Source organism: Nelumbo nucifera, chromosome 5 (genome assembly GCF_055504915.1).
Source record: "Nelumbo nucifera cultivar China Antique chromosome 5, China Antique-T2T, whole genome shotgun sequence".
Taxonomy (NCBI): Eukaryota; Viridiplantae; Streptophyta; class Magnoliopsida; order Proteales; family Nelumbonaceae; genus Nelumbo; species Nelumbo nucifera.
In genome coordinates, this window is record NC_142653.1 from 36,338,071 (window position 1) to 36,476,953 (window position 138,883).

The window sequence follows — 138,883 nt, forward strand, 5'->3', positions numbered from 1 at the left end:
TGGCGTAACAGAAATCAGAATGAAAAAATAGACAATAAAAAAATAAAACAAAAAAAATAAAAGCTAATCAATTCGTACTATGGAAATGGTTGTACTTCCTGATGAACCAATTTTTGGTGGAGTGTGAATTTTTTGTACTAAGTACCTCGTCATTTGGTCTGCTTTCAAGTGGCCAATGACTCATGCCGAAGTGGAGAACTTTGGCTATCGAGCTGAGTCGAGCTCTGCACCTCATAGGCTGCTCGGCACTATAGTCAGCTCAGAGCTGCCTATGAGGTGCCGAGCTTACCAAGTGGCGAGTTGCCTGTGAAGTGTCGGGCTGACAAGGTGCCGAGCTGCCTGGGAGGTGCCAAACTGACCAGGTGTTGAATTGCCTGTGAGGTATCGGACTGACCAGGTGTTGAGCTGCCTATGAGGTACCGGGTTGACCAGGTGCCGAGTTGCCTGTAAAGTACCGGGCTGACCAGGTGCCGAGCTGCCTGTGAGCTGCCTATGAGGTACCTGGGCCATGCTGCCAGGTCGCGCTGGGCCAGGCCGCCTGGTTAGACACTATCAACTTGGCAAGTTGTTGCCTGAGTGATTCCGGGTGTCACCTATTTATTCTGAGGTGTCATGTGTCACAATGTCATTGGAGGGTCAAATCCGCTCTCATCACTTCCTTTTTTTTTCATTGCAATGGTGAGACAAAAGGAGATATTAGCGTAACATAAACGAGTTTGTATTACGAAAATGGTTGTACTTTTCATGTGCTCTACAATGGTGATTGGGAAGAGTGAGGTCGGTCTCCCTTTTTTCTTTGCTTTTTGATTTTGGGGAAAAAAAACTCAAACCCTAATAGATGCAAACCGTAAAAGTTGAAAGTTACCGTAACCAATAGTTTCTCATTTAAACGTTGGGACAAGCAACTCTAACGTCCGTCCTTGAATTAGCGAAAGTGAACTCACAATTTCTATAGCATGGCCAATGTTGTTAGTGTTGCCTAGGTGGCATTGGACCTTGGGATGTTCGTGGTCTGGTTTGTTCAATTTAGATCTCAGACCTAAGCAAAAAATCATAGTCCAAGAAAACTTCAGACCAAACCATCCAGTTTCTAATATGGTTTGGGCCATTTTATTTTTTTATTTTTTTAAGGCTTCAATCATGTTTCATTTATTCAAGAGATTGACACAAACAAATGCCAACAAGACCAAATAAAGTTCAGAGACAAATTCTCAAGAAAAACAAAACAAAGATATGGATGTAGAAGAATTGGAATAAATTCTACAACCAAAGTAATGTGACTTAACCTCACCAACAAAATGGGATAAGTACATCTTCAAACCACCATAACTGGCAACCAAACTGATAAAAGCAGTTTTCAACTTAAAAGAAAACTGACAGAGGGGGTTACAAAGCCAAAAGCCATGATCTGTAATTTTCAACCACTCCAAATCAAACCGCAAAAGATAGCATCATCTATAACTACCACCCAGCACAGCAGAGAATTTTCGACTCCGAGCTGCCATCCAAAGAACGCCGGAGAACTTCAATGTCCATCCAAAACTCCGGAAAACTGTAACTGCCATCCAGGACGCCGGATAAATGTAACTACCTTCCAAGACGCTGGAGATGACAAAACAAGTGGCAACTTCCATAGGTGATTTTTGCAAAAAGGACACTAAAGTAGGGACTCCATATCAAAAATGCCTGTAGAAAGAAAGCAAACATAGAAAACAGGGAAGAAGGGAGAAACATAAATAACTAGGAGAGACAAAGGAACAAAGGAATAGATGGTGAAAGGGAGAAAAGGAGAACAAAAGAACAGAAAACGAAAAAAAAAACAAAAGAACATAGAGATAGAGAATAGAAAAGGGAAAAAAATAAAACAAATGAAGCATAAAAATAGAGAACAAATTAATATATGGGAACAAGGGAAACAAGGAGAACAGAAGGACAAAGAAAAAAAACAGAGAAACAAATAGAGAAACAAACAAAACACCGAAAGAAAAAGAAAACCTCGAGAGTAAACCTCTCTGGAAACAGAGAGAGGAGGGGGTGACCCCATACGGCGGACGATGAACAAAAGTGAGATGGGGGAAAGAAGAGACGGGATTATTTTAACGTGCCTTTTTTTTTTGTTTGGGCCATTCTATATTGGGTTTAACCCAATTAGAATAACCAAATAATATATACTCCCGCATAAATAACAAATAACTTCAAATATCAGATTGACTGTTACTAAATGCCACCTATTAAAAATCATATAAATTACATTTACATTGTAACATAAACAAGTCACATTGGGCATGAAATTACATGATAAAAATTGAAATAAACAACAATGTATAAAATACTTATATAATTAAGAGTTATGTAATATGTTTAAATGTTAAATGAATACTTATATTGTGTGTATGTGATTGGTCTATTGTTAATACTTCAATTTACCGGTTTATGGTTTGGTCTTGTTTCGGAAATTCAAATAGCTAAACCGAACAAAAAAAAATTGTGGTATGAGAAATTTGTATACCAAAACAAACCATTTTTAAGGCCAGACCAGATCAGATTACCAATTAATTTCAGTTTGGTGACTTAGACGATATAAGGAACACCCAGAGTCAATTCCATTAATCACCAAATATATGGTTCCGAGAGTTTATTTTATGTAACTTTCAAAGAATCCAAAACCGAATCAAACTGTTTTTATGCCCAGGCCAAACCAAACTGTGAATTTCAATTTGGTCAATTTGGTTTGATGGTCTAAACCGTATAATAAACACCGATAATCCTTGCTACTTCTCTACCAAGTACCAACATGCTCACTTGTCATAATCAAATTTAGTTACAGTAATCTCATTAGATGTCAGTGAAACATTACTAGTATCAACCTTTAGAATGCTATTGTCATCAAAAAGAAAAAGAAATTAAAAGAACCATATATCAAAAATCAGAATGCTATTGGCACATAATGGATCACAGTTATCAAAGGGTTCGGCCACCATCAAATCTCTTCATTTTCAATTTATTTCACCCCCAATGGGTACTCCATTGCAGCATAACAGGAGCTCGCTGTGCATTACCCTCCACCGTTTAGGCTGTATTTGGTTGCAGCACAATTTTATTTGCACTAGTACAAATGCATGGGAGTACAAATGAAAAAATTTTATTCTGGGTTTTACTTTATTTTGCTTCATGTCTTAATTTACTTCATTTGCACTGTAATCAAATAAAACAAAAATAAGTGAGAATTTACACTCAAATCATTTGCACTGTCATAGTTTTGCATTAGTACAAATTCATTTGCATTGCAACCAAACACAACCTTATGGATTACTTAACAAAGACATTTTCAAGGGGCCACCTTCTTCATTAGGCTTGGGCCAATTCGTCCAAGAGCCCAACCTAATGAAGTATGGGTTTAATTTGTGTACAAGAACACGGGGTCATACTAGCACTGCCACACCGTGGCGCCCACTACTGTTATACTAAGCACTTGTCTTGATTATTTAACGATTCTTATTCAACAAGATGATGTTATTTCTGCAAGTATACCATCTACTGACGCCAATTGTTCCTCAAAGCCAAACCCATGAACAATTTGTCAAAATCAGCATCAACAGTTTGATGGGTTTTAGACATGTAATGTTACAAGAGGAAATGTTGTATGTAACAAAACTATAATCAATCAAAGAACGTTGAACTCTTTACTACATTTACTTGTACTGGAGCATGTATCTCTCCATTAAAATAATGGTTATTTGCCATCTTTAGGATCAGTGTTACAAGCTTTTTCATCAGTAGAATTTAGTCTTACACGGTACTCTGGTATTTTTGCGCTTCTTCTCCGTAGCGTAGGGGTGTCCTTTTGGCCCAGAAAGTCAAAAAAAAGGAGCTGATGGGGTGATGGACTTAATGTGTCAATGAGTTAGGCCCAGTTCAGACCCGAGCTGAGAAGCAGCTCGCAAGACATAAGCCAAAAAGCGGAAAGAAAAAGTAGTTAGGCCAACGATGGAAAATTATTAATATCAGGCGAGTCCTATCTACATGGGCTTATGATTTTAGTGACTTTCCTTTCTGAAGAGTCAAGCGGTAGCAAGTGGAGTCTTGTTTGGTTCCAAAAGTCAAAAAAGAGCGAAATATCTTCCCCTACTGGATATGCAAGTTAGGTCAAAATGCATGGAGATTCATCTCCAAGCACAAACAATGGTTTACTCGGTCTATGTGCAATAGCCCGCGTTAACTCTACTAGGATCGCTATAAATACGTAATGTTTGCATGGGGCTTATCACACTACTTTCTCAAATCGATCAAACATTAATTCATTGATTGATTGAGCAGAAAATGGTGAACTCGAAGTTGGTTTCTGTTGCATTCTTGGTTTTACTTTGTGTTGGACTCTCCTCCGCTGCTAGGTCCTTGCTTGCCGCTGGTGGAGGAGGAGGGGGAGGTAGTGGTGAAGGAGGTGGTGGTGGTGGAGGTACAGGAACTGGGTCCGGATATGGCTCAGGTTACGGAGAGGGATATGGTTCAGGGGAGGGCATTGGTTATGGTGGGGCAAAAGGGAAAGGATATGCAAATGGCGGAGGTGGAGGCGGAGGCGGAGGTGGAGGTGGTGGAGGGTCTGGGAATGGCAGTGGTTATGGTTCCGGAGGTGGAAGTGGTTCTGGGTATGGTGCTGGAGAAGCCGTAGGTAGAGGTTCATATGCAAGTGGTGGAGGTGGTGGAGGTGGAAGTGGAGGCGGAGGTGGAGGAGGATCTGGTAATGGAAATGGAAGTGGTTCCGGATACGGTTCTGGTAGTGGCTCAGGATATGGAGCAGGAGGTGCCAATGGTGGAGGCTATGCCAGTGGTGGAGGAGGTGGAGGTGGACGTGGTGGTGGTGGTGGTTCAGGCAGTGGCTCTGGCTCTGGCTCTGGCTATGGTTCAGGTTCTGGATCCGGATACGGTGGTGGAGTTGGCCATAGACCATAGACATTCACGTCCCACATTCACATGGTCACAAAACCACCCTCTTTCTCTTGCGTGTTGTGTGTAATTGGGTATTGCCTGCGTGGAATGAATAAAGGTCCATTATGTCTAAGCAATAAGCATATTATGTGCGCGCTTATGTAACACTTCAATAAGCGTATTAAGTTGTAATTCACTTTAATAAAAGCAGAAGAAAGGTTACTATTGTGACTCTATGAATGAAGAGTTGAGTTTTATTACTCTGCATATTTGATATCATTGTTTATGTTATGGGTTCTAGTTCAACTTCAAGTTCAACTCTATGAATGAATAAAGGTCCTTTGTTTAATTTTTTGTTTTTTTTTGTTTTTGGAAATAAAGCCCTTAGGCTGTTTCGTTCAACTTTCTACTGCATAGAAGAAAGAAAATCGGGCATCACTGACCACATATGAGAACTATCTATGGATAAAGCTTCTTTTCTTCTATAGCATGGCCAATATTGTTAGTGTTGCCTAAGTCTAGGTGGCATTATACCTTGGGGTGTTCGTGGTCTGGTTTTGTTCAATTTAGGAAAAATATCAGACCAAAGAAAAAAATTAGAGTTAAGAAAACTTCAGACCAAACTATCCAGTTTCTAATATGGTTTGGGCCATTCTATTGGGTTTAACCCAATTTGAATGCCCAAATAATATATACTCCTGCATAAATAACAAATAACTTCAAATATCAGATTGACTGTTGATAAATGCCACCTATTAAAAGTCATATAAATTACATTTACATTGTAACATAAACAAGTCACATTGCGCATGAAATTACATGATAAAAATTGAAATAAACAACAACAATGTATAAAATACTTATATAATTAAGAGTTATGTAATATTTTTAAATGTTAAATGAATACTTATATTGTGTGTATGTGATGGGTCTATTGTTAATACTTCAATTTACCGGTTTATGGTTTGGTCTTGTTTCGGAAATTCAATTAGTCAAACCGAACAAAAAAAAAAAAAATTGTGGTATGAGAAATTTATAAACCAAAACAAACCATTTTTAAGGCCAGACCAGATCAGACTGCCAATTAATTTCAGTTTGGTTCGGTTCAGTTTGGTTTGGTGACTTAGACGATATAAGGAACACCCATAGTCAATTCCATTAATCACCAAATATATGGTTTCGAAAGTTTATTTTATATAACTTTCAAAGAATCCAAAACCGAATCAAACTGTTTTTATGTCCAGACCAAACCAAACTGTGAATTTCAATTTGGTCTGATGGTCTAAACCGTATAGTAAACACCGACATTCCTTACTACTTTTCTATCAAGTGCTAACACGGCTCACTTGTCATAATCGAATTTAGTTACAGTAATCTCATTAGATGTCAGTGAAACATTACTAATATCAACCTTTAGAATGCTATTGTTATCAACAAGAAAAAGAAAAAGAACCATACATCAAAAACCAGAATGCTATTGGCACATAATGGATCACAGTTATCAAAGGGTTCGGCCACCATCAAATCTCTTCATTTTCAATCATTTCAACCCCCCTCCCCCAGTGGGTACTCCATTGCAGCATAACAGGAGCTCGCAGTGCATTACCCTCCACCGTTTAGGCAGTGTTTGGTTGCAGTGCAATTTTATTTACACTAGTATAAATGTATAGGAGTATAAATGAAGAAAATCTAAATTCTCGTTTAATTTTGTTCTGGGTTTTACTTTATTTTGTTTCATGTCTTAATTTACTTCATTTGTACTGCAATCAAACAAAACAAGCTAAAGTTTGAAACAAAAATGGGTGAGAATTTACACTCAAATCATTTGCACTGCCATGTTTTTGCATAAATACAAATTTATTTGCATTGCAATCAAACACAGCCTTATGAATTACTTAACAAAGACATTTTCAAGTGGCCACCTTCTTCATTAGGCTTGGGCCAATTGGTCCAAGAGCCCAAGCCCATGATGTTGAACCAAACCATACCATGTCTTATGTCTTGGGCAATATTATCTGAGCCTAATGAAGTATGGGTTTAATTTGTGTACAAGAACACGTGGGGTCATACCAGCACTTGTCTTGATTATTTAACGATTCTTATTCAACAAGATGATGTTATTTCTGCAAATACATCATCTACTGACGCCAATTGTTCCTCAAAGCCAAACCCATGAACAATTTGTCAAAATCAGCATCAACAATTTGATGGGTTTTGAACATGTAATGTTACAAGAGGAAATGCTGTATGTAACAAAACTATAATCAATCAAAGAACGTTGAACTCTTTGCTACATTTACTTGTACTGGAGCATGTATCTCTCCATTAAAATAATGGTTATTTGCCATCTTTAGGATCAGTGTTACAAGCTTTTTCATCAGTAGAATTTAGTCTTACACGGTACTCTGGTATTTTTGCGCTTCTTCTCCGTAGCGTAGGGGTGTCCTTTTGGCCCAGAAAGTCAAAAAAAAGGAGCTGACGGGGTGATGGACTTAATGTGTCAATGAGTTAGGCCCAGTTCAGACCCGAGCTGAGAAGCAGCTCGCAAGACATAAGCCAAAAAGCGGAAAGAAAAAGTAGTTAGGCCAACGATGGAAAATTATTAATATCAGGCGAGTCCTATTTACATGGGCTTATGATTTTAGTGACTTTCCTTTCTGAAGAGTCAAGCGGTAGCAAGTGGAGTCTTGTTTGGTTCCAAAAGTCAAAAAAGAGCGAAATATCTTCCCCTACTGGATATGCAAGTTAGGTCAAAATGCATGGAGATTCATCTCCATGCACAAACAATGGTTTACTCAGTCTATGTGCAATAGCCCGCGTTAACTCTACTAGGATCGCTATAAATACGTAGTGTTTGCATGGGACTTATCACACTACATTCTCAAATCGATCAAACATTAATTCATTGATTGATTGAACAGAAAATGGTGAACTCGAAGTTAGTTTCTGTTGCATTCTTGGTTTTACTTTGTGTTGGACTCTCCTCCGCTGCTAGGTCCTTGCTTGCCGTTGGTGGAGGAGGAGGGGGAGGTAGTGGTGGAGGAGGTGGTGGAGGTACAGGAACTGGGTCCGGATATGGCTCAGGTTACGGAGAGGGATATGGTTCAGGGGAGGGCATTGGTTATGGTGGGGCAAAAGGGAAAGGATATGCAAGTGGCGGAGGTGGTGGAGGTGGAGGCGGAGGCGGAGGAGGAGGTGGTGGAGAGTCTGGGAATGGCAGTGGTTATGGTTCCGGAGGTGGAAGTGGTTCAGGGTATGGTGCTGGAGGAGCCGTAGGTGGAGGTTCATATGCAAGTGGTGGAGGTGGTGGAGGTGGAAATGGAGGTGGAGGTGGAGGAGGATCTGGTAATGGACATGGGAGTGGTTCCGGATACGGTTCTGGTAGTGGCTCAGGATATGGAGCCGGAGGTGCCAATGGTGGAGGCTATGCCAGTGGTGGAGGAGGTGGAGGTGGAGGTGGAGGTGGAGGTGGTTCAGGCAGTGGCTCTGGCTCTGGCTATGGTTCAGGTTCTGGATCCGGATACGGTGGTGGAGTTGGCCATAGCCCGTAGACATTCACGTCCCACATCCGCATGGTCATAAGCCACTAAATTGGAACCTCCTCTCTCTCTCTCTCTCTCTCTGTGCGTGTGTGCAGCATTGTATGCGTGGAATGAATAAAAGACCCACCATGTCTAAGCAATAAGCGTATTATGTACCGCGTATGTAACATTTATGGTGGTTGTTAAGATGTAATTAACATGAATAAAATAAAAGGTGATCGTGATGAATTGAATTAGAATATGTGATCCAAGAGACTGTTATTTCTCAATTCTGTAGCAAGTGGGCCCAGCCTCAGCATAAACGTTTCTATTAGCCCAGTCTTAAGCCTGGTCTGATTAAGATCACTCAACTTATTCGGACCACTTAAGTAGGTGGTGGAACTGGCTATAGCAGGCTACCAGCAGGCAGCAGCAGTTGTCTTTGTAACTTAAATGGGCCAAATCCAACCCTGCTCCAACCTAGCCCAGCCCAGGTATTTGCATAAGTTGGCTATGATTCTTGATCTACAGGCAGGTCTAGAATTGACCTAAACTCCAGATTGGGCTTTCAATTGAGGCCCTACCAAGTCCAACAATGCCAAAACTCATACGGTTTAGAATAGGTTGGGAAACTTGAGCTTTGACTTCAGGTTATGCCAGGCCCCAAGCTTTATCTCTTAGGCTTGGGCAGGGTTTGGCCCTAAAGCTGGCCTAATCCACCTAAGTCGCACCCTCGGGTGGGTCTCTAAATCGGGTTTGGACTCATGTACGAAGTGGAGTCTGTCTGTCGAAGCCAACCGTATTCTTTGCCTAGCAAATTAGTCAAACTAGCTTCTCTCATGCAAGGTTTAAAGTATCAATACATATCGCGGGTTTCCCGATATGTCCTACAGGGGTGTTTTGGAGTCTCTGACCGGTTCAGAGGGTGGATGGACCTTAAACCGGTCCTTATGAACCAGATTCAAAAAAATAAAAAAAATAAAAAAATAAACTATCAATGCTACCCAATATGTCAGTAGTGGTGTATCGGACGTATGATATTTTGAACCTTACTCTATTGTTATATTAGAGGTTCCATCGGTGAAAATGGTGGTCTTATTCTGTTCATGCCACCATGTTTTTTTTTTTTTTTTTTACCACCATTTTCACCAATGGAACCTCTAATATAACAATTTATTTTATGATTTTAGACCTTCCGCTTTCTTCTCTGAAACCATAACTGATAGGGTAAATTTGGACTTGGACCATTGTCAATGGGATTACAAATGATGGCTGATTACATCCAAACCATAGTTGATGAAGTAGAGCTACACAGGGTGCATTAATAACTACATATATTGTGATAGTGGTCTGTTTGGCTATTCAAGTTAAGTCTCCTCCTCCAGTTAGCTGCATTAACATCATTTGTGATGGACTGATGCTTGTGCAATTGGTTAACAATTTGGCCCCTGTAGCCATATTGCCACATCCTATTTAGGTTCTTTTCTAGAAACAACCTTAGGGGTGGCCTCTGCTCAACCATTCGATACAACAAAAACTTCTAATTGTTAGGTGCCCACCTCCATCCAAGATACCTTATTGAGAAAAACTTGTTATATGTTTGACAAAACCCATGATTCAGGAGTTATTTATATCTTGCAAATTCTTGTTTGCTTAAACTGTATGTAAATACAATAAATTGAGACTCTGCATGTATTCCCACATTAAAACAGAGAATTCCATTCAGTCTTTCTACCTATAGTTCTTTTGGTATCAGAGCACTTTTGAACTATTTACAGTGGCTTCTACGTCTACCATCAGCTGAATCCAAAGTACCCCATTACTCTCAATGTGGGCAAATTAAAACAGAGAATTCGAATCCCATGATTGTGAGGTTGGATTATTGCAACCTTGTCACCAGTGTTAGGAATCATAGTCAGACTTGAAATTGCTGCTGATGTATGGAATGCTTTTGGACAAGATTCTCAAGAAAGGAAATTTCAACTCATAAAAGAAAAATCCCACTCCCACAGGCTTGGTTTGATTGCTTTAAAATGTTTCTTCTTGGCATTGGGCCTTCTATATCACAGTCAACCCATCATTCCACATCATCTATCACTTTAACAAGGTACTAATTTTCTTGTGTATATCATCGATAAGATAGTCCTTTGTGGAGTTAACCCATCTTATTTGGAATGATTCATTGAAAATTTGAGCTATGAGTTTGCCATTAAAAATGCTACACTATTTCCTCAGCAATGAAGTTTCATTCCTCTAAGGATGGACAGTTTTCTCAGTATCTCCAAAAAATGGTTAACCATTTTCAGACCTAACTCCACATTGAACGTTGTTGTGTTCTTCAATATTTTATTCTATCTTATGCAGCTCGATTTATCCTATAGTACTGTTAACTTTATTTGTCAATTCATATACAGTGGTTAAACCTATACTTCACTACCTTAAAGGCACCATAGCTAGACATGAAAATCAACATTCTTTCCTAAAATAGTTTGGATTTATTTGCCTTCTTGGAGGCAGATCGGACTGACTACCCACCTACCGATCATCCGCTATTGAGTTCTGTAGCTTCCTGGATAGTAATAATCCATCATATCTTCTTTTGTTGGAGTGCAAAGAAATAAAACACAGGTGAACGATCGAATGGGAGAGACTGAAAGGGTATCATCACTCAATGTCATCATCCAGTTACGTAACATCAGTGTTATTTTACAAGAGCAAAAGCCCCTCACCTTCCATTAATAAGTCCGGACTACACTGATGTACTGTATGTACGGTTGGACTTCACCGTGCACGGTGGAAATTGGTTCACGGCCAGCCGGCGCTCTGTTTACTCATCATCTTTTCTAAGCAACGATTGCAGTCTGCAGGCTGACATTGTACCAACTTACCAAGCCGTTGGCTCATCTTCCATATCAAACTGGGCCTTTGACCTTCGAAGGGGAGTGATAGAGAAATAATACCAGAAGAGACCTAGATATAGTTCTGAGGGGCCATCCCCAACCAATAACGTAGGCCCATATATGTGTTGTCAAGGGCATTCCATTCTTTCCATGGTAGAAACAATAATTATCCCTTTATTGTTAAGAAGGTGGTGTTTGTTTGGCGGAATCCCATGAATGAGGAATTGCCCTTAATCCAGTGGATGGCTGGAAGCTTTCCATGTTCATCATCTAATTCTCGAATTCTCTGGTAGCAATGGATGAATGGACCTTGATTTTGTATTACAGGAGTGCATGTACGGTTGATCCAAAAGGTCTGATTAATACATCTTTTTAATCTCCTTGTAAAAATGGATTAGATGATACATTCTGAAAATGAATTAAAAACACCCCTTCCTCAGGCTCAAGTGGACCCATGTAGAAAAATGGGTCATCTCTTCATTAGAATCAACTTCCCACAACACCCAATATTTGCCATAGTTAATTGAAAGGCCTATTGTTCGATATTTTTTTGGTGTTTGAATCCCAATACCAACTTTCTTAGGCTGTGTTTGGATTGACGCCCATTTGAGAAGAGTTTTACGCAACACATTATGTGAGCTGAGAAACCAAGAACGCCATGAAGTATTTAGGCTGTGTTTGGAAACGATGCAAATAGAGTGTAAATCCTGGTTCAGGGTAAATTTGCATTCTGGTTCACTTTTGCGTGTGTTTAACAATATTACATTTATGCATTGACAAATGACAGACTAATGCATATTTACATTGATAATAAGATGTAAAAGTACATCAATAAAAAAGAAGTAAATTTGCATTCAAGTGGGCTTTTGATTAAAAAAAATGTATATGCTTTATTGGAATTCATGTTTGCATCCATTACATCTAAAAGTCTGTTTGGTAAGAAGATAAATTTGTCATTACAAAATTAACCCAACTTTGCAATTTATATGAACCGTTTTACACTCTACAAACGCAGCCTTAGTAAAAATCTGGAAAGTTAAAAGGGATTATAACAAATAAGGGCAACTTTTGGGCCCTAATATCAATAAAAGTAATATTTCTAAAAAAATTCAAAAATAAGTTAACTTTTTTAAAACAATATCAATTAAGGGCAAAAACACTATTCATATTCTTCCTCTTGCAATCCATTCTTCAGCGTCGCCGTCTGTCGCCGCTTGCCTCTGCCTCCGGCAACGCCTTCGCCTATCTCCGTCCACCTCCGCCTCCACCTCCAGAGGTGGGCGGAGGCAGAGGCGGCGGCGGCGGTGCTGGTGGTCATTCCTCTGCCCAATGCCGCCACCTCTGTCGTCGCCTCCAGCAACGTTGCCGGAGGTGGGCCGAGGCAAAGCAGAGGCAGCGGCACTAGTGAGCAAAGGTGGTGGCGTTGGTCAAAGGAATGACCACTAGCGCCGCCACCGCCTCTGCCTCCACTCACCTCCGGCAACGTTGTCGGAGGCGGAGGCAGAGGTGGGCGAAGATAGGCGAAAGCGTTGCCGGAGGTGGCGGCGGACGGCAGCGCTGAAGAATGGATTGCAAAAGGAAGAAGATGAATAGTATTTTTGCCCTTAATTGATATTATTTTTAAAAAGTTAACTTATTTTTAAAATTATTTTAAAAGTATTATTTTTGTTGATATAGGCCCTAAAGTTGCCCTTATCTGTTATAATCCCAAGTTAAAAATAAATTTACATGAACCATGAAATTGACTTGCATCTCCAAAGCAGTCAACGCAGAAGCCCTCCAAACAGACTCTAAGCCTAAGCTAACTGCCTAGTTGTTAAATTTATAAGTTCTGTTTGTTATTATATCAGGAGATGGGTAGTTATAATATTAGTGGAAAGGTACCTGCATTATGCAAGTTGTAATAAGGACGATGTGGAAATAGCATACAAAAGGAAAAGCTGAGAGATCTAGAGAGACTAAAATCCATAATAAAAAAATCTCAGTAATACGAATTTAAATGTACAAGAAAAACCTTAAACACAAAACCATAGTCTAATTATTTCAAATTTTAATTCTCAAAGAAAGTTAAAGAAATTTCTTTTTCATTCCATACACAATTAAAAGAAGTTATAAATGTAATTTTTTCTTTTCCATATTATACAGATCACAGGATGAAACTTCCGTCAATTAGCCACATATTGAATAAGGCTCCAATGTACCCAAAAATGTTTGAAATTTTCCAATTGTAAATGGAAATTACATTTTCACAAACCACATTATCACATTAATGCAAATAGAAAGAACTAAATGACTAAGGGTGTAATTTGAACTCTCTTTGTATTTTTACTTTATAAACAATTTTCATTACCCCACCACTATTCGACTTATAAATTTTGTTCCAACCATATAGGTTCAATCAAGGAGTGTTCTACAACATGAATGGTTTTGTTTCCATTTGTTTATAAAACTGTTAAATCAGAAAAAAAAAATAAAAATATATTCTTGAATTATGTTTTTGTTTTTAAAAATAAGAAAAAAAAACTAATTTAACCATTAAAATAATAGTTCAGAAAACAAAATCAAATTTTGTAGTATGAAAATTCTTAAATCAGATGAAAATATGTTCTTTAAACTAAAAGTTTAAGAACATATTTATTTTGGGGTGTTCGACAAAACCATATTGTCGAACCCCCTTCAGTTTTGAAGAAAAAAAAAGAAACACATATATAACAAAGAACATTCTTTGTAGTCCCAAAATTTACTCTGGGTGGAGGGGTAACCACCTTAATTTTAATTAACCATTATCAAAAAAATAATAAAAACTCTCCATCGCATTCTCAACCCACGCTCATACAAGCCAAGAGAAAACAAACCTAAAACTAGATCCGATCCTTGCATTAGGCAAACCAATTCGGTCCTGAATGACCAAGAACATATTTTTAATGTTTTTGTATTAAGAATCAATTTGCTTTCAAAAAAGTTGGTTTTCTTTTGTTTCTGAAACTCACAACAAAAATAATTCACAATGGAGAATACCCCTTAAATGAGTGAGTATAAATTATAGAGAAAATTCTCTATCAGTACCCTGTACTTTGGTTTGAGTGACAATTTGGTTCCCAAACTTTAAAATGCGATAATTTAGAACCCAAACTTTCAAAATGTGATAATCCAATACCTTCTGTTAACCTGTTCGTTAATCAGCCATTAAGTGACATTTGAAAAGTCAAAAATGCCCTAAGAATGCCATCTAGAACTTTTTATCAACCATCCAAACATTGACAATAAAATGAACAATCCCAAATTCTAGATTCTTCTAAATAGTCACAAACATTTTTGAATAGAAGAAGCTAGGATTTGGGACTATTCAGTTTTTTGTCAATGTTTGGATGGTTGATAAAGACAATTAGATGACATTTAAAATGTATTTTTGTCACTTAACAGTTTATTAACAGATTAATTAACGACAAGTACTAGATTATCACATTTTGAAAACTTGGATACTGAATTGTCACATTTTAAAAGTTTAAGTATTGAATAACCGTATTTGACGACAAAATTATCACTCGAACCAAAGTACAAAATAATAATTATTGAAGATTTTCCCAACATTATAAAATAACAATTGTCAATAAACGTACATTTTTCATTAATTGCTTCTCTAGAATTATTGAAGAGATAGGTCGTAGGCAATTTATATAAAGTTGTTAATAGTTTAAATTTTGGCAAATATCATATTATATTACTCCCAAAAATCATCACCACGCGTCTTATATTTGGAAGGTGGTCTTTGCTTTAATTCTTTGACCTCCTAAGTTAATTAAGAGGTCACATGTTCTAAAACGCAATCAGAAACCTAACTCCAATAAAGTGACATGCACTGAAGATTGCCTTCTAGAAACCAAATACTTAATTACCTACTAGCAAAGTGGCCACGCCTTTAAGCCTCTTCCTAATCCATACTTAGTCTATATCACTAATCACTAATCACATTGATGGAAAAGACAAATAGTTATGAACCCTATTCGTCGATTGATTCACCTCAATTTGTATAGCCGCCGTACACTGTTAATCAAGAATTCAGGGTTCACTGGCCCACAATTGAGATCTCATTTACAAGTGACTGAGCCATTTGGGTCTTTGTTTGGGCCTAAAAGTCAAAAAGTTTTTGGTTATTGGGCCCACAATTACCCTAGGTTTGGTACCAATCCAACTGTTCTCATTTCTTACTCTGCAGTTGATGGGAGACTTTGGTTGGACTGAATCAAAGGTCAAAAATAAGTGATAGATGGGATCACGGGATAGCTGTCAGTAGTTCGGAAAAAATGCACTGAGGTTTGAATATTTTATAATCATTTCTAGGACACCAAGGAGGGGACAGTCTGAGTGTGTGGAGGCAACCAGCTTCAACAAACCTACACCCTGACTATTTATAAGCAGTTGCAGTTTCATGAGATTTCTCACTCTGCATTTGAGTACATTCGTGAATCAACCAATCCTGCTTGAGTAAACATGGTGAACGTAAAGTTGGTAGCTGTTGTATTTTTTGTTTTACTTAGTGTTGGACTCTCCTCCTCTGCTAGGTCTCTGATTTCCGGTGAGGGAGGGGGGGGAGGGGGGGAGGGAGTGGTGGTGGTGGAGGATCGGGTGGTGGCGCTGGATATGGTTCGGGTTCTGGGTATGGGAGCGGCGCTGGTTATGGTGGGGCATTAGGTGGTGGATATGGAAGTGGTGGGGGTGGGGGTGGGGGTGGTGGAGGCGGAGGGGGAGGTGGTTCAGGTTATGGTTATGGGAGCGGCAGTGGTTCTGGGGGTGGGGGTGGGGGTGGTGGGGGCGGAGGCGGAGGTGGAGGTGGAGGTGGAGGAGGAGGAGGTTCGGGGACTGGCAGTGGTTATGGTGCAGGAAGTGGGAGCGGCTCAGGGTATGGTAATGGAGGAACCATAGGTGGAAGCTCTTATGGAAGAGGTGGAGGTGGTGGAGGTGGTGGAGGTGGTGGAGGTGGTGGAGGTGGTGGAGGTGGATCCGGCAATGGTTTCGGCTATGGTTTTGGTAGCGGTGGTGGGTCAGGGTATGGTGATGGAGGTTCCAGCGGTGGAGGAGGCGGAGGAGGAGGCGGTGGTGGTGGCGGCGGCGGTGGTTCTGGCAGTGGCTCTGGCTATGGGTCGGGCTATGGCTCTGGATATGGTGGCGGAGGGGGACGAAGCCCGTAAAGCGGTGGTGTAATTCCATTTCATACCCACCGGCCACAGCAACAAGGCTACGTCCCACTAATATTATTTCTGATAGGAACAAACTCCTAAAGTTCTAAAGTGTTTCTGATTCTCAGAAATGTTTCTCAGTCTGTCTGTGTCACTGCAGTAGCCAGTAGTCACTACTTCTCTTTGTATGAGTCTGCGTGAACTTAATAAAACCATCGTCATCCAAAACATGAACGTAAAATGTACGCGCGTGTGAACGTAGACTGTAATTGTAACGTCAATAAAACAAATCGAACATTGTTCGATCACTGAATAATGGTCTCTCATATCTCAAGGTCGATCTGAATGCGTGAGTTGGCTCAATTCTTCACGTTAAAAAAAAAAACTAATTTCAGTCTCTTCCTCAACCCACATAGGGGGTGTTTGATACAATGATGTTTGTGTTGCTTTTTGGATTAATTAACACATATTTGTAAATATGTATTACGACATCGTGTATGCGAGTGTAATTTCGATCAATTAGAAAAATGTATGAATGTGAGAAACACTTTTAAAACATTTCAAATAAAAAAAATATATCACTCTCAAATTTGTATCGATCAACCCAAACTGCAACAGCAATGTAAAGTTATACCAAACACCTCCTTAACTAACATGTTTGGCAGTCCCAACCTCATCAAAATTTTACTACCCAAAAACCATATTGATGACCGGATCAAGAGTTCAATGCTTCAACCATTCATTTCATTCAAACGAAAATTATAGAAAAGAAAAATTAAAATTGATTATGAATTATCCTATAAAACTAACTTGTATCGAAATAAGCTCAAAAGGATGAATTCTAGAGCATATAACACGTTGAAACATGTGTAAATAGAGTGAGTTTGGCCATGTCAAATTCTACGAATTAGATACCAAAATACTACTTCGGCTGCCAATTTGTAGTTTGGGTGGTCGATCAGCTTGTTTGGTCTGGTTTGAGCCTGACAACATTATAACGAATACAATGTAGGGCTGAATGAATAGTATCGGATCGTTTTGTTCTTGATACAATGATCCCAATTCATCAATTTGCTTATATGCATATCTAATTATAATAAAGTCGGTTTGAATTTTGTATGTTTATTAAAAGAGTGTTGGGGTCATTGCTTGTTACGATGGTAAATAAAATATTGGGATGACAAGTGTGAAAAAGTTGGTTTTAATTTGTATGAGAGAGTTTACTTTGAAAAAAAAAAATGCTTTTTACAAAAAAAGAAAAAAGTTAAACGTTAGGTCGATATACAGTTAATCCCTCCCAAGACCCTAAGTAGTAGTTAATTTTATTGATAACATTTAATTATTCTTGAAGTGCAATATCATATTCATATCTAGTTCAATTTATTAATTATTCAGGTCAAGGCTGAGTTGGATTTAAGAGACACGTGGCCGTTTAGTCATCACCCGATCAATCTGGCCACGTTGGTATGGTCCGGCCAGCTCCGTGGCATACATCAACTCCACGGCCCCGACTGTGCAACGCTATTATTGTATCCCCCCATCTTATCCTCTCAGTCACGTCAGCTATGCGTTATGCGGATAAGCACAATTACAGATAGAAGGAGAAAGGAGGACAACTCCGTTGGGGAATAGGACTCTATCCCATAGACATTGGCAGTTAATCTCATCCCGGAAATCCCGGAAGCCCAATCTGACCAGGATATGGACCTTTGGCTATAAAGAGGTATTCCCCGCTCAAGGTAAGGGATTCTAACTTCTGACACCCATATTGTTATTTTGCTTGGACTAGCACCCTTATTGCTCGGCCCGACCATCCACCACCTCCTACAGACTTGAGCATCGGAGTGCCTACCCGGGGATAACTCCTTGGGCCTCTGACATCCTTTCTTGATCACAGGTCTTGAAGCGCGGCTCCGCCCTGTTGGCAAGGACTATCTGAGTACAACCTCGGTTCATGCACTACCTCGGATTGATAATTTTTAGTTTATGCTATGTTTATTTTGAAGGAAAAGATCAAGAGGGAAGGGAACGGTAGGGAAATCCATGCAAGATTTGTAAAGGTTTCCCCACCTTTCCTTTCCTTTCCCTGCTTTTTACTTCAAACCAAACAAAGTCTTAGTTCATATGCAATAATCAAATCTGATTATTAATTTGAGTAAAATGAAAATTGACCGAAAGGGTAAGATTTGATTCAGATCCAAATGTTAACAAATCAAATTTGTATCTAGGTATATCCAAGTTTTGAATCCATTGGCAACCCTAATGTAAGGTTATAAATGATTATTGGTAGGATGTTTGGGTTGGATGATTCACATTCTCATTAAAATTGATACGTAAAAATGCCAAACAAACCTAGAATTTCATGTAGGAGTGTGATAATAGGATTACCAGTTTGATATTTACATGGTGGAAAATGTTTTCAATCCACTGTTGATCTCGCTAATTGAACTGTTGACCCCTTCAACTCGATTAGTCAAAGGTTGGTCACGCAATGCATGTGCAAACTTTTGGAGGCCATAACTTTGCATTCTGGTGTCTGATTTGTATGATCGTTCTTTTTATATTGGATAACTTTTTTGAGATCTATGTGTCCCAAAATGCCAACTTGCCCTACTACTTTCATTGAAAAAACCCTTTTTTCTGAGCCCCAAATTGCAATTTTTAACAGTTTTTACAAATAAAAAAAATTTAAAAGCTCAATCAAAAGTATAAATTAAATATAAAATAATATTTATATATACATATATTATATCTCAAAAATAATTATACATTTTTAATGATAAAATACATGCTTATACACACACATATATGATGATGTGGCACGGTCTGACCCATTCAACCCGGATGATTGAACCAGTGACCTGTGATTCGGAGGCAAAAGTGGGTCAGCCTCCAAATAGGTTTTTAAAACATTGTGATGAAGGTTTTGCTGCAATGTCCCCTCAAACATAGTGCCACAAATCGAAACCCTAAGATGGTAGTCTTGGGTTTCGCTTAGCCAACAGTAGTTAGATCCTTTCCATATAATTTTTAGGTAGAATGACCAATCAGCCCGGATCAGAATTTTATAGCCCCAATGTACAGGGGGGGAAAGCATCCTGGCCGTGAATTGATGCCAAATTCAAGGGCAGGATGTAGTTTATAGGGGGGAGAGAGGCTAGTAGTAAGGGGAGGCCGGAATTCAGAATTTGGCATCGTGTGTATCCGTACTTCTCCGTAATTTTTATGGTGGTAGGAAATGAACAGCTGTGTATTCACCAAGATAGGGCTAAGCTGGTGGATGTTGTACCTAACGCAGCAATCTGATGACCCTCCAATTAGCTCTTTTTTTGGCATACATTGGATCCATGATAAATTAACAAAAACATAAAGCAAAAACCCACCTACTTCTTACAATAAAAAAAGAAAAAAAAAACAATACCTACCATTCCATTTGATAAACCCTAGATACCAATCCGACCATAGAGCTTGGATGCTTCTTGTTCATCATCGGTAAGTCCTTTTATCTCCACATAGGTTTTAAGGGTCCGTTAGATATACGAGAAAAGGGGTCTAGAATCTGAGAATGGTCCATTTCAATTCCAAGAGTTTGGTTGGATAGAATTGGAATATGATCCCCATTCATGATGGAATATCATTCCCCAATATTTGAGGGAATTATCATTCCCTCCCCTCCCTTGGGAATGAAATCCCATTCCAGCCATTCTTGTTTTGATACCGATCTGTTTGGACCAATTACACAAGGAGAATAGATCATTCGGATTCAATTTCCAATTCTGACTAGGAACTAAAGGGATGCTAATTGTTTCTTATTTGAGTTCAGATTGGCACCCTGCACGTGCCCCACATGCACATCTCAGCTTGCATTTTGAACATCTATGTTCCTAATACATGGTTTGATTGTGTTGTGGGGCGAGTATGAGTCACACTCTGTGGGGCGCCCTTGTGAATTCGCCAAATTCAACCAGAATGACATAAAAAATTTGTGTACAGCCCAAGATGTACGTTTATCATTGACTCACGTACATCTATACTATAAAGAAAGGTTGTCCACGTTACATGGCCCCTCCTTTCCCCAAACCCCCCTTTCCTGCATTCTCTCTCTCTCTCTCCTTATTAGCCCTCTCATTAGGCCACATAAGCAAGCCTCTCCTTGCTCCTATTAATCCCCATTTCCTAATTACCTAAGATCTTCCTAAAAATCTCTCTCTCTCTCCACAACCACATCTCTCACTCTCTATATCCACATAACTTCTCTAGTTAATTTGCTCAATATATGCTTTACCTTAAAATGTCTCTTCTAAGTAATGTCTAATTCATATTTATCCCCCCACCCACTTTGGCTTATTTATTCTCTCCTTAATTAGCTAAATATATGTTTTACCCTAAAATCTTCCTCTTTCTCTAGAGGGATGTGAAATGTTCTCTTTTTTTTTTCTTTCTCTCCTTAATTAGCTAAATATATGTTTTACCTAAAATCCTCCTCTTTCTCTATAGGGATGTGCAAAATTTCCTCTTTTTTTAATTTTAAATTGTAATTATTATTATTATTTAGAAAATATCGTTTTTCAGTAAATTAAAACAAATTATAATTGTTTAATGAAATTAATTTTTAATAATTAGTAAAAAAATAATATTAATATTAACTCTCAATAATTTATGATGATTTATTAATTCTCCATAATGGAAATTTCAGTAATTTATTTTTGAAAAATTCTGAAAATTATTATCTTTAATTTCTTAAATTATCTCATTAATAAATGATTATCTTTAATTTCTGAAAATTTCATTAATTTATTTCAGTTGAAAAATATTTAAAGTTTTCAGTAATTAAATTCTGAAAGTTTTAGATAATTAATTCATATAATTTCTGAAAATTCAAAAAATAATTCTTTCAGTAAAAAATAAGGGAAATCATTACAATTTCAGATAATTATTTCATATGATTTTTCAATAATTTCATTTATGTATTTTCCAAAAAAAATATTTATTACAATTTCAGATCATTAGTTATTACTTTTTATTTAAAAAATTACATTTTCAGAAAACTATTTATTAATTTTATTTGAAGAATAATAATGGAAATGTTATGACATTTATGTATTTTTGGAATATTATTGAAAATTTGTACAATTTCCATTGTAAATTATTTAAAATTAGTTTTTTTTGTTTAGTAATTAACAGGAAATTATTACAAGAAATTTATTTTTTGTACAATAATTAATTATTAATAAATTGCTGTAATAATTATTAAGAAATTATTATCATTAGTTCCTGAATTTAAGTAATTGATTTCAGTTAAAAATATTGAAATTTATTAAAATTTCATGTAATTTTTGAAATTTTCATTTATGTATTTTCTTAAAAATATTTATTACAATATCAGATAATTATTTATCACAGTTTCATATAATTTCTGAAATTTTCATTTATGTATTTCCTGAAAATATTTATTACAATTTTAGATAATTATTCATTACTTTTTTATTGATAATAATTATTAATAAATTATTGTCTTTCATCTTTGAAAATTTCAGTTAAAAATATTGAAAATTATTACAGTTTTTGGTAATTACCAAAAAAAATTGTTTATGTATTTTCTGAAAATATTCATTTAATTTCATTAAATTATAAAATGGAAGATATATTACCGTAGATTTTAGAAAAATTGCAACATTTATGTATATATTTGCCATGGTTGCCCCTCTCTCTTCAATGTATACCCTTGAAACAAATTTTCCATGTCTCTAACTCTTAATATATGCTTTTCATTCTTTTTTGGCACAAATTGGACATTAGGTTATTCCGTGCATCTCAGGGGTAGGGTTGTCAATTGGACTGGATTTGGTCCAATCCGATCTAGTCCAATGTGAGCCTATTATAAATGGATCAGGTCCAATCTAATCCAATGAATATTTTGAATCAATTTGGATCGGTCCAATTCAGTGTCTGTGACTGTCCAATCTGTTCAATTTCGTTTTGATTTAGATTGGTTTCAACCCAAACCCAGTTCCCGTTGGTACTAATATATACCAAAGCACATTCAAGCAATATTGACACCAAAGTGGAACATGGACCAACCAACCACCAACAGTAGAAAATAGTAGATCACGTTAGGAAATCTTTCTCTTCAATATATTAAAAACTATATATTTGTGAACCCACTAATCAATATTCGATGGTACAGGCTTCATTACACCACTACCAACTCTTCTTTTTTTCTTCACCGAACACAAAGTCTCTTCTACCCCACTGCTTTGATCGGCTTATTCTCTATGCCTACTGCTGCCCTGTATTTAGAAATGAAAAACAAACAAAAAAAAAAGAAAAAAGAAAAGAAGGAAATAATAAGAATTTATACCTTGGCTCCTGAAATAAAATAATTCACCAAAAAGTCATTCAAAAGCTCTACCTCAACTGCTTAAACTAATTAATGATCAAAATGGTTAAGTGAGCAGGACTCTTTTCCTTAAGAATATATAGCAGCAAACTAAGTAATAAGATCTACATAACTCGGTCCCACCACAACAGATTCTGGCCAGGGTATCACTACACTAACAACATCGAAGGCCAGTCAAGCAGAATGACATTCTGGGGTTAATTACATTGGTTTCAGCTGTAGGCTTTGGTTTTCCCAAAAGGGTTGTTAGTTGTCTAAATCATTAATCACATATTCACATTGATGGTAAAGCCCAGTTGTATAAAATAGACTCCTAAACACAATGAAGTACGTTGATGATGTGACTCAATTGATTCTCCTCAATTTGCATATTTGTACTCAGTAAATCAAGAATTCATGGTTGCTGCTCTGGTGGAGCTGGTCCACAACTAAGGTCATTTACAGGTGATTGGGCCATTTGGACTTTGCTTTGGGGCTAAAAGTCAAAAAGTAGAGGACTGGATATACCAATAAATTAGGCCAAAATTCCTCTAGTCCAACTGTTCTTAGTTCTGAGTCTGCAGTTGATGGGAGACTTTGCTTGGAAACGAAAGTCAGAAAGAAGTGACAGGTAGGATATGTATGAACGTGTCAACCACGCACTTCAACCCTGCCCTGCTGCCTATAAGTATTTGATTTTTGCATGGGAATTCTCATACTGCATTGAGTTCATTCGTAAATCAATTAGTGTTGTTTCTTTGATCAACTGAGCGCCAAAGCTGCATAGGGAAACATGGTAAACACGAAGTTGGTAGTTGTTGTATTGATAGTTTTGCTTAGTGTTGGGCTCTCCTTCGCTGCTAGGTCTCTGATCTCTCGTGATGAAGGAGAAGGAAGAGATGGTGATGGTGGAGACTCGGGGGCGAACTACAGATATGGCCCCGATTACTGTTCGGGCTATGGGTATGGGAGCGGTTCTGGTTATGGTGGGGCAGTAGGAGGAGGATATGGAAGTGGTGGGGGTGGTGGTGGAGGTGGTGGCGGCTCGGGCGATGGAAGTGGTTCTGGTTACGGTTATGGGAGTGGCAGTGGTTCTGGTAACGGTTACGGAGCATTTTTAGGTGGAGGTGGTGGAGGTGGAGGCGGAGGTGGAGGTGGCGGATGGGCGGGGAGTGGTAGTGGTTATGGTTCAGGAAGCGGAAGTGGGTCAGGGTATGGCTATGGAGGAGCCATAGGAGGAGGGGGAGGCGGAGGTGGAGGGGGAGGGGGAGCCGGCAACGGTTTTGGCTATGGTTTTGGTAGTGGTGGTGGCTCAGGGTATGGTTCTGGAGATTTCAATGATGGAGGTTTTGCTGGTGGTGTTGGAGGTGGAGGAGAAGGAGGTGGTGGTGGTAAAGGTGGCGGTGATTCTGGCAGTGGCTCTGGCTATGGCTACGGATCTGGATATGGTGATGGAGGTGGTTGAAGCCCGTAGAGCACTGGTGCTCCATACCACAACTAACAACCTTGATTAAGCTTTCTTTCATTATCGATCAAACGCTTCTGATCAGTCCATGTCACTACTTACTACGTACCCAGCTGTAGTCCTTAGTCATTATATCTTGGCTTCTTTTTTGTGGATGTGTCTGCATGGTTGGAGTGAATAAAACTACTATCAATGAGCCTAAAATGTATGTGCATGGAGGATTATAATTGTAACTTGATCAATAAAACAAATACAAACTCATTTTATCAGTAAAAATAGGAATTCTAGCTGGAATCTGAATGGATGAGAAGAGCTAGAATTGAATTGAGGTTATCTTATATTTATAAATACTGTTTTTACCACCTTTCTCAAGCCAGCACTAGTAGGGTCATGCTCATCGATCAGCCCACTGTAACTGTGTTCTGTGTCCTCAACGGCTGAACGTCCTCTGCTCGATTGTCTGGTTCTCTCCGTTTTACTTTTACGTCAAAATTCTCACTTTAATTAATTAGTATTTAAAAAGAAGAGAACAAGTAAAAACGATAACGAAATCACAAGTACAATCTCTACGGAACGGAATGCAGAAGCACAGCAGAAAGTGAGTCAACTTGCTCGTACATTCACAGTACAAATTAATGAGTATGTGAGAATAGTGTGGGATCCAATTCAGGAGATTACTGTTAAATCACTGTGCAGGGGGATTGATTGGAAACAAATCAGAATTAGGGTGCCTTGAAGAGATGGCATTAATTAACATCTAATAGCAGAATGACAGCAGCAAAGACAGCCATGATATCCATCGTTGTTGGCATACAACAAGGAAGAAAGATTTCCCTACGTACTAAAAGGGACCCGATCCGGTAAGTAAGCACAACATATAAACCACATTCACATTCAGTGAGCATTTTATAAATATTTTGTCTTTAATTTTTTCAAGGGTAGGTTTGGGGTATTTCAAAAAAATTAAAAGCACGTGCTTACTTGGTACTTTTGAAAAATATTTCATCAGCGATACCAGTCATGGTGTTCAGGAAATACCTCATGTGAAGTGTTTTATGACTGTTTTAACTCAAAATATTGCAACGGGTGTATCAATCGATACGTATTGTATTCTATACACCTCTATACTTTATGTTTCGGGGGTCCCACCTATTTTGGGGATAGACGGTTAAACCGATCCCCTGAACCAGTTTGAAAGAAAAAAATATTAAAGAAAGATATGATGAGTTCGAATGAGATATGCACACAACAAATAGCTAGGCTCATTTACCATGGCACACGTTTTATAACGACAAATATGTAGGCTCCAAGCAATGGATCGGTAAAATTATATTGAAACCCATTATGAGATATTAGATAAGGTCTAATATCAGATGGAATAACAATAATGGAAAGCCAACCTACTATCATAGGCTGGCTGGGCTACTTCATTTAAATCAGTGGCTTAGGCAATCCCCATTTACATGATAGGTGCACCAAATACCAATAACAATCACCCAAAAGATAGAGCAAATGCAAAAGATCTTCTCGTGGTAGCATCAACATCTTGGCATCATCAATATTCAAAACCAAAAGGGGAAGGCAGGCTGGGCTTTAGACATTGTTAGGAGATGAATATGGCAACCTAACTCTTTTGGGTCAAAAGCATAAAAGACAAAATATTAGGGCAAAAAGAATATCTTTGAGGCAAAATCACAGTCATATCACTTTTGGTGGTGGAAACAAATTCCTTGGAGTACAGAAGGAATTGGGACAAGATTTATGCTGAAAAAGTGAAGGATGGGCACATTGATAAAAAGCTTTGGGTACCCACAGTTTATATAGTAGCAACAGGCCGCCAATAGGCCCAATACCATGGTGGAAAAGAAAGAGTGTAGTCTTTTCAAAGACCCTAATGGGTCAAGTAGTGAACGATTATTAAGGACACACTTTGAGGAGAATAGCATGGTTCACGTTCTGCATATAATTCTAATTCAAAAGGAAGCACAGGATCACTTACTAAGGGGATAAAACAATTCAAGGAAAAACTTGCCAAAGTCAACCTCATCTGTATTTACTGGGGCAAAATAATTAGAAGAAACTAAAGCAAGTTGAGTGGAGACACAATTGAGGCTGATTCCGGATTGCATTCATAAGTCATAACACTCTTTTGCCACAAGCAATAGAAGAGTGGATACGCCAAAGACAATTACATGGAAGGTAAACCAAAATCTCCGGATTCTTGCACCGGTTATGATCATAATTCATAATTGAAGGCATGATTTTCAAAACCGGACCAGACCATATGGTCGGACCGGAAAAATCAGGAATGGGTCACCTGATTGGTTCCGTTTATCCTAAAACCACTTTTTGGCTAAAAACTATTGATTTGATCAGTGAACTGCTGATTTAGGCGGTCGAACAGTTAACCCTGATAACGATTTTTTACCTTTTTTATTTTTTATTTTTCTATCTGAGCAGGTTGTCCATTCGAACTGGACCATCAAACCGTTCGACCCAAGAACCGAACCCAAAAATAGTTCCCTGTCCAGTCCAATTTTAAAAACCTTGATTGAAGGTTCCAGCTAGCCTGCTGGTCAAGTCTTTGGTTGGTTGTAGTTGAGACCTGGGACTTGGGATTGAGTCCACCCGGGTTGGCAGGGCCACTAGGGTGGTCTAGGTGTTTGGAAGAAAGATTAAGGCCCTATTGTGCATCCCATTACCCAAAAAAAATTGATCATTATTAGGCTTAATTGGATTGCATGCAACAAAAAGGAAGAGGGGATAGGCACTGCATTAGGATCTCTTAAAAGTCAAACAAATCTATGAATACTCTGTATGCATCCACAATTAGCTACACATTTGGAATATCTTTCCATGAATTTAAGATATATGTACACGAAATATTCGTAATGCAAATTATCCAAAAGTTACAAACTTTATATTTTTTGGGGGCAAATTTCTTAAGCTACCCTTATGGTTTAGCTAATTGACTAAGTATACCCCTATTGTTTGATTATTGTATAACACTACTAATGATGCGCAATCCGGCCGGTCTTAGCTGTCAATGACCTTGCCTCTGAACTGAGTAGCAGGGAACCTGAAACGGAGAAGATGAGGAAGCTCCGGGGGGAACCCGGTGTAAAGGCTCCAAAGCTCAAGTTAGAATCCTTCAAAGGCAAGATAAAACTAGATAGCGCGAAGTTTGCATACCCTGTTCTCGGGGGGTAGAGAGCCTTTTATAACCACCTCGCACACTCACTCCTAGGCTTCTGTCAGGTCGGGTATGATTACTTCCGTGCATTTGCCAGTTCGGGTGTCATCACCTCTGCTGGGGCAGAACCGCCACTGCTCTTTTTGTCGGAGCCGTCTCTGTAACTGGAGATGGCGGTGGCAGGTGGCCGTTGAAGTGCGGCTGTCAAGCGTCAGATCCCAAGTCAGTCAGGTGCACCGCCCCTGGATACGGACTCCTTCGGTGTCAGGTACGGTGTGGTTTGTCTAGTTCGGTGTTCTAGAGGCGAAGTGCTGGAGCGGTGTGCGAGGCGAAGTCCTGAGTTCGGATGGGGGAGTGTCTCGAACTGCCATGAGGCGGGCCAGTTCGGGTCACTGCTTTGTGTGGCTCGGGGCCAAAGGGAGAGTTCGGGCTCCTCATAGGGAGTTCGAGCTCTTAGTAGGGAGTTCGAGCTCTTAGTAGGGAGGTCGGGCTCCTCGTAGGGAGTTCGGGCTCCTCGAAGGGAGTTCGGTCTCCTCGAGGGGAGTTCGGACTGCTGGTTTCTTCCATTTGGTGTTTGCACCCTGGGTACGCTGCTTTAAGTGCCGAGCTACTTGTTTTTTGCCATGTGGCGTGATTGCGAGGTCGGGCCAAATCTTCCTTCATCAATTACCCCCCACTCCTCGCACTAAGGGTCTTGCCCTAGCGCAGGGAGTTCGCAAGGTGTTAGGTAGATTTGCCCTGTACTTTGAATCTTGGTTCTGACGATGCGAGGTGCGTTGTCAGGGTTCCTTGGGTTTCTTCGAGCGTCCAAAAGGCAGGAAGCCTGCCAGCCTGCCTAAACGCTGATAGATGTGGCGGTGCGCGCTTTATTTCGAAATTTCAAAAAAGCGTGCCACTTGGGAGGTGCTATACCAGGCGTCTTTTCAAATTTGAAAAAACATGCCGCTGCCGCTTTTATTGAGGAGACGTGCGCTGGCGTTCCGTCAGTTTCAAAAAGACATGCGTCGGCGCTCTGTCAGTTTCAGAAAGACGTGTGCCAATCACGCCTCGGTCTCAGGGGATGTGTGGTTAGTGCGGCTGTGGGCCATCAGATTGGCTTTGATCTAAGCCGTCGCCTTTCGGTCACTATGAGTATAAATAGCGGGGTGGGACCCCAGTTGCTATCACTTCTGTATTTCTCTCGAGCTCGCGTCCGAGTTTCAGCTCGCATCCAGTTCACGTCCAAGTTTTTTCAGTTCGCGTTCAAGGTCTTCTATTCGTCCGAGCTCTTGTGGTCTACAGCCTTTTTCCGGGTGAGTACTTTCCAGGATCCCATCTCACTCCCCGATGTCTAGCTTGGATAGCTCAGATAGTCCTTCCAGCGGGTCTGATGCAGGTTCTACGAACCGAGTTGCATCCCCTGATAGCCCTAGCGAGCCGGAGGTAGAGCTCGAGGAAGAGTTCGAACTCGTAGGCCGAGGCGCTTCGGGTAGTTTGGCGTCCACCTCTTGTCGGGGTCGGATGTTAGACAAGTTTGGTCCTTCGACCATGACGCCCGAGGGGCTCCAATCCCTCATTACCTACTATAACTTGCCGGGGGAGTACGGTTATTTCATACCTTGGGAACACCGTCCTGATGAGATTGTGATATTCCGGGAGCAGCTCACCGCGGGGCTGCGATTGCCTTTCCATCCCCTCCTTGTCGAAGTCTTGAACCACTTCGGCGTAACGGTCGGCCAGCTTCACCCGAACTCCATTCGAAACTTGGTGGGGACAATCTCCTTATTTTGCGAAGAGAGCTTTCCTTTGGACTTGGAGATTTTTTCTTCAATCTTGCTGCTTAAGAAGCAAGCGGGTCCCCTCCCCGGGCGTAGGCAGGCATACTACCTGTCTCCTCGCCCGGGCTTTAAGCTTTTACATGAACTCCCCAACAAGGTCACAGCATGGAAGTGGGACTATTTCAGGGTGCGAAGTGTGCTGGGGTGGCCGTTTCAAACCGGGTGGGGGATGGCCGCTCCTGACTCCGAGGTCACGCTTGACAAAGAGGCGGCGAAGGGCCTCCGGCAATGGGCGCGGCTTAGGATGAAGTGTCAACAGTATTTGACGGACGCCAAACTCATTGCAGCCGGCCTGAGCTCGGGTAGGTTCTTCACTTAGAGATTCTGTTTTGCTGTCTTTCTTGCATTTTACTGATGGTGAACTTCTTTTCGCAAGTGTGATGGATTCTCGAGGGACCCGGGGTGGGCACTTGTTCCAAGGCATGAAGAGAAGAAAGCGGGTTGCCAAGCGAACTCGTACCGAGATGCCCCGGGATAAGGAGCCCGAGGTGTCGAACTATCCGCCAGAAGATCTGCCCAGGGAGCCCGAGATGGTTCCTCCAATGCAGGAGCCGGCAGGGGGCCCTTATGCTGAGACTACTTACACAGGGGCTCCTACATACTCCGGTGCTCCTGCTTACTCCAGGTTTGCTCATACGCAAGCTAGGCCCTCGGGCTCGGGGACCCCAGGGGATTTCAAGAGTGTGCTGTCGCCGACCCATGCTCTTCAAAAGAGTAAGGAGGCTATTTTCCCCGAGGAGGTCACGGCATGGACTGATCTCCCTCTGTATCAAGCGGCCTGTCGTGCCGTTACCCATGCCATGGTGGTAAGTGTTCTCCCTTTTTTAGAGCTCTTTGGCTTTCGTTTTGTTGGTTCTTTTGATCACTCGGTTCCTTTTGGTAGGTGAATTCTTCTATTCACGCCTTGGCGGCTCAGGTGGAGAGGAGCTCGAAACAGGCGCGAGCTGCCGAAGAGGCTCGTCGCGATGCCGAGGAGGCTGCACGTGCTGCCGAGGAGGCTGCTCATTTTCCACGGATCAGGCAGGAGAGGTCTCAGAGAGATGCCGAGGCCATGGGAGTGGTGGTGAAGCACATGGCGGACTTGAGGCTAGATCTGCAGCATCAGGTCGAGTACCTTCAGGAGGACATCAGGGAGAGGACGCAGATCTTTTCTCAAGGTATCGAAGATGCCAAGAAGAAGGTTGTCGATGAGTACATTGCTTCGCCGGGCTTTGATGATCTGATGGTGGATTCATACAGGAGGGGTTTTAAACTAAGCCGGTGGATGATCCGGAATACGTACCCCGAGCTCGATATTAGCGCCATATCCACTTCACGCATAACTCTGGAGATGGCCAATGCTGCTGACGGTGAGCCAGACTCCGAGGGCGAGGTGGGGCCTTCGGGTATTGTTGAAGTGCCTTCTGATAATGAAGAAATAGCTCCAGGCTTGTAAATTTTTTTTTTTTAAATGTACTACCTTACTTTTGAAATGGAATGACTTTTGGTTAAGTGTTGATTGTTCTTTCTCCCGAACTGAGCATATTTGTCGAACTAATCATACATCCGATCTGTTTCCTGTCCGGGCTACCACACTCGCGCAGCCTGTTTTGGTGGTGATTTTATCCACTTTGCTTGTGGTCTATAGGTAGTATCGCCTTATGTTGACGATGTTCCATGCTCGGGGTACTTGCTTACCCTCTAAGGTTTCGAGCTCGTATGCCCCCCCGAGTGCTTTCTTTACTCTGTAGGGTCCTTCCCAATTTGGTCTGAGTTTTCCCACGCCGGGTTCGAGTACCATGATCTTACGGAGAACCAGGTCGCCGACGCGGAAGCTCCTCTTCTTTACTCTGGCGTTATAGTACCGAGCTACCTTTTGCCGGTAGGCCGCAGTTCGGATGTGCGCGAGGTCTCTTACCTCATCCAGTAGGTCGAGGTTAGTGCGTAACTCGTCTCCGTTTGTCTGCTCGTTGTATGCTTCTAGTCGCAATGTAGGAACTTCGATTTCCGCCGAGATTACCGCTTCAGTGTCGTAGGTGAGGTTAAAGGGGGTCTCTCCCGTAGCGGTTTTTTCCATGGTTCGGTGAGCCCACAGGACACTTGGTAGCTCGTCCGCCCACAACCCTTTAGCTCGATCTAGTTGTACTTTCAATCCGCGGAGGATGGCTCTGTTCATTACTTTTGTCTGACCGTTTGCCTATGGGTGTGCGACCGACGTGAAGTTCTGACGAATTCCCATACTTTGGCACCATTCTTGGAATTTGATATCCTCGAACTGTTTGCCGTTGTCGGAGATCAGTACCCGAGGTAGCCCGAAGCGACATACTATGTTCTTTCAAAAGAAGTTCAGTATGTTTCAGGCTGTAACTGTTACCAGAGGTTCAGCTTCTATCCACTTTGTGAAGTAATCTACTGCCACCACTAGGAACTTTCTCCCACCTGTTGCTAGCGGGAATGGGCCCAGAAGGTCGATGCCCCATTGTGCAAAGGGCCATGGACTGGTGAGGTACTTGAGGTCGGCAGCAGGCTGATGGTGGATATTGGCATGCTTCTAACACTTGTCACATTTTTTGACGAGCTCGATGGCCTCTGCCTTCATCGTTGGCCAGTAGTATCCTTGTCAAAGTGCTTTTTGAGCGAGGGCTCTGCCCCCCAGGTGTCCGCCGCACAAGCCTTCATGAGTGTCGCAGAGTACGAGCTCGGCTTCGGCAGGTCACAACCAACGCAGGTAGGGGAGCGTGTAGAATCGTCGATACAACCGTTCGTCTATTATGACGTATTTGGCTGCCTAGCGCTGCACCCTCCTAGCTGCATTGCGGTCCGCAGGGAGGGTTCCATCTAGCAGGAAGCTCGCGAGTGGGTCGATCCATCTCGGCTCTGCTTCAAGGACGGGAGCGACCTCTTCTGCCCCATCGAGAATGCTGGGCCGAGGTAAGTCCTCTATGTACACAGTTCTCATGGCGTTGTGACTCGTGCTGTCTAGCCGGGATAGGGCGTCGGCTTCAATGTTCTATGACCTCGGGATTTGCCTGATGAAGTGTGACTGGAAGTTGAGCAGAGCCTCCTTTACTTTTGCCAAGTATGCAATCATAGTGAGCTCGCGTGCTTCGTACTCGCCTGCAACTTGGTTGACCACGAGCTGGGAATCACTGCAGATAACTACGTGCTTTGCTCCGACCTTGTGTGCTAGGTTCAGCCCGGCTAACAGTGCCTCGTACTCCGCCTTGTTATTGGATGCTGCGAACTCAAAGCGTAGTGCGTATTCCAATTTTGTTCCGCTCGGGCCGCGTAGCACTATTCCAGCCCCACTGCCCTGGTGGTTCGAGGAGCCATCTACGTGAAGGATCCAGGGCTCCTCATCCCAGCTTGCGTTTGATCTGACCAGAAGAGATGCTACACTGGCTGCTACTTTACGGGGTTCGGACTCTATTGGCTTGGGAGCTCCGAGCTCGCCCGAACTGGGGATCTCGGGCTTGACCGGCTCAGGGGCTTCGAGGCTAAACGTGCACTCGGCGATAAAATCTGCCAAGGCTTAGGCCTTAATAGCAGTTCTTGGCTTGTACTGGAGGTCGTACTCGCTGAGTTCGATGACCCATTTCGTTAGTCGACCGGAAACCTCGGGTTTAAGTAAAACTTGCCTCAGAGGTTTGTCAGTCAGGACGATGACGGTGTAAGCCTAGAAGTACGGGCGGAGTTTCCGAGCTGCTATCACCAGTGTGTATGCTAGCTTTTCTATCTGCGGGTACCTTGTCTCTACTCCCTGCAAAATTTTACTAACATAGTAGATCGGTCGCTAGACCCGGTCTGCTTCTTTTATTAGTAACTGACCACCTCGTCGCTTGCCGAGAGATACAGTTCTAAGACCTCGCCCTCCTCGGGCCGGGCTAAGGTTGGCACACTAGCGAGGTAACTTTTTAGCTCATCAAACGCGAGCTGGCAGTCTTGGGTCCATTCAAACCCTTTGCCTTTGATTGCTTTGAAGAAAGGTAGGCAGCGGTCTGCTGATTTGGACATGAAGCGGCTTAGAGCGGCTATGCGGCCGTTTAGCCTTTGAACTTCTTTTACTTTCCGGGGTGGTCTCATGTCTATGATGGCTTTTATCTTGTCCGGGTTGGCCTCAATACCGCGCTAGTTGACAATGTACCCTAGGAACTTGTCTGAGGTGACGCCGAAGACACATTTGTTAGGGTTCAACTTCATGCTAAATTGACGCAGGATTTGGAAGATAGAATCTAAGTCTTGTATTAATTCCTGTGAAAACTGTGTCTTGATGACCATGTCGTCTACATAACATTCTATCTTTGTGCCAATCAAGGGCCGAAACAGCCTATTTACAAGTCTTTGGAAGGTTACCCCGGCATTTTTTAATCCAAAGGGCATGACCTTGTAGCAGTACAGGCCGAACTCGGTTATGAAGCTAGTTTTTTCCTCATCGGACTGGTCCATCCTGATTTGGTTGTAGCCCGAGTAGGCGTCCAGGAAGCTTAGCAACTCATGTCCCGAGGTCACGTCCACTAGGCGGTCAATTCTGGGGAGGGGGAAGCAATCTTTCGGGCAATCTCGGTTCAGGTCGGTGTAGTCGACGCAGATGCGCCACTTGCCGTTTGCCTTTTTCACCAGCACTGGGTTGGCCACCCAGCTCGGGTAATGGACTTCCCTTATGAAGTCTGCTGCAAGGAGCTTCTCGACCTCCTTGTCAACCGCCCTCCAGCGCTCTGGGGCTAAGTTGCGTTTCTTCTGTCTAACGGGTCTGACTACAGGGTCAATATTAAGTTTGTGAGTTATCAGGTCGGGGCTAATACCGGGCATGTCGGCAGCAGACCAGGCAAAAATATCTAAATTTTGAAGTAAAAAACTCACCAGTTCGGTTCATAGGGGTTCCTCGACGGAAGCACCGATCTGTAGTGTGCGAGCTGGGTCTGTAGCCGAAGTCGGGACTGCGACTGTTTCCTCTGTGGGCGAAGCTCGTTCCTCACCTTGCTCCGCAAGCCGCTCCAGTTCAAGGTCGTCGGCCACCTTGGTTTTTCCCTTCAGGGCGGCAACATAACACTTGCGGGACTCGAGCTGGTCGCCCCACGCTACCCCCACACCGAAGTCTGTAGGGAACTTCATGGCCAAATAGTAGGTGGAGACCACCACCCGCAGGATATGCGTGATTGGCCGCCCTATTATAGCATTGTATGGGGAGGGGGTCGCAACCACCAGGAAATCATGGTTGAGTCTGACCGCACAAGGCCATGTGCCGACTTCCACAGGTACTGTTATTTTTCCGAGAGGCCAGACTTCCTCTCCGCTGAAACCCACCAGAGGAGTGTTCGCGGGGTTCAGCTCGCTCCTCTGTAACTGTAGCTGGTCAAATGCTGATTTGAAGAGGATGTCCGCTGAACTGCCCGAATCTACGAGTACGCGTCTAACCTCGAAGTCGTTGATCCTTAGTTTAATGACAAGCGCGTCATCGTGGGGGTAGTGGACCCCTCGCGCGTCGTCTTCCGTGAAGAAGATTGGTTCTTCGGTCTTCGGTCTTTTTGGGGGGTTCCGTTCCTCGAGGGCCGCTTCGCGAACTGAAGTCCGGGCTGCTGCCGAGGTACACCCTGCTACCTCCGAACCTCCCACAATTACATGGATGGTTCCCCAAGCTGGCATCTCTTCCGGAGGCTGTCGCTGCAACGGTTCGGCAGGTCTGCTGCTAGATTCGGGGGCATCCTTTTCGTGCTCCCCTTGCTGACCTGCCTTATTGTTATTATTGTTATGCTGTACAAAATTTCTTAAGTATCCGTGATGGATGAGTCCATCTATCTCGTCTTGGAGATTATTACACTGCTCGGTACTATGACCGTGGTCTCTATGGAATCTACAATACAATTTCTTATTTCTCTCGTTCGAATTTCCCTTTAGGCAAGGTGGTCACTTTACGAATGGGGCGCCCTTGATCGTCATTAAGATCTCGGTCCGCCTCGTGTTTAACGGCATGTAATCCGTCTGAACTGCTAGGGGAGCTCGGAACGACTGGTTCGGCTTCGGCTCCCGGGCCGGGTTTTTTCTGTCGACTGGGTTGGAGGGCTCGCCTTCCCTCTTTCTTTTCTCGTTCATGCTTTCAGTTCGTTGGTTGATTTCTTCCTCTGTCCTCATGAACTGGGCCCAGCACTTTATCGACCCGGGGGCCAGGTTCTTGTACCAAGTGCGGGCTACCCCCCCTGAAGGTGGTGGTGAAGGCCATGCACATGCACGATTCACTGGCCCTAGCGAGGTGCATTCGGGACTGGAAAGCGTCAACGTGGTTGTTGGGGTTGAAGGACCCGTCATACTTGTCCAAAGGTGGGAGCTTGAAATCTCTGGGCGAGGGGACCGCCAGGAGTTCTGATGCGAGGGGGGAAGGAACTGAGAGAATCGAGGCAGCTCCTACCTCATCCAAGCTCGTCTCTTCCTTGCCTCTGAGCTCTGACAGGACACAGGTGGCAGTTAGGCGACTTCGTCGGCACCTTCATTGTTGAGTGGGCCTGGTACTGGCGCTGCTAGCCTCCGTGTTGCCGAGCTCAATGGGCCCGGAATGCTGGTAGTCTGCTGCCAGGGCACCGAATCGGTTTTCCGTGAGCGGGAACTCGAGCTTGGAGCGCCAAGGTGCCGATCTTGCGGGCGAGGTTCCTGACCCGCCTGCGAGCTGCGAGGCGGGGATGATTTTTTTCTCTCTTCGGCCTGGGAACGAGGCCTGGCTGTTAGGGGGGTTCTGGGGCCGGGAGGCCTTTCCCTGGTGGGGGCGTCCATCCTGTGGGGAGGCCTTAACCAGCCTCGGAGCAGGGTGCCGAGGTGGAAGTAGTGGTTGGTTCAGCGGCAATTGGGGGAACTGTTGTTGATAGTGATATTGGGAGATGTTGTGCAGTACTTGGTGCTGATGAAGCTGGTGTTGCTGGAACTGTTGCATTTGGGCTTGCATTGCCCGCATGCACTGCATCAGGTCGTCCAACCGGTTTTGGCTGGCTGCCAGGGGAACGACAGTTGGTTCAGTAAAGGTTGTCTCAATAGGGGGAGGAAAGCTCATGGTAGGAAGGTTTATGGGCGCCACTGCTTGTGGCGCATTCAAGCTGGGAATCCCATCCACCGAAAGGGGGATGGTGAACTGTCCAACAGACATCGCGGGGACTTGAAGTTGTTCCCCGGTGGTGTTTGTCTCCATGCCACGTTCGGCGTTGCTGGAAGAAGCCATGAGTGTTGAATTTTTTGAAGAAAAGAGGTTATGAGAGTTTGGAGGGAGGCTTTTTTAAGCGATTCCCACAGACGGTGCCAATTGATGATGCACAATCCGGCCGGTCTTAGCTGTCAACGACCTTGCCTCTGAACTGAGTAGCAGGGAACCTGAAACGGAGAAGATGAGGAAGCTCCGGGGGGAACCCGGTGTAAAGGCTCTGAAGCTCAAGTTAGAATCCTTCAAAGGCAAGATAAAACCAGATAGCGCGAAGTTTGCATACCCTGTTCTCGGGAGGTAGATAGCCTTTTATAACCACCTCGTGCACTCACTCCTAGGCTTCTATCAGGTCGGGTATGATTACTTCCGTGCTTCTACCAGTTCGGGTGTCATCACCTCTGCTGGGGCAGAACCGCCACTACTCTTTTTGTCGGAGCCGTCTCTATAACTGGAGATGGCGGTGGCAGGTGATGGTGGCAAGTGGCCATTGAAGTGCGGCTGTCAAGCGTCAGATCCCAAGTCAGTCAGGTGTGCCGCCCCTGGATACGGACTCCTTCGGTGTTAGGTACGGTGTGGTTTGTCTAGTTTGGTGTTCTGGAGGCGAAGTGCTGGAGCGGTGTGCGAGGCGAAGTCTTGAGTTCGGATGGGGGAGTATCCCGAACTGCCATGAGGCGGGCCAGTTCGGGTCACTGCTTTGTGTGGCTCGGGGCCAAAGGGAGAGTTCGGGCTCCTCGTAGGGAGTTCGAGCTCTTAGTAGGGAGTTCGAGCTCTTAGTAGGGAGGTCGGGCTCCTCGTAGGGAGTTCGGGCCCCTCGAAGGGAGTTTGGTCTCCTCGAGGGGAGTTCGAACTACTGGTTTCTTCCCTTTGGTGTTTGCACCCTAGGTACGCTGCTTTGAGTGCCGAGCTACTTGTTTTTTGCCACGTGGCGTGATTGTGAGGTCGGGCCAAATCTTCCTTCATCAACTACCCCTACTGTTTCTGACAATTGACTACATGACACTCCTTCAATATTCTGCCAAAATCCGTACACACGTGACACTATGTGACATTTAAATTTATTTTAAAAACCTAATATTACCCTCATACCCTTCCTCTCGGCCGGCTGGTCCAGCACCCCCTTCCTCCTCCGACCTCTCTCTTCCATCTTTCATTCTCTTTTTTCCTTTTCTCCTTCTTCTCCTTCTAAAACAAGACACCATCCTCCGACCACTCTTCCCTCTATTTGTTTGTGTAGGATAGAAGAACAACAGCTCTCATAGCATCCATAGCGGATGGAGTCATCAGAGAGATCGTCAACAACAGAGAAGAAATCGTGAAGACCATGTCCGAGTTGGAAAAATCCTCTCTCGCTAAGATATTCTCTCGGCCCTCTTTCCTTTTCTTCATCTTTGTAAACCCTAGATGAGAACACTTCTCTTCTCCATGATCTTAACCCCATATCTTTAAAACCCTAAATCTCTTCCTCATTGTTCATTTTACTCTTTTCTCACCATCTCTCTCTCTCTCTCTCTCTAAGAGAAAAAAGTTGAGAGTAGTAGAGAGAGAGGTCCTTGATTGAACTGGTTTGATTTGGGGAGAGATGTGTTAGATTAGGGTTTAGGTAGGGGAAATGGGACTCTACACTTCAAAACCCTCCCCAAGACTTGATCTTTACGCCAACAGAGAAGAGGAGCAATTGCAAGAAAACCCAAGACTTTTGAGAAGTCTGTTAATGGGGGTAATGATAAAGCAGAGGCAAAAGTAGCAAGCAGAGCTCTAATTTGTAGAAAGTAGAAAGCAGCAAGCATTGCCACCAACAACAACGGCAATAGCAAAAAGCCAAGGCATAAGTAGGAAAAAATCTCCTTTTTTCCCTTTTTACGGCTCAAGTCTTGCTCATTATTTGCTCTCTAAGAAATCTCTGATACCGAGCTCTAATTCTACGCCAAGGAGGTTCTTTAAGAAGCTTTTTCCACCACCATCTCCCTCCAAGCATATCCGGGTAGTGTTGGCTCTTCTTCAAGAGCCTCCCCTCCTTAGACCTCTCCATTTTTGTTTCTGCAACCTTTGATCCTCTTGAGCAGGATTTGAAAGGGTTAGAGAACAAAGTGTGTTGGCAGAGAGAGAGAGAGAGAGAATTGTTTTCAAAGGGATTTAATGGAAGGGTAAAATTGAGATTTCATCCCTTTCATCAATATTTAACGACGATGGTAATGGTAGGGGTAGCATTAGACAATAGCCAAACAATAAGGGTATACTTAATCAACTAACTAAACCATAAGGGAAGTTTAAGAAATTTGCCCCTTTTTTACTTCGATTGGTAGAGTTCACATCTACTACCCACAAGATCCCAGTGCGGATGTAGCCTGTAGTGTCTTGTGAGTGCATGTGGATAGTAATTTTGTGAGTAGCTAATCCAAGCTCTGATTGGTAAGAGATCGGATATGCTCCCAACAAAAATTTGTCCCAACATTATCTGTGTTCACACTTCACACATCTTAGACATGATGGGTCTCCATCTTTTGGTGAGTCTCAATCTTATAGTGAGATATGAGGACACAAATTATGTTGGGAGCAGATCCGAATTCCATAAGTAGTGTTTACATAAATCTGAATCCAATGCAAACACAAGCGTGTAAACTTTGGTTAAGTGACCAACCACAAGTGAATACGCCATATTCCATCCAAATGGACATGTAACACATTTGGACCACACTTATAAATTACACCAGTGTATTCACTCAGTGAATATTGGTCATATAACCAAATCTGCAGACTTGTATTCACAGCAGATCCAATACGTTATTAATATTACCTAGTGTTGATCCCAGTTTTCTTTGAAATCATTTTAGTTTATGCGTCTGATTGTCTGAACGAGTGTTTCCTCATCTCCACCAATGAGATAGTCCCAGGTCCCACATCAAAGGTGCTCTACCTCACATCAAGAAAACACAACCCTGAGTTCCTTCAAAACTCAAAGTCTAACCTTGTTGTATTGCTCTAACTTTGATGTGGGATCATTTTATTCGTTGGATGGTAGGAAAAAATATTCATACATATTCTCTATATTAGTATTTGTGTACATGCTTTGCACGTGACAAATTTTATAATGATGATAGTATATTTCAAATTTTTCTACAATTTTTTTATATTTTTATGTCTATAAAATTATTCTTATTTGTCACACTTATTATAGTTCATTAATATAGAAATATACCTGGATGTTTTTTACATAATTTATATATTTTTTGTATACTTTTATGTTTTTATCTTTTTAAAATAAAGCTTTATTATCTATTATAACTTCACAAGTTGATACATTTGACCTAAAATGATGTATGGATCTACCATCAAATAGGAAAACAATCTCACTTTTTCATTAATTTTGAATTTAGTATTTTATTTATATCATCAATAAAAAGTTAAAAACAATTATTATTTATCGTATCTAAGTTTTAATATGATTAATATGAAATATTAGAGATGTGACCAAATGTTTTTCTATAGAGTTTCTATTTTTTTATATTTTTTGTATTTTTATCTTTTTTTTGTATTTTTATTGTTTAATTATGAAGTCAATGATTGACACATATCATCCAAAAGGTTGAATTGTTAACTTGTCACCAAGAAAACAGTTTCATTTTTAGGTTGGTTTTAAATTTTATATTTTATTTCCAACACCAATAAAACAATTATTATTTATCACACTTGTTTTTTTTAATATGATTAATATAAAATATTAGATAGGTGTCTAAATGTTATTTACAAAATTTTGCATCATTACATAATGATTTTGTGTTTTTTATATTTTTCCATTTTTATTTAATTATGATATTAAAGGTTGGCATATTTAATTAAAAACATTGAATTGTTGACTCACCACCACAAGAATAATTTTTACCTTTGGATTGCTTTCCAACATGAATAAAAATAATTATTATTTGTCATACTTATTTTTGTTTCAATATGAATAATATATGCATACATATATATACATACACACACACATGTGTGTGTGTCCAATTTTTCTACATTTGTTATTTGTCTATATTTTAAAAGTTTTTATTTAATTATGACATCATGGATTAGCCTACTTTACTTAGATGGTTGAATTGCTTACTCACCACCACGATGGAAAAATAGTTCCATTTTTTGTGTAAATTTAAAAAACATGTATTTATATCGTTAAAAGCATTGGATGTAGATCTAATTGATAAAATTTATATTTTTATTTTGTGAAAACAATATCTTAAATATAGGATTCAATAAAGGAATGGGAGTTAATAATACAATTTAATCAAAGGTAATTGAATGAGAAGAAATTTAGTGTAGTTCAAATTACATTTTGTACCCTCACAATTAGAGAGAAATTAAATTAAAAAATAAGGGCATTCTAGTAAAAAGTTCCACACCATTATTCACACTTTTAATAATAGTATAAAAACATTAAATGAATATGTAAAATAACATTTTTTTGACTTATATATATATATATATATATATATATATATATATATATATATATATATATATATATTTGACTGTGATCAAATGATTGGAATCGACTCTGCTTCGGGTCTTAAGATGAAGAGGTAAAGGGTGTTGGTTTTCAGTGATCAGGGTGTTGTTGGGTTTGGATTTTTGGGCTCTATATACCTAAGATGCCAAATCTGATGATCCCGATCTGGGGTTTAGGATCAAAATGATCCTGATCGGATGACCAGAATCAGTTTTGGTTTCAAGTCTTAAGACAAAGGGATAAAGTGTCAGATTTGGATTTTTTGGACACTACATAGCTATGGTTTTAGATTTATCATTTGATGTGAAATGATGTTCAAGATCAAAATAACTCTTATCGAACAATTGAAATCGGTTAAGGCTTCGGGTCTTAAGATGAAGGGATAATTGGTGTTGGATTATGGTATCTTGGTGGCATTGGATTTGTATTTTTGGGCTCCATGTACCTATGGTCTTAGATTTATGATTTGACATGAAATGAGGTTCAAGATCAAAATGACTCCAATCGGATGATTGGAATCGATTTTGGCTTCGAGTCTTAGGATGAAGGGGTAAACAGTATCGGATTCGGGTGATCTTGGTGTCATTGGATTTGGATTTTTTGGATTTACGTACCTATGGTTTTTATTTCTGATTTGACGTGAAATGATGTTTAGGATAAAAATGACTCTAATCGGACAATCGGAATCGACTCTAGCTTCAGGTCGTAAGATGGAGGTAAATGGTGTTGGATTTCATTGATCTAGGTGTCGTTGGTTTGGGATTTTTAGGCTCTATGTCAGATTTCTGATTTGACATGAGTTGAGGTTCAATATCAAAATGATCTTGATTGGATGATCAAAATCAATTTCGAATTCGGGTCTTAGGATGAAGGGGTAAACAGTGTCAGATTAGGGTGATCTTTGTGTCGTTGGATTTGGATTTATGGGATCTACGTACCTATGGTTTTAGATTTCTAATTTGACATGAAATGAGGTTTATGATCAAAATGACTCTAATCAGACGATCAAAATCAGTTCCGACTTTGGGTCTTAGAATGAAAGGGTAAATAGTGTTGGATTGGAGTGATCGTGGTGTCTTGGGATTTGTATTTTTTGGCTCTACATACTTATGGTCTTGGATTTATGAGGCTCTAACTTTTGTAAAATTCTAAGAATGTCCCTAGGTCAGTTGAGATGTTAGATAAAGCATGCTTGAAACTCGAAGTGTTCCTGAAAGACTGAATGGCACAAAAATAGCATGTCTAATTTATGTTTTATTTAGTTTTAAATTTTTATTCATAAAAAGTATTAAAAATTGCAATTTGAGACAAAAAAAGGGGATTTGGCAAAAATAATGGGATATTGAACATTGGGATGCATGGATATTAAAAAGTTACCAAAATAAATAAAAAAAAATCACAACAATCGGACATCCAAATGCAGAGTTAGGCCTCCCAAAGTTTGCTTACATGGTTAGTATGCAACCCGTATTGGGTTGAGTGTGTCCATTGTCCAACCGTCTGGATTGGATGGTTTTTTATCAAATCAATGATTTTTAACCTCTCTTCAGGTTTTACTCAAACCGGACCTTGAATCTTGATTAGATGACGATTTGAGCAGTTTAATCGGTTAGTCAAAGATGAGTTAAAAATATTGGCCATCACTACTCAAACAAGCCATGATGAAAAGGGTTAACAACTCAGTGTTACCTCTCTTCCGCTCTTATTACTTTTTCCTTCAAACCCCTCTTGTTGAAGCCAACTTTCCTATAAAATTCATTGTTTGCAGTAATGCATAAAATTTCATCTGAAAACTCGAAGCTAGACGATTCAATTTCATGGAAATTCAGAGGATGATGACTTGTATCTTGTTCCATCACATTGACTATAGGAGTCGATCATCTGAGGAGAATAAGTAAACCAACTGTCCCCATGACCCATTTCCACAATCGTTTATGAAAGGCTTAGACTCGAAAGCATCCAAAACTGTTCAATATCCACTTGTTATTATTTCCAGTTGATACAAATACGCACTTGGAAACCCAAAATTCAAAACTATGTTCCATGTGTATTGCAATGGGGAATTAAGTATTTCTTCATAGGTTTCATATGCTAAACAACCAGTCTCAATTGATCATATCAGTTATAAAGAAGAAAGTAACGTCAGTTATATTTATTAATTGACTGTTTTGGGGCAAAACGGAAAGCCAGTTATATTCATTCTTTAATTGTGTCAATTAGTGTATAATATTTTATCAAATTATAGTTACATGTATGCCTCTAAAGCCTTCTTAAAATATAGGGCTAAAGCTGTCCAATAAAATTTCTAGAAGCCAGCACCTCGCCATTCGCATAGATATTATAGATGATTAGCCGAAGAAAACTCATTCCCATTTCATAGAGGACACGTGGCAATTGTAAACAAGTTTTGTGTGCCCAAAAACATTAGGGTCCAAATCGTTGTGAACTTGTGCGCCACCAATAAACCTTTTTTCCACAGCCCGCTAATAAAACCTGAGAATCACCATTTCCCACAAAGAGAATTAGAGAAATATGTGGATCACATGCCAGGATTGAACAGTCCGGGCCCATAGCTGCAGTCAGAATTTGTGGTCAGATTTCATATCTTAGATTGCTATCTCATCTGTGGTACAGGCAGTGGGCACCTCGTCCACAAGCATAGAATCATCATCGACAGATCATCCTCCGGGACCTCCATTCCACACGGCTACACCCTACACCATTCCAAACCATCCTGGAGACAGAGCTACTTCTTCGCCATTAACTTCTGCTCTCGATTTTCTAAAACGAAATAGAAAACCCAATTTTGCTGTAGTATCTGTTATCGAATTCTCTAAAATTCTAGTACAGCAGAAATAGATTCTAAGAAATGGGCACAACCCTGTTTATGAACTGCTGGTTTTCCTTGGGGAGTCGCAACCAGGCTTACCAATTTCTACAATCTAGACAGATTCTGTCTCACCATGTTTCTGTTCAATCTTCACTAGAGAAAAGGTGCTCAACAACAAAAGCTACCAGAGGTTCAAGAGAAAATGGCTTTGATGATGATGATACTGATAAACTGTCCAGGTTTCTGACAAGAAGGTGGGCTATGGTTTCTGGGGTCTCATTGGTTTCGGCTGCAGTTTTGGGTTTTCCAAGAGAGGGGTTAGCAGTGGTGAAACAGAACCTTCTTGCTGGAAGGATCCCTGGATTATCTGAGCCTGATGAACAAGGTTAGTTTTTCAAGTTAATTGCTTCCCTTTTTTTGTTTTAATTTCATCTCTTTCTCTTCTTGGGTTGTCCGAATCTAATATCAAAATGGAATATTGTGATAAATAGATAGAAAAGTCACAGAAGCTAATCTCTGGTTGTTATGTAAAAAGAAGGAAAAAAATGATTCCGACAGCAGCTGCAGTTGTAGTATACCGATCAATTTGAGGGAATGAACATAAAAAACAAGGGAGGAGAGAAAAAGGGAGCTCAATGTGCTCTTTATCAAATTAGCACCTGCTATGCCATGAATATTAACACGAATACAGAGTTCCAGTCTTCAGATTCTCAGTTTTAACCCAAATAATTTAAGTAAAACTAAGGAATCGAGCTACCTAAGAACCATGTACAGAAATTTGTATCTTGTCCATACGAATTGAAAATCTGCTCCTTTTTGTATCCAAGTCCAAGCTATTGCCATAAACTTGCCTTGATGAAAGGCTACAAGAAATAATTCATTTGTGTTTTTTCTTTCTATTCTTTGTAAGACATTGTTTCCTCTATTTTCCAAAGCATTAGACCATTTTTCATATGAAATGAAATTGCTCAGACAGGTTGGAGGACATATCGCAGACCAGATGAAAAGTCTGGAGGGCATGGTGTCGGATGGAGTCCAATAATCCCATATGCATTTTCGGTCCCAAAAGACTGGGAAGAGGTAATTAACTGCTTCATTGGACAGAAGACTCAAAACTTATCTTTAGAACTAATACTCAAAACCATTAGATTGGACTGAGTTATCCTCCTTTAAATTCCTGAAGAGACAGATCTTGCTTGATGTCTCTGATGTAGCAAAACTGCTATGAACTGCAGGTTCCTGTTTCAATTGCAGATCTTGGTGGCACGGAAATTGATTTGAGATTTGCTAGCACTCAGGAAGGGCGCTTGTTCGTCATTGTTGCACCTGTTCTCAGATTTGCAGGTAATGAGTTCAAGATTTTCCCTTTTTTTTTTGCTGAAAATTAAAAGATGCCTGTTCAGGTACTTCCATGGTTTGCATAGTTAACAAGTTTGTTAAGAGCTTGAAGAATCTGTTCAGCTTGATCATAGTCAAGTTAATTTTTCCAACTAATCTTTTCAAGAACTTCGTTCCATTCATTGCTAGTTTGTGTTGATGATATTCTTGGGACTGTCTCTGGTACAGACCTTGGTGGAGATGCTACAATTGAACAAATTGGCCCACCTGAAAAAGTGATCAATGCATTTGGACCAGAAGTGATCGGGGAAAATGTTGAAGGCAAAGTTTTAACTATGGAAGTAGCAGAACACTCCGGGAGGACATACTACCAATATGAGTTGGAGCCACCTCATGCTCTCATCACTGCAACTGCCGCCGGCAATCGGCTGTACTTGTTCAGTGTGACTGCCAATGGTATAATTGTTTATCCTTCTGCAACATTTCTTTCCACATGAAAATGAAAACCATTAGCTATGGCAATGTGCTGAAAATATTTTATTTATATGTATTCTTGCAGGTCTTCAGTGGAAGAGGCATTATAAGGATTTGAAACGGATTGCTGAATCCTTCCGTGTTGTCTAAACTCATGAGTGGAAATTATAAAAATTCTTTGTAGAAAAATATGGTGTATGAAATACTTGTTTCTTTCCATACTGAAAAATTTACAGAATTTGATACACAGAATGAATTTACAGGTGTACAAGAACATCTTTTTGAAGTTCTTGCTGGGTCAGCCAGCCCTTCAGAAGAAGCTCACATGAAGAATTGACAAATAATTGAAGCAGCATTGTAAGAAAATGATGAAGGATCCTCTCTTAGTTATAAATAATTGAAACAACACAGTGTATGCATCATAACCTGACAAACTTAGAAAATCCAATCTCTTTCGCCACCCGCTCTACCATCTTTGTATCTATTGGATTTTAATCTCATAAGAGATTAAATCCAATGGGTTTGATTGGTCAATTACATGAGAAATTGCACCTACACACTTGATTGAAAAATTAGTTTTTCTCTTACAAAGCCTAATTTTGAACTTGTCCCACATTGGAAAATTATAAGCTTTGTTTTCAGTATTTTAATAGAAGTTGATTTACACTCCTTAGAAATAGTAGAGGAGAGTATGGGGGTTTGATATCGTGCACATGCGTGTATGTGTGTGTGCGAGTGTGTGTGGTGTAATGAGATACTTTAGAAGCGCACTTTGCTCACACCCGCGTGACTCGTGAAGGGCAGCTTTGATTTTGGTGCGATGCTGACCGTTGATCACTATTGATGAGATCAACGGTCACGATTCGATCGGGTGTGATTAAGAGACACAATTCAAAGTTAACAGTCATTAACTGTTAACTACTTTTTAAACAGTCACAATGTTTGAAATTGTGACTATTCAAGGTGCCTTCTCTGAACCAGCACCTACTTTTTCTTTATACTTCTTCATAAACTATTTAAGGAGCATGAATCAGACTCCAAAAACATACATTTTTGAAATTCACTCTCTCTCTCAGTCCGATTTGCTACAATTTCACATAAGGTTTCTCTAAAGATTCTTCAACTTTGCTGGTTGCAGTTTCTCACCCAAAGCTCTGTTGTATCCTAAGAACGGATTTGCCTGTAACCCAACAGCAAACTCAGTGAAATTGAATGGGGGCAAATAACGTTCTAAAGATAGTATCTTCAGACGCGCCTCAGAGCTTCCTCCAAAGTTACGGTGACCCCATTCTTCCAACAGTATCGAAATGAACAATCCTACAAGCTCCAAGCAAAGCCCCCCCAGAGCACACCATTGGGTTTCATAGGTATACTCTTGATCAAATTATATGCCTCATTATGCTGCATTTGGCATTCCTTATTTTAAGGTCTTATCTCATTTTTGCAGTTATTAAAAACTCAGTATTCATAGGAGCATTTTAACAGTAAAAGGAGATAAGTCCTTAAAATAAGGAATGCCAAATGAAGCCCATCTTCCTGCCCATCCTAAAAGGTCAGCCAAACAACCGTAATTCTCAATGCCTGCAACTAAACCACATTCCTCCTCCATTTTGGAAAAGATTTCTAATCCTTTTTTCATGAATCCTCCATGTGCACAAGCAAAAAGAACAGAGAGAATTGTGAACTCATTGGGCTTCTCGCTTGACTCCTCCATACGGCCAAAAAGCTCAAGAGCCTCTTCACTCCAACCATGAATGACAAGGCCTGAGATGCATTGCATTCCAACAAACATCATTTCTCTGGGGCATCCTTTCAAAAATTATTCTTGCATTACGCAAATCCCCGCGTTTTGCTTACATGTCAACCAACGCATTAAAAACAAACCGTATTATGGATTTTTTGATATTGCTACAATTTATAACATTATGGATTTTTTTACCATAATCCAAAGAACCCAAATCAAATGTGCACAAGTCGATAATGCACTTGCTGTTGTAACTTCATCAGGCTCAAATCCTTCTCGGCCTGGAATGCGATCAAAGATCAAATCCTTCTCGGCCTCTAGAGCTTCTTCGCAATATCCATTCTATGCATATCCAGCAATCTATGAATTCCAGTTCAACAAATTCTTGACTGGAATGCGATCAAAGATCTCTCTCGCCTCCTTGACGTTACCCTTCTTGCAGTAGTAGCCAGCAATCATTGCGAGTAAGAATAGCAATTCCGCTGTGGCATCTCCTCAAATAGCAGCCTCGCCATCTCCATCTGCCCACAATCCTCACATATCCATCAATCATCACATTTCATGTCACCACATTCCTCATCTCATGTGGAGAGCAGTTGAACAGACGCCTAGCAGCAACAATATCCCCATTCCTTGCAAACCCATCAATCATCTCTGCCCATGTAACTTCCATCTTCTCTGGAATCCGTTCAAAAATAAATGATGCAGAACCCTTGTCACCATTCGTTGAATACCCTCCTAATCTCCTATCATTGCATTCCATGTTACCACATTCCTATCGGGCATTTCGCCAAATACCCTGTGCGAATCAACTATACCGCGGCATTTAGAATACATGCAAACCAATGAGGTCCCTATTCCCACACATCTTAATTCGCTTATTTTTTATTTATTTAATTTAATTAATTAACTGTGTTTCCTTAATTAATTTAATTTACTTATCTAATTACTTAGTTTACTTAATTAGTGTAGTTTATTTAATTAACTTAATTAAATACTTTAAGGTTATTTAAGTAATTAACTTTATTGGTTAATCAAGTAAACTAAATACGTAATTATACTTTATGGTCATTTAATTAGACCCTAAAATAATTTACTTAATTAACTTTATTAAAGTGTCTTATTTTCAAACTTTAAGGTCAAAAATGATCTTTTTCAAACTTTAGTGGTGCCACGTAACATTGTCTAACGGATCCATTGGCTCCATTTCAAATGTCATCTGTTTTTCCCTACAAATGGCCTTTTCACCAAAGCCTAGGGTTGAAAATAACCTTTTTTATTCTTTAAGATTAAAATCGGCATTTTGGCAAAATTCAAGGGTTAATCGAGCCAAAAACCTATTTTCTTCCGTGACAACATAAAGTACGAAACATATTCTTGATATGCGGCTACGACGCCACGTAGTATGTGGGTAGCAGACCCGTGATCACCACGGCACTCACCACTAGGGAAACCAAATTTAGGTTAAATTACAAATTGTCACACTGCACTTTGAGGGTAGTGAACATTAGCCATTTAGCCTCCATAATTCTCATATACGACAGACCCGCTCTGAACTTTTAGAAGCATTTTGCCCCTGTAACAAGCTGATGGTAAAATGCTAATTCAAAGTTTTTTCTTTTATTTTGTACTTTTTCTATTACTTTGTTGTATTTTCAATAATATTACGTTTTTTCTGTGTTTTGTTGTATTTTTCTCTTTTTCTTCATTTTTTGTTGTATTTCCTATGTTTTCTACAATTTCCAAGTTTTTATTTTCTGCTTTTTGTTGTATTTTCTGATTTTATCAATTTTTCGCAAAATGGTCTCATAAAATGATATAGGAGAAGTTTACACAATCCCCAACATTCAGGGTGGGATAAATCTTTGTCAATATTCTTATTGTATTGATCAATTAATTTTTTTCTCCTTGTGGTATTTTACTTTTCTTTATTTTGAAGCCATTTGTTTTAATTTCCTAACTGATATTGAATGGAGATAAATTGTATCCTGCCAATGTTGATCAATACCATCAACCGCTATAGTCCTATTCCTATACAATTTGATACCACCAGATACCGTGCAGCACGGGTAGAATTGAACAGATACTCCAATATTCTACCTTTGCTACACATGAATCAGGCATGTTGTATCAATATTTTGAACATAGTCAGTCTATCAGGCAATCAACTAATCTTGCACCAGGAGCTCAGAAGATAGAGCCTCTGTTTTTCTGATGAATACCTCTGTTTTTGAGCTTTGATTTTGAAATAAACCTGGTTATTGCAAATGTTGGTTAGTCACATCAAATATATGGTAAGGCCATTTTCATGTAAGAAAAGATATAAACCAGGTGATGGTCAAGCCAACTACAAGCAAGCTTCCATACTTCCTTCACGCTACAGGCTATTTCTGAATCTCATATCTCTTCAACATATCCAGTGCAATCACAGTCTTAATTCTGCAAATTATAAAATGGAATCCCATAAAAGCATATTTTATTCACACAAGTTATGTGCAAAAATGGTTTTTTTTTCCTGCTGCTATGTGCAAAAATGGCGTTACTAGCAGCTACTTTTGCATTTTTAAGAGTTCCTATTGAATTATGTGCCTGTCAAATGTTTAATTACTTTACAAAGTATAAAGGTCATACAATAAATTTAAACAACTGATGCTGTTGCACATAATTTTCCCATAGACATTTACTTGACTGCTTAGCCTTGGTAGAAACATAAATGACTCCCCTAATGAGGTGAATTTGCTAAATATTACTATATTACTGAAGCTCTCTACTAACATCTAACTAAAACATGAAATCTTCAAAATTGTCCTGTGTGCGATATTACAAGTATTCATTATTAAAAACATTGTAGTGGATGTTAATTAAAGATGGGTTACAAACATGCAGAGGCTCCACCAAGCTGCAACACTATGCTTTTTGGTCATGTTCAGGAGACAAAAAAAAAAATCGTTGCCGACACCAAATTCGTGAATAATACATATACATAATTTCATGGGAAGCAGTGGCCATTAAATTGGTAAAGGGAAAACCACTTTGCTTTCACATTATGTTCAACTCAATTCGTGGTTTGTTAATGGCTAGCTTCAGGAGTATTGATCAGGAGCTCTGTATCAGCTTGTTGAATGGAAGATGTAAAATTCTCATTGTAAAGGATCAGGTTGCAGAAGCACAAGGAATGAATGTAAGCATTATGTGAAAAAATGACCACAGAACCCAATCTGCAGCACCCATATTTGGCATCAGATTTGATCCTTTGATATTAACCGTCTTGGATTCTGATTCATAATCTGCAACAACCATGTCAAATTGTATAGGGGCCTGCAATAGTAGTATCCCTTAGCCATGGATAGAGACCACTTGTGCAAAATAGATGGCAAAGGTTAGGTCTGTATCATCCGGTTCCCCCCCCCCCCCCCCCCTAGGCCTCAGACAGCTGCAACCAACATTGGGATTGGGTAACAATGGCCTTTAGATTAAATGAAGTGGTGAATAGAAAGGAAATTCAAGGACAGGTGGTAAAACACTATAATAGAATACACTCGGATTTTGCCCTGAAAATAAGAAAACCTTGCATGGAGGATATGGAACAATATTGGATTAACATACCAAAAAAAAGTTGACTGAATTTTCAAAGGAAGTGATCAGCCATTAAAAGTTGTGGTTTCTCTCTGTCTTCCTCAATCTCCATAGTAGCATCCTTCTTAATTTCTTCAATCCTTTTATCCCAAATTCCATCTATAAGTTTCCAAGTCTCATCACTAATGATTTGCGTCTGCAGATAAGAACAGAAAAAAGTAGGCATAAGATTGAAAGCACATCAAAGAGAAATACCATGACCAAGGTTCAAATTTTCGATATGTGTCGGGCCGTATCAGCCGATACGTATTGTATCGGGGGCTTCCTGATACGCCCCTCCAGTGGTGTTTTGGGATTTCAACTGGTTCAGGGGGTGGACGGACCAGACCTTAAACCGGCCCCTCTGAACCGAATTTGAAAAAAAAAAAGCTATTGACTGGCGTCTCGGGCGCATCAATATTTTGAACCTTGACCATGACAAAGTATATCAAAATTAACTATACTTACCTCCAGTGGCCGTGGTGCACCAAAGGTGGAAAATCCAACATTTCCTGGTGCAAAAGTGACCCTTCCAGGAAGTGAATTCCCATGAATTCCCCATCGCCCAGCATAAATGAGTGCTCCGTACTCATCAACAGGACGCACAGGAGGCTGCAATAGTTGCAATGTTAAAATATCAGAAAGATAGGTCCAAGGCCTCTAATTCTCAAGTGAACATACCAATGAGGTGGACTTGTGTCTCAAACAAGTCTCAAGCAACATTCTGATGCTCAAGTCAATTTAAAAGCAGCATCAAGTGACAAGAAAAAATACTTCTAGCCATAAATAAGTGAATATAGTTATCTTACTATTTTACAATTATTTCACCTGATACCAGCTCGTAAAGCTAGAAGATGTAGTTCCCACTGACCTGGGATCAAAACTCCTTTTTACCAGCTCCCTCCACTAAAAGTTTGTCAAGCAAAAATTAAACTATTTCACCTGATTACCTTTAGTAATCCCTTTACTTATCAGGAAACGCATGTATCAGAATGTTTAACAAACCATGTATTTAAGCCAGGAAACTATTCAGAACATAAAAGTAGAATTCCACTTAACAAAGATACTTTTAACGGAAGGATTGTCCAGTAAGTATTATTGTATTTTCATTTTCCACTACAAGAATTTGTCAAACATTGCAGACAAGAAAATGACATTCTCCTTTCCTCAAAGCCATAGGAAAACCAGCATCAGGAGTTGCAAATTTATGCATCAACAATCAACATATATGACGAAAATAAAAGGTCAAAAAAAAGTCTAAACACTGCCATTCATGAAAAATTCCACCATCCTGGGACTTCCTACCATGCTTTTCAAAAACCAATGGAAAATATGTATTCCATACAGCACACTGATGCAGAAGAAATTATTTTGGTACCAGGTCTAACAGTAACTAAGGTATGGAGATCATACACCCCAGATTGGTGGTAGCTGAATGGTTGTCATTTGGGGTTGATTTGTTAGTTGACAGAGAATAGCAGCAGGGCTACTTCTCATTCTACACTTGGGGAATGGTTGATGGCCCTCACATCTTTCTTTTTTTTCTCTTTTTGGAAGAGGAAAGCTGAGAATTATATCAACTAAAAGAAGAAAAGAGGGATTTACATGTGAATACACAGATCATAAAACCAACTCCAAGACTTCACTGGGAAAGCTCGCAGGCTCCCATAACTCAATGGCCTTCACATCCTTGTACTCTAATTACATTTTTCCGTATAATGTTGATATCAACAAAAAAAACAAAAGAGAAAAAATAAGTACCTGAGGTATTCGAGGAGCTTTGTTGTATATGTCCCAGATTTCCTCAGCCTTAATCTCTCCTTTTTCAATTAGAATATCTACACCCATTATCAGCCAATTAAGACAAAGTTTTGATAAATACATCAGCTGCCTATGTTTCTGCATCACAAGTTTAGGCTAACTACATCATTGCATCATTAGAGAATCTTAATAAATGAAGCGGTACAACATAATATATATGAACCTAGCCAATAAATAGACTAAAATGCATGAGGGAGCAGTAACCAGTGTAAGAACTCAGAACGGAAGACAGGAGGGTTTTCAATTATTACGAGTTCAGTGTTTTAAAAGCACAAGGTGCAAAATATTCATTATTGGGCCTTTTGCACCTGAGGTGCAAGGTGTGCGTATTTTCGAAACAAGGCGCAAAAAATCAAAAAGCAGTGCAAAAAAAAATTAAAAATATTAAACATAACATTGATTAAAAATATAAACTTAACTTTTAAAATAAATGCTTTAAAAAACTTACTATCTAAAATTAAAATACATAAACAGAACATGTAAAGCATATTTAAAATCAAATTTTAAAAATGAAATCAAGGATAACATAGAAAACATATTCAAGCATGTAAAACTCTCGATCTCTTTATTTTTTCTCCAATTGCCTTATTTCAAATAGCTAATGTGATGTTAAACATTAAGCATTCTTAATCCCTAAAAAAAATTACAATTTTAATTGTCTTTTAAAAATATCTTTTATTAGGATGAATGAATGAGCAACATTAGCAAATAGGGAATTTTCATAGCTTCTATGAGTGAGTAAACCGGAGTGGAGAGAACCCCCTTATTTGCTAATGTTGTTCATTCATTTATCCTAATAAAAGATATTTTTAAAAGACAATTAAAATTGTAAAATCTTTTTCATAGGGATTAAGAATTTAAACCCCTAAATGGACTTGTTCAGGCTTGCCCCGAGGGGCTTGGTTGGGGGTCTGGGGGCAGAGCCCCTGGCCCAGCTGCTAGGCATAAAAAAACAGAAAAAACATGTGCAAACTTTCAAAAGGTGCCCCTGTGGGCTGTAGAGCAAGGCACACCAGGCATGTGCCTTTCGAAAGTGCTGCACTTGGGACCTAGACAAGGCACATACACTAAAATGTGCCTCACTTGTGCACCTAGGCACACCTGAGGCATGCCTTTTAAATCATTGGACGGGTTTACCCCAAGAGTCAGAACTAAGACCACATATTTTGGCATTAATAATGGGTGAACCAACTAGATATTTATACAAGGACATTGCATGGTGAATGATATAGTACTGATTTATAAGACTAAAGAAATATGTGCAGAATACCAGGCTAGAACAATAGAGAGATGATTAAGAATAAAAAAGTTTCATTGGATGGGTTACTAGCTTGTACAAAATTATTGCTAAAGTGATGTCTCTTAGAATCCTAGTTGACTTCCTACTCTTTTCTCCTTCTCTTTTCTTCTCTACTGCCGAAATCTTTATCTTCCTCCTCTTTCCCTTCACAAGAAATTCGACTAAATCTGCAATCAGTGATTTCTACTCCAACTATTGTCTACTTCCTAATAGATGCAGTCTTTGTAAAGCCGATGGGGAGTCCGGCTACAACCTCATGGTCTCTTGTAAGGTTGCTAAAACTGTTTGGGAGTGGGTTTTCTCCCGCTTTGGCTGTTCTTGGTTTCCTCCGGAGAGTGTCCAAAGGTTGTTCTTTCCTTTTTTCAGATGGACTAAGAAGCGAGGGAAGACTATGTGGAGGAGTATTAGGCAGCAGTGTGCTGGTCATTGTGGAAAAAAAGAAATTCACGTATTTTTTTAGACAAGGAAAGAACCCTGGAAGAACTGTTAGACCTAATCCCTTTAAAGGCTGCCCACTGGCTGAAATCTTTGGAGTTGTTTTCAGACTTTCCTGTGGATGACTTGCTAAGAAACTGGAAAGAAACTACTTCCACTACTAGATGTAAGAGGACTCTTTGTCCCTCTTGGTCCCCTCCCCCCTCGGGTTTCATTAAGTTGAACTTTGATGGCAACAGTGTAAGGAATCCAGGACCCTCTGGGATTGGAGGAGTTTTCAGGAATGAGGAAGGGGTTGTTATTGTTCTATTTTCTGGCCCTATTGGAGAAGGTGACTCTCTTAGGGCTGAGATCCTTGCAGCGCTTGAAGGAATTCGAAGAGCAAATGAATTAAATGTCATCCAATTGATCCTGGAAGGTGATTCGAAGGTGGTGGTTAACTGGTTGAAGAAAGATGACAGTGGTTTGTGGAACTTTAACAATGAAAAGAAACAGTTCTTATGGATGTGTAGGGACATTGAGATCCAATATAGCTGGGCGAAGAGGAGTGCCAACTCATTTGCGGATGGGTTGGCCAAGCAAGGGGTGAATAGGGAATCTGTATTTTGGGCTAGTTTTTAATTTTTTTCTCTCTGTATTCTCTTTGTATTCTGTATTTGGGGAGCTAAGATATTTTATCTCCCCTCTTGTATACATACTCCCTCTTTTCTCTTAATTTAATGAAGCTGGTGTTATTGATCAAAATAAAAAAAGAATAAAAAAGTTTCAAGATAAGTCAGACTAAAACAGAATAGATGTACTACAGTTTTAGTAAAGATGGCAATGAGAGTGGTTATGCAACAATATTGATGAACAAGAGATACCCCAAACTGACCACTTCTAGTACATTGGATCAAATCATCAATAATTGGGGAGAAACTGAAGAGGATGTTAACCTTAGAATTAGAGAAGGGAAGTTGAGAGGTGCATCTTGCGTGCTATGTGATCCATGCATACCAATGAGACTGAAAGGAACTCTCATAATACATATATGAGCAGCATTGTTATATAGGACAGAATGTTGGGAATCAAGAAACATGTCCAGAAAATATGGCTCTTGATGAAGTATAATAGTGGGATACTATTCATGTAGCCGACCCCAAATATTTGGGGTTAAAGCTGAATTGAGTTTGAAATAACAAAGAGATAGAAATCATCTTGTGGTTTTGGGGTTTTGTGGTGCAAGTGGATTAAAGGTTGCCTGCAAAACTCTCGGTGATTATGAATGGGTCGGTGGTGGATTTTTTTTTAAGCAATTAAAGAGCTTAGACAAGGAGATCCCCTTCCACCTTCCTCTTCATCTTGGTGGCTGAAGTTCTAAGTAAGCTGATTACTATAGCCAACCAATTGCAGTTTATTAAAGGATGGAAGTGGGTAGAGATAGAGTGATGGTCTCACACCTCTAGTTTGCAGATGACATTTTGATTTTCTGTGATGGGGAAGTTAAGAATGGAGTGGAAAATCTGAAGCTAATGTCTAACCTAAAGATCAATTGGAATAAGAGTGGAGTGGTTGGTTTAAATGTTGGGGAAGAGGAGCTTAACTCATTTGCGGAGATACTTGGGTGTGAAGAAGGGGTCTGGCCTTTGAATTATTCAGGCTTACCCCTCGGTGGCAATTCAAGGTCTATAAGCTTCTGGACTCCAGTTGTTGAGAGACTTAGAAAAGATTAGCTAGGTGGAAAAGGAAGTACATTTCTCCAAGAGGGAGAATCACTTTGATAAAATCAACATTGGCCAACCTCCCTAACTATTTCATGTTTGTCTCTAGGATGCCTCAAGTAGTTGTGTAAAGGGTGGAAAAAGCTAATGAGAGACTTTCTATGGGAACCAGGAGATAGTAAAAAGGACCACCTGGTGAAATGGGAAAAGGTGGTAGTAGAAATCACTGATTGTAGATTTAGTTGAATTTCTTGTGAAAGGAAAGGAGAGGAAGATAAAGATTTCAGTAGTAGAGAAGAAAAGAGAGGGATAAGAGAGTAGGAAGTCAACCAGGATTCTTGAATTAACCCTAGCTGCCAACCCCTCATTATATTTATACTTAACTTAAAGGATGAGATATTACAAGGATGCCCTTAGTAGGGCGGCTACTAATATAGCTGAACAGTCACAACTTAAAAACATAAACTAATGGGCCTAAAGCCCAACAACTTCCTAACTAAATAGCTTAAAATAAGAATAAAAAAAAAAAAAACTAGGCCCAACTCAACACTCCCCCTCAAGTTGGGAGTAAATGTCACACACTCCCAACTTGCGTAGATCATGCTCCAACTTGTTCTTCGCAACACCTTTTGTGAGAACATCCGCGAGTTGCAGATCAAAAGCAATGTATGGAAGACAAACTTCTCCAGAAATTACTTTCTCTGATAATATGTCTATCCACTTCAATGTGCTTAGTTTGGTCATGCTGGACTGAGTTATGGGCAATGTTAATTGTTGCCTGGTTATCACAGTATAACATCATAGGTTCTTCTGCCTGTACACCAATTTCTTCTAATAGGGAACGGATCCAGAGAAGTTCTGAAACTCCATGTGTCATGGCCCTATATTTAGCTTCAACACTTGATCTTGCCACCAATGTTTATTTCTTACTCTTCCACGAGACAAGGTTACCCCCAACAAGGGTGCACTCCTGAAATTGATCTCCTGTCATCAAGGCATCCTGCCCAATCTGCATCTGTATAAGCCTCTAGTTTCAACTATCCATGATCAGTAAACAATATGCCTCTGCCCGGGTGTCCCTTCAGATAAGCAAGAATCCTATCGACTGCCTCCCAATGCTAGACTCGTGGAGCATGCATGTATTGACTTACCACACTTATTGCATAGGAAATGTCTATTCTTGTCATACACAAGTATAGCAATCGACCAACAAGTCTCTGATATCTCCCAATGTCCTTTACTAGTTCACCTTTTGATGCATTGATTCTATGGTTCTAATCAATAGGGTATTGATTGTCTTCATTACAAGCTTCCCTGTCTCTTGAAGAAGATCCAAGACATACTTCCTTTGAGAGATAAAAATTTCATGTTTTGATCTTGCAACTTCAATGCCTATGAAGTATCTCAGTTCTCCAAGATCCTTAGTTTCAAATTCTTTATGTAGATTCATTTTCAGACAATCAATCTCACTTAGGTCATTCCCCGTGACAACAATATAATCCACATAAACAATTAGGACTGACACCAAAGATCCCCCTTGCTTCACAAACAAGGTATGATCGGATTGAGTCTGAGTGTAGCCAAAAGCAATCAAGGCCTTTCCGAATCTGTCAAACCATGCTCTAGGAGATTGTTTCAAGCCATAAAGTAACTTCTATACCTTTCCCTTTTCAGTATCACTATAAAAGCCAGCAGGGAGATTCATATACACTTCCTCTTGCAGATCCCCATTTAGGAAAGCATTCTTCACATCAAGTTGAAACAAGGGCCAAGAGTATGAGGCAGCAAGAGAAAAAAGTATCCGAACAGAGGTCATCTTTGTAACTGGTGAAAAGGTCTCTAAGTAATCAATACCATAGGTTTGTGTGTACCCTTTTGCAACAAGTCTTGCCTTGTACCTTTCTATACTTCCATCTGCCTTATATTTTACTGTGTAAACCCATTTGAATCCAATTGTCTCCTTGCCTTCTGGTAGATCCACAATGTCCCATGTCTGATTCTTAATCAAAGTTGTCATCTCTTCCTGCATAGTTGTCTTCCACTTAGGTTTGGAGAGAGCCTCACTAACACCCTTGGGTATAGACACTGAGTCAAGGGAGGAAAGAAAAGCACGGTAAGAAGGAGAAAGTCCACTGTAGGATAAGTACTGTGAAATACAATGAGCAGTACACTTTATCTTCCCTTTTCTGAGAGCAATAGGAAGATCAAGGTTATCTATAATAGGGTTAGTAGAATCAATGGGAACTGAAACAGTAGCGAGACCAAGAGGAAAAACTGAATCCATGTCAGCCGAATCTGGAGTCTCCAAGGAATCGACAGGAAGTGATGTAAGTTCTGTTGCCGTGGAATCAACCTCCTTATGAAGTCTCTGTCGTAAGTAATGCTGAGAAGTAGGACGCAAAGGAGGTGGTAAGGTAGGTGACACATGATGGTCAAGCACAGGAGTAGACGTAGGGATTGGAACTGGGAGAGGAATAGACTGCTGACTCACTTCCCCAAAACACTCCCCTTGAGAAGGATTCTTTGAAAAGAAGTATGTGGATTCAAAAAAAGTGGCATCCATGGTAACATACTGATTCCCAAAGACTGGATCATAGCAGCAGTACCTTTTCTAATTTTCTGCATATCCAAGGAGAACACACTTCTTTGCCTTGGGATCAAGCTTCGAGCGGTGATGACCAAGGATATGTGTAAAGTAGACACACCCAAACACCCTGAGAGGAATATGAAACATCTCCCCCTTAGGAAAAAGGAGACTGAATGGGGTGTTGAATCCAAGTATACGAGAGGGCACCCTGTTAATCAGATATACTGCTGTGAGAACTGCATCACCCCAAAACCGAACTGGAACTGTAGATGTGATCATCATGCTTCTTGCAATCTCAACAATGTGTCTGTTCTTCCTTTCTGCAACACCATTCTGCTGTGGACTATAGGGACAACTGCTCTGATGGACAACACCATATTCTAACAGATATGAGGAAAGGTGTTTTTCAAAATATTCCCTGGCATTGTCTGATCTAAACACCTTTATTCTTGTTCCAAACTGTGTTAACACCATTTGATGAAATTGCCTCACCAAGGATGGTACTCATCGCAGGATCTCATTAGGTAAATCCAAGAGTATCGTGAAAAATCATCCACAAATAAGAGAAAATATCGATAGCCTCCCATAGAAGGAACATGGTAAGGTCCCCACACATCCAAATGAATAACATCAAAAGAAGAATAACACCTTTTATTACTAGGTTTAAATGAATGTCTACAATGCTTTCCAAGTTGACAACCTTCACACTCCAGACTTGACAAACTAACAGACTCAAAAAGTTTTGGAAACAAAAGACTAAAGAAGAAAAAGGTAAATGGCCCAAAAGATTATGCCAAAGCATAATTTGACCCACAAACCCTGACTCACAATCCCTGCTGACATAATGACTCGAATGAGAAGGAAGAACATCTAGGAGGTAGATCCCATTCACTTCATGACCACTCACAATCGTCCTCTTTGAATCCAGATCCTACAAAATGCAATGACCAGGAGAAAAAATTACTGAGCAGTTCAGGTTCTTAATCAAACTACTAACAGATAACAAATTAGTGCTCAATCTAGGAACATGAAGGACTGAGGGTAGAGAAATAGCATCACTAATATTGACATATCCCTTCCCAGCAATAGGAACATGGGATCCATCAGCTATGGAGACCCTATCTCTGCCAGAACAAAGCTGGTAAGAAGAAAAAATAGTAGAGCTATGGATCATGTGCTCTGAGGCTCTAGAATCTATAATCCAAGGAGGTCCCTCCTTACCTGAAGTAGAAACATAATTTGCAGTGACGTGTGAACTACTTGTGTGAGCAAAAGAAGTAGAGTGGACTCCACCAGTGTCACCTGTACTGGTGGTTGTATCCCGCTGGCTACTGAACTGGAACTGGTTGTATCCCACTGGTTCAAAAGTTGCCCATACCTCTCAAGTTCGGCCCTTACTGCAGCAGTTGTAGTAGGATGGGCCGGAATGTCACCAGTAACTGCCATGTGTGCATTTCCCTTCTTATTTTTCAGTCTAGTCGGCACAAGATGTGAGTGAAGATTCCAGCAAGTATCTCTTGTGTGTTTAGGCTTCTTATAGTAGTCACAGATCAAATCTCTTTTATCTTCCTTGTTGATTTCACTGCCACCCCGATCTCCACTTTGTTTAGGTTTCACAATACTCACCATGGTAGACTAATCAGAAACAGGATTTTTCATCATCACATCTCTCCTGCTCTCCTCCCCTGACACAAAGGCATATGCTTGGGAGAGGGTAACATTGTCCCTAGAAAGGAGATGTTGTTTTGTAATATCATACTTAGGATTAAGGGCAGCAAGAAATTCAAACACCCTATACTTCTCTAGATGTTTCTGATAGGTAGTTGCATCCTTAGTGGTTTCCCAAGCAAATGTCTCTAAATGGTCAATCTCCTACCACAGGGTTTTAAGGGCTGAAAAATAGGCTATAACAGATCTATCTCCCTGCCTTGTAGAAATAATCAGATTTCTCAACTGATAAGCCCTAGCAACATTCTCCCTTTGTGAATAGGTTTCTGCAACCCCATCCCATATTTCCTTAGTTGTATTTGCCATAAAAAATTTTTACTTATATGGGGCAACATGGAATTACACAACCAAGTCATCACCATATAATTCTCCTGTACCCACCGGGAGTTGCTAGTTTCGGGTTTCACTTCCTCACTAGTGATACACCCTAATTTCCCACGAACACCAATGGCCATCTTTGCAGATTGTGACCATTCTAAGTAATTTGCACCATCCAACCTAACTGTAGTAATGGTCTCAGTCCCGAAAAGGTCTCTAACACCTCCTCTCACTGGTCTCATTTCACTCCCGGGCTTATTTTCAACTCCATGACCCTCCATGCTTCTCAAAAAATGTAAAGAAAATAACTGAAATATGTAACAAGATAAAACGAAACACTTTTGGAACCAACAACACATTTCTGGTGTCCTAGACTATCTTTCCACAAAAGATTCCTTTTCTGTGGGACGGGAGAAGAGATAGAGAAGAGGCAGCCACTCTCTCTAGAAGCCTCCAAATCAGGCAAGACTTGAACCGCCCCTTACAGAAAAACTCCAAGGAACCCTAAAAAATTAAGGCACCACTTCCTAGGTCAAAATTGAAGAGTCCAACAGAAACATGACTCTTCCCCTTTCTCCAGTTTTTCCTGATTTTGATGAGAAACCCTAGACCATCTACAAGGCACAAAGATCCACCAAAAAATCCAAAAACTGGGCTTACCTGATAACTTTGATCAGCCTCTTAAATCACCATGCAATCGACCGATCTAGGGCTGCATGAGGAAGCAACTCAAGGAACCTTCGGCCTACTCTGATACCAAGTAGAAATCACTGATTGTAGATTTAGTTGAATTTCTTGTGAAAGGAAAGGGGAGGAAGATAAAGATTTCAGTAGTAGAGAAGAAAAGAGAGGGAGAAGAGAGTAGGAAATCAACCAGGATTCTTGAATTAACCCTAGCCGCCAACCCCTCATTATATTTATACTTAACTTAAAGGATGAGATATTACAAGGATGCCCTTAGTAGGGCGGCTACTAATGTAGTTGAACAGTCACAACTTAAAAAATAAACTAATGGGCCTAAAGCCCAACAACTTCCTAACTAAATAGCTTAAAATAAGAATAAAAAAACAACTAGGCCCAACTCAACAGTGGTTAAAAGGAAGGGAGGATTGGGCATAGGTAACATTAGTAGGAAAAAACTCGCTCTTCTAAGTATGTGATTGTGGTGTTTCCCTTTAGAGAATGACAGATCGTGGCATAAAGTGGTCTCAAGTACTCATGGGCTGGCTAGGAATGGATGGGATGTTGGCATTTTGCAAAGAGCTAACCTTGTTACACCGTGGAAAGCAGTGCAAGGTTTATTGCCCCAATTTCTTGAGCACGTCAAGTATAACTTGGCTTCTGGTAATAGGATAAGATTTTGGGAAGATGTGTGGGTTGGGGATGTTGCCTTGAAAGATTTGTTTCTTTCATTGTATGCTCTCTCTAATCTAAAGGAGAAACCCGTGTGATTTCTTTGGGTCTCCCTCCTCCTCTAAGGGGCGAGGGGCTGGAATTTGGGGCTTGTGAGAAACCATTGAGAGTCAAAAATTCCATCTGTTTCAAACCTTTTAAATATTTTGGATGGCCTTGTCCTTGATGGTTTAGGAGAAGATAGTAGGGTGTGGTCTCTCAATCCCTCTAGGTCTTTTAATTGTAAATCTTTTTTTCTTCTCTTGTGTCCACTCACATTCCCCTTTCCTTTCCTGTCAAAGAAATTTGGAGTTCCCCTATCCCCTTGAAAGTCAGTGCCATTTGTTGGGAAGTTTATCATGGTGCATCAACACATGCAGTATGCTACAAAAAGAAAAGGCTGAATTGGGGCTTGTCTCCTAATTGGTGCATCTTGTGTAAGGTGAACAATGAAAATGCTTTCCATTTTTTAATTTCATGTCCCTTTGCTTGTTGTATTTGGGAATGGTTTTTCTCTCATTTTGCTTGCAGGTCGAGTCCCCTGGTAGCTTGGAAGGTCTCTTTAGTCCATCTCCTCTGAGGAGCAAGATGAGAAGAGGCAAAGTCCTTTGGAAGTGTGCAAGGGCAGCGGTGGTGTGGTCAGTTTGGGAGGAAAGGAACCTAAGAATCTTTGAAGAGAGAGAAAGAAATAAGAAGGCACTAGTGGAGATTGTTACAGTAAGAGCTGCACATTGGGTGAAAACTCTGAAAGCTTTCTCAGACTTCTCAATGGATGATATCTTCCGGAACTGGAGGTCGATTGCCCTCTCCTCTTCTAGGAAACAAAAGGTCTTGGAGACCTGGAGCCCCCCAAGTTGTGGGTGGATGAAGCTGAACTTGATGGAAGTAGCTTTGGCAATCCTGGGCCTTCCTGTATTGGTGGAGTGTTTAGAGATGAGAATGGGAATATATGTGGCTTGTATTCGGTCCTATTGACCAAGGTGACTCAGTTAGAGCTGAACTTCTGGCTGCTATTCTTGGGGTGCAAAAAGCCAAGGATATGGGAATTACTAAGTTGATTCTTGAAGGGGACTCATAAGTAGTTTTTGGCCGGTTGAAAAAAGGAGAAGGGATTATATGGAAATTCAGAAATGATTTCAGAAGATACAAGATGATCTCAAGAAATGTGCAAATCCATGTAAAATGGGTTAGGAAGTCTGCAAATGGATTGGCAGATGGTTTGGCTAAGTAAGGAACTCATAGACAGCATTTGTTTTGGGCTCAATGTTAAAATGTGTGGGGGGATCTTTGTTATAAAGGGTCTTTGACCTAACAACTTCTTGTACATTTTTGTTCCTTAATCTTAATAAAATTTTCTTGAGTTGCTGATCAAAAAAATAAAAATAATAACAAAGAGATAGAAAGGGACCTGTGATTGTCTCCACAGCTGAATGGTATTCCCTCAGCACAGACGCACATTTTTCCACAGCAAAACGCATGTACTCATCTCGGAGTGCTTCCACTTTGGGTGCAAGCTGCAAATAATCAGCCAAGGAACCTAAGTTAGCAATATATCAGTTGAAAACAGACCTGCCTGCAAATATGAAGTATAGTTTAATTAAACTGTTGGGCTCCAAATACCAACAACCTACATTTGGTACAAGATCACTTTGGTTCCTATAAAATCCTTTCCCAAGTGCTGTCATCCCTGTCTGCAGAATCAAAAATTCTGCACGCCTTGAAGCTTCTGATGTAGCCGTTGCAGAAATCCAACACAAGTTATCAACCCCAAACATCTCCTCCTCAATTACTCTAGCTGAAGACAGAAGCTATTAGTAAACCATAAGAGAGTATTAAAAACAGGGGATGTTTCAGCATTACTGAATCACAAATAAATGATATAACAAAAAAGTATATTTCACTAGTCACTAACAAATAAAGAATTAAAAACACTGTTCAATAAAGAAAGGATACACATTAAAAATGAATTAGTACATAAAGGTATATTGCACATTTAAGATTAATTTCTGGTCACTATTTTGCACATTTTGCACATTTAAGATTAATTTCTGGTCCAAAATTCACATCATCACATAGATCATAGATAATCAATTTTATTAGATGTGAAAAAGAATGTAGTACTGTTGGTGAAAAAAATGGAAGAATTTATCACACAACAAAATTCACCCAATTAGACTAGTACTGGGCTTTTAGCATTTGAATTTCCAATATATTTGAACTGATTCACTAATAAAAGGGCTAGGACCAAGATTGTCTTGTATTCAAATTATATATACATTTGTAACCATGGAAAAAATGCCAAGCTTATACCTATGACAATAATTTCATACATAGATAATAGTAAAATGATTAACTGAAAATTTTTCCATAAGATGAAATACTAAAGCACTTGTTGACTTACGTGCACATGCACGCACAATAGCATTTACGTAATCTGATCTCCTTGAGAAAACCCTTCCTGAAGTTTCAGCATAGCACATATTTGGTTGTCTACGGATGGAATGAATATCTGTCTGTAATAGATAAAACTAATACTTGAGCTTACCTCCTATATGACTATAATTTGGAGTGAAAACCAAAATTAAAGACAAAAATAAAACTCAAGGCTAAGAATAGAAATAAAAATTCGTACAGATGAAACATTACTCCATTCACCTCTATGAAAGGGCGGTAAGGATCTGGATAGTAACATGCAAGAACAGCCACAGCTGCCTCTCGGTATGCCAACCTCAGCTTTAATTCTTCTGGAACTTCAGTGCTATCTTCTTGGCCTGTTTCAAATGTGCCTTTTTGCTGAAAAGAATATGTCAGGAAACATGAGAAACAAGTATGAGAAGAGCTAAACTTAAATAAAGAATATCAGTCAATGTCCATGTTCACAGAAAAAGCAACAGAGAACATACCCTCTTCAAAGCCTCTAAAAGTTCCTCCCTTCCAATGTAATCTAAATCCTTTCTGGCAGTCAAAATTCCAGCTTCGTTCCTGCCATACAATTAAAAAATGTCAAGACTACTTATTCTGGTATATAGTTTAATTGAAGGATTAGTTAACAATTACAATATGTTTTGCAGTTCTGCTCCAGTAAAATCTACTGTAAGCTCTGCTATTTCCTGGAGGAGAGTCTCTTTTTCCTCTTCAGAGCGAAAGAATTTATTCCTAGCATGCACCTGTCATGGGCACATAATAACAATCTTAATAAAAAAAATCACAACTGAAAGTTCAAATTTTGTCAAATGGATAAAACTTCAATACATCATATTCATACCTTTAATATGGCCAATCTTCCATCCTTAGATGGCAAACCAACCCTAATAATCTTGTCAAAACGGCCTTTCCTCAAAAGAGCAGGATCAAGAATATCCAATCTATTTGTTGCACCTATAACTAGTACCTGACAAGTTCAACTTTAACAATAAAATTTCAAAATATCTTCCCCACTTAACAGAAAAATTCAAAGAATACCTGTGATGTTGAAACTTTAAACCCATCCATTTCAGTTAGTATCTGAAGCAGCCCCTGCTCCCTTTCAGCACCACCCTACAATCAAAAATTACATGTATGCTGCCTTAGTTGTCAGAGATTCAAAGGAGAGAATGTACAACTAGTTTGTTTCATAAGAACAAGTCCTGGACTCATAACTATGGCTGTTCATGTTGTTACTGATCAAAAAAGAAAAACTATTGGTGTCATGCAGTATAACATTATTATACTATTTAAGGTTTGATTTTGTGGTGAGTAGGAGACTACAAGTATAAAGCCCAACCTGGCATCGGTGGAAATAGTTTCTTTTAAACAGATCCAATTTGCATTATATTCAATCCTATTTTTTGCTTCTGCAGAATGAAAAACTTCAAATAGAGTAGATGGGGGTGAATGGGTATTTTAAATGTTTGTGTGTCTGTGTGCGTGAGAGAGAAAGAGAGAGAGGGCATAGTAAGTTGGAAATCTCATCTTGCTCACTAGAAGAACAAATGGGCTTGTCACATTTTTTGTCAGATTATAGAGACTGTTGTTGTTATAGAAAATTCTTTCATGAGAAGCCTCCTTACATATATAAAACTAAGAGTGTCAATGGACCGGTTTTGGATTGGACCCCGTCCAGTCGAAAATCAATTTGGATAGATTGGACGGACCAACAAGACATTGAATTGGACCAATCCAGTCCAAAATATTTATTAGATTGGATTGGACCTGGTCTTTCCATAATAAATTTATATTGGACTGAGCTGAATTAAGCCAATATCTGGTCCATCGATATAAGATAAGAATATAGGTATCAATGGACCGAGTTTGGGTTAAAACCAATCTAAATTAAAACAAATTTGAACAGATTGGATGGTCCAGACATTGAATTGGACCGGTCCAAAATGGTCCAATATATTTATTCGATTGGATTGGACCTGGGCCATTTGTAATGAACTCACATTGGACTGGATCAGATTGGACCAAATCCAGTCAAATTGACACCCCTATATAAAACAAACTAAAGGCATTTAAAACCTCCTCTTTCTTTTCTACAAACTACAAAGGGAATGGCACCATTACAGACAATAAGAATGGGAAAAAAACTGTCCCATCTTACCCCACCAATATCAGGACCTCCTCGTTTGCTACCAATTGCATCAATCTCATCAATAAAAATAATAGATGGTGCAAATGATCTTGCACTAGCAAAAAGATCTTTGACACGAGCTGCTGCAACACCCACAAACATCTGCAAAAGTAAATAAGTTTGACTAAAAAATCCAATGGCTTTAAGGCAATATATAAGGGCAAAGAATACAGAAAGAAATTGCAGTCAAAACTCAAATAAAGATGAGGTTTTATTTTGATAAATACGGCCATAAATGCCATGAAACTCAGTTTTGATGGATATTCATTGAGTAAACCTAGTCCTTTGTCTTTTCTTTTTTCTTTTCTTTTCTTTTTTTTTTTTTTTGGGGGGGGGGGGGGAGGAATGGAGATGATCAATCAGATGGTGTGGTTTCCTTACTCCAGCTATCAGGGCTACAAGGGACTCATCATTAAAAGGAGACTCCCAGATTGACATTGACTGGGTCAGAAAGAGAGAAAGTGAAAAGGTATTGGAAGCAAAGTTCAAAATTTCGATATGCCCCAATATGGTGGAAGGGGTGTATCAGGATTTTGAACCTTGGGCTTCTTAACTTTTTTTTTAGTTTTTTGGTTGGGGGTGGGGGGCAATACATATCGGCCAATACATAATGAAATTTTGAACCTTAATTGGAAACCTATTTATCATATCAGAAAGTTTGAAGCTTTAATGCAAGCAACCCCTTGTTTGGATGGGTTCCGATCTATCAATTCAATAGCTTACAGCTCAACAAGAGGGGAATGATGAGAAGATAGTTCTATTGGAGCACCAATGTGCCAAGACAATTGTAGTTTTTTATTTGGTGTGTCTGGAAAGGTTATCATCGAAATTTGAACTTCATTCCATTCCACATATTCAATACAGCATCAGAAATCAGAATCTACTTAAATTTTGGTCCAACTCTTGGTGGAGTATTAACAAGATAAGCATTTTATACCCTAGACTCCACCTTTTATCCCTTGATTTGTATGAGCCTGGAATCTGAACTTTCATAGAGACCTTCATGGATCCAAGCCAGAGGAGATCAGTTCCCTCCTTTTACACCTCAAGGACATTTTTATCTCCCCTGCTTTACCAGACAACCAATTTGGTCACCTTCCCTCCCATTTTTTAACAGCCAACCCCTTTGTCCACACCATTTGCAGCTAATCTGAATGAAAGTGCTTTCCCAAAGAAGCAATTTTTATTTTATGGAACCTTGCCAAAGAAAAGATTGTTTATGGGTCTTTCCCAAAGAAAAGATTGTAGCACTCCTATGTCCTGCCTAGGATTTCCTTCTTTATTTGGGAAGCTATTTGGGGGCATTAATACTTGCAATGTACTATAAATAAAAATCATCTATAGGTCTTACATCTCCTTAGATGATATTGTAAGGGCAAACCCATGAAGGCAGTTTATACCAGATTCTTATCTGTACATAGAGGCACCACTATACTTCCTTGCTTCTTCATACAGGACATTACTTCTCTGTGTGCTTATCCTCCCTCACTCATCTCATCATTATAGAACCCATCATTACATGAAAATCTGTTCTCACCTCTACAAAATCAGTGCCACTAGCTGCAAAGAAAGGAAGTCCTGATTCTCCAGCAATAGCTTTAGCCAGCAGTGTTTTACCAGTCCCAGGAGGCCCATGGAGAAGAACACCTTTTGGGCAATAGATGCCTTTGTTTTGAAACTCTTCATCATTCTTTAATATTCGCACAATCTCCTGTAATTCCCTTTTTATGTATTCCTGTCCAGCAAAATCATCAAACGTGACACCAGTGGTTTCCTCTGCTGATATGAATTTGGCCCTGCTCAGATGGTAAGAAATAAAGATATAGGACAAAAGTTAGACTGACTTGCCGAAATTGCTTTTTACAACAGTTAGACTTGCAAAAATATCCAACATGGAGTACCCAGAGGCATGCACCATATATAGAAAAATTAAATATGCGAGCAAACTGTTCACAGCTTAGGAAAAATATAGTTCAAATTCCACGAAAGTACAAAATAGAATATGGAATATGCAAAGGGTTAAACAATCTTAGACTTACCATGCCAATGAAAACCAACAAAGGTTAAGGCATGTATAAGGAACCACAAACATTAAACCCATAAAACATGGTCAATCTACAGTTGTGACAAGCCTCAAAGGCTAAGAGAAACAAATATGTCACACCATTAAGAATATCCATGTAGAAAGTTTCCAAACTTAATGTTACAAGAGAATTTATAAAGGAATACCATGCAACTAGAGATGAACATAATATACATTTCAACACTAAAGATATTTGAGGTCTTAGTCAAAGCAGCCCATAAAACCTGGAATAGCACTCTGGAGTCTGGTAATCAAAACCCATGTTAAACTTTGATAAAGAGCCATTACCCAATGTTAGCCCCAGCTATCCAGTGGGAGAGGTAGACTGGATACAGATCTAACCTTCAGCATTTGACAAAGTGACCACTCTCATACTCTAACCCACATTCTCAAACTTGTCAGCCCACCATAATTGGAAACCCAGGGTCATTGGAAATAGGAGGAATGTTTAGAGGCAGTTCAGGCTCCATTACTGCAATCTACTCAGGCCCCATAGAAGAGGGTGATTCCACAAGGGCAGAACTGCTAGCAGTCCTCCAAGGATTGAAGATTGGCAAGAGATAACATGCAGAATACAGTGGTCAAAGGAGACTCAGAAACAGTAGTTAGGTGGCTAAAGAAGGATTATAGTGGAACATAGCAGCATAGACACACCTTGAGGGAAGTCAAGAAGCTTGCTATGAGGGGCTGTAGTGGCTTGCAAGGGGACTGAGAACATAGAGGCATCTGCAGTGAAGTGAGTTGGAGCCTAGAAATGGGAAAGTAGTGGGAGTTTCTAAGTGAGATCTATTGAAAGGAACCTAAGAACCCCAAGAAGCACAATTTTTCCCAGAAAGTTGATTTGGATGTGGCTGGTTTCATCTAAGGTTGGTTTTCTGCTGTGGTCTACTTCTCTTGGGAAGTGCCTAGCTAAGGGCAATCTGCTCAGGAGAGGCTTGCAGTTGCAGGACTATTTTTGTGGTTTTAGTGGGCAGGATATGGAGAGGGTTGGTCATCTTTTTGTTTACTGCCAGGAAGAAAATGGCCTTTGGCTGCATTATGTGACAGCTGCAAACCTGAAGTGGGCTATGCTTAGGTCCCTGCGTGAGTTGTTGTTAGCCTGACCTCTCCAGGGTCTGACCATCTGAGTGCCAAAGGTAAGTTGATTTGGGAGATGGCTCCTGCAACAACTGTATGGACCTTATGGTCAGAAAGGAACAAGGTTCAAAATTTCACAACATATTGGGCCGTATCAGATGATACGTGTCATTCCAGCACATGTCCAATACATGAAATGTGTAGAAATCATCTGTTTCATTCCTTTTCGTATGTATTGAACAGATACGGGCCTGTATCGGACTGTTTCAGGACTGTATCAGCCAATACGGGCCCGAAACAGTCTGATACAGCCCCAATACACTAAATTCGTTTTGGGTCCCCTTCTCTCGTTAAACTATATTTAAGGCCAAATTCTCTCTCATTAATTTCATTAATCACTCCTATATTTAAGTGTAGTTTCTCTCTCATTAATTAGTTAACTACTCCTATAATTTAAGGCATAATTTTAAATTTGAATTTGAATTTTAGCGCTTAAGTGGAATTTTCTCTCATTAATTTTGTTAATTAATGAATTTATCAAAGAAAAAAGTTGTTAATTAATGATTCTCTCTTTCATTAACTTCTTTTGTTAGTATAAAAACTATGAAAGTTAACAATAGTAAGATTTGAAACTTGGTCATTAGGTATTAATGACCATAAGTTCACCACTAGGCCACACCCAATTGTTTGCTATGGTTATATGCATTTTTTTATTTTTAAGCAAATTGTCTCTTTTTCTTAGTGGATGCTTCTCAATAAATGTTAGAATTAATTATTAAAACATATATTAATAAATGGATGTTAGAATTAATTATTAAAATTTATATATTAATAAATAGAGACAAATTGTATTGATTATTTTAAAATTAATGTATATACATACACATTTTAGTTTTTTCTTTGTTTTTTTCACATTTTAGTGATTCCCATCATTTTGCAACCATTATTAATTGTGTCCCAATATTTAGAACTTTATATAAATTATTAAATTATGGTTTTTTTACATTGAAATAACATATTTACAATCATATAAAACTTGTAATTATTGTTATTAATATATTTATTTAGGATTTATTTGAGTTTCTTAGCATATTTATGTGTATCTTGATTTTTCGTCCATATCCAAAGCGTATCTCGATATGTCTCTTAAATTTGTCTTTTTTTTATAACACCTTGTGTTTTTGGTACTTTAAACCTTGGAAAGGAATAGGCAGGCCTTCAACAACATAAATTGGAAGGATGATGAGCTTATGGCTTTGTCTGTTGGAAAAATAGGTTCCTGGACCTTGGCATCAAAAGAGTGCTCTTTCCACTCCTTAGGTTCACTATGGCATAATAAAAATCTGTGGTGTATTTTATGTATCTTTAGTCTGTGGGTTGTGGCTCCTGCACTGGGAGCAACCTTCAGGAAACATGTTGTACTATCATCAATCTTGTTCAATAAAATTACATTATCTTTTCAGAAAAAAAAAAAACAATAAAGGGGTTAACAGGGATATATATATATATATAATATTCTCTAGTTTCTCAAATATGCAATTCTGTTACTTTAGGATTTATATTATGCAATTCATTTACTTAGAAACCTCTGGAGTTGCATGGTTAAAGTTATTCAAAATACTAAATTTTGGTACACTCGCTTATCTAATTGGGATCCATCCAATGGTAATCCTGATTCTCAAAAGATAGCTCTTAGGTTTGGGGACACTGGACCTGAGGAGTGATGATGGGTAAGGACTCCGTAACTTGACACCTTTTGTTTGTCTGAGTGTCGTGGGTGGCATTGTTATTGCCCTTCTATTGCATACAGCTTGTGTACAACCTTTAACAATTATTTACCTTACTATTTTGAAAAAAATAAATAAGCATAATTAAATAATCTTTAACCATTTCATTTGGACATTATTTATAAAGCTTATCTTAACTTTTAGAGAAGCCTTTCTCCACCATCTAATTAAATCTATAAGAGTATATGGTTACAATCGACAATGCCTGCTGATTTTTAGTCCAGCTAATCTACTACAGACCCATCTGACTGGGTGGCTCCCAATGCTCAGAACTTGAAATGTATGGCAAGTTATGGGAATACAGAACATGATTTTGGTGTTATAGAACAACAGAACCCCCCCAACCCCAGCCCCTAAAAGAAAAATTAATAGAAACCATTACTTTAAAGATAGGTCAGTAAATTTGGAGAAAGGAGTAATTAGCCAACACTGACTGTGATGGAGACTTTGATGGCATCTGCAATGCTAGGGTCTTAACAACAACTACTTTTCTTTTTTTTTTTTTCCTTTTTAGTCATCGATACTAGATAGTCTAGATTTAATATCAACAGCTTCAACCATGTAACACTTTAGTCACATAGTTTTCAAGGCGCCAAGGCGAGGCTAGGCAACTGGGGGGCGCCTAGTCGCCTAGGCGGGCACCTAGGCGTCACCTAGGCGATGAATTTTTTTTATGTTAAAAAATAGATCCTAGGGTAGTTCCCTAGGTACCATAACCATATTTCTTTAATAATTATTCATGGTTTTCATAAGAAAAGTATAAATTTCATATTAAAGTATAGAAAATCAGCATATTCATGAGAAGAAAAGGAAGAAGGAAAATAAAATTCAAAAAATATAGGGGCTGAACCCTTTATATTTTTGTTATAGGAAAAGAAGAAAATAAAAAGTATTGGTAGTAGTAGTAGTAGTAGTAAAAGAAGAAGAAGAAGAATATATGGAAGAGGAAAATGTGCTGATTAGATAAAATTTTTAGTTCTTCCTTACTTATTGGTTCAGGTTTTTAAATCTTTGAGGGTTCAATACAGCATTTAGCAATGTTTGTGTTGATTAAACCCTAATAAATAAGAAAATAATAAAAAGAAATTAGTATATAAACACACAAAATGATTGTTTTAGTTTAATAATGTCTATTTTATAATTATAATCTCAAAAAAGAATGAATAAAAAAGTATTTTACAGTAGGAAGTAGAAAACTGTTAGGCGATTGGGCGAGGCGAGCCTCAAAGGGCACCTTGTCGCCTAGGCATCGCCTTGACAACTATGTTTAGTCATCAATACTAGATTTAATATCAACAGTTTTCAACCATGTAATACTGAGTGTTGACCAAAACTCAAAGGAATCCCTATGAACGCCATTCTTAGGGGCTGGAAAATATCCAGAAGCCAGACAAGAACTTTACAGTATATCACTCTATGCCCAACAATTGTGTGCCACCTATAAACAAAAATTCTACATTAATGTTTCAGGAAATATTCACCAAATATATCAAGATTTTAAACCATGAATTCTAATGTAAATAATTTGTGATAATAGTATGTGGGTGTATAGAATGTTTAGCAAATGCTGTTCACATCATCATCCAAGCCTTATCCCAATTATATGGGGTCAGCTACAAGAATCCTGTTTAGAAAATGCTGCTCATGTGAAATTTCCAGAACTGTTATAGGCTGGCTGAGAGATAAGGAGATGGGACCACGGAACTTCAGACACCAATAAGGGAAGCAAGAATCTTAGCTGGGTGACTGCAGGATGAGTTCTGGTGGATTGGGGGATATCCTTTAGAATAATCATGTAACATTCTAAGAATGCCAGGGTTATTTGGGGAAGTAGCAAGGGGCTAGCTTCATCAATGCTGTTCTGGAAAATGTATTACATCATTGTACATTTCTGCTGCTTTTTATATCATCAATAAAACTCCCAAGTTACTGATCAAAAAGAAACTTATTACCAAATATGATTAAGCTACAGTTATAGTGTAACAAAAATAAATGCCTAAATAATGTCTGACATAAAAGAATAGTGGAAGAACCCATTAACTAGAGACAACAAAACTCAACTCAACAGAGCATTTACCCAACCATATAGGGCCAGCTACAAAACTTCATGTTCAATATTCCATTCCACCAAGCTATAGTACCTGGATATGCCTAGTTTACCACTGTCAAATGTTGTATGTACCTGGTATGACATGGATATGTGGACACTTGTCTACTTTATAGCATTACCACTATGAAATATGTAAAACGGTATGCTTTAACAAATCAAGCTGTAAAACTCCTGTAATGTTAGAAACTCAATTAAATTTTATAACATACTGGGAATGACCCCCATACTAAGTACGGGACCATTAATCTGAATTATTTCAATTTTTTAAATTATTTATATTAGACATTTAGGTTAGGCTTTTTATTTGATTTAAGAGACTTACCATGTTTTATCTAGAGAATGACCCCATAATAAGGGGTAACTACAGTATTATTTAATTTGAAATTTACTATTTAACTATAAAAATTTAAATTAGAAAAATTAACATGGGTCTTACATCTTTGTAATTGACAATCTATTACGACCTGCTTTGTTTGAAAACCACTATTAATTTATGCTGTTTTTAATATGATTTAAGAGATTAAATGAGGTCTTATTTGTAAGCAGTAGCCCACTTTAATTGGTATTTACTATTTATTTGATAAATTTATTTTTAAAAGCTAAATTAGGTTACACTTCCAAAAAAAGTTAAATCTAATTCGCAATTAATAAATTATTTCATCTAAAAGAATAAAACTCACACCATTTGTATTAATTATTTAGTCGTTTTTATGAATTTCATTTATTTTAATGTTTATCCATTTAATATTTTGAATATTTTTAAGTTAAATTGTTTGTTTAATCGTTACTTTTGAAATGTTTGTTTGAATAAAATTTAGTTACTACCATAACATTTGAAGTCGCCACTTTTTAGGGATTAGGATGCTACCCGTGTGAATTTTAAGAGAGTGGAGTTATCACTTTTTTTGTGAGTGGATAGACTTTTTTAAGAGTGAGAGTTTAACTCCTAAGATTCTATCTATTGAAATTTTACAATGCCACGTGTCTGAAGGTGGGGACTGTTGCCTAAAGACCTTCCTTTAATATATATATATATATATATATATAAGGATGGCAATTTTTCCCATCCCTGACAAAGACCCAATGGGGCCGGGGATGGGGATTGAGGTCCCCGACCCCGATTTTATATATATATATATATATATATATATATATATATATATATATATATATATATATATATATATACACTAGTAAACATGTATGTGCATTTGCACATGGCAGTATCTCTAAGAAAAAACTATTTATAATTCATAGACAGTTTTTGAACAGTTATAAGTGGGCAGTTTCTGGACAGTTATAAGTGGGCAGTTTCTGGATAGTTATAAGTGAATAGTTTCTGGACAGTTATAAGTGGGCAGTTTCTAAAATGAGATTAAAGGACATATATGCCCTCTTTAAGCCCATAGTATATATATATATATATATATATATCATATATGCCCTCTTTAAGCCCATAGTATATATATATATATATATATATATATATATATATATTAAATGTTATTTATATTAAATATACTATTGTATTATTTATATTACATATATATCAAAATATATTTAAAACATTATTTATAATTTAAATTCTAAAATTTTTTATGTATTTTAAATAAATTTATTTTTCAAAAAAAATATTGTTATCTAAAAACATTTCGGGGATTCGGGTCCTGTAGGGAACTTATATTAAATATACTATTGTATTATTTATATTACATATATATCAAAATATATTTAAAACATTATTTATAATTTAAATTTTAAAATTTTTTATGTATTTTAAATAAATTTATTTTTCAAAAAAAATATTGTTATCTAAAAACATTTCGGGGATTCGGGTCCTGTAGGGAACCCATCCCCGTCAGGGACGGGGATGGGGGTTAATTTCAGAATCGGGGTCAGGGACGGGGAATATGATCCCTGCCCCATTGCCATTCCTAGACATAAGCATATTAAATGTGATAAGGTATTGTTAACCATGTACAGGATCATAGGAAATGGAGAAACGTATCCCTCTTTCCCTAATCTGTTTCTATGTCAGTACCCTGATATCGGCACTATAGCCACCAAGGGCCATATCCATTGTTAAATTTCAAGCTCTCAAATCAAGTCTCACTATTTCAACTCATGTCCCTTTCAGCCTTCCCCTACCTCTTCTAGATCTTGTTCATCAGACCACTTCTTCTTACTGGTGCAGTAGGTGGTGTTCTATTTACATTCCAAAACAATCTTATTATGGTTTCCCTCATTTTATCACTTATCATGCTAACTCCTAGATTCCCACAGATTGGTGATTTCTACCCCTATTCTTTTCCAGTTTTTCCACTATTGATCTCAATATCTGATACCTCCACTACACTCATTTTTTACACAAGTTACTTCTTAACTGCAATTTTTTTCTTGGCTGCAAACTTTGCTCTGTACAGCAATACAACATTACCGACCATACAGCTGTTTGATAAAATTTTCCTTTTAACCTGATTGGTATTCTCCGTTCTCCAATCACCTAGCACTCTAAATGCATCTCTGCATTTGACCACCCCGCTATAAGCTGGAAGTACAACCATCAAAATTAGTACAGTTACTAAGAATTTAAAAGTACTTTGCAATGCTTGTTAGGATATTTTAAATTCTACTTCTAGCAGTGCAGCTAGCCCATTCACATTCCAGGCTTGACCAATTGAAGAACTTAACAACATCCCACTAAATAAATCGCCTGCTATGGAATTATTTCTTCCTTAGAAATTGAAGCTAAGGATAAAGGTTAAAGAAGTTTCATAGGAGGTCACCTAAGAACTATCAAACCCAAGCAGAAATAACTGCATGAACATAACTGAATTTGATGCACTAGCGCTGATATGATAACATCAATTCTTGACTCATATTTGATTGTTATTTAATTATTCATGTACAAGAAAAGAAATTCAACATCCAGAACAATGTCACCACCACCTATCTTCAACAGGAAATGGAATGGAAAAGGATAACCAACAACCAAGTCATCAAGAAATTACTGTACACTTACCGACTCTTGCCTAAAGATCCAAGTGCACGACGCCTGAGGGGCTGCTTTGCTTTTTTGGTGGGAGTTCCCAAATCACAAGGTATCAACTTTGCATAAATAGGTCTCATCATATTATCAATCCATAGATATAATGCAATAGAAAGAGCAAAACGCATAGACCATATAACAGCAGTTGCAATGGTTGAGTACACTTCTGCAGGTACAGTGTCCACGTTAATAACATCAACATTTACAAGTTGCTGGTGCAACTTCTGCCAAACATCATTCCAACAATCAATTGGCATCCTATCAACCACATGACGCCGGAAAACTATTTCTCTCTTGGAACTTCCTTCCAACTCTTCCACTTTTCCATCTTTGTAGTATGGTAAAATCACTGCAGAAAAAAAGAGGATGTAATCTTCAGATATAACTTGTCCAGGAAATGAGCATAAAAAGCCACTGATTCATAAATTTTGAACAACATAGCTATTAATATGTATTAGAATCACTTATATATTTGGACTTTTGACCTCTTGTATGACAATGGCAATAAAAAACAGCCTACTTTGAAGTATCCACATCACAAAGAAAATAAAAATAGAAACAAACATGCTTATTGTTTCTTCAGAATGAAGAATACCTTTCATAAGTTCCTCAATTAAGACCACTTAACAGAAGTCCTTAAATAAAAAATAAAAAAGATATGTATCCATTATATGAAATAATGATGATGAATTAAACCTTAAGGAAGAAAAATCAATTGATGAATTTCCCTATCCTCTTCCAATGTGCTTCTGGCCAAGATGTTTCTGTGGTTGATTCTTAATGTTTGGTCTGAAAATTCTTTAGTCTGGGCTCCTCAGTTCAGAAGGAATTTATTTGTTTGGGAAATTGGGGAAGTTTCAAATTTTCTGAACTTGTTACAGAGGCAAGAAATCATAATCTGGGCTCCTCAGTTCAGAAGGAATTTATTTGATTGGGAAATTGGGGAAGTGTTGAATTTGCTGAACTTGTTACAGAGGCAAGAAATCGACATCAACAAGGAGGATGAGTGGTGTTGGAAGTGGTATGTTAATGGGTGGTTCTCAGTGAGATCTTTGGCTTTAAAATTGAATAGGTCAGATTCATCAGATTTCCCCTGCAAGCAAGTTTGGGATCCTACCCCCCCCCCCTTCAAAAGTGAACTTTCAGGTGTGGCTATGTCTCTGAATAAGTGCCTTACTAGAACAAATCTGGGTCCCTGAAACGATTGACCATTTGGGCTTACACTGTACTTCTACTTCTAAGGTGTGGGATCATTTTCTCAAATGCAGCTGGGGTTAGTTGGGTTATGCTGAGCTCAATCGAAGACTTAATGTGCTGCTGGAATGTCCAAGATCTGAAGAAAAAAGGAAAGATTGTGTGAAAGTGTGTACCTGCAGCTGTACTCTGGTCTATCTGGACTGAAAGGAACGGTAGAATTTTTTGTAACAAAGAGAAGAGCCCAGAAGATGTAATATGTTCTGCTGTTAGCAGACTGATACTTGGGTTTCTGTTAAATCTGATTTCAAAAATCAGAATGTGTCTGAGTTGTTAAGATCCCACTCCCTTTGGAGCTTGTAATCTGTTCTGGTCTCTTGGCTGTTCTCTTTGAGACTAGAGAGCTGTTGTACTATAAGTATAAGCTTGCTGGTTTCTAATAAAATTTATTTTATCTTACAAAAAAAAAAAAAAGTTGATGAAAACTTCGAGTAAAAGATTAGAGTGGTTCCTTCAGGGAATCAACAGAGCTCCATATATAGGTGAAAACCTATGTACCGTTAACTAGTATCTTTATTCCAATTTTTCTGGAGGATATATAAAGAAAAAATTATTGAAGATAAAGAACATTAAAAGATCCGGTAACAAGATGTCACCAATCCAGACCAGAAATACAAAAAGTAAGAGAAAATCAACCAATTCTGTTAAACTTAATATATTAGCTATAATTCATTGAGTGCCAGAAGTCCGAGCCAAAATCTTCTCTTTGAAAGCCTTCAAATTCTGGAAGAATTAACATCCAATCCATAAGCTTTGCCCCAATGACTGTGTCTAGCCTTGCTCTCCATCTTCCCTTCAAACATTCTTCTATTTCTTTCTTTCCACACTTCCCAACATACAGCGAAAGGGATACAGCTCCATAAAATTTTAGCTTTGATGTCTCCATTAAACCTTGGCCACAGATCTCCTTTGACCCATCCATTCTGAGTAGTTGAAAGAAATAACTCAAAATTCTTATTGCAAAACTGTAATTCACCAGAAAATGAAAGATATTTTCTTCCTGTAAAAAACCAAAGCATGCATCTGTTTGTCAAATGAAAACCTCTCTTCTTCAACTTGTCTTAAGTAAGAAAGCAACAAAGAATAGTATTTCATAATCCCCTTCCATACAATCACACCATAAATGTTCTCACTTGAATCCCACCCAAAATTCACAACCCATATTCGTTTAAGATTGTCATTAAGACTAAATTTAAAGAGGATGAGGAGATTAATCATTACTAGCATTCCGATATGAAGAAAGGAGAGCTCAGACCTTGTTAAGTTCACGGCTAGCCCCAGGTGGATTTCAATACCGATAACCACAACTCAAACATCCATAATCGTTTAATAATAACTTGCCACCATGAGGTCACTCTTTGGCCCTCATCAAACGAACTAATCTGGTTCTTTTATAAGCCCGCTTTCCACTTAATTTTTTTATGAGTGAAACAAAATTTCATATCTTGGTCAAAAAATGTTCAAATTTATATCTTGGATTGGAGATGAGATACCTCAATGTAACATCTTTTGTTAACAATTCATAGTGAGGGAAAGACTGAGGAGTATGTCACCCATAGAATTAGAGAAGGGTGAACAAAATGGAAAGTTGCACCTAGAGTGTTGAATAACTGGAAAGTACCAATCAGGCAAAAAACATTTTCTAATAAGGCCAAAACTGTACTCCCTTTTTTGTTCTTAATGAAATAGTTACCTTTCCCAAAAAAAAAAATAAATAAGGCCAAAAATATCATATGTAGCAAAGCTTTTAGTAGTTAATAAACATGATGTTCAAAAATAAGCATCAATGAGATGTGAATATCATGATAAATTGGTGGTAAAACACACAACAGTAACATTAGAAATGAGACCATTTATGGGAATCCAGGAGATAAATAAGGACAAGTAGGTAGGAATGTGCATAGAAGACCTGACCACCAACTACATTGTTAAGAAGAAGTGATACGACATAAGTTGAAAGCATCTAGAAGAGCCTGGGTAGACCAGAAAAGAAATGGTGGAGCTAGTCAGAAATGTTATGAGCAGTCACAAGTCAACAATGGATATGGCCCTTTTTAGAGTGGAATTAAATAGGATTCATGTACAAGCATAAGGAAAATTTCAGTATTACAAGCAACAGATTGTTCCAATCAAATACAGAGGCAGAAGATCCGATCCCCTCAAGGTCGCTTGTGAACATCAATAAAAGCTATGTTTCTACCACTTCTTCAACACCTTAGCCTAACTTGGAAAAATACCAGTCATGTCCTCAACTATCATTTTAGAGTGAAATTAAATAGGATTCATATACAAGCAAAAAGCAAATTTCAGTATTACAAGCAACAGATTGTTCCAATCAAATACAGAGGCAGAAGATCTGATCCCCTCAAGGCCGCTTATGAACATCGATAAAAACTATGTCTCTACCACTTCTCCAACACCTTAGGTGACATTTGATAACACTTTTCAGACCTCTGAAGTCTGAAAATGTTGCTTTTCTGAAGTCTGAAAATTATTTTCAGAGCTGAAATAATAAGACTTGGGCCAGGCGCTGAACGCGTTCAGATGCATTTCTGACCTAGCCAAAAGTCCAAAATACCCTTAAAACATGCTTGTGTTTCTCCCAGTTCATCTTATCCACTTGATGCAGCGGCGAACCAGCGGCAGCAAGTGACTCCTCCCTCCCTCTCCAGCGAACCAGCGGAGGCGAATCCTCTGCTGCAAGTGACTCCAGCGAACCAGCAGCAGCAAGTGACTCCTTTGCTGCAATTCTCACCGTTGCAACTCCTTTGCCGTCCATGGACACCGCTCACAAGTGACTCCGGCAAACCAGTTGTGGCAAGTGTCTTAAGCAAGTGACTCCTCCACTGCAACTCCTCTGCCGTCCACGGATGTCACTGCAACTCTCGCCATCCACAGATTCCTTCTGCAAGTGACTCCGGCAAACCAGCAGCAGAAAGTGTCTTAAGCAAGTGCCTCCTCCGGCAAACCAGGCGCTGCACACGTTCAGATGCATTTCAGACCTGGCCAAAAGTCCAAAATACCCTTAAAAACATGCTTGTGTTTCTCCCTCTCACCGTTCATCTTCTCTCTCCCTCCCTCCCTCTCTCTCTCCGCAAGTGACTCCGGCGAACCAGCAGCGACATGTCTTAAGCAAGTGACTCCTCTGCTGCAACTCTTGTCACTGCAACTCCCTCGCCGTCCATGGACGCCGCTTGCAAATGACTCCGGAAAACCAGTGGCGGCAAGTGTCTTAAGCAAGTGACTCCTCCACTGCAACTCTCGCCGCTACAACTCCTCCGCCGTCCACGGACACCACTGCAACTCTCGCCGTCCATGGACTCCTTCTGCAAGCGACTCCGGCAAACCAGCGGCAACAAGTGTCTTAAGCAAGTGCCGCCTCCACCATCCACGGACGCCGTTGCAACTCTCGCCGTCCGCTATTTTTCTTATTTTAATAATTTTTTTTATAATTTATTCTTATTTTTCAATATTATTTTGAATGAAATAAATTATTTTTATGAAGTAGTACAAGTTGAACTCAGAATTACCGAATAGTCTAATTTAGGGGTAAGATAGTAAAATTAGTGAATTTCAGATGTTGAAGGTTTGATCCAACACAAACAACCTTCTTTATTCAGAGCCTCTAAAAAGTCAAAAAACAACTGTCTCTTTTCAGATTTCAGAAACTTTTAATATCTTTTTTAACTTTTCAGATTTCAGATTTCAGATTTACCAAACACCACCTTAGCCTAACTTGGAAAAATACCAGCCATGTCCTCAACTATCTTCAGAGTTTTATTATGAATCAAAAATGTGCTTGTATGAGGTTGCCTTATGGACCTTTTATTTAGTTTCCAAAACAGATCATATCCTCAACTTGCAAGAGCTGTCCCTTTTTCTTTTGACTTGTAACTGTTACTCATGTTATAATATGGTTATAAATGTACAAAAAAAGTAACACAATGTATACACATAAATCTCCCATTAAGCCATTAAGACTGTCAATATTTTCTGTAGATGAGCTTAAGATACTTCCACAAGAACCTGAACCCGTAGAAGGGTAACCTATACATACTTTACTTGTAGCACAACATTTCAATTGGTGAATATATGCAAAATGGTGAACTAGAAAGCAATAGAAATAAAAAATATAGATACAGTAGATACAGAACTAAGCACTGAAGTTTTTGAATAAAGTACTTACCAGATATTGTCTGACCATAATTGGAATACTCCATAAACTGGACGTTATTTGAGTTAAGAAGTCTCCAAAACTCACTATAGTCAATCCTGTGTGAATTCTCAGGATCCCACTCTGTTCCTTTCAACTTCCCGCGCATAGTTAACAATGCTCTGCTCCAACATGAAGCCATAACAAGCTGCCTCTCTAGTTGCATATTTGCCTTATTCTCCAGCTGTTCCAACTTATTTATCCGTTCCCTCTCTGCATCCTTCAATTTCTGAAAACCCATGTACACAGAATTCAAGACAGTAAGAAAATGCTCAACTTTTCTCTTTCTTGGATAAGTTAAAGAGATTGTACCTACACAACATGCACCAAACTACTTGGGGATTATAATATGACAAAACCAACATTCTAAAAGAAATCAAACTTTTTTTTTGATAAATAACAGCATGAGTTCCATTCATTGTAAGGCCTAACTACCAAAAAAAACTGGATAGTAGTACAAAACCATGGGAATGGCTGTAACACCAATGCTAATAAACAAAATAAGCAAAGTAACAAATTAGTTCCCGGCCCTGGAAAACCCCACTCCAAACACTCCCTTGCAGCCCCAGGCTTTGCTAAAGAATCAGCTAATAAATTTGCAGACCTGGGCACACATTTGAAGAAATTCAAAGATCTGCCAAGGTCTAGTGCCTATCTCACAAAAGATCTGTAGCACCATGGAGTATCCTCCCTTTCATCCAAGAGATTACTGTTTTACAATCCTCTTCCACAGTCACCTCCATCTTTAAAAAAGAAACATCAGAGCTCTCTTATTGAGACTAAATTACTTAGAATTTCCAGAAAGAAAAGATAAGTAGGTTTATGTTTTCCCTGAAAAAAAAAATCTCTTGGTAAAACACATTCATGATATCCATTTGTAAACAATAAAAGTTGGAGTTCATTAAGTGACGCTACTGGATGATGAACACATTAATCAAATACTATAAGTTTTCCATAAGATTAAACCGGGCAAACTTTAATACTCAACCATTCTAATTAACCTTCTAAAAAGATGTACAGAATTTATCTCTGATACAGATATATATTGAACACCAAGTAAGAATCAGTATATTCATGAAATCTGATGAATCTGCATCACCATCATCACCCAAGCCTTATCCCAACTATATAGGATCAGCTACATGAATCCTATTTCGCCACTCCGTTCTGTTTAATATTTGAAAGTACTAAGCATATAATGAATAGAATTATCCAACCGTGAAGATCAGAAAGGGGGAAAATCAAGCAAGACTGAAAATGCAACTAAAATCCAGCCAACCCATCCATTTTTTTTTCAAATTAATAAATGGAAAATAAAAAATTCGATAGAAACTACTAAGTTTGCAGACCTCAAAGAGACGAGAGGACTCAATGTCTTCTTCTGCATCTTCCGAAACTATAGCGGACGACTCTGACCTCGAAGCTGAAGCTCTACAAACTCCATTCCGGAGCTTATTTCCTTTAGTCAGAAGTGTTAATTGATTCTTAAACCCTAAATGTATTCTGGAAACACGTCTGCGAAGTGGACGTGATGAAACAGTTGACTTCCTCACTAAAGCTTTTGTAGGATAGAAGGGTTTCGGGAATTCAGGTAAAGCAGTTTGCTTTGAAATTTTGAGGGAAAGCATCTTCTTCTTACGACTCTGTTTCCCTCCTCCGCTTCACTCCTCTCTCTCTCTCTCTCTCTGAGAGCAGAGCGAGGAAATACCCGGGTTTATCCTTTGCAGTTTGTAGACTGTAGACCTGTAGTTGTACATCGAAAGCCAGCACGTTGTAAATTGTAACATATAACATCTCAGGAGTTAGGCCCAAAGGCCTTTAAGCCCAGGCCCATATCCAGATTCAATTGGGGATTTCTGGGAATAGCCCAATCCAAACAGACCAAAGTGTAGGTCCCACTTGCACTATTACTTGGCTTGAATCAGATGGCTGTGATTATAAAATCGCAATGATTTTCTGTAAATTGGACCCCTTAGATGAGTTCGGATCTCCTGCCCACGTCTACTACAACAAAAATAGATGGAACCCACGTGGTAGGGTTAGTACAACCACAAACACAGAAACAGAATGTAGTAATTCAGAGTTCGAAATCCGGGTCGGTTTTCAAAAATACTGCTTTTTTGGAACCGCCATGCTGCAACGGCTAGCAACTACCTCCCGCCTTCATTCTTTTATTTCATGGCTGTGAGACTTTGGATGCATCGCAGATCCTTGGACTGCCTTCTCAAGCACCCGTCGGTGCTTGGGATTGCAGGACAATCTCTGATCAGAAGCAGAATCCCCAATGACTTGACTTGATTGCAGAGATCACTGATTAAGTTCGCCATGTCCATGGAGGAAATCAAATCATTAGTTCCATTTGAGGGCCAAGTTCAGTGCCCATCTCCGGAAGATGATCTTCTTTGGTTGTTGGATTACTTCAGTTCGAATCCTGATATCGACCAACTACTGCAACTACAACAAGTCGAACCCAACTCTGTGTCAATTGCTGAATCAACAAATGAGAGTGCAGGACCTTTGGATCCATTAGATGGTGAATTAGTATGGGGGAATCCTGATTACCCAGGTATTGCGGGTGACAACAGTGATCTTCTTGTGGATCCTATGGACTTCAACCTGGAACCAATTAAACCAGAGGACAAACTTTCTGAATTCTTGGGGACTGGTTATGAGAATACAATTCCCGTTTCAATACGGCCTCAGCCTTGGGTTCCACTCAGTTGCAGTTGTTGTCAAGTGATTAGAGACATCCGCCACACAAATGGTATGTCCATGTTGGATCAATCAATCCAAACTGGACCGAATTTTCTATGAAAAAAGCATAACAGAGTCACCCTTCCAATTAGAATCATGTCCTTCATATATAACACACTTTCATTTTTCTTTTACTTGTTTATTTTGTAGGCACTGAAGCTACCAGGCTTGAGATTCATGGCAGAGTTGGTGTAATTTGCCATGCTATTCTAGAGATCCAAGATGGGGTTGCACCAAACACACAGTATCATATGACTGAGTGAGGATTTTATAGTTTTCATTCTGTTTCAAGGCTCCAGAAAGAACTTATGTTACTACTTACTCATCTTTCTCATAAACCTTCACCACTTTATCTATGAAATAAGTAAACACCAAGGTCTATATATCAAGCTCAAGCCATTGGTTTTATGGTTTGCATACTCACCTCTCTATGGCTCCATCCCACATGATAAATAAAATTCTGAAGGAATGTTCTAATAGCACATCAAGTTTGTGAGAGGAATAATTTGAGTATAATAACATTTTAACCAATAGTAACAGTAATAATTGTCAAAATGTCTCTGTTGTATGAACACCCAAAACAACGATGCCTTTGATGACATACTTTCTCCTCATGGTACACAGTTTCAGCAAACAAACAATGGAGAGCGTGAAGCAGTTCTTAATGCAGTATTGCAAAGAAAGAAGAGAGGCAGGGTTTGTCATGTTGCAAGATCCATTGTCAGATTTCTATGATGCTTTATCTGCTGGACAGAATTGGGATGAGGAAGCTAGCCTTGATGAACTTACTCAACCTTGTCAAAATGAATCAGGTTTTTGGCCATCCTTCTGTCTTTGTTATTTGCTTCCAGGGAGTTATTTTAGTAGCCTTGGAACACCAACTCACTGCTGTCCTATAGCACAAGTATTGGTCACCATGCACTTTAGATTAGTTGATCTTTTAACTATCAGGTGGGATGTTAAGTTCCCAAGTTTAAACAGACTGACCCATTTGCCTTCTCTTTTTGTTTTTATTACAGAGGTGAGTGAAATGATCAATTCAAATGCAGAAAGCAGTGGCACTAGACCCACTCGAAGCAGCCTCGCTTTACAGGTCATATTTGCTGCTCTTTTCATGTGTTTTGCTTCTTAAAAAAAGGAAATTTCAGTTTTCATAATCAATTAGGTGGCATGGATTAGTTCAGCTTAAAAACAGCATAGATCATTCAGTAGGACCAAGAAGTATAATCTTGTATGTACAATCTGATCCAACTAGTGATGCAATCATTTATTTTTGGCGAACCATATCATGCGATCAATGTGTTACTAAGTCATTGATTTTTATTTGCTCATCTTTTTTTCTTTTTCTTCTGCTTTTCATGTTTTGGCTGACACAGAGGGAGAGAACAGGGAAGTTGCAACTGAGAGATTTGACAGGCTATTTCCACCTGCCCATAGAAGTTGCTGCTAAAGAATTGTCAATATGCCCCACTGTTCTTAAGAAGATATGCCGGAAAAACGGAATGCTCCGGTGGCCTCATAGAAAGGTCTCTCTCTCTCTCTCTCTCTCTCTCTCATATAATGTGTTTGTGGTGGCTGAAAATGTCATCTTTTTTTGCCTTTTTTGTATTGTCTTCCACAAAGATAAGAAGCATGGACAGGAAAATATCAAGTTTGCAACAACAGTTAGCAGGAAAAAATGGAGAAGATTCACATGCTCGATCAGAGCTTGAGAAGCTTAGACAAGAAAGAGCCCGAATCTATGCTAGTGCAGTCAAGTGAAGTCAATGATACATGCAGATGGCTATATATTTGCATTTCTTAAAAGTGTAACTTTGATAATATTCATGTATAATGTATTGTTTGATATGATCTGAACAAAAGTGTGTATTGAGTGGATAAATGATTTATTTACAATGTTATAGTTGCCACAGCTTAAACTTACTCTTTGGTAGCATCTGGGGTTTGGGTGCCCAGAACCCTCCGCATTGACATGTATAAGATCCCTCCGGTGTAGAGACTTACCTCACCTGGACGGAAAACCAACATGATAAGGCTTTTAAGCTCCCTGATCACCTACCTGAGTAGCGCTAATTTTATCTGCAAAGCTTTAATACCTTTACCCACAAAGGCAACAGAAAAATTGTGGTTGGCGTTGGACAAAACCAACCACTAGTCCTGTACACCGTGATTCAGTTGCTCGGATGAAGTTATGAAAATAACTTTTGAGGAATTCTGGACAACTTGGTAGGACAGAATTCTTTACCGACCACAATCTTGTCGACTATAAAGGAAAAACAACACAAAACACACATTTAAGGCTCAGTTTAGAAGGAGTACAAATACAAATATGTAAAGCGCAAAACCTTAGATTAAGGCTAAGTTTACAGTACAAATTCATACAAAATAAAACAAAGGCTACGTTTGGAAACGTAAATAAGTGTGAATGCAAATATGTAAAGTGTAAAATGGTTCATATAAATTGCAAAGTTGGATTAGTTTTGCACTGACAAATTTACCTTCTTACCAAACAGACTTTTAGCTGTAATGGATGCAAACATGAATTTCAATAAAGCAAATAGTTTTCTTTTTATCAAAAGCCCACTTGAATGCAAATTTACTTCTTTTTTATTAATATACTTTTACATCTTATTATCAATATAAATATGCAGTGGTCTATCATTTGTCAATACATAAATGTAATGTTGTCAAACACAAGCAAAAGTGAACTAGAGTGCAAATTTACCTTGAACCGGTTTGTATTTGTACTTCTTCCAAATGGAGCCTAAAGTTCAAACCACAAAAACTACAAAGGCTAGTCCACCAGAGAGAGTCATGAAATAAATAGTGGATAAAAGATTGAACTAGAAAAGAAATAGAAAAATAAACAGTTGCAATTAAAACAACATTTTTAATCAACAACAATAATCAGATAGCTTTATTATGGTAATGAAAACCCACCATTCAAGGGCTAGAATGAGGATAAAGTACAAATGGATTCATCAGGTTGAGCAAAATAGGAAGGTTATGTTTATTACCAATACACAATTTTTATTTGTACTAGTACAAAATCTATACTATTTTAAAAAGCACGAATGGCCTCAAGGATATTTTTGGAATTTTTTTAGGATAAAATTTACCCCTCTACACTTAAATTTATTGATAAAAAGTGAGGGCAAATAGGATAATCAGTTATTGATATTAAATGAGCTGAAAAGAGGTAATTTTATGATATTCAATTCCCTCTCAATAAATCCTATATTTAATTTATTAACTTGCATTCATGTTCAATGAATCTTATATTTAAGTTATTTTTGTTTCTTCTCATCATTAAATTCTATTAATTAAATTCATACTTAATAAATTAATAATTCCAATAACATAAAATCTTATACTTTTAAAATCTACCTAGAAAAATAGAGTTTTTATCTAGGCAGTGGTAAATTAAACCATTTGGGGTCAAATGGGTTAATCCATGTTGCCACGACTAAATAATAAAATTCAAAAAATAGATAAAATAAAAATTAAAAAAATGGAAACATTTTTAACATACATATTAAACAATAATAAGTATGATAAATAAGAAATGTTCTTATTAATGATGGAAATTGAATGTAAAATTTAAAACCAATTGAAAATAAAAATATTTTCCTATTCTCTCTCATTAAATCCAATATTTAAGATATATTTTTCTCATCATTAAAATATTGTAATTAAATCTACAATATTAATTTTAATAGTATAAAAATAAATAATTTGAAAACAAAAACATTTTCTTCCCTCTTGGTGGTGGGCAATCAATTCGATCATTTGGGGTCAAATGCATTAATAAATAATTCCATAATTAAATAATAAAAATTTTAAAATAAATAAGTATGAATTGTAAGAAGTATTTTTATTAATGATGAAAATGGAATACCAAACTTAAAATATACCTAGAAATGAAATGATGTCATAGTCAAATAATAATTTTTTTTAAAATAAAAAATACAAAGAATCACAAAAAATAAAAAAGAAAAGATAGAGAAATTTTTGGGCACATATCTAATGTTATATATTTATAAAAAATAAAATATTGGGTACATCTATAATATTATGCATTCATTATATTGAACAAAAATAAATATTATACATAAGAAAAAAAATTTCAATGATGGAAATGTAATACAAAATTTAATGTCAATCTAGAAATCAAACTATTTTTCTTTTTGGGCGGTGGGTTAGTAGTTTGGGTCAAATGATATCATAAACAAACAAAAATTAAGTGTGATAAGTAAAAAATATATTTATATAATGTAAAAGAAATAAAAAATTTAAAGGGAAAATTATAGTTAAAGTCGGTTATACACTTAAAATTAGGTTGTAGGTTGGTCCAGAAACCAACAAAAGTCTGACAATCGACTCTACATTTCAGATTATAAGAAAACCCCCGCCTTGTCATCAGAGGCTTATGTGGTTGTTGACAACATGGGACTCTTAATCCATGTTGGACACAAAAAGAAGCCTATATCGAAAATAGGTTTTCAATTTCTCTCTCGCTCCCTCTGTCTCTCAATCTCCCTCCCTTATCTCTCACTCTCGTAGTCATCTCTCAATGTCTCACTCTCTCAACTTTGGTATATACCCGAAACAATTTCTCACTCTCCCTCACAGTTAATATCTCATTTTCCCTCAGTCTTTCTCTCGCTACCTCTCTCATTTTTTTTATTTTTCTTACAAACTATTTTTATATTAATCAGACCATATAAAAGAACTAAAGGGACCAACCACTTGTACAATTAAGTTATAAATTTCTATCAAATTGGTGTAAATTTCATAGCCAATAGTTTCTTATGAACTTTTATCAAATTGGTATAATGAATTTTGAACTATACCAAGTTGGTCTCATGTTCATTTATACGATTTGATTAATACCATATAAATGTGTAAAAATATTAAAAAAAAAAAGAACAAGAGAATGAGTGTGGGAGAAATTGAGGGAGAACGACAAAAATTACAAGAGAATGAGAGATTGACCGAGAAAGAGAATGAGAGAGATTGGGGGAGAACGATAGGTAGAGAAATTGATAGAAGGAACGTAGATACAAAAACCGAAAAACCATTTTTATTTATTTTTAAATCACACAGTTGTTGAGCAGAGCGAGACGACTCTGTGAGAGAGAGAGAGAGAGTGAAACTAAAAACCATTTTCTTATTTTTCAATCACCTAGCATTAAAGGGCAATTTTAGTATAACTTTTTTGTTGTGTCCAACATAGATTAGGAGTCCCATGTTGGCAATAGCCACATAAGCCTCCGATGACATGGCAAGGCTTTTTATCATTTGAAAAGCAGGGTCCATTGTCAAAGTTTTGTTGATTTCTATACTAAATTGTAGCCTAACTTTAAATGTATAACCGGTTCTTACTATAATTTTCCATAATTTAAAACTAATCCAAGAGCAAAGCTATTTTCTTATCTAGATGGTGGGTCAATTATCCAAATTTTCTAAGAAACCCATGATGTCATAATTGAATAATAAATATTTAAAAAAAATATAGAACACCAAAAAATGAAACTGTATAGAATTTTGTCAAGAACAATTCTAATGTTGTATATTCATCATATTAACTAAAATAATTGTTAAAATAAAAGTTATTTTTATTTATGATAGAAATGAAACACAAAATATAATAATAATAATTATTATTATTATTATTTGGAACAAGTATTTAAGTTTATTTTTAATCATATTGTTACTTTTGCTAATTTTCAATTTCTATCTTGACTATGATATATCTATAATTCAAGTAATTAATATGAAGAAAAGCTTCTCACGTGCAATGCATGTGCTTAATTATTAGTGTATGGAAATGCAAACAAATTACGGTTTACCTTTTTTTATTATAGGAGAAAAACTAGGAGCAAAATGATATGTTCCCTACTTATTGTGAGATAAATGAAGGTAGAAAGTAGGTTGTTTATTTGGAAAGAGTTTTTTTTTTGAAGGTTTTATTTAGACAGGGATAAAAAACCAACTATGATACCAAAATGATACTAAAAAATAAGAGTGATTATTCGGTAGCCTTAAGCCATGTTTGGCATCACTCCATAAGAGTGATTATTCTTATTCTTCTAATGGCGATTGGTAGAGTCATTTCTCAAAACCCATTTCCATTCTAGAGGGAAAAATAGGGCCAGAAACTTGTTTCTAAAAATTGAAAAAATAACACTTCTCAAAAGAATGGATTCATGTAGTCGAGCAATTCTCACAACTAGGCCTACAAGTCAGGCCGGGTTAGGTCAGGTTGAGGCCAACCCTAGCCCAACCCTAAGTTCTAAATCCCCAACCCTAACACTAACTAAATACCTCCAACCCAACCTTCTTCCCATCCATTAAAATCTTGTAGGACTTCTTAATCTAAGATCTTAACTCAACTTTCATTACATATACTAATTATTAGTATTTTTTTTTTGATCTTTTTATTGGTTCTCTGAGTACAAAATACAGGAAAAAAAAGTGTTTGAAATGATTATACTTTATTATGTGTTATGACTTGTAATAGATCTTTTATAGGCAGCAAGCTATGGGTGGCAACCAATAGAGAGAAAATTGATGAGGGCAGATTTGGCCCTCCAGTGAAATTGTGACACATGGCACCTTGTGACAACTAGGCGACACCCAGGCAACAACTTACCAAGTTGGTGTCCCACCCGGGCACCGGCCTAGCCGGCCTGGCGTGGCATGCGTGCGGCCTGCGCGCTGCCTGGCGTGTGGCCTGCGCGACCTGGCCGACCTGGACCAGCCAGGCACATGATCCGACCTGGTCGACCTAGCCGACCTGAATCAGCCCGGCACATAATCCGACCTAGCCGACCTGGCAACCCATAAGACGTGCCCACCGATAAACTCGACATGCATACCCCACGATACGTGGAGGCCGGCCCACGTTCCGGAAGTTGGTCAACATGCATGGTGGTTACCTCCAAGGAGCTCGCCAAAGAGCTCGGCAGCTCACCAAGGAGCTCAGCAGCTCACCAAGGAGCTCGGCAGCTCTCCAAGGAGCTCGCCAAGGAGCTCCGCAACTCACCAAGGAGCTCGGCAGCTCTCCAAGGAGCTCGCCAGCTCACCAAGGAGCTCGCCAGCTCACCAAGGAACTCGCCAAGGAGCTAGGTAGCTCTCCAAGGAGCTCGTCACCAGGGAGCTCGTCGCCATAGGTAGCTTGGTACAGAAGAGTAGTTCGGCATATCGCAGGAAGATCTCCTGCCTGACGACCGTACCTGACAGATCTGGTGGCAACGCCCACATCTCTTTCCAGGCGGCGTCGTGTCTGTCGTCTCTGAAAAGCATGCCACGCCTGATGAGTCCGTACCATGCAGTAGCAGCCTGTAACTGTCACCTCAGTCCTGGCAGTAATGGCTTGGGCAGGGGCGGTTACGCCTGATGTGACTGGGCACCACTATATAAGGACTCCGACCCCCAAAGCCAAGGGAGGGGATGGAAAAATGGAGGTAATCCCTGCTCTCTAGCTCTCTCATTTCTCTCCAAGTTCTCTGCAATCAGAATGCTAACTTAGGCATCGGAGAGTCCCTGCCGGGTAAATACCCTCGGGTCCTCTGGTTCAGTTCTCGTAGGTTCCTCAGCTCCCGCCGCCTACAAAGGAGAGGAGATCACCTCATGCAGAGGGCAGTCGGGTTATGCTACACCAGGGAGCTCCACCACCCTCTGAGTTACAGGCCGCCTAGGAGCAGGTCAAATGACGAGTCCACCAAGGTAGCTCACCATCGGGCAGCTCGGCATAGCTCTCCCCAGCTCGGTAGAGCTCGCCACAAGCAGCTCGGGCAGCTCGACATAGCTCATCACCAGGCAGTTCACCACCAGGGAGCTCGTCACCAAGTAGCTCTCCACCAGGGAGCTCGTCACCAAGTAGCTCTCCACCAGGGAGCTCGTCACCAAGTAGCTCACCACCAAGGAGTTCGCCACCAAGTAGCTCATCACCAGGCAGTTCGCCACCAGGGAGCTCCATCATCCTCTGAGTCACAGGCCACCTGGAAGCAGGTCAAATGACGAGGTACTTAGCCAAAAAAAATTTTGATACATCACAAAAAATGATACGTGACCAGAACCGGTTACATCAATTGGCGCCGTCTGTGGGGACACGCTACAAAAAGCTAAGTTCTCATCCTACAAAAGCTAAGTTCTCATCTTACAAAAGCTAAGTCCTCACTTTTTAGAAATTGAAGCTCTCGCTTTATACTTTACATTTTTTATGAACTCAAAGACTACGCAGGGAGCTAACAGACTAAGTTTACTTTCAATTCAGTTAAAGCCTCATCAGTCCCCTTCGCAAGGTCCCCCCTACAAAGATGAGCTCTTTGTGGCTTCCGCGGGAGTTGGCGGCCAACAGACTACATAGGCGCCCTTACTGGTCGAGCCTTCCAAGGCTCCCGTGTGAGCTGGCGACCTAAAGTTAGTAGTGCTGCCCCTGAAGGTCGAGCTCCTAGTAGCTTCTTGTAGGAGTGGGTGACCGGCATTACGAAGCTGATGCAGCGCAATCATAGCTCTAAGGCACCCACCTGATCGGCTCGGCACCTTGCAGGTAGCTCGACACCTGGGTAGCTCGGCACCCGGTCAGCCCGACACCTCAGGTAGCTCGGCACCTGGTCAGCTCGGCACCTCACAAGTAGCTCGGCACTTGGTCAGCCCGACACCTCAAGCAGCTCGGCACCTGGTCAGCCCGACACCTCACAGGTAGCTCGGCACCTCACAGGCAAGGCCTACGAGCCACATTACTGCTTAAGACCCGGTCGCCTCTTTGGCATGGGCAAAGTCAAGAAGAGTGGACTACAAGTCTCTCCCAAAGCCTACGAGCCACATTATTGCTAAATACCCAGTTGCTTCCTCAGCATGGGAAAAATCAGCAAAAAGTGAACTATAAGTTGCCCTAGAGCCTAAGGGCTACACTACTGAACTGGTGGAGACCTCCGCACCTTATAGGCAGCTCGCTACTTGCAGACAACTCGCCACATACAGACGACTCCCAAGGCCTAAGGAATTGGATCGGCACTTACTAGCTCGTCGACTTACAGGCCAAAAGAAGAATACTCCCTTCACTGAGTTACTCTCAACTCAGGAGTGGGGAGCAAATGATGAGGGTAGATTTGACCCTCCAGTGAAATTGCGACATGTGGCACCTCATGACAACTAGGTGACACCCAGGCAACAACTTACCAAGTTGGTGTCCCACCCGGGCACTGGCCTGCGCACGGCCTGCACGCGGCCCACGCATTGTCTGGTGCGTGGCCTGCGCGACCTGGCCGACCTGGACCAGCCTGGCACATGATCCGACCTAGCCGACCTGGACCACCCATAAGACGTGCCCACCGATAAACTTGGCATGCATACCCCATGATACGTGGAGGCCGGCCCACGTTCCGGAAGTTGGTCAGCATGCATGGCAGTTACCTCCAAGGAGCTCGGCAGCTCTCCAAGGAGCTCGCCAAGGAGCTCAGCAACTCACCAAGGAGCTCGGCAGCTCGCCAAGGAGCTAGGCAGCTCTCCAAGGAGCTCGGCAACTCTCCAAGGAACTCGCCAAGAAGCTCGTCACCAAGTAGCCACCAGGGAGATCGTCGCCATAGGCAGCTCGCCACTTGCAGGGTAACTCGGTACAGAAGAGCAATTTGGCATATCGCAAGAAGATCTCCTGCCTAACGACCGTACCTGACAGATCTGGTGGCAACGCCCACATCTCTTGCCAGGTGGCGGCGTGCCTGCCGTCTCTGAAAAGCATGGCACGCCTGACGAGTCTGTACCTTGCAGTAGTAGCCTGCAACTATCACCTCAGTCCTGGTAGTAATGGCTTGGGCAGTGGCGGTTACGCCTGATGTGACTGGGCACCACTATATAAGGACTCCGACCCCCAAAGCCAAGGGAGGGGATGGAAAAATGGAGGTAATCCCTGCTCTCTAGCTCTCTCATTTCTCTCCAAGCTCTCTGCAATCAGAATGCTAATTTAGGCATCAGAGAGTCCCCGCCAGGTAAATACCCCGGGTCCTATGATTCAGTTCTTGCAGGTTCCTCAGCTCTCGCCGCTTACAAAGAGGAGGAAAGGATGGAGTTCTCGCAGGTCCCTCAGCTCCCGCTGCCTACAAAGGAGAAGAGATCACCTCATGCAGAGGGCAGTCGGGTTGCGCTACACCAGGGAGCTCCACCACCCTCTGAGTTACAGGCCGCCTAGGAGCATGTCAAATGACGAGTCCACCGAGGTAGCTCACCATCGAGCAGCTCGGCATAGCTCTCCCCAGCTCGGCAGAGCTCGCCACAAGCAGCTCGGCATAGCTCATCACCAAGCAGTTCGCCACCAGGGAGCTCGTCACCAAGCAGCTCTCTACCAGGGAGCTCGTCACCAAGTAGCTCTCCACCAGGGAGCTCGTCACCAAGTAGCTCTCCACCAGGGAGCTCGTCACCAAGTAACTCTCCACCAGGGAGCTCGTCACCAAGTAGCTCACCACCAGGGAGTTCGCCACCAAGTAGCTCATCACCAGGCAGTTCGCCACCAGGGAGCTCCATCATCCTCTGAGTCACAGGCCACCTGGGAGCAAGTCAAATGACGAGGTACTTAGCCAAAAAAAATTGATACATCACAATAAATGATACGTGACCAGAACCGGTTACATCAAAAATAAAGAATAAAATATTCAAAAAACATAAATTATGTTATCAAGGTTTTAGTATTTCCAATTAGGATCAAGTGAAGTGATTATCTTAAAAGAAATAAATGATAGTATGTGGTGGGGGATATATCATGCATCTAAGCAAATCAATGTATGATAATATATATAACATATATTTATATATGATATGTACTATAGAGTCAAGTTTGGGTTGGGTCGGGTTGCCTAAGGGGTCAACCCTAACCCAACCCAAAGTAAAGTCAGTCGGGTTAATAAATTTCAACCCTAACCCGAGCATCAACCCAACCTGACTTTTGGGAGTAGTGTCAACTTGGGTTTGGACCAACCCGGCCCAAGTTGCAGCCTTACTCACTACATCCTTTTAAATTAATGAATATGTGTGACCAAATTAGGGAAATTTTCACTTACCCTGAACTTTGGGGGTAGTGCCAATTTAGTACCTGAACTTTCAAACGTGTCACCACAGCACCTAAACTTTCAAAAAGTGTCAAGTTGGTCTTTGTTGTTAACCGATCGTTAGTTATCTGTTGAAAATGTCAAAACTACCCTTCAAAAAAAAACACTATTTATTATCTTCTACCTTGAGACTGAACCGGTTATCTTCAAGAAAAAGAGAGAAAAAATATGAAATAGGATAGAGAGAAATAATAACTGAAAGCAAAGAAATAAATAGACAAGAATGTGTTTTAGATATAAAGGTAGAAAACAATGACTTCATTAGTCTAGAATCTCAAACACCTCAACCGGTTCAGTTTCAAGTTAGAAGATAATGAACAGTGTCTTCTTTTAAAGGGTAGTTTTGACATTTTTAAAATATAACTGACGATCGGTGAATGACAGTGACCAACTTTACACTTTTTTATAGTTTAGGTAATAAAATGACAAATTTGAAAGTTTGGATAGTACTAAAGTTGAATTTTCCCACAAAATTACACGTGAAAAGAGGGGGCAAAACTGTAATTGTCTATTTAAGTTATAACACAATTCGAATCAGGAGCCTTAAACCCCTTTCCTCTTCTCACAGCACTAGCGATTGAAGTAGAGGTAGACCGAAGCCTTCCCCTATTGTGCTCCATCATCGTAACCACCAATAACCACTCCAGCCCTCGTTGCCGGTGACTGATCAAACATCACCTATATTTTTTTATTTTTTCTTTTGATTTCTGTTATTTATTTTTTTCGTTTTGGGTTTAAACCTGTCACCGATCCACCGTTACCAACAACAATCTTTAGCAAAGAAGAGTTTTCTTTTGATTTCTGTAATTTTTTCGTTTTGGGTTTAAACCTATCACCCATTCACCGTTACCAACAACAATATTTAGCAAAGAAGAGTTTCTTTTGATTTCTGTTATTTTGTCGTTTTGGGTTTAAACCTGTCACGGATCCACCATTACCAACAACAATCTTTAGCGAAGAAGAGTTTACCATCAACAATTACCACCGGTGAGTGGTTTTATAGTGCTTCATTGTGGTTTCTGGATTTGATCAATTCCCTTTTCCGCCTTTCTTTCGTGTTTTTTGGTTGGTAGAAGAAATTATGGGTTTTCTTAAAATTAGGGTTATGCCAAACATCATTTTGATTCTTAGAAATAGGAACCCGAGTTGTATACCAAACATGTATATTGTTTCTAAGAATCAGGAAAATCCAGAATCCATTCTTTTAGAGAGAATTTCTAGAATTGATGCCAAATAGGCCCTTTAACTGCTATTCATTCAAATTCACGTAGATTTTGATAGATTAAGGTTTTTCAAGTATCATACCTTTCTGGTAAAATAATGTAAGTTTTTCAAGTATCATAAATGATGTGATACACTGGTAAGTGGTAACCACTAACCAACTTTCTATCAAAGAGAATAGGAAGAAGGTGGTGCAAATTTTGCACATCTTATCATAGCTCAAGTTTGCAGTTTGCACTAAAAATGAGTACAAAATTTGCATCATCAAGTAAGGGTGCAAAACCTAGTTATAACATATAAAGCAAACTGCAAACCCGTATAAATCTGTATCAAATGTAAATTTTACATCCGGATTTGATTTGAATGGCAAACAAAACAAAGAGACGAAACTTCAAAAGAAACTGGCAAATTCATCTCAGGGCTAGGACCACCAAGTGTCCCCAAACTAACTCATTTCTGTTTACCTCATTTTTAACAAAGAATCACAAGGCTGTCAGTGAATGTTGGATGCTAACGCCTAATTTTCCCCTTATCAAATGCCTCAGGAACCATAACCTTCTGTCATGTCCCTGTTACAATACACTACCATAAAATCAGTCTAGCAAGTCTAATGACCCAATTTTAAACCATGCATCAGAGTTAGAAGCTCAACCCTCAGAGAGCTTCCATTCTTGCTGGTCCCAATTAGCTCAGCAGAGCGTCTCTGATTTGGTCTTTAAATGCCTTTGGCCCAGATTGCCCTGGGATTCCAACATTACCCCATCCTGCCTCTCTCCGAGGCTACCCAATCCAGCATCATCTGCTGTCTATTACGAGACCGGATCTGCTTCTCACACAGGGCGCCTCACACCGACCTGACACGCACATCCTACCATGTATTGAAAGCATCTCCCGTATTTATAAGTTATTACTCATGGGAGATGTTCCCAATGCACGGTGGATGTGCCTGTAAGGCGCCCATGTGTGAGGAATAGATCCCGTTCCATCTAGTATAACCAGCACTGAAGCCCACCCCGAGTACAGAATCCATGGCAACACCTTGAAACTTTTCTTCCATACATATTGAACGTGCCATCCTCACCATGACGGGATCAATTATAACATGGACATTTTGTTTTCCTCTGAAACCACACATTTCAAATCACTGCAGCCATGGTACTGTTGTACGGTGCTAAAAATCAATACAATATTTTCTTGGTGAAGAAAAACAGTAGTGAAAACGCTCACCATAGAATTCTTCTTACAGCGTTTATTATGTAAATAAACAAACTACACTAATATAGAAAAAATAAGGAAAAAAAAACAAAGAGAAGACAGAGCATGTGCTCTTGAACTGAGTTATCTTCAAGCCTTGGCTTCCACTTGGCTAATCTCCCACTTGAGTAAGCAAGTATACTGAGATTCATTTCAGGTGCCAGCAGATGCAGTTACTTGGATCCACATTCATCCAATGTGCTACTTGATATTTGCAAAAATAGCAGTTCGGCTACATACCCCTATGTCATCTGAACATGCTTTTTAGAACGACAAATACACTCTGGATATGGATTTTCATAGAAAGACTCTTCAGTTCTAAACCGACCTCGGCCTTTAATCCCTGGCATGGCACCCTGCCTTTTCCTTGGAGCTCCTTGCCTGTAAATTCCAGCTCATGAATAGTTATTTTAATAATCTTAGCTTTGTTGTTTTCCATTCAAACTATCTGGAATCTCCAACTCCAGTGGCACAGACTAGTTAAGTTTAAGTAAAAGGGATTTCTTTTCTTTTTTTTTTTTGATGGTTATTACTTTTTTCTATTCATAACCACAAAAGGAAAAGAGTAGAAGGGCTAACACAGACAAAAGAGGATTACCTGTTTTTGTGCATCTCTCTTACAATATAAGATAATGATGATCCTTCTTCTAACTCTCCCCTTTCAATCTTATCAAACACTTGAACAAGTCCTCCCCTGCAGACAAATTTAAACACAGCAGTTGAAGAAAAGATTAAAACTAGGAAAATCGTTTTACATACAACAAAAAAAATGAAAACATCTAGATGTTTCCAATCTCCAAACACAAGAAGCTAATGCACAAAAGAAGTTTCATGTGAACAATAAATCTTCTACCAATACCAGTCTTTCTAGCTCTTACATGGGACTACAAATAGTAGTTGGTGAACATCTAGATATTTCCAAACACAAACAGCCAATGCAATAAATAAGTTTCATTAGAAATAGAGTTCTAGAAAAAATGAAAGGGCCTTTTGCAGTGATACAACCACATATAGGTATTGTTATTCATAAGTAGCAATAAATCTACAAATGCAGTTTTTCTTGCTCTAACCTACATGGGACTTTATTTTTGATGTTTCTCTTTAGCATTTCCTTAATTTATTTAAGAAACTAGTTTCAGAATATTTATATATGCCTGATTGATTCATCCAATTGGTTATAGTTATCGATGTACCTATCCGGGGTGATTGTCTTCCGATGGCCTAAGAATCTCCGGTGCCCCTCAACTGCTCTTGCCATGTTACCTGAATAAGATGGAATGAATACATCGCTTTCTATAGAGATGATGTAATCCAGTGCTGCTGTCTGAGATGCATGATTGGCAAACACTTTCAATTCTTCTGTAGTCGCCACCATCTCCTGTCATCAATAAATAAGGTCGTTTGCAATTGAACCAAGGTGATGGATTGGATAGTACTAAATTGTTTGCAATGAAGTTGATGGAGACTAATGCTCCTTGTTAGACCTTGAAAACCAAGTTGGGGAAGCAGGATCTTAGTTCTGAAAGGCGAGCACTACCACCATATATTTCACCAGCTGCAATGTAAATTAAAGTTGATGGAGGGTAACCAAGAGCCCGAAGAAAAATCCCAACCTCCTTTGGAGTTAGTGGACAAAAACCTCCTATCCTCTGCTCTATAGAGTTTATCTTCTTCATTTTCCAGTGATTTGTATTCTCCCTGAAAAAACACAAAAGAGAAGTTCCATTTAATCCATCATCAAGCCTATAAACGATATATGAAAATGGGGACATTGAATAAAAGATGTAATTCCAAAGACCATACACTGAAGATCATTTTGGTAGGAGCAAAGCAATTATTATGGTATAGCCAAAGGTGCAGATCTAATTTTATTAAGTTCAGTCAAAACTAAATAGGAGAATAACAATAGATAAAATGATAAGAATATCTTATGTAGTTTTATATATCTTGGATATATAGTTACAGACTTCTACGAAGATAAACCCACAATGTGCACAGACGGAAAAAAAAAAAACATCTTATTCAGACTTAGAAGGTATGTAGACACAATAGCACGCATCAACCCAACCACATAGAAGATTGCTTCAACTGTGTTAAGGTGTTGTTTTATTTTAAAGTAAGCTCATTAAATAATTATTAGCTTCTAAAATATACCAATATGGAGAAGATATTTTTTATACCAATAGTGGAGGGAAAGTGCTTTTATCATTTGATGCTTTAGCACCTGTTTGATTCTTACATGCCACTAATCCTAGAGAATTTAGTAAACTCTTGCAAAGACCGTGATCAGATGCTGAGGCTCAAGAACAAGTAAAACAACTGAACACATGTTTCCTGAACAAGAAACATTGTTTCAACTTCTTGATACATTCAAAAAGCATGGAGGATGGCATCTTCTTGTCATATCACCTTGAAATGTTAATTGATTTATTATACTTTACTGGAAGAAAGATCTCACCTCATTACTCTTAGCTCCTCAGCTTCTGCATCAGTAAGACCATACGTGCAACCAGTAAAAGATAACATATCTTTCTCATATCGTAGATGGAGAGCAATGTATCGTCCTCCACGTGATCTCAACCGCTCCACCAGTTTCTGTGGTGTCACTGTCATGTATGTTCAGAACCTAATTTAACAGGTTTCCCCATAGGACAGGTCTTTTAAATGCATCTATACCCAAAGAAGAATCAAATGGAGATTTTATAAGAGGTTCCTGGATGAAATATTATGGCATTTAAAGAAATACAAATGGGAGAAGCAAAAGTTCAGACCTTCCCCAGGTTCTCAATAGAAGGAGTGAAGCGGAGAGAATAATATAAAGCACGGCATCTCAACTTCTGGATATCAAGAGGGAGGTCATTATTTGCAAGGCGGGAATCAGATTTTGCAACATGAATCACCTGGCACACACACACACACAAAGGACTTTAGAAGCTATCCTTCAAGATCACAAAGTTGGCATTATTAGCCAAGCCAAACCCAGCAGCTCATAACTGTTTCTTAAATATAGACAGTAACACAAGGGCATTAGATGTGCAAATTTGGGTACCCAAGTTGAAGAATTTCAACAGCATTGGGCCTGGACTTTTTTTTGGAGAAGGTAAAAAAAATATTGATGAAAGATGAAAATGTTACAGCAACTTCCTGGAGCCCCACACACAGGAAGAAGACATATTACAGACTCCAAATAGACTGAGTACAGAGCAACTGAAACAGATTCTAAGATTTAAACTCAGGGGTAACAAATATCCAATAAGCAAGTTTAGACACTGCATTCTGAATTGGGCCTGGACTTTGGGCCAGGTCCCTTGGAAAATTTAACAAATGCTAAACCCAAGCCTGTCCAAGTTGCACACCTAGAGGATATTGTAACTTGTAAGTAGTCAGTGAACTACCTGATAGTCCTTCCACAACTGTGTCATCTCTTCATAGTACTTAAGTCCCGACCAGGAAGTAAAATGCTTCCGGGCCCTAGGAACAGACTCCAATTCCTTCGGAAGCTCTTTGATTATTGTCACATCTCCTTGTAAGGATGTTATGAAATGTTCTTCATCAAATAGGTCTGAAAACATACTACATAAAGATCCAAGACAACGGAAAGTGTAAGTACAAACAACCACATGAAAAGTTATGGAGTTAAGCTCAAATGCCACAGACAAGAAAGAACCATCTAAACAAACCTTGAATCCTGCCAAAATGACCGTTTATCTAGTTGAGGAATTACTAATGTTGCATTCATTATGTGTGCCACAGCAACCATATCAGATATCTATAGAGTATTCAGAACAGGTGGTTACCAAGAGTCAGTACAAAATGTCAGAGAGCAAGAATAGTATTAGAGTTGGCAAAAAACACCAATCCAATCTATTTATAAGGTTGAGAACAGAAGAACCCGGGGAAAGAACATTAACATAAATTCATGAATTTCGAAAATGATTATTGAATTTCAGAATTTCCTACAATTGCAGAAAATGATAAGAATGGTTTCTTGTATTTTATTTTGATTTATGTATATATTTTATCATTATTCTAGAAGTTACAATACTGAAGGTTGGATCTAATACCAGGGGTTGGCGCTTGAATCCCCCAAGACTTCAATACTTTCTGACTGTCAATTCTTGCAATAGCTCACAAAAACATCATGAAGTTTTCAGAAGATATTTGAGGTGAAAAGTTATGAATATCTAAGTTTCTTCTTTCTGTATTCAACTTTGTTCTTTTTCTTTTCCAACTTACCTGATACAAATAACAGAAAGAAAAAAGAAAGAAAAAATGGAAAAACAAAAATCCAAAACAGAAGTACAAAAACAAATAAAATACCATGAAAGTTTTCTGGATGAACAAGATCTCAGAAGTGGAAAAAGATGAAACATATTAGAATAACTTCATAAAAAATGTGGCAAATGTTTGAACAATGAAATGCCCTATTTAGGCTGAGTTTGGAAGGAGTACAAATACAAATATTTAGAGTGCAAAACCTTGTATTTTGAATTATTTTGTATGTATTTACACTGTACATATTTGCATTTGTACTCCTTCCAAACTCAGCCTTAGCTGAAAATCTTCAAGTAGAAGCTCAAGGCATACAAAAATAAACGTTACACAGTGTTGCATGGACATGGACATTGGAATTGGAATCTCGCACGTATCCAGTAGTCGGACTCAGTGAACCATTTATGGACACATCTCACATAAATATTAAATATTACAAATATCATTCTTTATAACCATAGAACTTATGAGTATAATAACTTAAATAGTTAAATTACAATTTACAATTAACAAATTAAAATCAAAGCCTTTGCCTATTTGCCACATAGCCACACTAGTTGCTTTTCACTGTATTCCTAATTTAAATGATTATTGGAAAAGATCCAATAAATAATGGATCATAAGTTTGTGTACACTGTGTAAAGACAAATACTAGAGTTCCCTATTGGACAGATTAATAGTTGGACCACTGTAAAATAAAGGCACTTAAAATGAGGATTTGTAATTTTGGAGAGTCAACATAATAGGCATTTTGGTAAATCTGCCTGATTTTCACTGTAGCTGAGTTCAAAACATATTTTGGAGAGCCAGACACAAGTCACTTCACGAGTCCCATCAAAAGGTGGGGTGTGCATGCAACATAGATGCTGGGTAAAGTATATAGACAAAAATTAACCTTTCTAAAGCATAATAATAATAATAATAATTCTAGTCGGGGATGAAGATATAAGAATTTCTTTTTCTGTCAACTCTTTCCATCCTGCAATTATAGGAACTAAAAGTGATTCTTTTCCCAGGCAGTGGATATGGTCCCCAAGTATCAAATCCAAGTTTACCTGATTATATGGATATCAGTTCTTCCATAGATCATCTCATCTCCAGGCAGATATGAAGAAAGTATTTGCTCTTTCAGCCAATCACCCAGGAAGACAGTGACTTACATTCTTATTTATTATCAGTATTCAATGCATATTTATCACTACGCCAATTTGTTCGGTAGCATGGGGTAATCCAAGGAAATTTGTCTCCTCTGATCCTAGCTGTCCAGTGTAAAAGATGCCATAACGGCATAACCTATAGAACCCCTTCCCCTTTTTCAGTAGCTGAAGCATTTGGAGAGAGTTTAATGATGAATTTTGAATAAGTAATGTCACCCAGTGCTTAGAGGTATTACGAGGTGGGGTGCCTTGCTCATTTTTGGATATCCATCTCAGTGGATCTTAAAAGGATGAAGACCCAACACTGCCATAAGACTTGTGACAATATCGCTTTGGACTCCAACTCCAGTGTATAGCTTGTACACCTCTTTCCACATATCACTATTGAAGGCCATGTATTTTTGGTAGATGGATTTAAACCCTTATTGTCATATTAATATAAGTTTTGATGACAGAAGCTTGGGAAACCCAGGTTTATCAGGTATTGGTGAGGTGTTCAGAGATGAGGAGGGTCAAATCCTAGCTCTCTACTCAGGACCAGAAAGGTAGGGGGACTCCCTTAGAGCAGAAGTATTGGCACTGATGGAAGGTATTCAAAGAGCAAAGGACTTGAACATTAGGAAGCTGATTGTTGAAGGAGATTCCAAACTGGTAGTGCGCTGGTTACAAGGAGAAGATTCAAAATTCTGGATCTATAGCAATGAAAAGAAGGTAGTTGACAAGATATAATGGAAACCTCCTTCAATTGGGTTAAACATTGCGCTAAATCATTAGCTAATGCATTAGAAAAACAAGGGGTGGGGAGAGAATCTTTAATCTAGGCACTCTTGTAAGTGAAGGAAAGACGGAGGAGAGATAAGAGGTTTTCTCATTGACTGAATCTTCTTTCTCTTGTATTTTATCTTGTACACTTCTGATCTATTAATGAATTAAAATATTGCAGCTATTGATCACAAAAAAAAAATATTAATATAAGTTTTATTCATATCAAAGAAAAAACTGTATGATATTGTTTGTAATAGTTATGGTTCAAGAAAAATATTATTATGGACAGATAAGGTAACTGCTGAATAATGGGATCAACAGTTGATGCAAGTAAAAATAAAGTAACCAGTTAAAAGCATCTGAAATGTATAGGGGTCACTAACTTACACCAGTGCGCATTTGGTTCAATCCTCCATTGCTTCTCACTGTTATATAGTGGTCCCATCCTTGGGGAGCTGAGAAGTGTTAAGCAAATTCATCATCAGAACAAAAAAACACTATTCCACAATGAAGAAGCAATTCAAAGTAAAAAATATTTAGTGGCACTAAAGTAATTCTAAGGTTACAGGGCTCCCTACAAAGATATCTAATATTGCAGTTGTACTAGTGTCAGAGAAGAAAGAGACCGCATATCAGTCCTGAAGAGCTAGGATTCAAGATAGACCTTTATATCTTGGAGTTGGGTCGACACATGGATGGAAACCATAACTGGAAGGAGTGCCCCACAATTGCTCCTCTGGCACCTGCAAGACAAAATGACAGAAAAAAATAAGAATACCTATACACCCAATAATTTACTAATGCACAACTTCTATAGGAAGAAGGATCCTCAATGAGCTTTAGTTAAATGGATGAGAACAAAAAGAATTGAAACATTGAAGCAAAAAAATATTGAAAATGAAAAAAGAAATCCTAAATGCATCCAATTGTATTCATTCATTCAAATTATATGAGAACTCATAAACCACACAAATAACATACTCACCAATTCAAAGTTATCAAAGCTTCATATAACCCATATAAGCAAATATCACCAAGGACAATCTACAAAAATTTGGAGCCAGCTATCCTGTATTTTATAGGTGTATGTATTCATACAAGACTAAGTTTAAAACTTATTTTGGTCCATAGCTTTCCCATCTTAATCATTGGCTTTGATATCGTCCTACTCAAGCAACTGCCCACAATTTTTATTTCTTTAACCTTCTCAAAACAATAGTTCTGACATCTTCCAAGGCTTGCCCAGGGAATAAAACACTGAATTCTGATTTCAAACTGATATGACTTGGTCACCATGCTCTATATGATTTTCTATTCAAAACCATTTGTCTTTCAAAGGTAAAAACATGTTTACTTCACCTGTAAGAAGCTACAAGGGAAAAACCAAGGTCTGCAAATTGTGTTATATTTTATCTTGAACTATATTCTAGATAAAACCAAATATTATACCGACCATCTAAATTCATCTACCATATCCACGACAAGCATTTTCTCCTCAATCTCCCATACTGAATCTGTAACTGGAAGAAACCTATCCAATAACAATGGGCAGTTGATTCATATTATCGAGGTTTTTTCCAGGTTGAAAGATGGCCTCATTGGAGCAGGTCTGAGTAGAAAGTTTAAGAGAATGTATAGCAGAAAAAGATTGAAAGTCAAGAATTGTGTGGATAGAGTGGATTTTGGAAAGACAACCACAACCACAATTCTTGACTTTCAAGAAGGAACTGCCAGAAAAGGTAGCAGAAATGCAGCTCATGGCTCAAGCAGCAAAGGACTGTAGAATGATTTGCAACATGCACAAGAATGACTAGGAGAAGAAATTTATTGTTACCTTAACAGCCCCACCGAAGGACTGCAAGAGAATCGCTGAAGAGTTAGTAAAGAAGCTGAAGTTAAATAGTATTTAACCCCCTTTGAAAAGTGTAAGGCCCTTCTAGAGTTAGTAGAAGAGAAAATGGAACTCCAGGCTATGTGTTGTCAATTGGAGTCGGCCTCTGTGACTGTTTCAAAATGGACTCCTCATCCTCTCCAGAGAATTTCTCTGCAACCTCTCAATTTTCTTTGCAATTTTAGATGGCATAGGAAACAGGGACATGAAGTAGGTAGGGAAGTTGGCAAGTGTACTTCTGATAAGGGTCACTCTCCCTCCTATAAACAAATATTTTGCCTTCCAGGAGGCCAACTTTTTTCCTACTCTCTCAATGACTGGATCCCATATAGCAGAAGAATAACACTTGGCACCCAAGGGAAGGCCTAGGTACTTCCCCGGAAGATAGTCCACCTGGCAAGCCATCAATCTTACATAGGATTCCAGATTTGGTACGGGGCCCACTGGAATGATTTTGCTTTTATGAAGAATTAGTATTAGGTTGGGATGGTTAGAGGCTTTTCAATTTTCATGGTTGCATCTAAAAAAAGAAAAGATCTACCAACAAAAAAAGAGCAGAAAAGAAATGTGGGCATTGCCCTATTTATCCTTTATTTATTGTTCTATCTTATTCTATGAGGAAGATTGAAGAAGAACTTTGTTTCTGCAGTTCATTGAGATGAATTTGGATATGGGTATGTAGGTAACATGCTTGAACAAAGGGAAGCTAGTATAGCCGCCTTGGTTTTGGTTTTGGCTGTGACTCTTCTGGTTAGTTGCATTGTGTTTAGAAAGTGGAATAAATGCGGAAGGAGAGGGCAAGTCTGCTTGCTCAGTTCACAGCTGAAGAAGCTCTCAGTGCAAGAAAATGGCTACTGCCAGTGTTATCCCTCTTATACCATCTTGAAAGACTAGGCCTCATGAGTTACCAGCTCTGACCCACTGCTCTGGATGCAAGTCATTTGGATATTGGAAAGAGTGCTGGGATATATATGTGGATAATGCCTATTTACATATTTTTCCTATGATAAGTTTAACTCCAATTGCATCTTTAATGTATGTGATCCGAACTGGGCGTACTTAGGCAATAAGAAAATCCAGACAAAGTTGGCTTCTTAATGATACTTATTCTTGAAAGAATTTCAGTGAGGTGGGATCCTTTCATCATTTATGTCATTAATCTAATTCATGAAGGATATCTTATTTTGAGGAAAAAGGATAACTATTATGTTATGAGCCCGCGGGTAGGATCTCGTCACGGGTCTGTCCACCGGGAGAGACTCCTGTCTTCCCTTGCCCTTGCCCTTGCGTAATTGTGGCAATCGCGTGGGTGATTTGTCCAAGAGATCACCCGAACTCTCCTAACACCTTTCTTGGATGAAAACTGAATGCCTTTACTTCAATTCGTAGCTCCTTGAATAGGAGATTACAGAAGGAAACTCCTTGTTGGATTCGGCTAGGCTAGGGTAATCCAACTTAAACTCAAACTCCTAATTACCTACTCCTAATGGTAACACAACTCTTACTTAAGATAAGATAAGATAAGATAAGGATAAGGGATGAGGAATGGAGTAGCTGGCGGTGAGTTGGTGAGCAGAGCTGATGTGGTAAGATAAGTGTGGACCCACCCTGATGAGATGTCGTGTGGGTCCCGCCCTACTGCTGCTGCCAGGCAGCGCGCGCGTCTCACAGTGCTGCTGCCATGTGGTGTGTGCTGCTGTCGTGCAGTGCGTGCTGCTGCCCAGTGTTGCTGCCATGCGACGTGTGCTGCTGCCGTGCGGTGCGTGCTGCGCGCTGTTGGGCGGTGCGTGCTGTGCGCTGCCGGGCGGTGCGTGCTGTTGTGCGGCGCTGCCAGGCGGTGCGTGCTGCTGTACGGCCTGCTGTGCGTGCCGCTGCCTATGACTGCGTCGCAGTGTGCTGTCAGGCGGTGTGTCCATAACATCACACCCCTCCTGGACTACGAGCCTGTCCTCAAGCTCGAGTTTGGGGTAGGCACTGTGAAGATCGGTCCAGGGAATCCAGGTGGCCTCAGCTGATGGTAGTCCGTCCCATTCCACTAGAACCTCGAAGGTACCCTGATTGATGCGTGATCGTACAAGAGCCCGAGGTTGGAGGATGGGTCTGCCGTCCTTTAGAGGTGGTAGGGGAGGCACTTGGTCCGGGGGAATCCCTATAAAAGGCTTCAGGAGGGACACATGGAAGATGTCATGGATTCTGCTGTGCTCCGGTAGCTCGAGTTGATAGGCAACCTTCCCGATCTACCTGAGAACCTTGAAGGGCCCATAAAATTTTGGGGCTAGCTTGGGGGGGCCTCGACGCCTGAGGGAGAGCTGCCGGTAGGGTTGGAGTTTCAGCCAAACGAACTGTCCCGGCTCGAAGGTGACTTCGCGGTGGTGCTGATCGTAGGCGTGCTTCATGCACGCCTGTGCCTGCTATAGGCGCAAGGAGACTTCGGCCAGGAGGGCGTCACGATCTTGGAGGCTGTGATCCACTTCTTCCAGCCGTGTTGAGCCTGGTTCGTAAGATAAAGACGGGGAGGATCTCAACCATTTACCACCTGGAAGGGAGTCATGCCAAGGGAGGAGTGGTAGGACGTGTTATAACAGTATTCGGCCCACGGAAGGCACTCCACCCAGCGCCTGGGCTGGTCTCCCACAAGGCAGCGGAGGTACATCTCTATTGTCCGGTTCACCACCTCTGTTTGGTCGTCAGTTTGTGGATGGTAGGTGGAGGAGAAGGCTAGGTCTGTTCCCTGCAGTCGGAAGAGCTCCTTCCAGAAGGCGCTGGTAAAGATCGGGTCCCTGTCACTTACAATGGATTAGGGTAACCCATGCAATCGGAAGATGTGGCCGAAGAAGGCGTGGGCCACTGAAACCGCGCTGTAGGGGTGAGATAAGGGAAGGAAGTGGGCATACTTTGAGAAGCGGTCCACCACCACAAATATCACCGATTTCCCTCCCACCTTGGGTAAGCCTTCGATGAAGTCCATGTAAATATCTCTGCCCAGATCTGAGTGGGGAGGGCGAGGGGTTGGAGAAGGCCTGTTGGGTGCAAGTTTTCCCACTTCTGCTGCTGGCACGTTGAACAGTTCTGGATGAAGTCCCGTACCGAAACCTTCATGCCTTGCCAGTGGAAATCTGCATGGATGCGGTGCAGTGTTTTCTAGATACCCTCATGCGTGGCGTTGTGTATGCTGGAGATAACAGAGGGAATTAAGGGGCAGTCGGTTGGAAGATAAATTCGGCCCTTGTACAGTACCAACCCGTCCTACATGCTCCAATTGGAGTTGGCCGTTCCTGCCTGTATTTTCTTGAGCAGATCGTTCCATTCGGGTGACTGTGGCAGTTCATTCCGAATGTCTTCCAGTAGGGAGGCTCGGGGCTGTGAGATTGCATGGATTAGCATGTCGTCTTCTCAACGGAACAAGGCATTTGCGGCACGGTTCAAGGCCCCAGCCTTGTAGTCTACTCGGAAGTCGAATCCAAGGAGTTTACTGACCCAATGCTGTTGTGGTGAGGTGGTGAGCCGTTGTTCCAGTAGATATTTGAGGTTGTAATGGTCTGTCTTGACTATGAAAGATCTTCCCCACAGGTACGGCCTCCAGTGCTGCACTGCCTTAGCTAGGCCAATAAGTTCTCGTTCGTAGGCGGGCAACTTAAGGTGGCGGTCGGCCAGCTTGCGGCTGAAAAAGGCGATTGGGTGCCCTTGTTGCTGTAGTATCGCGCCTATGCCGGTGTCGGATGCGTCACACTCCACTGTGAACTCAAGATCAAAGTTTGGCAACTGTAGAACTGGTGTGGAGGAGAGGGCTCCTCTTAATTTTACAAAGGCTGCTTCAGCTGTACCGTCCCAGAGGAAGCCGTTTTTCTTGAGCAGACTTGTTAGCAGGGCTGCCAGCAGTCCGTAATTGTGAACGAACTTGCGGTAGTAGCCGGTCAGCCCTAAGAAACCGCGGAGGGCCTTGGCGGATTGCGGTCTGGGCCATTCTTTGATGGTCTGAATCTTGGAGTCATCCACAGTGACCCCTTGACCGCTAATCACATGTCCTAAGTAAAGGACCCTACATTCCCCAAAGAAGCATTTTGACCGTTTGAGGAAGAGCTGATGTTGTTGCAGGAGTTCAAGAACAATTCGCAGATGCTGCACGTGCTCTACCCATGATTTGCTATAGACTAGGATGTCGTCGAAAAATACCAAGACAAATATGCGGAGATGGAAGTGAAACACCTCGTTCATCAGGGCCTGGAATGTGGAGGGCGTGTTGCTAAGACCGAAGGGCATCACCAGGAACTCGAAGTGGCCATGGTGTGTTCTGAAGGCCGTTTTCTCTACATCTTCTGGGGTCATTCGGACCTGGAAGTATCCTGATCGGAGGTCTAGCTTGGAGAAGTACTGCGCTCCATGGAGTTCGTCTAACAACTCATCTACGACTGGGATGGGAAACTTATCCTTGACCGTCCGACTGTTAAGCTCTCTGTAATCCACACAGAATCTCCAAGTCCTGTCTTGCTTGGGCACCAAAAGAACTGGGGAGGAGAAGGGGGAGCGGCTGGGGCGGATGATCCCTTGTTGTAACATGTCTACGCACTGCCTTTCTATTTCATCTTTCTGCCGATGTTGGTAGCGGTAGGGCCTGACAACAACGGGATCTGATCCGGTTATCAGAGGGATTCGGTGGTCGCAAGTTCTGGGAGGGGGAAGCCCCTTGGGCTCCGCTCCTTGAATACTGTAGAGAAGTCCGTAAGGAGCCTCTCTATATCTGTTGCGCGTGAGTCCCCACCTTGGAGTGTATGTAGCTGCGTCCTTGTTCTTATTCTGGTTCCCTGACATGTGACTGGTTTGCCATCCAAGTGGAAGGTCATGGTCAGGGCGGCGAAGTCCCATAGGATTGGTCCAAGCGTGATCAGCCATTTGACACCTAGGACAATGTCAAATTCGTCCAAGGATAGTACGAATAAATCTGCATGGAAGGACTCTGTTCCGACCTGAATTCTGGTGTCCTTGCAAATTCCGGAGCAGTGAACTCTTTCCCCGTTTGCCACGGCCACCTATAATTGTGGCCTTCTTTCCATGGGCAGTTCTAACTTGCGAGCTGCCTATTCGCTGATGAAATTGTGGGTGCTACCCGAGTCTACCAGAATACGGACTGGCCGCTCTGCTATCAATGCTCTCAGTTGCATGGTTTGGGAGGTCTTGACCCCCATAATGGCATGGAGGGAGATTTCTGGTTCTGATGTAGCAGGTTCATCCTCTTCCTCTTCTTGTTCTTCTACTAGGAGACAGAACAACTTCTTACACTTGTGGTCGGCGGAGTACAGGTCATCGCAGTTGAAGCACTGCCCTCTTGCGCACCGTTCCACCATCTCGGCTCGGGTCAGCCGCCTAATGGGGGGTGCAAACCTACTGCTTCCTATGCTTGACGCTGATCTGGAGGGGTTGCCCGCAAGCAGCCTTGGTTCTCTACTGGTGATCGAAGAGGAAGTCACTCCAGTTGTCTTCGAAGACGTCCATGTTGATGTCGGTCGTCCTATACTGAAGCCCCCGTGGGAGATCTGCATCTTCCTTTCGAAGGCACGTGCGAGGTTCATAGCTGTGACTAGATTAGGGGGGTGCTGCATCTCGACGTCCACTCTTAGGGGTTCCACTAGCCCTGCTGTGAACATGTCAACTTGCTGGTCTGGGCGTACCGGGGCTGCTCTGGCGAGAAGGGTTTGGAACTGGCGCTGATAATCCGTCACAGTCCCGGTTTGCTTGAGGTTGATTAGTTCACCCAGCGGGTTACTTGTCAGCGGGGGTCCAAACCGGAGGAGGCAATAGGATTTAAATTGTTCCCAACTAAGCCCGGGTTCTTCCTGCTCTAGACGGTAGAACCAGAGTTGTGCCTCTTCTGTGAGGTGGAAAGCGGCCAGACTGACCTTGCCTCTGTCATCGGTGCGCTGGTTGCGAAAGAACTGTTCGCAGCGGTACAACCATCCCAGTGGGTCTCCAGTGCCGTTGTAGGACGGAAATTCTAGCCGACTGTATTTGGGGATAACAGCGGCAGTCGGGGTGGTCATTTGAAGTTCGCCGGACGTTTCTGCCCAGTCCGGCCTGCGGCTGTTGTTGGTGGCGATTCCTTCTGAGTTCCTTTCCCTATTGGCTAAGAATGTCTCCAGCAAGCGTCGAAGCTCCCAGACATCATCCTTGACCTCACGAACCTCCATGCTGGTCTCTGCAAGTTTGTGTTCCAGTTCGTGAACCTTGAAAGACAGTGGGTCTTATTCCCCCATGACGGTAAGCTCTGATACCAGAATGTTATGGGCCCGCGCGTAGGATCTTGTCACGGGTCGGTCCACCGGGAGAGACTCCTATCTTCCCTTGCCCTTGCCCTTGTGTACAGACCCTATTGTGGCAATCGCGTGGGTGATTTGTCCAAGAGATCAACCGAACTCTCCTAACACCTTTCTTGGTTGAAAACTGAATGCCTTTACTTCAATTCGTAGCTCCTTAAATAGGAGATTACAGAAGGAAACTCCTTGTTGGATTCGGCTAGGCTAGGGTAATCCAACTTAAACTCAAACTCCTAATGGTAACACAACTCTTACTTAAGATAAGATAAGGATAAGGGATGAGGAATGGAGTAGCTGGCGGCGAGTTGGCGAGCAGAGCTGATGTGGTAAGATAAGTGTGGACCCACCCTGATGAGTTGTCGTGTGGGTCCCGCCCTACTGTTGCTGCCAGGCGGCGCGCGCATCTCACAGTGTTGCTGCCGTGTGGTGCGTGCTGCTGCCGTGTGGTGCGTGCTGCTGCCGTGCGGTGCGTGCTGCTGCCGTGCGGTGCGTGCTGCTGCCGTGTGGCGCGTGCTGCTGCCGTGCGGTGCGTGCTGCGCGCTGCCGGGCGGTGTGTGCTGCTATGCGGCCTACTGTGCGTGCCACTGCCTATGACTGCGCCGCAGTGTGCTGCCGGGCGGTGTGTCCATAACATATTATCAATTGGGTAAAACTCAAATACAAGGTTAGGGCGAGCACCGCCGCTAGTTAAGAGGCTACAAACAACCGAAGATGGAGAGCTTTGTTCAGGCGACAAAATGGAGAAGAGTATTTCAGCTGGAGAAGAAGAAGATCCTTATGGAGGAGATAACAAACAAAAGGAAGAAGAGTCTGAAAATAAGGGAAGACCGATGAGCAACAATCCTAATGGACTCAGAAGTGGTGGACTGGTTTAAAGGCTTCGTAGATGGTCTACTATTTGCAGAAAGAATACAAGGATGGGGAAATGAAACGACAAACAATGGGAAGAGGTTCACAGTAGAAAATAGAAGGAATAGAAATGGAGGATTTATTTTATTAACAGAGTTCTATGGCAAAGAGAGGAAACAGATAGTATGCCTACCAGAGGAACAAGCTAAACAGGGGTGGAACACGGCCACAGGTGCACTTGATGAGTTCAACCAGAAAAAATGGAAGCTCTTAAATACAAAAGAGCAAGCTTTGAGGGAAGAACAAAAATCGGTGGAGTAAGTGAGAGCTTAACTGGGAAAACAAGCCAGTTAAAACAAAATAACAAGACTACTCCCATAACAGTACTTTCAACAGATACTAGTTCGAAAATATTGTGGAATGGAAGGAACGTGGACTGGGATAAGAGGAAGGTCGTGAAAGTAAAAACAGAGGTTGAGAATTGGAAAGAAGTATTGCAAATCTTGATGGAGACACTTCGGCCAAAAGAGAAAATTACCCTTATCCCCTTTGAAAAGAGTAGAGCAATTCTTGATGTGGCCGAACATCAAACTGAGAGCAGAATCCTAGAATCCAAACTTGGCCAGATTGTTAGGAACTGCCTAACTCAAGGACTTTTTCGAGGAAGCCTGCCTCCAGAACGAGAGAGAGAGAGAGAGATTGTATTCCCAAAATCAATAATTCCTCTTCTGGCTTCCTTTCCTTATTTATACAATTCTGTTATATCAACCTCTCCACTTGTCTAGTTTGTTATTTAGTTTGTTCTAGTGGTTGGCTGTCAGTTACATTACTTAAAGGCTGACGTGGCCTTTTCTTGTACACTTGTATTCCCTTTATTTGTGTCTCAACAGTCCCTCCTCCCTTAAAAGCGACCTTGCCCTCAAGGTCAAGATGTGGAAATCTATTCTGTAAGTCCAAGTAAGGTTCCCAAGTTGCATCCTCAAGTGGGAGACTTCACCATACCACCAATGCCTCTGGTTCGATGTGATTCCATTTGCGAATCCACCAGAAATCTGTTATCTGGGTGGACTCAGTTTGAACTTGGCCATCTTCCGAGAATGATGGGAGGGTGGTTGTTGTTATTGTTCCTGTTTTTTGCCATTTCTTTAATAGAGATACATGGAATACAGGGTGCAATTTTGATGTTGCTGGAAGGTCAGGCCTGTATGCCACAGACCCAATGCGTTCCACAATCCAAAATGGGCCGAAGTACCTTGGGCTCAGTTTGTTCCACCTGTGGCCTATTACTGAAACTTGCTTGTATGATTGTAGTTTAAGGAAGACTTGCTCCCCAATCTGGTGCTGGACAGGCCTATGCTTTCTGTTGTAAGAGTCTGCCATCCATTGTTGGGCTCGATGGAGGTGGGATTTGAGATCTTGTAACACCCTATCTTGCTAGAGGAGTTGGTCTTCCACTGCTACTACTGCTGTAGACCCTTTCTCATATGGGAGTAGGGGAGGTGGGTCCCGTCCATATAGAGCCCGAAAGGGAGTCATTCCTGTTGCACTATGATACGTGGTATTGTACCACCATTCCGCCCAATGAAGCCACTTGAGCCACTAACGTGGCCTATCCCCTCCATAGCACCTTAGATAGGTTTCCAAACTCCGGTTGACCACCTCAATTTGCCCATCTGTTTGAGGGTGGTAGCTGGTAGATTTAGGGGTACCATGCAGTCATGCCACATCCTTACCAAAAATGACTCATAAAAATTGGGTCACGGTCTGAGACAATAGAGTTAGGGGTACCATGCAGTCATGCCACATCCTTACCAAAAATCTCAGCCACCATTGAAGCTGTAAAGGGGTGGGAAAGAGGGAGAAAATGGCAGTATTTGGTGAATCTATCAACCACTACGAGAATGCCAAACTTGCCATAGGAAAGGGGAAGCCCCGTTATGAAGTCCATGGATATATTCGTCCACACTTGTGTAGGAATTAGGAGTGGTTGTAGCAGTCCTGCTAGAGACTGGGTATCCGCCTTATTTTTCTGGCAAATGACGCATTCGGCTATGAATTTTTGGACCGAATTCCGCATGCCTTTCCAGTGGAATTGGGTGGCTAGTCTCTTGTAAGTGCGCAAAATCCCCGAGTGTCCTCCTACTGGTGATGAGTGGAACACTTCCAGAAACTGCTGAATATGGGTTGAATCCTGTGGTATCACCATTCGACATTTATACAGCAGCAAGTTATTCTCCACTGTGTATCCTGGGTGGCTAGTAGGGTCCTCTTGGACCTGTGAACGCAGCTTGCTCAGTTGTGGGTATCCTTCAGCTTCTTCCCTTAACTGACTCATGATGGAGCATGTTGGGCCTGTGAAAAGTAATGGAAATAGTTGTGGTTGGCGTGACAGTGCATCCACCACCTTGTTAGTGTACCCTACCTTGTATTTAATGACATAATCGTAGCCGAGTAATTTGGCTATCCATCGCTGCTAATCCGGGGATAGTACGGACTGCTCCAATAGAAATTTCAGGCTATGGTGGTCAGTTTGTATGATGAACCTCCTCCCTTGAAGGTAGGGCCGCCACCTCTGAACTGCGAGAACAACTGCTATCAGTTCGCGTTCAAATACTGACTTGGCCCATTTCTGTGTTGTCATTGCTTTGCTGAAAAAAGCTAGTGGCCTTTCTTCTTGCATGAGAACCGCACCTACTCCTTGGTTTGACGCATCACATTCAATGATGAAGTCCTTTGAGAAGTCTGGAAGTGCGATCGTCGGTGGGGACGAGACAGTTGTTTTGAGAGTCTCGAAGGCCTGTTGGGCCTCCCTAGTCCAGCAGAAACCATTCTTCTTAAGTAAACTTGTCAAGGGGGCAGCAATCAGTCCATACCCTCTGATGAATCACAGGTAGTACCCTGTTAGACCCAAGAAGCCCCGTTACTCCTTAACATTTTGAAGTCGGAGCCAATTTATCATGCTTGAGATCTTTTTTGGGTCTGCTGCTACAATGCCATTTTCGACTATGTGCCCTAAGTAGTGTACTTGCGTCTGTCCAAATGCGCACTTTGACTCCTTTGCAAAGAGTTTATGAGTCTTTAGTAGTTCCAAAGTGATTTGTAGATGTACTAGGTGTTCATCCCATGTAGCGCTATATACAAGTATATCATCAAAAAAAAAAACGAGTATAAATTTGCGCAAATGGGGTCGAAATATGTCATCCATAAGTGCTTGGAACATAGCTGGCGCATTGGTCAACCCGAATGGCATGACCAAAAACTCATAATGCCCCTCATGTGTACGAAAAGCAGTCTTGTGGATGTCACCCTCATGGACCCGAATTTGATGATATCCCAATCTCAAGTCTAGTTTAGAGAATATGGTGGCCCTGCCAAGTTCATCTAGTAGTTCATCGATTACCGGTATGGGAAATCGATCATTCACAGTAATGTTGTTCAGGGCCCTATAGTCTATACAAAACCACCATGTCCCATCCTTCTTTTTCACAAGTAATACCGGCGAGGAGAATGGGCTTTGGCTGGGTTGTATAATTTTTCTATCAAGCATATCTTGCACTTGTCTCTCAATCTCTAGTTTCTGAAAATAGGGGTAACGATAGGGCCTTATATTTGTGGGTGTCGTTCCAGGCAGCAATGGAATGCAATGATCATGGACACGTTTCAGTGGTAGTTCCTTAGGCTCTTGGAAGATCACTGAAAACTTCTGAAGTAGTTGTTGTAGTTGTATGCGGGCTTCTTCGGATCTGCTGGAGTTAGTTCCTTGGGCTAGATCTACCTCGAACTCGTGTCGTTGTATCTTCATCTTTAATCCTGTGCACGTACTGTCGCACACCAGGTTGCTCCCATTAGCTACATGCACCCGGAATGTTGTACATGGTTGGACCGGAATCCCTAGTTGTCTGACCAATGTTTGTGTAATGAAATTGAGAGTGCAGCCACTGTCTATCAGAACCGACACATGGCGCCCTTGTACCAGTCCGGTTACTCTCATAGTTTGAGAGGAAGCAAGACCAGTCAAGGCTTGCAGGGATATTTCCGGGTATTCCTTTGTCCATTGCCCCCATTCTTGGTTGTCCATTGGCTCTTCAATGTCTGTTGATTGCTCAACGTTTTCGGTTTCGGGTTGAAGGAAGAAAACTTGCGGGATCTTACAACAATGGCCCGAGCCGAATTTGTCTCCACATGCATAACAAAGGCCCTTTTCCCGCCGGACTTGCATCTCAGCTCAGGTTAACCTCTTGGCTGAGCCGGGGCCTGAACTAGAGTTGGCGTCCTTGCCTGTGTATTGGAAGGAACACATACAACTCCTGTAATGAATTGAACATCTCTCAAAAGACCACAGTTATCAAGATTCTGGGGTTACCTTTTAACCTCTGGCAGGAACACATCTTCCACAAAATAGCAGTGGTTTGTGGTGGTGTATTGGAAGGGTTTTGCATGCAAAATCTTCAAGCGGCAAAACTCAAAGTGGCAGGAGTAAGATCCGAAGAAATCCCAAGAAGAATGGACATCTTTGCTGATGATTGTTGGAGAACGGTGTGGTTTGTGTCGGAAGTCAAAGCAAATCTCTGGAACAATTTGGAGGAAGATCTGGGCTTATAGAAATGAAATGAAGAAAGTCAAATGGATAACTCAGCAGATGGACTTAACTATACAATGGGTGGGGAGGGAGGCAAATGCTTTTGCTGATTGTCTAGCTAAACAAGGAGTAACTAGGGATCAATTGTACTGGGCCCACTTGTAACGTTATGATGTTTCTGTATTAATGAGTGAGGCTGCACCTCATATTGGAATGCTTGTAACAGACTCTTTATCATTTGCTTCTAATGAAATCAATTGAATGTTTATCTATCAAAAAATAATAAACACCTATCCAATAACATAAATAGAAAAACTCATAGAGATAGAGAGGGGGGAGAGAGAACAGAATTCTAGAATTCAAATCAGTGTTGCACATATACAAACTGGAAATGAAGATCTCAAAATGCAAATTCCAAAATATAATGCATCCAAAACGATCGAATCATACACCATCCAGAACATTAGTGCAATGAGCTTCATCACTATGAAAAGCAGAAATAGACGAACCAAATTAGCAATCCAGATGAAACTAGAAGAACCCATTATAGAATACGATGCAAAAAAAAAAAAAAACTTCTAATAATTCCCAAAAAGACCAGTCTTTTAGATTGTACGGAGAAGGAAAAGGCAAATAAGGCAGGGTCAACAGTAGAAAAGCTATAAATGTGTACCTGTTGAGTTTGAGACTCCTCGGAGACGAAAGATTTTCTTTCATCGTCGGGTATATCTCTCGTAGAGAAAATGAAAATGAAGACGGAGAAAGCAAAAAGAACGAGGGTATAAACAGTCACGGATAAAAGAGAGGGTTTAGGGAGAAATTTAGTTGTTGCAGAGCCTCTCAAATAGGAGGATCCACGGCCGTTTACCATCTCATCGGATCTCTGTCACTCTTCAACTTCACATGCTCTCTCGTATGCTCGTCCCCTCACCTCATAGTAGGGCTCATAGACCGTTTACCATCGCATCGGATCTGTCATTCTTCCGTTTCACATGCTCTCTCGTGGGAGAGTTCACATCAACCCCCCATAGGGGGCGCCCCACAACGTCCCACAGCACATCCCATTTCTAGTACAATCATCGAGAAACCAATACACGGTTAGGATGCGTTGTAGGACGTTTTGGGGCGCCCCTTGTGGGGTGGCTGATGTAAACTCCTCTCGTTGATATCGGATCATTTACCAACAAACGAATTCAAATCAACCCCGCACAAGACTGCCCCCACAACGTCCCACAGTACATTCCCGCCGTATATTGCGAATATCTCCTGATGATGACATCATGATGTTCCCAATACACGATGACGAGGATGTGCTGTGAGACGTTGTGGGGGGCTGATTTGGTCTCCCAATACACCCTGCGAACAACGGCCCACCCAATCCGATGTAGTGGATTTACAGCATGCACCTCACAACGAACTCTGGTTCACCTACCAACAAAATACACTTCAACATCAGGCATCAACTGCCATCACATATCTCATACATAGTGGGTCTCACTTTAATAGTGGGTCCATTTTCATTGTGAGATATGAGTTCACATCTGCGCCCCACAACGTCCCACAGCACATATCCACCATGTATTGGGAACATCTCTCGATGATAGTATCAAAAATGATGATATCATCATCAGGAGATGTTCCCAATATACGGTAGGGATGTGTTGCAAGGTGCAGATGTGAAATCGTGAGATTTGGGTGATAGATGAAGTAGGAATTCGGATTAGCAATTGTTGTTTACCAAACAGGCCGTGGAACCAATTAATAAATTCATAGGCCCCATGTATTTAAATGAACAACCATTGTATTGATAAGGTGTTGGAATGTATTTTGTTGATAGGTGTCTCAACTTACTTATGCAGTGGCTAGGTTGGGACTATGTTAGGAATGTTACTCAAATTTGGATTCAATCCTCACTGAATTGCCCTTACACCATGTTCACAACCACTTGTAATTATGCATAGGAAATATCTCCCATGAATGAAAACATAGAAATACACATCGTGCTCACAACCACTTGTACTTATGCATAGGAAATATCTCCCATGAATGAGGCTCCATTTGGTTTGTGGGAAGATTTGGGTGGGATGGGATGGGATGAAAATGTGTACAAATTTACCTTTCCATTGTTTGGTTTTATATATGGGAAAATAGTAGGAAAAGCATTGCCACAACGTGGTTATTCGCCGAATTCATGTAAGATGAAGAAGAGAGCTCTACAACTGCAACTTTCCTATTATCTTCAACAAAGGTATGAGTTGTAGTGGCCTAACAATGAAACAAAAAGCACACCAATAGAGAGAGAGGGGAAATGAGGGAATGAGAGAGAGATAGGAGTGCTGAGAAAGCATATCACCACTGTAGAGAGTTGCAGCGGTGATCAGAGAAAGAAATAAATTAAAAAGGGAGAAAGACGGGAAGAATAGGAAGAAGAAGAAGGTGATGGAGAAGAGAGAAGAGGAAGATGGAGGGAGAGATAGGGAACAGGGTCTGGTTCGATGGTAATAGACTGCTGCCTCCTCTATTCGACGGTAGCAGATCGCCATTGCCCCTTGCACTGGTTCTCTTGCCACCACCACCTCCTATGTTTGAATGGGGAATGCAATGAACAATGTCTGGTTCGATGGTAACAAGGGAGAAAAACGAAAACAAAAAAGAAGAAAAGAGGAAGAGAGGAAGAGAGAGGGTGTGTGTGTGTGTGCGAGAGAGAGAGAGAGAGAGACCAAGGGGAAGGGACCGTCGCTGGTTCATTGCCGTTGTCGCCACTGGTTCGTTGTTGCTCTCGAATTTTCTCGAGTTTTCCCACTAGGGTTGCACTGTTTTGGTTCAATCCCGGTTACACGATTTTGGAATCCCACATCCCATTTTGTTCTCATCCCATCATTCTATTTCCCTCAAAACAAATAAGAGAAAAAAAAAAGGAATGCTTTTTGTAATATTCCCCTTTTCTCATCCCCATCCCACAAACCAAACAAAGACTAAAATTATAGAGATGTTCTCAATGCAGGGTTGCAAAAAGACTATGAGCTTGGAGCTTGGACAATTTTGTAAGGGCTGAATCCATACTTTGTTTATTCCTCCCCACAAGCCTCGTAGCAGCCATATGGACGAGATCTGATCACAATAAAATCTGTCCCAAATCACCTCCAACATGATCTGTGTCCATACACTTCGCCATGTCACTCTAAATCCACTACCCACAAAGAATTTCTTCATCCCTACCCACATAACACCATTTTCGTGTATTAGGAGCATTTCCCCATGAATAACAACAAAGTTACACAGATTTTCTCAATACACAGCTGCGTACGGTGGGAACGGATTGTGTGTAGCAGATCTGAGCCAATCTGTAATATGTGGACATAGATCATGTTAGAAAGTATTAGAATATTTTTTTGGTTGTAAGCAGATCTGGATTCACATTGATATGGCTGCAAATGAATTGAAATAATCAGGTATAGGTAAATCCGAATTTGATTCATTTATATTAGATTTAAATCGGATATTATCAATCAGTTTTACATTGAATTTGAATCAAATTTAGAATGCAAGCTGAAATTTAATACATAATGGGTATAAACAAATTAAATTGAAAATAACCATAAATGACTTTGACATTGTATCCATGTATTTGTACTAGATAGAGGCGGGGACTGGGGTGCCAATTGGACTGGATTTGGTCCAATCCGATCCAGACCAATGTGAGTCCATTACAAATGGGCCTGGTCCAATCCAATCCAATGAATATTTTGGACCGGTCCAGAGACTGTCAAATCTGTTCAAATTCCTGTTAATTTATAATGGTTTCAACTCAAACCTGGTCCATTGACACCTATATTCTTATCTTTTATCAATGGATCAGATATTGGCTCAATCCAATATAAATTCATTATGGATGGACCAGGTCCAATCCAATATGTCATATTGGTTCATCCAGTCTATCCAAATTCAATATATTTTATTGGTTTGTCCAATCTCTTCAAGTGAATTTTGATTTGGACGGAATCCAACCCAAAACCAATCCATTGACACCCCTAGGAGGAAAGGCCCTTCATCTATCAGGGCGGAATCCAAAGGTAAAGAAATAGTTATAGAGGATCTAGACAAGCTTTTGGGTCTCCAACTAGCTCAACTCTTGACAGAAAAAAGCGGTGGTCAAATGTATTCACGTGGAAATGGAAAATGGATAAATGCTTGGAAGCCAAAGATGTTCTGAACCACCTTCTAAAAGGAAGAATGTTTCCAGGTTGTAAGTCATGAAGAATATGCAATATAGGTTCAGCTGGTTTATGGTGGTCCATGGGTGGACAGTGAAGATGGCAATGTGGACAAGACTTCCAAAAGGTATTGATATAGTTGCATTTAATTCCAAGATCCCTAATTGAAAACACTACAAGAAAAATTATTAAAGCCGAGGGACCAAAGATTGCCGGCTTAGGCCTTTGGACCACCAGCTTAGATAAGAAAGAATGTCACCTTTGGAGACCGGTCCGAAGCTGTTCAAATATCCCTAAAGTGGCGGTATGTCAGAATAGATATGTTAAAAGTGGGGGTCCAGACCGCCGCCTCAGACTTCGCCTAACCTTCTTAAACAGCCTTTGGAACCGCCACCTTTGGTTCTGCCAAACATTCTCCCCACAGTGCAGGCGGTAGTTATTACTGCCACCTTAAATCTTTATGATCGTCGCCTTGGATCTTTATGACCGCCACCTTTGATTCTGCTAATCATTCTACCCACATTGTAGGCGACGGTTATGACGCCACCTTTGGTTTCACCAAACACTCTTCTCGCATTTTAGGTGGCAGTTTTGACCGCCACTTTAGATCTTTATGACCGCCGCCTTTGGTTCCGCTAAACATTCTACCCACATTGTAGGTTGTGGTTTTGACCACTGGCTTAGGTCATACTTTTTTTTTTCTTTTGTTTCCTATACCTTTTGTATGTATAATTTTAATGATTTAATACCTGCTTAATGCAAATTCAATAACAATTATACATAAAACTTAAACATGTTTAAAATAAAATTTATTAATTTCATAATTAATTATTATAATATCCAAAGCAAATTGTTCAAATAGAAAACATTAAACAAATCAAATTCTCGAGAATACAATGTCCATTTTCCATATAATCATAGAGAAAGAGGTTTCCATGCGGGGAGTGAATATATAGCCACGCAAGCTCAAACTCTCTTAAAGTTCTATTGATATTGAGTGTTAAGTCACTTAATGGGTGTGAATAGCCATGTCCATGTCAAGTACAAGTGTTGGAGGACCTGGAATGCAAGGGAACAAAATCAAATGATCATTTGAAGGGGGTAAAACTAAGTAGACACAAGTAATATCCTTGAAGTACAAAAAGGATTCTCAATCTAATCAAAATATATAGTAACAAAAGGGAAAAGATTTTTTAAGATAAATAAAAAATAAAAAAGATTACATAAAAGGTGATAAGCATATGAAAAGAAGAAAAGAAGAGAAGATAGCTAAAAGAATATGAGGGAGACAAAGAGCAATACTAATAAGGATTTTAAATGTGCAATTATACTACTCCTAACAATTCAATTAAATTTTAATAAATCCATGTTCATAAAAATTTTCCTTGATGCCTTTAGATTTTTTAAATATATTAGAGAAATTAACAAGAAAACTATGAGTTAGTTGGCTTGCTTGAAAGTCTTCAGAAGGTTCAGTTGATCGGATCAGGGAATGAAGAAAGTGTGTTAAGTCCTAATGTTAACGATGTTTTCTCTTGTGTTTCATTCTTTCAAACATTTCACCCAATCCCTACCACTAATCCTTTTCTAGTCAAAACCTTTTGGGGAAGTCCTATCCCTCCCAAGGATCCTCAAGTGTTTTGTTGGGATTTGGGAAGCTGCAAATCAAACTATTAAAACTTACAAAAGGCTTCAAAAGAAGCAAACAAACTGGTGTGTCTCATCTCATGTGTATGTCTTATGCTCGAGAAGCAGGGAAGACAGAAACATCCTCTTTGGCATTGTCATTGTGCTACTAAGATTTAGAACAATTTTGACATTATGGCGGGAGAAAGCTTGGTGGCTCTTAGAGGAAATGGGATTTCTTAATACCAATATTCTGACTCATAACACTCAAAGACAAATGATCCTATGGCATGGTACAAGGGCAGCACTGATTTGGGGTTTGTGGAATGATAGGAATGCAAGAATTTTTGAAAAGAGGCTGAGAGATTGATAGACCTTATTATAGTAAAGATAGCTCATTGGGCCTTGGTTAGTGAGGAATTTCAAGGATCCAGTATAAATGATCTTCTCGGAGGATGGTCAATAATTGCCAAACATCAAAACAGCAAGCACCATCAAAGGCAGAAATTAGGGAATCATCCAGCTGTAGGCAAATTAAAACTCAAATTCAAGGGTTGCAGTCTTGGTAATCCAGGATAGTCTGGTGTGGGGATTGTAGTAAGAGATCATAACAGCAACACTAAGCTAACTTTTCTGGACCAAATAGACAAGGTAATGTTGTCAGGGCCAAATTAATGGCTCTAAAACTAAGGCCTAGATCTGATGAGCAGGAATGGTAATGAAGGTTGTTGAAGTGCAAGGTGAGTGCCAAACCATAATTTTGTGGATGAAGAAACATGGGGAGGTCCCATAGAGATTCAGACCTTTGGTTAGAAAAGCACGAAACCTAGGTAACAATTTGAACAGCTTGTTCAATTGGATTCCTAGGAGGGCAAATGTTTGTGCTGACTCCTTAACAAGAGCAGGAGCTGTAAGGGATCATATGGAATGGAGCATACTAGGGCCAGGAGTTAATTTTAATACATTCATACTATCTGTACTCTTTTGGCCTGTTGCCTTTGGGGCAATTAGGATAGAAAAATATCCCTGAAGTTGCCCCATCTCTACATGTCATAATGTCTATTGATATCAAAATTATAAACCATGGTGTATGACAGTATGAACCAAAACAGACTATATTTTAAAGAACAAAGTAAACCTGGTTAAAAATTAAAAAAAAAAAAATGAAAACCCATATTTTCCCAAGTTTTATTACCTTAAAACATGATCAGCACTTATGTTCACAATATTACATTGAAGTATTAAAAAAAAGTTGAACATACACTTAAACCTTAACAGATAATAGTGGTTAAAAGGATTGCCAAGTCAATAGAGGACTATTTGGTAATAAATCTATAAGAGGTTCAAGAATTTTAAATATATGGATGAAAGATATATGAGAAGGACATGTTCTATTGAATATAAGGTGTTAAATTCATGAAAGGACAAACTTTTTCAAATCTTTTTGTTTCATAATAAAATCCCGTTTTATCTTCCTTCAACCTAACCTGAGTCAGGTTTGTGCTATAAAGATTTTAAACCAAACCATGTTGACCCACTCAACTATGTCTCCATACGTAAATTGATGGAGAGAGGGGATAGTGTTCTAGTTGGAGTGGGATATCTACCAACTATAACTCCAATCTAATATGATCAAACTGAACCTGATCTGACCTATTGCCACCTCCATAGCTAGTCTTATATGACCCCAAACACTTAATTCACTTTTGAGTAAATACAACCCAACTAGTGTTTACTGTAGTCTAGCCATATATGAGCTACAACCAAATGTCAAAAAAGAAACTTGCATTGGTTCCCAACCCTAATAAAAGAACTAATCCTAAACTCCAAACACCAATCACATGCACTCTTTATCAAACATGATCCCTAAAAGTTGGTTTCAATTTGTAGAGTAAGACATGCCAACAAACAAAGTAGTAGGCCACATCTAGGCTATTCATAGTCAAGAAAGAATTACTCTATGACCAAATATGTAGCTTTCAACATTTGAGTATGTCAATTCAAGTTTTTTTTTTTTTGCTAATTGATTATTAATTTCTATTTAGGCTTTGACAATTTTCTACTTGCCAAGTTTTTATCTTAACTCCATAAAAAGCATTATGCACATTAATGTTTTCCACAATGATACTGGATACACATGCCATGCTTTTATCTTTCCCTAGCCCTCATAGGCTGTGAAGAGAGTGAAGGAAGCATTCAGAAACTCAAATGCACATAACTTTGATCCTAGAAAAACCAAAAGGCTGATTCATATGAGTTTTAAGGAAGCATTCAGAAAATTGATGGCCCAAGCCATAAATATAAAGGGTTGAGGATTTCGTATAGTTGGTTTTACATTTGGTATATATCTGGATCTCTTCTGCACAAAAGTAAACAGGAAAATGTTGTTAATCAATCATATTTTGCAATTTTCCCACTCTACCTAAATACTGGGGAAGGAAGTTGATTAGCTAACCTGAATGTAGTTGACTTGAGAGAGATTCACCGAGTAGAACCTTGGCTATCAGCAATGCCATCTCCTTGAATTCTGAGGGTGGAAATCAGTCACCTTTGCTTGAACACCCAAACATAGCTTAAGAGAATACCAACTGTAATAAATAAGAATACCTGAATTTTTCCTTTCCCAAAGGTTTTGTGCCCCACAAGGATTTGCTCTGTCATTGTCATGCAAAGCCCCAGCCAAAATCTCACTAGCACTTGCACTTCCATTATTTACCTGTTTCAAAAAGAAAAGGCTTCAAAACTAATATAAATGCTTTGCTTATCAAAAAGTTATAAAATTTTCCTAGTTAATAAGGTTATATTGTGAACTACAGTCTAAAGAATATTTTTAGGTGAATACATGAAATTCATTACTTCAAAAACTTGTAATTCATAGAGGTTGAAAAGGAGAAAAGGGAAACTTCACCGAACTGAAGAAAATTTTATCTAAATTTAAAGAACTATAATGAGTTCTTGTATGTGCAACCACAAGCAAAATGAGTAAGATGATCTTTCAGAAAACTCATTAGAACATTAGAATGATTTCAAAAGCTAACAAAGTAAAAGCTGATGGGATAGAAAAAAAAGTCTGAGGTTATTAATTGGTACAGTATGGTGGATACTAGTAGTGCTACTTGAAAGTGCTTTAGAACTGAAACTAATCATATGGGATTGCATATATTGATCTCACATTGCTGACGTGCTAACATGTAAAGTAGGTTATTAATTGGTACAGTATGCTGGAATGGGAAAAAGAAATTCTTTTTCCATTCCTGACCCACAAACACATAGTAGCAGGTGGAAGAAAGTCATCTTCTACCATGCAATGTAACCAAAAGAAGAAATCAGCTCAACGAGACCCATTAGAGTAGCACAGGCTTATATGGTTTGGGTCATTAATTGTCCTATTTTGGTCTAGGTCTCCTAGATAGAAAGCATATTAAATGAAAATTCTTGGTAGCCACGGGATGCATGTGATAAGTATGGCAGATGCATTAGCCAGATTAGATCATTCTTCAGGGAAAAAAATCTAGATTAATTACTAAAAGCCAAAAATTAGAGATTTTGCAATGCAAGAATAATGACTGGCGGACTCCTGTTCTGAATTCCCAAACCATTTGTTAGGTGTTTTCCTAAAGCAGTAGTCCAGACAACGAGGACATGCAATTTCTTGGGAGTGCAAGATGGCATATTTTTTCCTTTAACAACATTTTTTACCACCATTACTTTCTGAAGTTTTTTCTGTCTTTTTTTTTTGTTTTAATGAATTTTTGAATTAAGACAAAGGTTACTTCCATCTATAACTAGAAAAACAACCAAAAGATTTAAGCAAAAAAATATTGGATAATCAACAATGGATATGGCATGGAAATATATCCTCAAACAATTAAAGGGAATATGGGGTTGAGCCAATGTACTTGTGCCTGGGGGGTTGAGACTCATACTCTCGCTAAAGATGATGTCAAAATCAAATGAATTCAGTTCTGTTAAATGTTGAGCTGAATAGTCCAACCCACCTAATGATGTAGTTAGGCTGACCTAGGGATCCTCTATCAAAAACCATAAACAAAATGAGCAATATTTTATAACAGGACAGAATTTTTCTTGATAGATAAAATATCATATTTCCATTAAATCAAAAGGAAATTACATAATCAGTCCATTGGGAAGGCATGAAATGCTGCCTCACCAAATATGAACCACACAAATAATTAAAACACAAAAACTAAAGTAAAAGGTGCATGATTACAGATACAAAATTATAGTTGTGCCCAAAGTAGAGTTTCCTGAATTGTGCCCTATTTTTCCAAGCTATAAGCAAAAGCATTAGTTGATCTCCCCACCCATTGTATAGTAACAGACATATTCCTTGTCAACCATCTATATTTCTTTAATTCATTCTTATAACCTCACAGGATGTTCTCTGGATTATTTAAGCACTCCACCACTACCCTAAAGTCCAATTCTATCAGCAATTGCTCCACACCCAATTGTTTTAGAAGGAGGACCCCTTGTATGGCAGCTAGCAATCCTACCTTAAAAGAATTCCCAACACCCAATGAGATAAAGTAGAGAAGGATAACCTCTCCAGTCCCATTTCTCAAAATACCTCCCAATCCAGAGGGCCTTGGGTTGCCTTGGATACTCCCATCAGAATTCAACTTCCAAAATCCTCAAGGAGGGGTGCAAAGTTTATAGAAACCTTTTCCTTTGAGAGTGAACAAGTTGCTACTACTAACCAGTTTCTCCATAAATCATTAAAAGAAAATTGGTGAAACACCTTCAGGAGAAGGAGGAGAAGAATAAAAGGTGTCCTTTCTCTTGGTTTGATCTCCTTTGCTAAAAAAAACTTATTTTTTCCCTTTTCCCTCTGAAAACTACTCGATTAAGCAATATTGTTCTGCCATATTCTTTACATTTTCTTACATGAAACTGGTTTTTGGGTTATGGGATTATCTTCTTCCGTGGTCTCCTAATATCATAAGCAAGATTTTAGTTTTATGTAATAAAATAAAACTAGAATTTGTATCAATTAATATGAAACAATATTCAGAAACAAGGGTTATTTTTTAATAAATATGTGAATGAATTGTTTTAGATAGCAAATTAAATGTTTGTATATAGGTTTACATAAGCTTTGCATATGAGAAAACAACTTTTCAAAACACAAATAAATGATCTTTAGAGGCAGTCACAAGTGCCTCTAAATAAGACCAAATAATACTACAGTGGTGGTTTTAAGTGTTGTATAAAGCTTAAATAGGATTCTTAAAATTACTTTAAGGGGCAAATAAATTTGCCTCAAATTTAATTTAAATGCTCCTAAAAATGTATATTTGGTGGCATTCATGCATGCCTCTGTAAAATGCTTTTAGCGTCAGTGCTTTAGAGGCAACATTATGCGCCTCAATATCTCATTTTTGGAGGCACTTATCAGATGTGCCTCTAATTATAAGTCAGGTGCCTCTATAACATTTAGAGGCTAGACATTTAAAGGCAATCACCCGAGTGCCTTTAATTCCTTTTAGAGGCTTTTTTTCTATCTTTAGAGGCATTTTTTGTTGCCTCTATAGGTGATTTTTCTAGTAGTGTGAAAGCATATATACCAAAATTAGAATAGAAAAGCACGAGCAGAAAAGTCTAGGTGAACTCCCCAACCTTTCAAAATAGCTTTTGGTTTCAAGAATAAGTTATTTAAGCAAAACTTAGTTATTTCTCATTCCTACTCAAGATAGATTCTTGTAATGACTTCATGTTAGATTATCAAATCATGGACTATTCAATTCTAATGTTTTCCCAAGAAAGAAAATTTTGTTTCGTATAATTTCAAATGCCCTCAATAGTTTAAAAATGAACTTGTCGACAATAATAAAAAGTTGGGTGATGCAAACCATATTTAATAATATTATATGTGTACTTTCTACAATTGGTTTTTTTGGCAATATACATTGTATTTATCCACAAACAGATATTTCAATTTTCCTAATAGAGCACATGGAAGGCATGAAGAGGCAACACAATGGGCTGCTACTCCTATAAGAAAAAATTGGATTGCTTTATTAGCACTTCAACATGTGCATTTGTTCCAAGAAAAATAACAAAAATGGTCATTGATGTCTATTAAGAAAACAATTCTATTCTAGACCAGAACACCCATAAAAGGTAAGGGAGGTTTAATTTGTGGATTGAAGAAAAGAGTGTTGATGAATTCTTCATGCAGAGTATTCATACAACACTCGGATAACTGTCTGAGAAACTGAATTCATGTTGAAGGCAAGGTCTTACTGGAAAAATGGGTAATTTATAGTGTTTCTATATGTTGCGATATCATCAAGTAGATAGTCTTAAAGAAAATAACTTCCACCAATCATCATGAGAATACCTAGAGCTAAAGGTTTCAAGAATCGGAAGGGCTTTGCACCCATCACAATAGCAGTCAAGGGGCAGAGCTTCCCATTAAATGGGAATATCAATGATGACAAAGATAATTCAAATGTTATTTTTTTTGTCCTTATATTATTTTACTTTTATTTTTTCATCTTACCTGTTTTTTTTTTCTTATTTTCTTATGGGATCCTATTTAATTTTACTTAATTTATTGGATTGGCCATTTATTTGTTTTATTTTTATTTATTTATTTTCGTTCTAATTTAATCTTATTATTTTAATTATTCTTTTTATTCTTGTTTCATTTAACGACTTATTCTACTTATTTATCACCTAAATACAATGGAATGTGTAGAAAGTAGAATCAGTCTCTCCATTTCACTTCCTCTTGCCAAATTTATTTATTATTCTATCTTAGGATTCGACTTTCGAAAATGATGTTGAATATGAAGACGATGAGAAAGGGATATGAAGAGAGAGGGAGAAGTAAAGAAATTGACAAGAAAAACGGAGGAAAAAGAGGTTGCTGCTGCTACTATGTAGAATCCAGTTCATGGCCACCACCACTACGAAGAAGATGAAGGGAAATGGGGGATTCGTTGAGAAAAAAAAAAGGAGCAAAAATGGAGAGAATGACAGAGGAGGAATAAAGAAAGAGGGTCAGAATGTTACATTCTCTTCTCCTGTTGGAACGACCAAGTTCGGTAGTGGCTTGGATATTGCCTAGAAATTTCCCCCTTCTAGTTTCTTTCCCCTTCTCAAACGAAGAACGGATGCTGGCTTGGAATCGTGTAACCCTAGATTCTCTCCCAACTTCTCCACGAAAAATAATTCTCCTATGTCGTCTTCTTCAAAATTTCTCTGCAAGGTTTTTTTTGTAGAGAGTCTTGTCGAACAAGGAGACTATGCATGGGAGAAAGATTTCTTTCGCATCCCCGCGTTACTCCTAATACCGGTCCGTTGCAAGATCAAACCGGTTTGAATCCGATCTGTTGTAAAATCCGTTGAACATATCACTATAGAGTGCCACGTCAGCTTCTAAAAGCAATGTAGGCGGCGGTCTTTAGAGGACTGCCTGCTCAGGTATTACTCTAGTGGCGGTCACTAAGTCCGCCTGCTCTAAACCGCCGCATTTGACCATTTTCTTATAGTTGACATTGGCCAATTCGTCACTGTGGACGGCAAAAAGAAATGGATTCACTATTGTTATGAAGGCTTAATTAAGATTTGTGCCTTTTGTGGTTTACTGGGCCATTGCTGGCACTGCTCCAAGAGGATTGACAAACCGTTGGAGGTGATTAAGGTGGAACTATAGGATCAAGAGATTGACCTCCCCGATGAATGGTTGTGAGCTGAGTTCCAACCAGACAAACCTTTCAAAATTCTAATATATAGGGGTCATGGATCAAATCGAATTCAGGTTGGGGTATATCCAAATTCGATTCAATAGGATATATCCTACATTCAAATTCGATTTGAATTCAATTTAACATGGAAAATAGTGGTTCGAATTTGATTTGAGAAATTATCGAATATCCAATGATAAATTCAATTCATTTAATTTGATTGAAATTGAAAAAATAGAAAAATCAAAGGAAAAAAGGAAAAGAGGTTGTTTTTCATGTTTTGCAACCAAAATCTATTGTTGATCAAGATTTTCTACAATAGTTAAGGAATGGACGATGAGTAATTTAGGTGAAAGCCGGGATGATGATCCGTCAAATATTGGATGGAGTTGGTTGGATGAAGTAAATAGTCAATACATGAGTAACAAGCGTCCTCTCCTTGCCAATATGGAAGTAAAGTGTAACTCCATATTTCTTAAGCTCTTTAATGTGGATCTGGGGCAATAGAATGTTTTGGCAGAACTTACCATGAATAAACTTCTTCGTCAATATTTCTGATTGAGTTCAAGGGTCGATTTAGATTCAACATCTCAACTTGTCTATTTTCCATGATCAAACGCCATTGTCATCTTTACCAAAGATTTCTAGTAGTTGGAGTTTCCTTCACTTTGCTTCAACGAGATTTCAAAGTTCCTCTTATGTTATTAGACCTTAGATCTGGATTTCGATTTCTTACTTTGCCTGCCTTCTTCTCATCATGGATAAGAAGAAAAAAAGGAAGATGAATCTCTTTGTTTTGTTGCATTAGCTAGGGGTAGGGAAGCATAGCTTAAGGAATAGGGATTTTTATATTGGAGTCTATTGCTTAGCCTCTTAGGGAATAGGTAACTATTAGGCTAGGTATCTTTTGTCTTATCATCTAATAAGAATAACAAAAGTATTACACATGTCTTACGTTATGTATTCTTATATGTAAATTAAATATATATAATAAAACATATAAGGTATTATATGTTTTATTATATAATCAAATCGAATTGGATTTTTTTTCGGATAATCAGGAGTAAATTCGAATTTGATCCGATAAGCAAACATATGATTCGATTTGATTCAATAATCCGATTAAGAATACTCAAATTCAGCATAATCAGCAATCCATTTGCACCCATAATAACCTGGCTTTGATCCACATGAGTGATATGGGTTCTGACAAAGACTCGGAGGATGAGGGATTAGTTGAGAAAAGGCATTGTTTAGCGGACCAATCATCTGCGGTGGTGAAATCAATTGATAGCCTAACTCACCACTATCAGAAACAACACTTATCAGTAGGTACAACCATGCTTCATCCAATTGGCCTGCATGCACTGAAGAGAAAACACAAGTGGCAAAGTACTTATGCAAAACCGATTAAAGCCCAAAATATTATGTCTGGCAGCCATGCTTGTAAAGATGAATTCGTGCATTGATCGGGTTTAGGTTCAGTATATTAACAAATTGAGCAGTTTTGGTTATCTAGATTAGGAGCTAGCTAGGACTAAAAAAGTTGGTTATCTCATGGCAAATGGCTCTCGTTTCTCCTTCCCCCTGGCCCTGGATGTGACAAATCCTCTCTTGAAAAAGGAACAAACTCAAGAATCATTGGAACCGATTGGAATGGACCAGATGGATTTATTGACTTTTGCCCAATCCCTTTTTCCAAGACCAAAGAAGTCATCCCCAAGTTCAACAGGAGGGATCAGTAACTAGTAACAATGAAGTATTTGGAGACCTAGCACTAGTCTGTGCTCATCTTTGGTCCAATCCTTGTGTTAATCCCCCTCTTTCTTCCCTAGGTATCTTCTTTTTGGCTTAAGGTTATTTATTTATTTACACTATCATTATTTTTCTATAGGTTGTGTTTGGTTGCAATGTAAATAAATTTGCATTGATGCAAACCATGGCAGTGCAAATGATTTGAATATAAATTCTAACCTTTTTTTTGTTTTAAATTTTAGCTTATTTTGTTTAATTGCAGTAAAAACGAAGTAAATTAAGACATGAAGTATAATAAAGTAAAATTCAAAACAAAATTAAATAAGAATTTACATTTTTACATTTGCACTTCCATGCATTTGTACGTACTAGTGCAAATAAAATTCAATTGCAACCAAACACAACCATAGTGACATCTCCCCTTTTACACCTGAAATAAACTCCGCCAACTTTGTTTACATTCCCAAAATTGAGAAAAATCTCTCATTTCAGACCAATTAGTGCCTGCAATGTGATCTATACAATCATATCTAGATGCTTGGTTTTCAGGATGTAAAAACACATGGACAAACTCAACTCCGAATCAAGCATCCTTTATAAAAGGAAGATAATGTGTAGACAATATAATTATTACAAATGAAAGAAATGCCAAGGATGGATCTTCATAAAAATCAATATTTCTAGTGCTTATGATAGAATGAAAAAGGATTTCAACATTGAGGTCATGAAAAATGTGGGTTTTTCCAATCATTGGTGTAAGATGGTGAGATGGTGTATACAAACCCCAAATTTCTCTATAAAAATCAAAACAACCCAAAAGGATTTCTTTCATCTGCAAAATGGCATTAGATAGGGAGACCTGTTACTTGCCTACTTTTTTACATTTGAAATGCAAATCCTATCCACCCTATTTGATCAAGATGAGTTACAAAAGAGCTTAAAAGGTTTCAGAATTAGTCAACGAGAGGAATCCCAATTAAACATTTGTTGTTCGCATAAGACTGCCTAGTTTTTTGTCAGGCTGGCCCATCCCAAGTTAGTAAGGTGAAGGAAATTCTGTCAATGTTTGAGGCATGGTTAAGCAAATGCATAAACAGAGCCAAATCAGGCCAATGAAGGAAATTCTATTGCTATTGCTCTGGTAAACTTTGGTTATTCTTGCCCTATAAGTTTCACTTCTTTTGATTTGAAATATTATTTGAGCCAACAACCAGGTCAACATTTGCAAATTTAATATCTCAATTTCACAATATTTTAATTTATTTGAATTACTAATTGTTGAGTACCACTAGAATTCCACTTCCTAGTTTTTACTGCAAGGTTCATTCATAGGATGCATTCTATTTTCTTTTCCTTCTCTTTATCCATATGTTATTCACTTCTAGGTCTTGTTTAATTGATAGTATTGTTCGACTATTCTCTTGATTCCTTTCATTTGATGCTTGGGAAGTAGGGATAATTTACGTTTGTATTGTAGTTCAAATCATTTTATTTATTTATGCAGTACTCTATTATTGTTTATCAATTAAATATTCTTTAATTTTTTAAATTTTGATATACAAATTATGAATGGATCCTTTTTTAGGGTTATACCTTCCATGGGAAAAGGGTGGGGTGGCCCTTGTAAGCTTGGGATAATCAAAAGTCTTATATTTTCAATTTTTTTTTACCTCATCAACTTTATTTGTAGATATTTAATGATATTTTAAAAGTTTTAGTTATTTTTCTTCTATGGCATAGACTTGCAGTAATACTAGAATGTTTAAATACTCCATTATCAACATTCTAATGTTTTTTTTTTGTATTGCAAGCAATTTTGAGTAGAAAGAATACAATACACCCATTATTGAGAGAAGTGCTGCACTTCTTGGATAGACAAGGATTGTGAAGATGATATGTAAGTATGGGCTGGTATGATGTACCACTTATTATGGATTTAGCTGTAGGCGCCATTTGGGGAACCATTGTTGCTACTTGGTATGATGTAACACTTATTGAGAGAAGTGCTGCACTTCTTGGACTAATAAGGATCGTGAAGATGATATGTAAGTATGGGCTAGTTTTTGCTGTAATTGGTGTAGTTGTATAGGTGCGCAATAATTAGTACGGAATTATACGATGAAGAAAGACTTCGTTAAGGAGTAGTTGGTGGTTTATAGGGTTTTAAACGATATTTAAATAACTAAATTTAAAAAAAAAATATGTATTTTTTGTAAAAACAAAATAAGTTAATAACTATTTAAATAAAAAAAAATCTTAAAATACTCTTATTTACCTAATTTACAAGCTGTTCCCTTATTGTTTAATTATTGTCTTAAATCACCCCTACTATTTACAATTACCATTATGATTAAATTGTAACAAAATGAATAAAATGTCTCTGTTGCCCTTAATTTGTCTTCTGAATCTCCCTTAATCCCATTTTCCCTCTCCCATCATTCTCTTTTATCCTTTTCTTACATCGTCACCACCGCCATTGCAGTTGACAGATTTGGATTTGGCAATAAACAGCAGCAGCAGCTAATATGAGCATACTAAAGCGGGATCAACACTGTTCTCTGGCAAGAGAGGATGGTTCACACCTTGCCTTCTCTTGCTTCAGAAGAAGATCTAAATCCTTGTCGAAAAGAAACCCCACGATAGAGAATAGGAGTGGCGAGCAAGCAACATAGAGAAATCCCCGTTGTACTAGCCTCCTTCTCTATCTTGTTCCTGGCTCAAGTTATCCGAGACGTGATCACCATGGCAATGAGAAATCACCTTCCCCAAATAACTTTTTCCCAAGCATGCTTAGGATCGAAACCCAATCTGGCGATCAATCAAATGGCTGAAGACGAAGTGGGGTGGTCCATGTGAGAGCCGATTAGAGTAGGAAATTTCTGGTAACTTGGTTCGATAAAGGAGGACCACCCCTGCTGGAAGTTGTAGTGGCAGCGACAATTTAGTTTGAACAACAAAAAAGGGAGACACTGGGGGTGCAAGGAGGACGAGGTAATGAGATTCCAACAGCGGCTACGATTGTCACAGTGGAGGAAGGAAGCTGGAAAGAGAGAAAGGTGGAAAGAAATCACTGCCACTTTGTGTTCTTCTTCAGGTTGAAGACGATGAAGATTTTTGAGAAATTTTATTTTTAGCAAATCCCTTTCCACCGAGTTAGAACAAAGTTGAGATGTTTCCGTTCAACAATTTCACTGGTGAGATTCCTGTTGAAATCTGGGTTGTCGTTCAACGATAAGATTCCTGTTGAAATCTGGTTGCGGAAGTTATAAATCTCAGATTCTCAGAAATAAAAAATAAAAAATTTCTCACTTCATCGTCTTCAACCTGAAGAGGAAAGCAGAGCGGCGGCAATTTCTCTCCAACTCCTCTCATCCTCGCCCATCCCATCCATCCTGTCTAGAATTCCCTCTAGTTTTCTCTCATTTTCTCACTCACTCTCTCTCACACACACACACGTTCTCTATCTCTTTATTTTCTCTCCCATTCCCTTGTATTCTCCCATCTCCACCACCGTTGTTGCAAATGATTGCATAACGGAGCACACCGCCTAGCATGCCAATCCTAACGATTGTTCCAGCTGCTCTATTGTTCACTTTTATTAATTCAACCGTTGGGCAACAAGGGAGTGAGGTGATGTTATGAATCTTCAATCAATCATGTCTCCCAATGTATACACCATTTTTGTTGACTAAATATTGGATTTCTTGCTCTTCACTCTGATATTTCATCTTTGTATTGCCATGTATTGAATAGTTTGATGTTTGCCCGGTAAGGAGCAAAGATTGGGGCTTCCATCCATGGGGGACGTCCAGTGGCCATCTCAATCACCATACACCCAAGAGCCCAGACGCCGGCATGGAATCCCTGCTCATCCCCACAAGCGACTTCAAGTGCCATGAAAACAGGTGTCCCGATAATAGATACCCAGTTTACAAAAGTGGGATGAAGGGTAATATTGGGTTTTAAAAAAATTATGTATCATGTGGTTTAACGTGTGTACTGATTTTAATGAAACATTAACGAATCTTAACGGTAGGGGTAGAGCTAGTCAACTGCCAAAAATAGTAGGAATGGTTTAAGACAATAGTTAAACATTAAAAGTGCATTTTGTCAATTAACTAAACAATATGAATAGTTTAAGAAATTGGTGTGGAATTGATGTAGTTTGTATAGGTGTGCAACAATTGGTATGGAATTATTCAATGAAGAAAGACTTTGTTAAGAAGTAGTTTGTGGTTTTAAATGATATTTAAATAATTAGGTTTTCAAAAAAGTATGTTCTTTTTTATGAAAACATAATAAGTTAATAACTATTTAAATGGAATGTATCATTTCATTGCTTACACTCATTTTTTTTTTTATAAATCAGGTATAAACAAATTAGTCCATCTCAATGAATGATATCTATTCCATTGGATGTATTCACATCTTTTATATGTTTTTGGTATATATTTTTGTTCCTTGCTAGTCTATATATATGTACTATAAAGAGGAATTTGTGGAGGTCAAGGGTCCTCTCATCATAGGCCTCACACGTAATCCTTTCCATCCTGATACAATGCACATGTGGCTTAAAAAAAATAAAAATAAAAATATTAAAAACCATAATTTCTCATATGTGTTTCTGTTACAACTTACACCCAATCCCACCACCTTTAACCTTATCCACTACATTTACTTTAATTGCATTTCTTTTCCTTTTTGATAAACTATTTCTACCCTATTAATTAAGCATCTGAACTCTATCCCTCTATATATTTTACTTTCTAATTTTTTGGTATATAATTACCCTTGTTAACATATTCCTTAATTTCCTTGATCATCCCTTTCTAATGTTTTCTCAGTTATAAATTATTAGAATTAACCTTATTAACATATTCCTTGATTTCCTTCATCCTCTCTTTCTAACTTTT

General features: G+C 39.5%; 7 protein-coding genes, 1 long non-coding RNA gene and 1 pseudogene across 11 annotated transcripts; 5 read left to right on the forward strand and 4 right to left on the reverse strand.

Annotated features, from left to right (window-relative positions):
* Window positions 1-4,252: 4,252 nt before the first annotated feature.
* On the forward strand, window positions 4,253-5,232 carry LOC148791418 (uncharacterized). Its single transcript, XM_088888672.1, has one exon. The coding sequence runs from the start codon at window positions 4,321-4,323 to the stop codon at window positions 4,948-4,950; it is 630 nt and encodes a 209-aa protein (XP_088744798.1). The 5' UTR covers window positions 4,253-4,320; the 3' UTR covers window positions 4,951-5,232.
* Window positions 5,233-7,780: 2,548 nt separating this feature from the next.
* LOC104606798 (uncharacterized) lies at window positions 7,781-8,707 on the forward strand. Its single transcript, XM_010272166.2, has one exon. It carries the CDS (start codon window positions 7,851-7,853, stop codon window positions 8,475-8,477), a length of 627 nt encoding a protein of 208 aa, XP_010270468.1. The 5' UTR covers window positions 7,781-7,850; the 3' UTR covers window positions 8,478-8,707.
* Window positions 8,708-23,643: 14,936 nt separating this feature from the next.
* Window positions 23,644-24,368, forward strand: LOC104606797 (uncharacterized). Its single transcript, XM_010272165.2, has one exon. It carries the CDS (start codon window positions 23,697-23,699, stop codon window positions 24,366-24,368), a length of 672 nt encoding a protein of 223 aa, XP_010270467.1. The 5' UTR covers window positions 23,644-23,696.
* Window positions 24,369-43,552: 19,184 nt separating this feature from the next.
* Window positions 43,553-45,931, forward strand: LOC104606767 (thylakoid lumenal protein (Mog1/PsbP/DUF1795-like photosystem II reaction center PsbP family protein)). The gene is made up of 5 exons (XM_010272133.3): window positions 43,553-44,250; window positions 44,842-44,945; window positions 45,101-45,209; window positions 45,432-45,659; window positions 45,763-45,931. The coding sequence occupies exons 1-5, from the start codon at window positions 43,905-43,907 to the stop codon at window positions 45,825-45,827; spliced, it is 852 nt and encodes a 283-aa protein (XP_010270435.1). The 5' UTR covers window positions 43,553-43,904; the 3' UTR covers window positions 45,828-45,931.
* A 1,095-nt stretch (window positions 45,932-47,026) lies between these two features.
* Window positions 47,027-48,258, reverse strand: LOC104606796 (pentatricopeptide repeat-containing protein At3g21470-like; annotated as a pseudogene).
* A 1,892-nt stretch (window positions 48,259-50,150) lies between these two features.
* EMB3144 (AAA-type ATPase family protein) lies at window positions 50,151-84,257 on the reverse strand. Of its 4 annotated transcripts, none has more exons than XM_010272132.2 (17): window positions 83,852-84,255; window positions 82,476-82,731; window positions 77,009-77,384; window positions 68,467-68,725; window positions 66,900-67,031; window positions 65,780-65,854; window positions 65,583-65,708; window positions 65,375-65,484; window positions 65,221-65,299; window positions 64,973-65,110; window positions 64,719-64,830; window positions 63,949-64,112; window positions 63,726-63,831; window positions 52,798-52,874; window positions 51,505-51,648; window positions 51,028-51,193; window positions 50,151-50,708 (listed from the first exon to the last, which is right to left on the reverse strand). In XM_010272132.2, the coding sequence occupies exons 1-16, from the start codon at window positions 84,128-84,130 to the stop codon at window positions 51,050-51,052; spliced, it is 2,577 nt and encodes an 858-aa protein (XP_010270434.1). In that variant the 5' UTR covers window positions 84,131-84,255; the 3' UTR covers window positions 50,151-50,708; window positions 51,028-51,049. The 4 variants fall into 4 exon arrangements, with proteins under 4 accessions (XP_010270434.1, XP_010270433.1, XP_088744659.1 ...); XM_088888532.1 differs by having other exon boundaries at window positions 50,602-50,739; XM_010272131.2 differs by having other exon boundaries at window positions 50,151-51,193; window positions 83,852-84,257.
* A 443-nt stretch (window positions 84,258-84,700) lies between these two features.
* Window positions 84,701-87,176, forward strand: LOC104606795 (uncharacterized). The gene is made up of 6 exons (XM_010272164.2): window positions 84,701-85,266; window positions 85,407-85,515; window positions 85,881-86,068; window positions 86,276-86,349; window positions 86,633-86,782; window positions 86,880-87,176. Exons 1-6 carry the CDS (start codon window positions 84,828-84,830, stop codon window positions 87,015-87,017), a joined length of 1,098 nt encoding a protein of 365 aa, XP_010270466.2. The 5' UTR covers window positions 84,701-84,827; the 3' UTR covers window positions 87,018-87,176.
* An 11,518-nt stretch (window positions 87,177-98,694) lies between these two features.
* LOC104606765 (O-fucosyltransferase family protein) lies at window positions 98,695-119,691 on the reverse strand. Its single transcript, XM_010272130.3, has 11 exons — window positions 119,334-119,691; window positions 105,698-105,776; window positions 105,421-105,488; window positions 102,520-102,608; window positions 102,235-102,412; window positions 101,611-101,739; window positions 101,298-101,434; window positions 100,324-100,537; window positions 100,033-100,217; window positions 99,438-99,533; window positions 98,695-99,220 (listed from the first exon to the last, which is right to left on the reverse strand). Exons 1-11 carry the CDS (start codon window positions 119,529-119,531, stop codon window positions 99,082-99,084), a joined length of 1,512 nt encoding a protein of 503 aa, XP_010270432.1. The 5' UTR covers window positions 119,532-119,691; the 3' UTR covers window positions 98,695-99,081.
* A 3,977-nt stretch (window positions 119,692-123,668) lies between these two features.
* LOC104606764 (uncharacterized) lies at window positions 123,669-131,995 on the reverse strand. Its single transcript, XR_016076099.1, has 3 exons — window positions 131,542-131,995; window positions 126,956-127,216; window positions 123,669-123,933 (listed from the first exon to the last, which is right to left on the reverse strand). It is a non-coding gene; the product is annotated as an uncharacterized LOC104606764 (long non-coding RNA).
* Between the last annotated feature and the right edge of the window lie 6,888 nt (window positions 131,996-138,883).

Bases quoted from the DNA above. Each gene is read 5' to 3' on its own strand.
- LOC104606765 (XM_010272130.3), bottom strand. From the start codon at position 119,531: ATGGTAAACGGCCGTGGATCCTCCTATTTGAGAGGCTCTGCAACAACT. The intron at 102,413-102,519 runs GTTTGTTTAGAT...ATCTTTATGTAG, and splicing joins TCATTTTGGCAGGATTCAAG to TATGTTTTCAGACCTATTTG. The intron at 101,740-102,234 runs GTAGTTCACTGA...TGTGTGTGCCAG, and splicing joins AGTTGTGGAAGGACTATCAG to GTGATTCATGTTGCAAAATC.
- LOC104606767 (XM_010272133.3), top strand. From the start codon at position 43,905: ATGGGCACAACCCTGTTTATGAACTGCTGGTTTTCCTTGGGGAGTCGC. The intron at 44,946-45,100 runs GTAATTAACTGC...TATGAACTGCAG, and splicing joins TCCCAAAAGACTGGGAAGAG to GTTCCTGTTTCAATTGCAGA. The intron at 45,210-45,431 runs GTAATGAGTTCA...TCTCTGGTACAG, and splicing joins ACCTGTTCTCAGATTTGCAG to ACCTTGGTGGAGATGCTACA.
- LOC104606798 (XM_010272166.2), top strand. From the start codon at position 7,851: ATGGTGAACTCGAAGTTAGTTTCTGTTGCATTCTTGGTTTTACTTTGT.
- LOC148791418 (XM_088888672.1), top strand. From the start codon at position 4,321: ATGGTGAACTCGAAGTTGGTTTCTGTTGCATTCTTGGTTTTACTTTGT.
- LOC104606797 (XM_010272165.2), top strand. From the start codon at position 23,697: ATGGTAAACACGAAGTTGGTAGTTGTTGTATTGATAGTTTTGCTTAGT.
- EMB3144 (XM_010272131.2), bottom strand. From the start codon at position 84,130: ATGCTTTCCCTCAAAATTTCAAAGCAAACTGCTTTACCTGAATTCCCG. The intron at 68,726-77,008 runs GTAAGTGTACAG...CCATCTGAGCAG, and splicing joins GGATCTTTAGGCAAGAGTCG to GGCCAAATTCATATCAGCAG. The intron at 51,649-52,797 runs GTACTTATTTTT...CAACTATTGCAG, and splicing joins AAGCTCCTCGAATACCTCAG to CCTCCTGTGCGTCCTGTTGA.
- LOC104606795 (XM_010272164.2), top strand. From the start codon at position 84,828: ATGTCCATGGAGGAAATCAAATCATTAGTTCCATTTGAGGGCCAAGTT. The intron at 86,069-86,275 runs GTTTTTGGCCAT...TTTTTATTACAG, and splicing joins ACCTTGTCAAAATGAATCAG to AGGTGAGTGAAATGATCAAT. The intron at 86,350-86,632 runs GTCATATTTGCT...TGGCTGACACAG, and splicing joins GAAGCAGCCTCGCTTTACAG to AGGGAGAGAACAGGGAAGTT.